Below are 143,574 nucleotides of genomic sequence, written 5' to 3' on the forward strand. Positions count from 1 at the left end.
CCTGCCAGCACCAAATGCTTCACGACCTTTTTCTCCCATAGGGAGGTGCTATCTCTCCTATCAGTGTCTGAATAAAGGATATTTTAAAAATCAAATTGTCAGGGCTGGGGATGTAGCTCGGTGGTAGAGCACTTGCCTAGCATTTATAACTCCCTAGGTTTCATCCCCAGCACCACACACACACACAAAACCCCTTGTTCCTTCCTATTATTGCTTATACTCTCTCTACAACAAAATTAGAGATAAGGGCAAAATAGTTTCTGCTGGGTATTGAGGGGGGGGAGTGGGAGGGGGTGGAGTGTGTGGTAAAGGAGGGGGTGGGGGCAGGGGGGAGAAATAAACCAAGCCTTGTATGCACATATGAATAATAAAAGAAAAATGAAAAAAAAAAATTCTCAGAAATATGTATATTTTTGTCAGTAGTGGGGCTTGAACTCAGGAGTTAGTGCTTGCTAGGCAGGCGTTCTACTGCTTCAGTTACACTTCCAGCCCTTTTTGCTCTGGTTATTTTGAAGATAGGGTTTTGCTTTTTGCCCAATCTGGCTTCACTGTCAAGGAGATGACAGGCACGTGCCACCATGCCCAGCTTCTTTCTGTTGAGATGGGGGTCCTGCCAACTTTTTGCCCAGACTGGCCTTGAACTGAGAGCCTCCCAGTTTTATCCATCCAAGTATCTAAGATTATGGGTGTGAGCCACTGATGCCCAGCTGAATCTCAGGCATTTTAACTCCTCCCTTTAATTCCCTGTGTCAACCAACTTCCCCTAGCACTGTCTTTTAGGTGTCTAAGTGCCAGGGTAAGCCAGCACCCTGACTGCTAGGAGATTCCAAACTAGTGGGGACAGGACAAGTCAAATGATGGCTACTAAGGATGTCCGTATACTTAGGACTGAAACCTATGGATTTATTTTGGTACACACAGAGAAGGGTTTTGCAGACATCATTAGGGCTCTGGACTTAGAATAGAGATGTCCTGCCTCCTCCAGGTCGGGTCAGTCTAGTGACAGGAGGCATTAAAAATAGAGAACTTTCTCTGGCTGGAATCAGAGATAAGGAAGAGGAAGTGGAGACTCAGTGTGTGAGTGAGACTGAACTCATTGTTGCTGGGTGGGTGGTGACATGGAAATTGAAAGGAAGAACAAGGGCAGCCTCCAGGAATAAGGCCTGGATCTTGAGTTGCAGCCAGTGAGGGCACAGAGCCCTTCTCACTCCTCCACCCACTGACCTGCAACTGAAAAGGCTGAATTTCACCAAGTCAAGAGAGCTTGGCAACAGATTCTCCCCAAGAGCCTCAGCTCAGAGACTGGTCCTGCTGACACCTTGGCTTTGGCCTTCTGAGAACATAAGCGGGGAGCCCAACTGAGCTGGCCTGGCCTCTCACCTACACAACTGAGCTCAAAGTGTATGGGCTTCATGAACCTACAATTGTGGCAACTTGCTACTACAGAAACATAAAGCAAATGCAGGGAGATGGAGCCCACGTACTGGGGGGTCCCCAAACCCAGTCCTTGACCTTGAAAACTGCCATAGCTTTCATTCCTGAAAATCTGAGCTTAGCTGGAGAGTGGAGGTGGGGGAGGGGAGAGGACAGAGACAGAATTAAGGGAAAAGAACCATTTTCCACTGAGGTCACGGTGCCTCTCCTACCCTATAAGCCTGGCACAAAGACCCAGCCCTGGGGACAGGGATGGAAGGAGTGCCCTTCACACTCACACATGGAGCATATGCAGAGTATGAAACCCAGGCTGGAATCAACCCCACCCCTTGTGGAACTGCAGGCCTGTGGCCGAGCCCCACAGAGGGACAGTGGGGGAAGAGAAACCTCCTGAGTGAGGGTCAGGTGGAATTCCCGGGAAGCACAAGTGAGACCCCAGCAGTTCAGAGACTCGGGCACCTGTGTTCCGCGGGAGAGGATATGTCAGAGAAATGTTGTTTTGTTCGTGCTATCCTGATATAGTCACACACAACCACCCATGCTGGGGTGGCTGGGGAGCAGCGCCCAAAGTCTGCTAACTCCAGGGAACAGGGAGGAGCATGGTGGCCTGGGAAGGGAGGCTGACAGAGGATGCAAATGGGTATGAGCCCTTCCTCCACTGCTTGAACAAATCATTTTACCTTTCTGAGCTTTAGCTTCCAAACCTAAAAACTAAAAAACATAATATGACTTCTGACACCAAGAACAATGACAACACAGTCAGCAGGTGACAGTCCATGCTGTCTTCTACAGTTCAAAAGCCCTGATTTTTCCCACTTTTTTTCTCTTATTTTGGTGGCACTTGGGATTGAACTCAGGGCCTCACACTTGCTAGGCAGGTGCTCTGCCATTGATGCAAACCCCAGTCCTTTTCGTCACCTTGACACCCCTGATACTAGGATACACCTCATGAACTTATCAGCTAGGCAGCTGTCCTGGGGGACTTCCTGCATCTGCAAAGTGGTGTCTGTGGTTAGAAGAATTTCCAAACCACCAAACCATCCAAAGACAGCAGCAAATGATCCTTTTAAGAAATGCTTTTTAAAAAATAATAAAAGAACTAAGGGCTGGAGATGTAGCTCAGTGATAGTGTATGCACCAGACCTCAGATTTGATTCCCAGCACTGACAGGAGAGAGACAGAGAGAAAAGAGAGAGAGAGAGGGGGCGGGAAAGAGAGTCAGAGAGAAAGAGAGAAGATATTTGCCAGGCATGGTGACACATGTCTGTAATCCCAGCACTTGGGCACTTGGGAGACCAAGGCCAAGAAACGGGCATAATTAAGTCATCGATGCTGGGCCGTGGTGTCATGGTGACACAGAAGAGCCATACATAACCAATTTGTTTTGCTAATATTTTTCTTTGTCGGGGATGTGCAAAAGAGACATATGAGAAAAGCAAATCTAAACCAGCCTAAGAGTCTTTCCATATGCACAAAGTTAAAAGAAAATTCTAAGTGATAAAAAGTTGTCAAAATTCAGAATATATTTGATTATATCCAACCAACTTTAGGGAAGCCAGCCCAAAAGAGCATTTTCCATGTGACCATGGAATAACAGAACAGAGAAGTGAGACAGACTCAGGCCCAGCACGGATGCCAGCAGTGTGGCTGGAGTCTATCGGTCATACTCTAAATCCTTCACAGGGCACTGAGATATGTGGCCTTTGCTCACCAGAGACGTCACACCTCAGTTTTGCCCAATAAGTGTGTGTTTGCGCTCACACAATGCCCAAGTTAGAGCAGTCAGTTGAAAAATGCAAAAACCCTAGGAAGAATAATATTCTGGGAAAAAGGTGAAGCCATTTGTATTGGTTTCCCCAGGGCAGGCAGGTTCGCTTGCAAACTGTCATAAATGATGGGGTTTCCTAAGCCTCAGGTTCATCACTCACTGACTGTTGTGTCAGTTATGCTGTCCTTTGTCTTTGACCATGGACACCCAAGTCCTAGGCCTCCAGTCAGTATTCATGAAATCACAATAGACTAGCTTGTGATTACAAATATACAAATAGGATAGCAGCTCAAAACCTGCGTGGTTCTCATGGATGAAGTTTTGTACTATTATTTGGAGCTAGACTGTGATGATTTAAAAATGTATAGGTGAACTCTAGAGTAGCCATTAGAAACTAAAACTGGATGTAGCCAAAATTGGAGATAAAGAAAAAACATTAAAATATTTAGTGAATGTTGGGGCTAGAGGTGCAGCTCAGGGTTAGAGCATTGGGTCAGCTTGGCTGGCATGCCCGAGGCCCTGGGTCTGATCCCCAATAGTACAAAAATATAAATATATAAAACATATGTTTATATAATAAATATATGAGATGATACTTAAAGAACAGATGAGACAAACTTCAAAAAGGCATCCATAAATACAATCTTAGTCATCATTACACTAAATATAAATGGTCTGGATGCACCAATTAAAAGTCAGAGATGTCAAAGAAAAAGTCAGACAAGTCAACTGTATTAAAAAGTCCACAACAATGAATTTTAATATAAATGCATTGGTAGGTTAAAAGTAAAAAGATCAAGAAAACACTAATCATTAAAGAACAGAAAAGTTGAGATGGATGTATTGCTGTTGCGCAAAGTAGACTTCAAGAAAATGATTAAAAGCAAGGATAAACCACAAACTTCCAGCTGGCGGAGTGACCTGAGATAGAGCAAGCATGAGGCTCTGAGTTCAAACTCCAGTGCTGCCAAAAAAATAAATAAATAAATGATAAGAAAAGGACCATTTCGTAAGGAAGATATAACTAAGCACATATGTGTTGAGTAACAGAGCTTCAGATAACATGAAAAAAAAAAAACCAATAAACTCAAAGACAAATCTGTAATTATAATAATACATTTCCAGGGTCCTCTCATTAACTGATAGAACAATTAGATAGAAAACTAGAAAGTATATGAAAACTTGAACAATGCTAGTTTAATACATAGTTATGAAATGTTATGCCCCAAAAGAAGATACATGTCCTTTTCAGCTGCACATGGGACATTCACAAATGCACACATACATTAAGCTATGAACAATCTCAGTAAATTTAAGAGCATTAAAATTATTCTTTGACTCTGGCAAAGACATTAGAAAGAAGAATATCTGGATAATCTCTAAATATTGAGAAATCCAACTGTGTACTTCCACTTAATTCAAGACTTAAAGAAGCAATTGTAATGAAAATAGAAAACCTTTATTACTGAATGAAAATGAAAGCACAATATAAAAAAGCTTTTGAAACATATCTAAAACAGAGCTTAAAAGGAAATTTATATGCTTTTAAGACTTACCTTAGGTAAGAAGAAGTATCTAAAATCAATGTTCTAAGCCTCTACTCAAGAAAGCCACAAAAAAATGAGCAAAATATATCCAAAGTAAGAAGGAAGGAAATCATAAAGGGTAAAATCCATGAAATAGAATCAGCTAAACTAGTGCAAAAACAGAAGTTTGAAATAATTAATAAAAAGGATATAACTAGCTAAAGTAATCAAGAAAATAAGACTTGAATTAACCATGCATATCAAAGGAGGACATTCCACAGATATCGCAGCTGTAAAACGGATGAGGCATTATGATAAATTTGTGTCCACATGTCCTAAACCTCAGACGAAATGGGCACATTCCTTGAAAGACACAGTGCAATTCTTACTCTAAAAGAAATAGAAAATCTGAACACTCCAGTATCTGTTTAAAACATTGAATCTATTTAGGAGACTGAGATCAGGAGGATCAGAGTTCAACACCAGTTGGGGCAAATGGCTCACAAGACCCCAAATAACCAAAGAAAAATGGACTGGATGTTTGGCTCAAGGAGTAGAGCACCTGCTTTGCAAGCATGAAGCCCTGAGTTCAAACCCCAGTGCCACAATCAATCAATAAATCAATAAACAAACAAACATTGAATCCCTAAAGAATACTCCAGAATCTTTGGCTTCACTGGTAAACTTTAGAAAACAAAAATTTTTAAATTTTAAAAAATTTTATTAAGAAGGAGGCACTTCTCAATGCAACACACTTAATGACACTAGTATCACGGATACCTAAATCAGAAAAAGACATTACAAGAAAAGAGAATTACACACCAATGAACATAGATGCAAAAAATGTTCTTAAGATTTTAGCAATTTGAATCTGGTGATATATGAGAAAGAATACTACATCAGGACCAAGTGGGCTTTGTTCCCAGGGTTCAAGGTTAATGTGACAAAATAAAAGATAAAATCCCTATCACCATCTCAATAGATGTAGGAGACATATGTGGCAAAATTCAACACTCACTCCTAATTAACAACACATGAAATAAAAGGAGTTTTGTCACTCTGACAAAGGGCATTGTCATACTGAATGGTAAAGGTAGCTCTTTCTCCTGAAGATTGGGAACGAGGCAAGATATCCATTCTCACAAGTTCTATCTAGAATTGTGCAGGTGGTCCTGGCCTGGCAATAAATCACAGAAAAGAAATGAAAGACACACAGATTGAAGAAGAGGTGCAGTTGTCTTTATTTGCAGGCATTATACCAGTACACATAAAAAAAAACAAAACAAGTGAATGTATTGAAAAGCTAGCAGAATAACTAACTTTAACAAGATTTGGAATACAAGGCGAATGTACCTGTCAGTTCTATTTTTATAGAATGCCAACAAATGCTTAGAAAGAGAAGTTAGTGTTCAGTCCTATTTATAACAGCATTAAAGATACAATTTTTATTTTTTGGTGATACTGGGGTTTGAGACAAATTTTTTAAAAGGCAGTGCAAGAACTACAAAAAACTGTTAGAGAAGCCAAATGGCCTATGAAATTGATGAAATATGCCATGTTCATGGGTTAGCAAGTCCGTAGTTTCAAGAGGCCAATTTCCCCCCACCTTGATTATTTTTGGAGTGTTTCTCTTATATTTACTTTTTAAATTATTTATTCTTTATCATACATTGAAAATACGAGGGGATTCCATTGTGATAACCCCATGTATGTGCACAGTGTACCTCGGACCTTGTTTTCATTTGTAGATTCAATTAAGCCTGGATCAAAATTCCAGCAGTCTCTTTTGAAGAAATTGACAAGATTTATTTTGCACGTAGACAGACAGAGGACTTGCAATAACCAAAGTAATGCTGGAAAAGGACAAAACGCAAGGAGTTGTATTACTGCATTTCACGACCTATGATACCATTACAGTAAACAGAACAGCTGGACATGTGACAGACACTGGATCAAGGGAACCTGATGGATAATCTAGAAATGCAGTGACGCAGGTGCCAGAGTATCCAGTAAATGGTAAAAAGCAGAGTCGTTTCACAAATGACGTGGCAATGGATGGACATCGTACAGTCACTCTTGTGTCCACAGGGCTCCAGCAAAGTGGGATCACAGCTCTTCCCAGGGGTGGCCAGGGGAGACACTGTGAGGACCCATACCTGCCCACAGCCTCCCTAACAGGAATGGCTTCCTTTGGAATGGAGTTTGGGGAAATTCGTGCCTAAGGGTATTATGGAATACGGTGCAGCTTTGGGTGGTAAGAAATTAAGAGAGGGAGAATACAAAAAAGGAAAGACAGAGGGAGAGAAAAAAAGAGAGAGAAGGAAGGAAGGAAGGGAAAGGGAGGGATAAACTGTAGACCAGGAAATTAGTTAAGTTAGCTAGTTAGTTAGTTAGTTAGTTGTAGGCGTGTTGGGATAGGGTTTCATTATGCAGCCCAGGCTGGCCTCAAACTCACAACCTCCTGCCTCAGCCTCCTCAGTACTGGGATTACAGGCATGTTCCACCATGCCCAGCTTCCAGCTACAGAAACTCGAGGCAAGAGATGGCCAAGAAGAATCAGCCTCAGAGCCAGGAACACCTGCCACTGCAGAGGGGCTCAATTTAATTGGACCAGATGGCAGAGCAATCTTTGCCCTAGGGTACTGTCAAAAACAACAGGGCAGTTAGCGATGTTGAGTCACTGAGTCAACTGAGGAACCTCCCTAACCGAATACCCGGGTCCTCCTGTGACACCGCAGCCTAACTGAGGATACAAACAGAAGAGAACCCAATGTAGGAATCTGCCTCTGTAACAACCAGTCGAGCCTCAGCCAATCGCAGGTGGCCAAGTTCCGCTCAGCCAATCACAGCAGCCAAGCTCAGCCAATCACAGGCGGCCAGCTATTCAATCCAGCTTCAAATGAGGCCAACATTTGCCCAGCTTCAACCAGCTGAGCTGTCTGGGCACCTCACTTCCCTTATGTGGACGTCACTTCCCCTTTTCTGTACATGGATGTCACCCAGCTGTGTGGCTCCTGCGTTCTTTATAAACCTGGCCTGGTCCTGGGGGCTCCCCTATTTCACAGACCATCCTTTGCTTAACTAAACTCAGTTAAATTGAACTGTGTAAAGTTTCTCTTTCAACAGTGGGGCGGACTGTGACCACATGAGGAGGGGAGAGCACATAAGGGAGATATAGAAATAGGTAGAAAACCCAAAACATGAAAGCGTTCGATGTCCCCACTCCAGAGGAATTAATACAGAAACCTTAAAGCAGCAGAGGTTATCATGAGAAGGGGATCAGTAACCAGGGTAAAGATCAGTTAGACATGAATCAACATGGGTCGTAACACGTGTACACGAAAGCAGTGCTAGGAATATTTCTGTATAGCTGTCCTTAACTCAACAAGCAAAAACACTTTGTTTTCCTTATTATGCTTGTCTCTCTTCTTCAAGAGAACTAGTGATAAAGGCAGAACAGGACCTGCCTGGAACTGAGGGGAGAAGGGGGGAGAGGGTGGGAGAGGGGTGCAGGGGAGGAGAAATGGCCCAAACAATATATGCACATGTGAATAAATGCATAGTAAAAAGTGTGATTGAACTAAAATTCCAGGATCTTACTGCTAATGACTTGCAAAAAATCCTTAGTGTTAATTGTTCAATAGTCCAGTACCACACCCACAGTGGCGCAGCCTGTCCCCAGTGGTCTCCCGGTCTAAGTTATTATATGACTGACTTATAGTGTTTGCTGTTTGTCTTCCTCGGTTAGGGTGCAAATTTTGCAAGGGCAACCATCTTTGTTTTATTTACCATAAGCCTGACCCCCCCAAAAAAATACTCTCAATAGCTTCAGCAGTTAGCTGGATTTTAACATTTTGGATTACAAAACATTTTCTATTTGAGGTTTCAATGAGCTTTGTGTTTTTTAATTTTATTAATTAAGCCACAACTTGGAATTGTCATCAGAGTTTCGGGGTGGTCCTTTTCTTTCCAGGTGGATGCAGAGCACTTAGCATTATTTGATATCTGCAGCCACTCTGTCCATCTCACATCCCCCCTTTTTATTTATTTCACTGCCTGATCTTTGGATATTCCCCACACAGAGTGAGTTTCCACAATGCTGATCAATCCTCACGGTGACATTGTGTTTCATTTCTGACATGTACCCAGTGTGGCTTGTTTGTTTCTGAGTTTTAAAATACACCTGTCATAAATTTGATGTGTTTAAAAAAAATACAACAGCTTTGTGAATGTCACAGTGTAGCCCCAGTACAACAATAAAATTAAATTAAAAACAACAGTAAGCAAATGAAAGAATTAATTAATCAGCTAGGTGCTGGTGGCTGGCGCCTGAATCCTAGCTACTCAGGAGGCAGAGATCAGGAGGATCAAGGTTCAAAGCGAGCCTTGGGCAAATAGTTCAAGAGACCCTATCTCAAAAAAACCCATCACAAAAAAGGGCTGGTGGAGTGGCTCAAGTCGTAGAGTGCCTGCCTAGCAAACGTGAGGACCTGAATTCAAACCCCAGTACCACCACCACCAATAATAAAAGAATTAATTAGTCAGTACAAAAAGATAGTACAAACCAATAAAGACACCTCACTAAAACGTGAGATGCATAAGTACCGAACCCAGTACAGAGGAGAAATGGTTGTTAAATGTGTGGAAGGAGGGTGAATGTCATCAGTGACCGGGAAGTATGAATTCAGACTCGGTGAGACGTCACTTTGCATGGCCAGTCAAGCCGTTGAGAAGCAGACAGCTGAGTGGGAACCCTGACCCGCCGCTGGTGAGCGCAGAGTGGTCCAGCTGCTGATAATGACTCACCTTCATGCCAAGGTCAGCATCTCCACACTCCCCATGCAGCCCTTTACTTTGGTGTGAGTCAGAATCACCTGGGAAGCGGTTCAGAGAAACAAAACCTGGCTCGGGTCCTAGGCCACTTCCGTGAGCCTGGCTCTTATACTGCTCACGGTTCTGACACAGAACGGTTCTAGATCCATCTCCCAGGGTCCCACTAACAAAACTCGTGCACACAGGCACCAGAAGCAGGTAAGGCAGTGCTTGTTGAAGCAATATTTCTAATTATTTCTAATACTGAAAAAAAAAAAAAAAGCCATGAAAGCAGCTTAAATGTCCAACACCAGAGCAGGGATAAATAAGTACAGAATAGTATACAGCAGTGAAAAGAAACAAGATGACGTGCAACTTCTTGGAAGAAGGCCAGAATCACAATGGCAGGGGAGGAAAACCAAGACTCCAGGGTATTTACACACCTATGAAATAGAATTCTTATACAGTGCAAAAAATTATTGTTAAACAGTGTACTATGTAGCATATGTATACATGATAAGAACTATTTTGTGTGTGTGTGGTGCTGAGGATCAAACCCAGGGCCTCACACAGGTTAAACAAACAAGCACTTCCTACCACTGAGCTATATCCCAGCCCTAAGAACAACACAGAAGGGCAAAGGAAACCCTCACAAAATTTAGGACCGTGGAAGGGAGGTAGGGGAAAAGTGTGGGGGATAACTTGTCTTTTCCTTCAAAGAAATACAATCATATAATCGATCCAGATAAATGGACCTGAAAGCGGCACCCTTGATGCTTGCTTAAGTCAGGGCTTCCTGGAATGTTAAATGTTAATCTTGCCCTATACCTCCTCTAGTGTCAAAAGAGGAGCGAACCCTGACTCCTACCAAAGGGGATGGGGGCAGTGTTGCGTCAGGGATAAAGCCCGAGTGGCTTTCCCACTCAACGTGCTTGCTTGTTAGACCCTTCTATTAAGCACACCCTTCCGCAGAAGTAAAACTGCCTTGCTGGCTGACTCCCAAGTCTTATTCATTAACCCAGAGTTTTTTTCCAACAAAAGGAGTAGGAAGGGAAGTCCACACGGATCAGTTACTGATGACGTTCCAAGTGTGGTTCTGGGTTCTGGTTCCTGGGTGTTATTTATTCTTTGAAGTAGCTTATGATTGTCTATAGCACACACTTAAAATCAAATAAGAGAAATGCATGAAACTGAAGACTAGTGATGTCCACTGTGATTGGACTGTCAGGGGCTCTGGTTGTATTGTCAGGCTTCGTTTCCTAAGCTGGGTGGTGAATAGTCTAGTTTTTATGATTTTCCTTAATAGAGTATAGAACAGAGAGAGAGAGAGAGAGAGAGGGAGAGAGAGGAGATGACTGAAGAAGAGGACAGAAGGCTGACTGCCCTCAACAGGACTGAGTTGTCACTCTGTGTGACAAATGTTGAGTTTTAATGACGAGTTCTCGCGGCCCCATCCGGAGGCCACCAGAGAGATCGGTGATGCTGGATTAAATTCATGAGACTACGTCCAAATAACCTGCCGGTGACAAGGACAAAAGCGAACAGGGAAATTATTGGCTCCCAGCAGCCAGTGTGATGCTGGACTCCAGGAAGTGACACTTCTTCCCGGAAGGAAGTTGCGCTCACAGGAAGACAGAGCCCGGGAAGTGGCGTCTGTCCCTGTTGAAGGCCGAGGAGGCCCACGTCCTGTTGAAACCACACAGGGAAGGGCGTGAGCTCCGAAGGTGACACATGTCTCTGCAGAGCCGTGGAGCCTGGGGAGGAAGGACAGGAAAGACGGCGATGGACATGAACTCCCACACCCCGAGGAGTCCCTGACAGTTCCATCAGCAAGGATCTCGGGATGACATAGGACCGGGAAGCAGCTCCCTCCCTCTTGATCACAAGATGAACAGCTGGAGAGGGCAGACATTCCAGCCTCTGCGAAGAGAGAGCCCAGGCGCTGACTGACTTAAGGAAGACAAGTCTAGGGGAGAGGGGGCCGAACAGCAAGAGCGTAGGGCAGACGTTCACAGTAGGACCTCAAAGAAGGTGACAAATCCTGACGCTTTTTCCCCTAAAGCCCGGCATGTGGCTTGTAGCTTAGGGATTCCAACCACCCACTGCAGATTCCTTCGGCTTCTGGACAAACAGGGAACTTGCCAGTTCAGGAGTCATATGGGATCCTGAAATCCGGTGACCTGAAAGACACCAGGAAAGAGGAGTGAGTGGGAACGTGATCACAGGGTGGTAGAACAGGGTCTGCAAGACACACAAACACCCAGATTAAGATGAACAGAAAGAGCCAGCACCCAAGGTTCACACCTGTCATCCTAGCTACCCAGGAGACAGAGATCAGGAGGATCTCGGTTCAAAGCCAGCCTGGGTGATAGTTCAGGAGACCCAATCTTGAAAAAAACCCAACACACACAAGATGAACAGGAAAGGAGGAGGCAGAATAAGGAAACTTTCTCCTAAAAACGATTTTCTTTCTTTCTTTTTGTAGGACTGGGGTTTTTTTTTGTTGTTGTTGTTGTTGTTGGTTTTGTTTTGGATAGAGTCTTCTGAACTATTCCCCCAGGCTGGCTTTGAATCTTGAACCTCCTGATCTCTGCCTCCTGAGTAGCTGGGATTACAGGTGTAAGCCACTGATGGCCAGCCTAAAAAGATTTTCAAATGGCCCTTACCCTGGAAAACTCTCGGTGGAAAAACAGGAGGAAAAAGAGTCAAGGTGGAGGAAGGTAGACTGAGTTGCTCAAATAGTATAAAAATGACAATAAAATGCTTGGGAAATGAGGACAGTCACAGGCAAAGTTTACCCAGAGTCTGGAGTAGACGGTACAGTTACTTTTCCTTGGAGGGTCAGGTGTACAGAAACAGGTCTTCCTGCTGACAGCTTTGGAGCCTAGAAGCCCTTTACTGGAAGATGAAATTTTACCCTCTTTCCCCTCAGTTTTCCTGGAAGGAAATGAATTCCTCAAACACTCCCTATGAGGGCTGGGTGTGGTGGCTCATGCCTGTAATCCCAGCTGCTCAGAAGGTAGTGATCTGGAGGATCAATGTTTGAGTTGTGAACAAAAGTTAGCAAGACCTCATCTTGACCAATAAGCTGGGCATAGTGATGCCTGCCTGGCATCCCAGCTACCCAGGAGACATAGATAGAAGGGTCATGGTCTGAGGCCAGCCCTGGACAAAAATGCAAAACCCAACCTGAAAAATAACGAAAGCATAAAAGGACTGGGGGCGTGGCTCAAGTGGTAGAGCACCTGCCTAGCAAGTGCAGGGCCCCGAGTTCAAACCCCAGTACTGCCAAAAAAAAAAAAAAAAAAAACAAAACAAAACCCCTCTGTGATTTCAAACAACACCCTCCAGAGATAGACTGCACTTTTTTTTTAGGTGCGATTTTATTTTTTTAGCTATTTTTAGCATTGCTGTACTGTGGGTACATTGTGACATTTACAAAAGTTCTTATGTCACAGTTGAATTTAGACTGCACCGTTAGTTCTTCCGTGGTCCTCCTTTCTGGAGACCAGGTTTCTGCGAGGCAGCATCCAGCAGTGCAGGTCGCAGGTCACACCTCCCCGATGCCAGGCACCGGGCAGGCCGTGGCTGGGTCCAAGATGGAGGCCACATGAGGCACCTGGGCTCTGTGTTGCTGCCATCGTCATTGCTGTGCCCGCCCGGTCCACACCCAGACCTCCCAAACCAGGTGCTTCCTTTGGGATCATTCACAGACATCCCAGTTGGTAGGTGCTGTGGTTTAACGGCGGTGGCCCTGCAGCACTCATGGTGAAACTCAGCTCCCAGTGCCGTGGTGTCAGGAGACTTTGGGAAGTGACGGATGGGAGGGCTGGGGCTGGAGGGAGCGCCCTCTGCCCACCCGCCTTCCACCACCTGAGGAGCAGCAGCAAGGTGTCATCGTGGGAGCAGAGGGACACCTATGCCCGCATAATAAACGAAAGAATGTTTGTTTTTACCCTCCAACTGGAAGCAACTTCAATGTACTCTAATGTGTGAGCAGTCAACAAACCGTTACATCTCGACCACGAAATGCTACTAAGTCATGAAAAGAAAAAGTACTGACGCGTACAGCAACTTGCATAGAGAAAATTATGCCGGGTGAAAAAGAGCCCATCTCAAAACTGTGTGTGCCATATGTTCCGTGAACAGAACACTCTCGAAATGACAACAGCAAGGGCTGGGGGTAGAGCAAGAGGTGGTCTGGCCGTGAAGGGACAGAAGGAAGGGGCACCTTGACTGTGGTGGTTGTCACACCAGCCTACGCGCACAGCAAGCCCGCCTGAGCGTGCAAACACGCGCACACGTACACGTAGGACTGCTGAGATGTGAAGAAAGTCACCTGCCCCGTACCCATGTTGGTTTCCTGGTTGTGACGTTACCAGTGGGAGAATCTCGGTGACAGGTGTACAAGTCCTCGTGAATTTTATGTCTAAATAAAAAGCTTTTGAACATTAAACAAACAGCCTGAGGTGGGAGGATCGTGAGTTCGAGGCCAACCTAGGCTACAGAGTGAGACCCTGTCTCAAAAAAACAAAAAAGAAAAATGATATTTGCCTTTTGATCAGTGGTTTTTGTGGGGATAAATCTGAATAGTTTTCCAAATAATACAGCAGCGTGAGTAGAACGGGTCACAGTTATTTATCTTTAAATATTAGTTGATTCTGGTTTTCTGCCTTTTTATTTTTCAGTCACAGAATCCATAGTGCCCCCACCCTCTCTTTGTTTCTTTTTGAGACAGGGTCTCTCTCTATATCCCTGTCTGGCATGGATTTCGTGATCTTCTTGCGTCAGCTTCCCAAGAGCTGGGATTACAGGTGTGCTCATAGAGCCCTTTCATTTATTTATTTTAAATTTGTATTTATTTACTAATTGCCATACTGGGGGTTAAGCCCAGAGCCTCACCCAGGCAGGGCGAGCCATGCCCCGGCCCCCCAGCGATGAAGACTTCCCTGCTCGGAAACCTGGCAGCTTAAACTTGCGCTCCACATAGCTGCAAAGTTTCAAAAGCATACGCTCTTTGACCGGCCACGCCGATTCTGGGGACTGATTCTCCAGACAGCCGGGAAGACTTGCAAAACGATGTAGTCCAGGTTACCCAGCGCCATCGTTTCTCACGGTGCAGCCTGGGATCTAACAGGAAGGACCGTCAAGTTCCTCTTGGTGCTCTCTGCACCGGGATAGAACAACGGCCACCATGCGTTTTTCACGCGCAAATAAGAGTGGACTCGCTAACACCTGTCTCCCGCATCCCGTCAGTCCTGAGGTGTGTGCTTCTGTCCTCTTTGTGACGTGTTCGGATGAGGGTGATCTCTAGCCCAAGGCATTTCTTAATTTGATTGCAATGCTTTATCCTAGGATATTAAGCAGTGCTGTGTGCCACACTCCCCACGGCATTTTGGGTTTGAAAGGATGCAATGATATTTAGCCAGTGCAAGACATTGTCCTAAGTGACAGATGGGTATTTATAGATGGATATCATCTACCTATCACCTACCTATCATCTAGTTATCATCCATCTTTCTATCATCTATCTATCTATCTATCTCTATCATCTATCATCCATCTAATCTCACAACCACCCTCCGAGGGCAGGTGTGCCGTTATCTCCGTCCCACAGGTAAGGAAAATAGGTTTGACCTTGGGTCCACGCTCTTGGGCTCCGGAGACCACCCTCCCTCTAAGAATGACGGCACCACTTTCACAGTGTGTGGAAAAGCATGACACAGACCATACGATCTCAGTTACCTAAAATGGATCGTTATGTGTACACAGGATTTAGGACAGTCCAACTGTACTGCTTGTGGCTATGGATGATTTTGTTCTTTGCTTCATGTGTTTGTTTCCTGTAATGCACATGTTAACTTAGTAAAGGTTATTTTAAAAACCTGAAAAAAAAAAAACAAAAAAAAAAGAATGACGGCACCAGATGTAGAGGGCCCACTGGCACACGCTTCTGTCTTCAGTCCTGTTTTTATTTGTTTGGTGGCACTGGGGTTTGAACTTAGGGCCTCGTGCTTGCTAAGCAGGGGCTCTACTGCTTGAGGCTCATTTAATCCTCAACTACCAACGTGAGACAGTGGTGTCGAAACGGAGGCACCAAGAGGTCACGGAACTGGCGGTAAACACACGGCTCGTAGCTGGGGCTTGGATGTTACCACTTCCTCCAGAGTCCATGGTGGCTTTTTTTTGTTTTTTGTTTTTTGGTGGTACTGGGGTTTGAAGTCAGGGTCTACACCTTGAACCACTCTGCCGACCCTTTTATGTGATGTGTTTTTTGAGATAGGGTCTCATGAACTATTTCCCTGGGCTGGCTTTGAACAGAGGTCCTCCTGATCTCTGCCTCCTGAGTAGCTGGGATTACAGGTGTGACCCACGGGTGCCGGACTTCAAGTGAATTTAAAAGAAAGCTCAATCTCGGTTTCCAGGAAAGATTATAAAATGTCTGGCTCTAATTTGCGACAGCCCCCTGCTGTGACTCGCATGAAGGCCGTTGTGAAATGTTCCGGTTTTGGGAAACACTTTACCTTAGTTGGTAGATCAGCTGGGGCCGGGAGACAGCTGGCAACCTTGGAATGACAAGTCCTGGGGGGCCTGCTCCAGCACAGTCTCTCTCTGAAGGCCTTGCACGTCATCTGACACGAGTCCAGTCCTCAGAGATCAGAGTTTACACAACTCACAGGACTGGGGACTCTGCAACCACATCCCATTAATGTGGCGGGAGCGTGACTCAGGTGGAAGAGCACCTGCCTAGATGTGCGAACCCCCGAATTCAAACCCCAGTGTAGCCGAAGAAAAGAAAAGAGAGAGAGACCTCCACCATGCCATGTTTTACAGCTCCTGATAAGTTATAAAGTGAAGAAATATCCCACGGGTCACAGAAATTATGATGTATCTTAAATATCTACACCATTTAACTTGGTCTTTCTAATGCAAAGACAATCACGTGTGCTCCTAGTTACTCAGGACACGAAGATCAGGAAGTCTGAGGTTCAAAGCCAGCCCTGGGCAAAGAGTTTGCAAGACCCTATCTCAAAAATAACCAGTGCCAAAAGGGCTGGTGGAGTGGCTCAAGTGGTAGAGCACCTGCCTAACAAGTGTGAAGCCCTGAGTTCAAACCCCGGTGCCACCAATATCACAACAAAGAGAGCCTTAGGACACAAAGCTGGTTACACACTTGGAAATTAAGAATGTCATCCATATGAACAGGCTAAAGAAGAAGAGTGGGACGATGAGGAATGTCACAGCAAAAGCGTTTGACAGGACTCGGCACCCATCCCTGGTGAAGACTCTTAGAAAAATAGAAACGGAGGCAAACTTCCTCAAAGTTTGTTACCCAAAACCACCTGCAGCTAACAGCATAGGGCTTTCTGGAGAACGGCGAACTGCTTTTCCCCCAAATTTAGGATCACTGCAGGGAAGGTCAAGTTCACCATTCTTATGCTACAGAAAATCACAGCCAGAGTATTTAGGCAGGAAAAGGGAATCCAAGACATCGATTGGAAGGAAGGCATGAACTGTCTCTAGGTGCAGACGATGTGACTGCACACAGGATTCATTGTTTTGTTTGTTTTTTTGCAGTGTTGGGGATCGAACCCAGGACCTTGCACATGCTAGACAAGTGCTCTACCACTGAGCTACACCCCCAGCCCAATTTTTTATCATATTTTATTTATTTTATTGAGACGAGGTCTTGCCAAGTTGCTCAGGCTGACCCTGAGTTCTTGGGCTGAAGGGATCCTCCTACCTCAGCCTCCCAAATACCTGGATTAAAGATGCACACTACCACACTCACCTCTGATCATCAGTATGAAAACTCCAAGGAGTCTGTCTGTCAAAAAGGAAGAAGAAAGAAGGACAAAAGAAGAGAAGAAAGGAAGGGAAGGAGGGAGAAGTTTTAGGACTTAAAAGAGAGTTTAGAGCCGGGCACTGGTGGCTCACGCCTGTAATCCTAGCTACTCAGGAAGCAGAGATCAGGATGATCACGGTTCAAAACTAGCTGTAGGCAAACAGTTCTCGAGACCCTATGTCAAAAACACCGTCGCAAAAAAGGGCTGGAGGCGTGACCCAAGGTGTAGGCTCTGAGTTCAAACCCCAGTGCCGTAAAATAAAAGAATTACGTTCAAGTATTTTAGTTGAATATAAAAAATACAAAGTTAACAGTTTATGTGACATCATGGTTTGGATACAAAGTGTCACTGAAACTCATGTGTTCAAGTCTTGGTCCAGGGCTGGTGGATCCAATCATTGAGAGGTGATCAGACCCTGGTCTGGGGGGGGTCTCTGACCTCACCAGTAGATTAGAGCTAATTGTGAATTACAGAATCATGATTTGATGTCTTTCTTGGGAGGTGGGGCCTGGCTGGAAGAAGGAGATCTCTGGGAAGTACCTTTGAAGAGTATACCTGGCTCCTTTCTCTTCCTTCTCCTCCTCCTCTGCTCTCCTCTCCTCTCCTCTCCTCTGCTCCTGCCTTCCCCTCCCCATCCCTCTTCTCTTCTCTCCTTTCCTCTCCCTCTGTCTACTCCCTCCCCCTCTCTTCCTTCCTCCCTCTCTCCATCTCCGCCCTCGCTCCATCTCTTCCTCCCTGCCTCCCTCTCTCTCTCTACCTCCCTTTCTCTTTCTACTCCCCACCCTCTCTCTCCTTCTCCCTCCCGGCTGCCTTGATGAGCACTTCTGCCCCCCACCCAGAGCTCCCCACCATGATGCTTTGTCCTGCTTAGATCCAAAGCAATGGAGCCAGCCAAACCTCAAACCAAAACGTCTTCAATCGGGAGCCAAGAGAACCTTCCTTCTTCAATCCGTTTCTCTCTGGTACTTGTCACAGCAGTGAAAAGTCTAACACAGGTGCTTCTTAAAAATTGGCCACAGTCTTAATTCTCCGAAATCTTTGTTTTGCATGCGATTTTCAAGCCTTTATTTCATCATGGGATTTCCATGCACACATTTCCTCTCTCCCATACACATTAAGCCGCCTAACTTTTTATGCATTTCTAGAGAAATCCCAGAAATCAGTGCATTCCTCACTAAAGGCTGCAGCACACATATCGTTAGCTCCAATTCAATATTTATTGATGGGTCTGCATCGTTTTTAGTTTAAACAGTGAAATGCACAGATCTGAAGTGTCTGATGAATTCTGACAAATTAAACAAATGTGCAATCCATTCCCCAATCCAGATGTGGAGTAATTCTACTACCTCAGGTCTATCCATCATGCCTGGTTCCAGCCAGTCCCCTTCCACACTGGCTTCTGTCCTGTCACTATGGATCCATCTTGCTTGCTCTTAAGTGCCCTGCGAGGGGCTGGGGTGCAGCTGGCTGGAGGAGCCACACTGAGCATGCCCGAGGCCCTGGGTTACATCCCTTGCACCACAAGGGATATGCCATATGGAGTCGTATGACACCACTCCTTCTGGCTTCTGGCTTGATTTTGCTTGGCACAATGTTCTTTGAGACCCTTTTGTGTTCTTGCGGTGTTTTTTGGGGTAATCCATTTACTTTTTCTGTTGGGTAGTAAGTATCCCATTGTACAGGTGTACCACAATTTGTTTTTTCATTCAGTTGATTTTGGACATTTCAGTTGGTTTGAGGTGAGGGTTACTACAAACAAAACTGCTATAAATATTCTTCTGCAAATCTTTTTGTGAGCAGATTTCATTTTTGTTAGGTGATTATCTCAGCTTGGAATTGCTTGGTCAGAGGGTAAGTACACAATTCTAAAATTAACAGAAATTACCAGAACCTTTATGAGGGTTATGATTCTGTACGCCCACCAGCAGCGTGTGGGGTTCCGGTTGCTCCCATGCTCACTTCTTTTTTGTTGTTGGTCTTTGAAATTGTCACCATTCTGCTGGGAGCCATGGTAACTCATTGTCAGTTTAATTTGCTTTTGTCTGATGACTAATGTTGGCCAGAGCTTTTTCACCTGTTTTTCTGGCCTTTTGTATCTTCTTTTTTGAAGTGGTCTGTTCAAATAAATTATTCACCATTAAACTGTTTTTTGTTGTTGTTCTTATTGAATCACAGAACATGCTATGTTTTCATTTGATCATAAACTTTGTCTACTGTTACCAGTTGTGTACATACTAATTTATGTTCTGCTCTTTCCAATAAATATTGTGACATCTCCCCTAGAAGGCTAGAAACTTGATCTTTTGTTTGTTTATTTGTTTGCAGTGCTGAGGACCACGCACAGGGCATCCGGCTTGCTAGGCAAGTGCTCTACACCAGCCCCGGTTGTTTTGTTTTTTCTTTTCTTTTTGAAAAGCCAGGGTCTTACTATGTCGCCCAGGCTGTCCTCAAGTGATCGTCTTGCCTCAGTCTCCTGAGTAGCTGGGACTACAGGTGGGAACCCCACCATGCTTGGCTCAGTCCATTTAAAGGTGTCATGAGCTTTTTTCTATTCTGATACTTTAAGAATGATCTTTTTTGGTGACTTTTGATCAAATCTGGCAAGATTTAGTTTGTCATTATAAACTCTCAAGGGACACCTTGAGGCTACATTGAGTTTCCATTTTCCAGTTTGAAACAGAGCAGAAGCGAAGCCTCCCTAAGCTTTACCATCCAGCCCAATACAACAGCTGTCATGGAGGCTGTACTGTCTGCTCACTGTGTTCTGTAGTGTGGTCGTTTCCCTTGCCTCTGAGCTGCAGCTCATCATGTCAACAGAATGGTAGATGGAACCTCTCAGTCAAGACCTCTCATCCTTTGCCTTCTAGGGACCCAGATGGCAGCAGTCTGGAGCAGTAAAGACCATGTCAGGAGCCGTTATCTTGGAGTCAGAGAGACTTATGGACACCAGTGGAGGCAGACAAGATCTGCAGAATCTGAATAGGGCTTGAGACAGTCAGCAAAGTCAAGGTCTGTGATGGAGGCCCAGGGGAGACCGGTGTGGGCAACCTGAGACCGCAGAGTGGAGCTCCGTTCTCTGGAGTGGGGCCCGAGCCATTCTTTCTGCACAGTTGAGAGGCCCTGTCAGTTAAGGTTTACGGCCCCTGTCCCCAAGGCTGAAGCAGGGGGTGGTGTCCAAGCCAGAACCTGCCGGATAGGAGGCCCTCTATTGTGGGTGACTAACCAACTCAGGCACTTGTTTTTGGCCTGAGATACAGAGAGCGTCAGTCAGCCAGTGCCAGAGGCCCTGGGGCTGCTGTTGGATTTGAACAACAGAGGAGCCAGTGCGATGGTTCTACCCAAGCACTGTGGTACAATGTGTGCACAGCTGTACAAGGCTCCTGTGGGGTGCTTCCCAATATCCCCCCTCCGTCTGAATCCTAACCATGAGGTGTGGAACACTGGCCAAAGGTATGCCAGCACAGGGGACACCTGCCATATCTGTTTGGTGAGTCGGCTCCAGTGTGGATGCTCAGTCCCTGATTTGAGGTGACAGATAGGGATGATGGCTGCCCTGTACCTGGCTGGAGCAGAGAATTAAGAGGTGTTGGTTCACTGGGAATTGGGCTGCCCTGAAAGAGAGGGCAGCAAGGACCAAAGCCTCAGAGAAAACAAGCAGAATGCAAGACAACCAGCTCTCTGCGGACACACAGAGACCCTGGGATGGGACAGGCATGGCCCTCTCCTGCCCCGCCACCAGCTTGCAAATCCATGGAAGTTGCCATTGGAGGAACAAGGGCTGTTCTCCACCCTTTTAGCTTTGTGGCCTCCGGAAACCAGGTGTAGCTCACGGATGTGCAAGTGATGGGCTCCCTCTCTTCCTCCTACCTGAGGGTCCCACCAAGCCCTTGGTGATGGCCCTGATCTTGCTCCATGGCCCCATTCCCTCTGCAGTCTTGTGAGGAGGCCAGGAGGGAGGCTGTCGTTCGCCTTTGTGTGCCCTAGAGCCTCGAACTGGAGACCTCTCTGGGGCAGGTCAGCAGGCAGGAAAAATCACTTACCAGGGACTTCTCTTAGGCAAACAAAGCTAACCCTGAACCATCCCTAGAGCATAATCCCCTCTAAAATGCAAATATCCTGGTGGTCATGAATAACATTGCAGGTTAGTGTCCAGAAGGGTCTGTCCCGCTTGTTGAAAAAGTGGCCTGTCCCAGTGTGACCTCCCAGGCCAAGTCCTCTTACCTAGGACCTCATGAATGCTGGTCACAGCTCATGCATATAATTAAAGGCCAAAAATTAGCATTAGCACCTGTACAGGACACCCCACATTACATGATAAGGCTGTGGTCATTAAAACTATCAGCCACCCTTGACCCTCCCTAAGGACTACCCTGATTTTTCCCACCTCACAACTTATAAATTGGTCTTTATTTTATTTATTTATTTTTTGTAATACCAGGGTTTGAACTCAAGGCCTTCACCTTCACTCCAGCAGTTCTGTTTTGTGATGGATTTTTTCGAGATAGGGTCTCACAAATTATTTCCCCAGGCTGGCTTTGAACTGCAATCATCCTGATCTTTGCCTCCTGAGTAGCTGGATTATACACGTGAGCCACCAGCACTCATAAATTGGTCTTTAATCAAAGAAATCAGTGTTTCTGTGTCACCTGGCAGGAGCCCACCGCTTCGCTCATGGTGCTTCCTCATACTTTTTTCTTTCAATAAAGTTTTGCGGTTTGTGTCTCTGTCCAGTTTTCTGTCCAGGTGACACAAGAACTTCGGATCTTCCAGACTAGTGTCTCCTTGGACCACTCAGCCCGGTAACAGCTCCATCCTCCCCCGCCACCCTCTTCAGGAGTGGTTCCTTATCTTTGTCCTGTTCAAGGATGACCATCCAATTTTTTGGCCTCTCGGGTCTGGGACCTCCTTGTCTGCAATCGAGATCTGTTGCTCTTCCCCTGTGACACTCACTTTCATGGTCACATCCTTGGACTGCTCACTACTGCTGCTGCATCTTGACACCTCCACCTCTGAGCCCTGCCTCCTCCCTTTCAGCTCCCACCCAGCAAGCCCAGTGGCTCTCCAACGTCCCCACCGGCTCACTCTATCCTGATGACCCTCCTTAGTCGCTCAGAATTAATTCATGGTCCATCCACACAGCCTTCTAAACACCCCCTAGCCCCCAGGGGTTATTTGTACCATCTCCTGGCAAGGAGAATCTCGCTGTCACCAACTCACCACCTGCCCTGCTGGCCGGCTCCCTTCAAAACTAGATTCACTGGCCAACCACGGGCAGCCAGCCTCCCAGTGATTGCCCACCCCAGAATGTCTTCTCAAGCCTGCTGTCCCTTTGCAAATCTCTGCTCCCATACTGCCGTCTCTGTCCCCCACTCCCACTGATGACCCGCCAGCCATTTCCTTCAAAGGCCACCAGGAAATGTCCATCTTCCTCCATCAAGTCTGCCACCTCTGTACACAGCCTTGCTCTTCTGTCTCCTGCTGTAAAGCAGAAAAGTGTGCTGTCTCTAGACCACAGTAACCCTGCCTTATCTACGGATTTATTACATGTGGTTTTGACCAAGCACAGTCAAAAAATACTAATTGATTTTTTTTTTTAATCAAAAGAAGTTTTGAAAACAAAACCTTTAAATTCCACAGTTCAGTGGATATGACACTCTCGGTCAGTCTGGCATTGTTGTCAGCTGGGTTTAAATCTTTGTGCGATCTGCTGAGTGTTTCCCTGCCCTTAATTCTGTGAAACTCTGCCTCCCAAAAGCAACTGGTGCCCAAGAAGCAAGGTCAAGATGCTTAACTGGAGATCTGTCGAAAGGCAGCATGGCTTTTCAGAAGTTGGGAGGCCCTATGGTAAAATAAATCCAGCGTCTGTAGAATTTGAGATAAAGAGCATGAATTATTATACTTACCTGGCAGGGGAGATACCATGACCACGAAGGTGGTTTTCCCAGGGCGAGGCTTATCCATTGCGCTCTGGATGTGCTGAGCCCTGCGATTTCCCCAAATGTGGGAAGCTCGACTGCATAATTTGTGGTAGTGGGGGACTGTGTTTGCGCTCTCCCCTAAAAATGAAGAAAATTTTAAAAGAGCATGAATTAAGACCTAGTTTTTGCTGAGCTGTGTCAATGTGTACCTCACTTTTTTTTTTTTGTGGTGCTGTGGCTTGAACTCAGGGCCTACACCTTGAGCCACTCCACCAGCCCTTTTTGTGCTGGGTATTTTTGAGATAGGGTTTTTCGAACTATTGGCCAGGGCTGGCTTTGAACTGCGATCCTCCTGATCTCTGCCTCCCGGGTTTCAGGCGTGAGCCATGGGCACCTGGCATGTCAGTCACTCTTGTGACAGCGATGTAGCTGACTCAAGTCACGAGTGTCAGACTCCTGTGCGTGTGGGATGCGCACCTTTGAGTGGTTTGGAGTACTGAGTTCTGAGCACCCTTAGCTGAGGTTTTTCCTCCGCCGTCGTCTCCTGGGGACCAGGTCCCTGTGGGCGCCCAGACCTTCTGTATGTAAGCGCTACAGCCCTGACACACTCCAATCCCTCCGTCCCTCCTGGTCCACTCCTCTCACACCTGCTCTAGATCTCCTGACACTTCTGGGAGGTGGACAAGGTCACTTGGGTCTCCGGTACCCAGCCCAGGATGGCACCACCAACCATGCTGTCTTCTCTGCATTTTCGAGCACTGAAGATGAGTGGTGTCCCCTCCCCAGAAGCAGGGACTCATTCTCCTTGTTCCTGAAGTTCAAAGCATTTTTGTCACACGACATCTGTTTCTAGGGACTGTGGAGATCTGGCTTTGTGACAGGCAGGGAAGACGGGATTGCTGCGGAGATGAGTGGGAGGAGTGTGCTGGGTCTGAGAACCAGTTCCAGGGAAAGGTGTGAAGTTAGCCCCACCACTTGGGCCACACGAACACTGCTGCTTTGGCTGTGGGTTGCACAGGCTGGGACATTGAGGAAACACCTCCAACCTTCAGGCCAGGAAGCTGCGGGTTCTAATACCAGCTCACGCCTGCCAGGCTGTATGAACTTGAGCAATGTACACAGTGTCTCTGAACCTCAGCTTCTTCATCTGGAAAGTGGGGGTGATGACGGCCTCAAGGAGAATCCATCCATGAAGATGAAGTCTCGATTTGTGCTTGGCCCAGCTGGAGCGTGTGTGAGTGCTCCAGCCGTAATGGTTCAGCCTCTGTCTTCTGCTTTGTACCTTGCACAACTTTGAGGCAAAATGCTAAACTCCTTGTGCAGAACAGATTGAAATAACACAAACCATCGGCCAAGACTGTTGCGAGTCACTCAGCACGCATGCCTTTCTATAGGACAGAGGGGGACTTGCCAGCAATTACTCTGAGTTCGATGAGAATCTGGGCCTCCTGACTGCTGAGCCCTGGCCCTGGGGTGGGCACCTTTCAGAAGGACATCAGAGCCGGGTGCTGGTGGCTCACTCCTGTAATCCTAGCTACTCGGGAGGGGAGGCAGAGATTAGCCTCGTGGTTTGAAGCCAGCCCAGGCAAATATTCAGGAGACCCTATTCCTTCATAAAAAAGGAACGTGGAGTGGCTCAAGTGGTAGAGTGCCTGCCTTGCAGGTGTGAGTGAGTTTGAGGCTCTGAGTTCAAAGTCCAGTGCTGCCAAAAAAAAAAAAAAAAAAAAAAAAAGGAGGCCATCAGACAGAATATCCCTTGAGGGCAAAACCCCTTCTTTTAATAACTAACAGTGGGTTTCACTGTATGTAAATTTTAAAGGAAAAAGGAAGCAATTCCTATGTCAATTCTTTTTTTCTTTTGCTTTTCTGTGCTGGCCCTTAAGCATGAACTCTACCACTGAGCTACACCTCCACCCCTTCATTGTCCTTATAAGAGATGGGGTCTCTCTGTATGGCCCAGGGTGGCCTTGAACTCACAATCCTCCTGCCTCAGCCTCCCTGGGATTAGAGGCATGCATTATCACGCACAGTTTAGGTTATTTTAATTACCAAGCAGTGTTTAGAACATATTGTTACCACTGAAAATATTTGGGTCGCTTGGGCTTCTGTATCATTTTGTGGGGGGGCGAGGGGTGGGGGCTCAGGGGGACTGGACACAGGACTTTGCACAAGCTCAGGAAGTGCTCTATCACTCAGATAGACTCCTCACCAGCCATTATTAAGTTATTAAATAATTATTAAATAATTTTTTGGTGGAACTAGGATTTGAATGCAGAGCGTCGCACTTGCAAAGCAGGCGCTCTACCACTTGAGCCACTCCTCCAGTCCATTTTGCTCTGGTTATTTTGGAGATGGGGGTCTCTTGAACTATCTGCCCCAAATGGCCTCGAACCTCGATCCTCCAAATCTCAGCCTCCTCTGTAACTAGGACTACAGAACGGAACCACCATGCCCAGCTGCCACTGTTTCTTTAAATAACAGGTTTTGCTCTCACCTCTCTTCCCATATATCCTCTCATCTCATAGTCCGTGAGACTCACAGACACTGTTATCGGCCCATTTCTACAGGAGGCGTGAAAGTCACCCACACCTGGATTGAATCTCAGCTCTGCCGCTTGCCAGCTGTGTGAGTTTTGGCAGGTCACTCAACTTCTCTGAGCCTCTCTTTCCTCGGCATTAAATGAACACGGCTGACATGGGTATTGAGTATTTTTGTTTGTTTGCTTTTTTGAGGTACTGGGGCTTAAACTCAGGGCCTACACCTTGAGCCACTCCACCAGCCCTTTTTTGTGAGATAAGGTTTTTTCCGAGGCAGGGTTTCAAGAACTATTTGCCTGGGCTGGCTTTGAACCGTGATCCTCCTGATCTCTGCCTTTTGCGTAGCTAGGGTTACAGGTGTGAGCCACTGGCACCCGGCGGGTATTGAGTTTAATGTAGCATTTTGTCATGACTTCATCATGGCGAGAACCTCCTGAGTAAGGTTGAAAACACAGAGCTCCAATCCACTCACTGAGCCAGCATTCCTAGGGAGACGAGGCCCAGAGATTCTTAGCAGGGAAATTTGGGAAACACTAGGTTGATTTTCTAAAGCTTCCATCGTCTCTGACACTAAGCAGCTCATACTTATTGGGCACTCACCTGTGTTCAGTCTTTGAAATCGGGGGGTCATAGTTGGTTTGAGTGTTTGCTGGAGTCTGCATTTCCTTGTGTGGGTCAGACTCTGGGGCCGGTGGAGTCATGGAGGCTGGCTGCCTCTGCGTTCCTGGCCCTGGGCTTGGGTCTATGCTCCCCAGGTGCCTCTACACCAGGCTCTGTTGGGAGCCCAGCATGGCACCTGGAGACTGGCATGTCCGCATCCCATGATCCAAACCTTGTGTGACCAGCATGGGTGCCAGACCCATCTCATCGGGGCGTGGATCACCCTGGACTCCAGCGGGGTGGGGCTCAGCCCATCTGAACTTCAGAGACGAACAGCCCATGTCCACGGAGTCCTTCTGGTGGTCTCACACCAAGAGAAGCTGCCACTTGGCAGGTGGCTCCTGGCTGTCCCTGGCATGGGCTCTGTAAGTTCCAGTTAGGAATGGATGGATGCCCTAGGGGTTTGACTTTTTCCATTCTGATCTCTGCTGACCCTCTTGTGGCAGGTCTCAGATTTGTCTCCATGGCCAGCCTCTCCTGGGGCTGCTGGGCCCTAGTCCCAGCCTGCCACAGGGCCCATCGAGGGCTGGTCCAGCTTCTGTGCCCAACAGCTGCTTGTTGGGATCTGCTGAGGAAATCCCTCCATACTGGAGCACTTCTGAACCAGGATAAAACCAGCCACGGCTGAGAGTCAGCAAACTAGAGCCCAACCCTCACCCCCACGTGCCGGGCACCTTTGACTTGGACAGAACAGCATGTAGCAGTGTTGAGGCCTGGCACTCACCTCCCAGAGCCTCAGTTTCTGCCTCTGCAGTCCAGGAGGCTCCGGGAAGCAACAGACCTGAAAGCTTGTTGCCCACAGGAGGTGCTCACACCCACCGAGACTCACCACCATCCTCTCCCGGCCCTGCACGCCACGAAGGTCAGTCCCTTCAGGGTGATCTGTGCTCGGCAGCACCCTGGAGCCGAACTATTCCGAACGTGAGAACGTCTGACACAGCCCCCATCACCTAAGTGTACATGGCTGTCCACTCCTTGCTTGGCTTCCCTCACTGAGGCATCGGCTGCTTGTCACCACGGCAACCAGTGTCACTCCCTAACTCCCTTGCAGTGATGATCTTTGTTGTCCTCCTTTGTCGGACTGTGTGACTTCCGATGGCTTTTTCCTGTTAGGGTTGTGTGGTAGTAGCTGTTATGATCAAGGGCATGGTATGACCCAGCTGCCTCTTGTAGGTGGCCGCCAGTTAGGGCAGCAGCAAGCAGGAAGCAAGGCCCTTCCCTCAAGGGCAAGGCAGCTGGCTCTGGGGTCAGACACACCTGGCGGGTCCTGAAGGCTCTTCTTCCTGGCTGTATGGCTTTGGGTGAGTCACTGGCCATCTGTGCAGTGGCACCTGCACAAGGCACCGTGCTTCAGTACCATCGATGAGACTGCATTGGAAGCATGGACCAGGACCCAGCAAGTGGTCACACAGGTCATAGAGGTCCGCTTCCCCCCAGCTTCCTCTTCTTCCTTGCTATTCATGATTAAGTCTGATGAAATGGAAGTGGGGTGCCAGATCTGAGCACCCCCTCTTAATTCCAAATAACTCAACCTGTCTTTGTCTGTGAAGGGGGTATAAAATGACCTTGCTCACAGCAGATGTGAGCAACACACAGGGGTGCTCCAAGGCCTATCAGCACCCCATTCTTCTTACCTTCACCTCCACCGAGGGACTCAGAGCCAGAAAACCTGAGGACAGACCATCGTGCCCCAATTTCACCCCACTCCTGGGTTCTTTCAGCAGCTGAGGCACAGATGTGCCAGCCTGGCTCCTCACCATTTGGGAAAACATAAAGGAGCCTCACACACAGCCTTGTGAAAAAGGTTAAGAGAACTTTGGCCCAATGACTCTGCTGCATTGGGAGTTGTAAGAACTTCACAAAAAAGTGTATCAGTGTCTGCCATGGTGGTAAATTGGAAATAACCCAAACATCTAACCACCTGGCTGTTAAGGAACCAAGTCAGAGGAGTTCCCAGTCTAGCATGTAGTCACGTCAGATGTTCGGAAACTATTCACATGCATGGAAGAAATGATAGAGTAAAAAATGAACAAAGTGCTTAAAGGTGTAGGTGGGACGGTGTTTTGGTGCTTTATTTTTACCTACATTGTCTACATACCTACTTATCTGGCAGGGAGCCTCGCCTGTTTTGTTTTGTTTTTTTTGGGGTAGGACTGGGGTTTGAACTCAGGGCTTCACATTTGCATAGCAGGTGCTCTACCACTTGAGCCATACCTCCAGTCCATTTTGCTCTGGTTATTTTGGAGATGGGGGTCTAGTGAACTATTTGTCCGGGCTGGCTTCGAACCTTGATCCTTCTGATCTCAGCCTCCCAAGTAGCTAGGATTATAGGCATGAGGCACTGGTGCCTGGCTTGTTTTGATATTTTTAAGGTAAATCTTTTTACATCTTTTTTTGGCTGTACTGGGGTTTGAACTCCAGGCCTCATGCTGGCTAGACAGGCACTCTACCATTTGAGCCATTCTGCCAGCCATCACTCTTTTTATAATACAGTTTTTAATGAAGACACATCCCACCAAGTCTTGTTCTGCAACCTCACCATCAGGTCGTGCCTGCTGTAAGAAGAGTCACCGGGAGACATATATGAAGCTCTGTCCTCAGCAAGAGTCCACCTGCAAGGTGCCCTACAGAGATCAATGATCCATGGGATTCAAAGAAGTCATCCCCCAAAAATTGTATAAAAAGATTTATTGAAATTTACCAATGACAAACAGACATAAAACTCAAAAGTTGGGCTCTTCTGAGGGGTAGGAGAAAAACCTGTGCAGATGCTCTTTACACAGACAAAACATGGCTAAGGAAGTAATGTGTGACGCCTCAAGTCATAGGTCAAAAGAGGGCCTGAGAGCCCCGCTCACTCAGCTGCCCAGTCCCCCCGACCCCACTAGGTAAGAAAATACAATTCTGCATTACCTTTTCCCTGCTCGGGCATATGGGAAAAACAACAACAACGAAAAACCCCAGAACCAACCCAGCTGACATGCAGCGACGTCTCCAGCAGCTAGGTTTGCAAAAATGCTCTAAGCACAGAAGCACACGTGGAAGAAGTCTCCTGTCATTTTCATAAAACAAAACCTTCTCGTGTTTTACAGAACAGAACGGGGCAGGTCTTTTTTTCCCCTTTTAGAGAGGTTGAGGTTTGAGGGTTTCTCTCTTCTCTTCTCATTGTAATTACCAAGCCCTTGTGACTTGTCACTCTGGCTCACAGGTCTCACGGGTGACACCACTGTCCTCTTTGCAGACGGAAGCCCACCCGTATCTGGGTGGGAAGGGATGAGCGATGGCAAGGTTCCCAAACAAGTGCCACGCTATGCCGTAGGGTGCTAAGTACAGACTGGGTGCGCGGCCAGAGAAACGTAGAGATTACGGGAACCAATTAAAGAGCTTAGGATCCAGCTGGTGCTCAGCCCCTGGGCTTTGAGTGACCAGTCTGAGGCCAGCCATGGCCTGTCACCTAACCCCAGGGCCTTGGGACACACTGGGAATCCTGAGTCCTCCACATCACCCTCTTGGCGAGCACGGCACAAATGCTCACATGGTGTGTGTCCTTGCATTCACAGGGACAAGATCAGACACAAAGAAAACGGAGGGGGGAAGAAAAATAAAGAGTGGCAGTAAAAATAGTCTTTTATTCCACCCCTCCCGCCCTCCCTCCCCCAGCGACCCCCAAGTACACTCTTCCCCTCTCGTTCCCACAGCAACGTTACAGTCAGAAAAAAATAAGTTTCGGGGGGCAGGATTTGGAGGGCAGGAGGGACGTGGGTAAAAACAGTCAAATCACGACAGGGATTTCTGAAAACAGTTAGTCACTCAGTCGTCGTCTTCTCCCTCATCTTCAGGCTCTCGTTTCCGCTTCTGGCCCTTTTCTTCTTCTGGAAGAAAGAGGAAAAGGCTCTCAGACGGACATCCACCCGCCTCTATGACTCACCCCGCCGCGCCCGCGGCCCCCCAGCCCAGGCTGCTAAGAGCAAAACAGCTGCGTACCACCAAGGTCTTCCTCGTCTTCCTCGTCGTCAACTTCGCCGTCATTGTAGCCTTCTTCGTCCTCCTAGAAGGCAATGTGGACAGACAGCAGGACATTAGGTTTGTCCCCTGTCGCCCCTCAGCCTCACACCAGCACTCACATTCGGGCTCAGGACGGGAAAGCAGAGGTTCTGAGTCGATTTTGGATCAAGGACCCATCTGAGAAGCCGCAGGAAGCATTTGATCTCCCCAGGAACGCCTCGTGTCACGCACAACACTGACAGACAGCTTCAGGGGGCTGTTGGCCCACCCCAAAGCCGGTCTGCATGCCCCTGGAGCAGGTTCGACAGGAAGCCCCTTGCCCCATGACAGTGGCCTCTCTGGGTGTCAGACTCTGTTCCCATGGCGTGAGCAACCCACTTTCAAATGACAGACTTCTTTCTGCCCAGGGTAAGATCCTTTTTTGTCACCCAAGCCCCCCCTCGGAGGGGGTCTGTGCTAAGGCTGCATGGGTGTGTAAGAGCTGGAGATGTGGGCAGTCAGTGAGATTCTGAAAATGAGAACGGAGGAGCCTGGCCCGTCTCACTGGTGTCTCCACTGCCCTTGACCTGTCTCCCAAGCCTGGGCCAGGCCGCCAGGAGACCCTTCCCGAGCGGGGTGTGTGGCAGTGGACACCTCCCTGGGCCTCCCTTCTGCAGGGCAGGAGTTGACTTAGAATTCTCAACCAGCCGTGGAAACCCAGCATGCAGCGCCAGGGACAGGGAGGACTGTGAGAAGCTATGGCCACTGGCCACATAGCAGCCATAAGCACTTGACTTGCACTTTATTTTGTCCTCTTAATAACCCAGTGAAAAACACGGTCCCCACCTCACACATGAAGAAACAAGCTCAGGAAGGGCAAGTGACTTGTCAGGGCTCACAGACTGCCTGTGGTAGGGGCCTCGTCACCTCTGCATGGGTCACTCGCGGACACTCAAAGACCTTGCTAAAAACCCGGGAACTAGCTGATCCGGTAGGAGACTGGCATCTCCCGTCACACTCCTTCCTCGGTGACCTGGCACTGGCTTTTCCTACTACTTATTGGTTCCAGGTAGTCTGATTTTTCCCTGCTACACTGTTCAAGTGTCTTAATTGACACTGGATGCAAAACAACAGAAAATGGACACAGAAAATTTTGAACTCCCGATAGAGCCATTTCCACATAGAAATGGGGCCAGACTAGTCCAGCAGGGGAGGCCTGCCCCCGGAATCCTCTTCCCCACCCCTAATCCAAGTTCCCCAGAACTTTCTGCAAGCCCTCCCCCCTACCTGCTTACCTCCTCTTCTCCGCTCACGTCCTCCTCTTCCCCTTCCTCCTCCTCCTCCTCATCCTCCTCGTCCTCCACTAACTGAGCGTCCTCGTCGTACTCCTCCTCTGTGTGGTGAGAAAGTGGAACAAGAACAGAATGGGCAATGAGCCAGTAAAGGGCCTGGAGGGGGCAACAGGTCTTCAGTGAGGGGTCCTTGACCCTCCCACACCCACCAAAAGCCTGGAGGCTTTAACTCACAAGAGCAGGCCTGTACAAACACCCCCTGAAGTGACCCATAGAGGGCCGTCCTCGTCTTGTGTGTGAAAGGTCCCCTCATGTAGGTCACAGAGAACGAGCTGAGTCTGAGTAACGAGCTGCAGGGCCTGGGAAAGCTGAGCCAACTCGTTTAGAAAGAGCATCTGAGCTGGGCACGGTGGCTCAACCCTGTAATTCCAGCTATTTGGAAGGCAGAGATCAGGAGGACTGTGGTTCAAGGCAGCGCGGGCAAAAACAGTTAGTGAGACTCCCATCTCAACTAATAAGCCAGACTTCGTTGTGTGTGCCTGCAGTCCCAGCTACTCAGGAGGTGGAGATCAGAAGGATCACATCTGAGGTCAGCCTAGGCAAAAAGTTAGTAAGATCCCGTCTCAGCCAATAGGGTGGGTATGGCGATGGATGGCTGTGATCTGAGGCCAGCCCCAGGCAAGGACACCAAGACCCTACCTGAGAAAATAACGAAAAGCAAAAATGCACTAGGGTGTGTGTGGCTAACGTGGTAAGGCACCTGCCATCAAGTGCGAGGCCCTGAGTTCAAACCCCAGTACCGCCAAGAAAGAGCATCTAGGCCAAACGCTTCACCCTGAAGGTCAGTGAGAGGCAGAGAGAAAGGACGTGTTCAAAGTAACACATATGGAAGACCTGGCCTCAGGACCTGAGTTGTGGCACCTGTGCCGGTACTGAAGCACCACACCGCAGCTGTGATCCGCCAGAAGACGGATGTCCACCCAGGGAAGCAGGACACCCCAGTTGAACAGGAAAAACAAAACCCTGGGCCGGCAACTAGCAGCACGGGGTCCCAAGTCACTTCCCTTTGGCCGTGAAGGCCCGCAAAAAAAGCACACAGTGCCAAAAGCAAGGGATGACGGGAAGGGGTCAGGAGGAGGTGCTCCCAACCAGTCCTTCCTTCCCGAAGGCTCTGACGCTGCCTCCGGCCGCCCGCTTCCCAGCCTGGGGCTCCTGAGCTGGAGTCCACACCCCTGGGGCTGTCCTGAGGGCTGAAACCACCAGGTGGCCCACGGCCTCGCCAGCGGGCGACCTGGTCTCCATCACTGGACACGTGATGGCAAAAGGGGTCCTCAGGCCACACCCCACCTTCCACTAACCCCGTCACCCGCAATTCTGACGTCGCTAAAGCGACCCTAGAATCTCATCCCAAGTGGGGCTGGAAAGGAGACAGGGTTTGAAGCTGTGACTCGGATGGCTTAAAGGAGTCCCTGCAGCCCCCCGTTACCACTAACCATCCTCGTCCTCCTCGTCATCGTCCAGGCCCTCCACGTAGCCCTCCATGTCAGAGTCGGGGGCCTCCTTGTCGTCCCGGTCGTAACCGTCCAGGTACGTGAGCTGTGGAAGGAGCTTGAAGACGTTTTCTCTGTAGTCGTTCAGGTTGGTCACCTCACAGTTGAAAAGGTCTAAGCTCTTGAGGTTCTCCAGCTTCTTCTGCATGTGGAAAGGAAGTCAACAGGGAGAGACATTGGTGGAAGGTGGAGCAGGAAACAGCAGGGGCCGGCCTGGCTCTGCCTGGACCCAATGTCCACTCAGATCTACAGCCCCTGGTCCGTGGATCTCAGTGGCACCTGAAGTGGGTTAGACTTGAGGTCTGTAAAGCCACACCCAACGTTAACACTTTTATTCTGCAAGGATGGCTTTCACCTTAACAGTGACAGGTTTGACATTGACCTGGGGTCATGTTGGTGCATGAGCCAAGAGCTTTGCGGTGTCTTCCTGTGTCTAAGGTGCCCAGGGTACAGAGGAAGCCAAAAGGACAACAGGAACTGACTCTTGCATCTGAACAATGACCACCATGGCAGTTATCAGAGCACTTCATGTATTAAGTCAGTGCCAGGCATGGTGGTGCACACCTGTAATCCCAGCACTCAGGAGGCTAAGGCAGGAGGATCATGAGTGAAGCCGCCATACGGTGAGACCCTGTCTCAAAAAAAAAACAAAAAAACAAAAAAAAAACTCCACAAAGGCTGGGGGTATAGATCAGTGATGTGTCCATTGTGGAAGGCCCTGGCTTCCCAGAAAAATAAACTATTCGTGTGTGTTACAGATGAGGACGTGAGAGGCACAGAGCTATGACTTCACTCTGAAATGCTTGTCAAAGAGGACGGGAGAAAGGAGGACGGAGGACCCACATTCCACCTGCAGGATGTGCCCTGTCACACAGCTTGTTCCAGCCGGGCCTCAGCCTGGCTCAACACTGAGGCTGGGAGGTGGAGGGTGCCCAGCGACAAAAACCAAAGCTGCCTCGTGCCCCTCGGGGACGTTCTCAGCAGAGAGGCCAAAGGCAGGGGGGACACCTGGCTGGTCTGCGTGGGAGGACCCAGCCCCTCTAACCACAACGCAGGGCAGAGGTGTGATCTGGCAGGGGCAGGAGTGTCTGTTCTGATCTCTACGGTGACAGAACTGGAAGGTTCTGTAAGGACTGATCTGCTCGGTCTGAAATCACAGTCACAAAGCACACGTATAGAGACATCGAAGACTTCTTTCACAATGAAATTATGACATCAACACCTCCAGGCAGATGGGGACAGATGCCTTCTCCTAGAGGACCTGAAGAGTTGTTCTTGGGAAATAGATGTTAGCTGATGAGCATGCACAGAGCAAATGCAAACCTAAATCCAAGCCCAGGGCCACCCCAGCCCCTCCCCCATCTGTGTCCAGAACAGGGAAACTCGGCCACCATGCCACAGTGGCTCCAGGGCCATCCCTGGCTTGCAATTCCTGGCTTACAGGAGATCCCTACGTGGTCATTTACAACAGGCCCGCTTACTCAGTGTGGTGATTTCTCTAGTGTTATTTCATCACTGACATGTTAAGCTTCCTAGCAAGCTCAAGGCCCCAAGTTCAAACCCCAGTACAGCAAAACACACAGAAAACTGCTTTTCTGACCATGCTCACCAGTGGGAAACCAGTGAAATTTGACGGACTGTCTGCAGTCCTGGTTACTAGCAGGGGAGGGACATCCTCCATGGATGAGGCTCCCGCACCACCCAGCTCAACCACCTGGGTTCTGTGTCAGCACTGAAGGCCCCACAGCCTCTGGGCTCAGCTGAAGTCTGGGATTGCTCCCCTCTCTCAAAGAAGGGCAATTAGCCAGGCCATGGGCCCGAGGAAATTATGGCTCAGGCTTCCAAAGCTGGGCAGAAACTACAAGGGAAGAGCAGAAGCCAGAAAGCTGGGCCAGGGCCCACCTCCCACCCCCACACCGCCTGCCTGTCCACTGTGGCCGTGTGAGCCAGTCAAGCTATGAACCTGTCTGGGCCCACGTTTCTCCAGCAGCCCCCACCCTAGCTCACAGCACATAACTGGAGCCCAAGAGATGAAGACACACACATTCCCAGGTACCAATCCCGCACCCGCTCCCGCCCGCATGGAACCGGGGACGGGGTGACTCACCAGTGGCTCTATTGTGCTGAGGTCTTTAATTTTGTTGCCACTTAAATTTAGATGTGTGAGGTTCGGACACTTTTCCGCCAACACGTCCAGGCCCCCTGAGATTCTGTTATCGCTTAGTTCAAGCTAAACGAGGCAGGGGGAGAAAAGGAAGAACTGGGGTTTAAAGCCAAGGCTGCGTCCCGACCGCAAGCAAGGGCGAGGCCCGCAGGGAACGGCCGGCCCGTTGGGGCGCGCAGCTGGCCTTGACCTCCCCTCCCCTGCCCCACCTCCCGCACCCAGGCTGCTCACCTTCTTAAGTTTGTTTAACTTTGGTAAGTTCGCGACTGAGGTGAGGCCTACGTTGATTGTACTTAAGAATTCCAGTTCTTTGAACTCATCCGTGAGGCCCTCGATTTTGCCTTCGTTCGACCGACAGTTGTCCAAGACAAGTTCTTTCACCTGGGAAGGGAGGGAGGTGAGAGTGGAAGCGGGGAAGGTGTGGGAGGTCCCCTGGAGGATGGGGAGATGTGTTCCCAAGCGCCACTTCCTCGGGATCACTGCAAGCGTGAGCCACCCATCCTCGTCCGTCTGTCTGTCTGGAGGTCTCACTCCACCACCACCACCACCACCACCACCACCACCACCACCCATGCTCTCAACTCCAGCAAAAAACATGACAGAGACCCTGCTCCCCACCAGCCTTCTACACAGAACAACCTCCCAATTACCCACATTCCGGCTCAGCCTCATCTTCCTCTCCCTCGAGGCGGCCCTCTGCTCACGGTTCCAATGCACACACAGGCCAAAGCCTGTCCACCATGACAAGACACTCGCCACTCAGCCTGCCCCACAGCAGGGCAGCAGACCTCCCTAGGCCAGCACTTCCCAAGAACGGCTACACCCTGCGCTGTCCGAGGGGAGCCACTAGCCATGTGTGGCCCCGGGGCACCCAAGAAGTGGCTGGTGAGCCTCTGAGGTTGCCTAACTTCACCAAGTGCAAAGACACGCAGGGAGCTCTCACCGGACAGCACCGCCCTAGGCTCTGTCCCCAGGTCCCTCAGAAGCTGTGGAGGGACTAGAAACCCACAGTCCTGGGGTGGCCCTTCTGAAATTCAGAGACTGGCCAAGTCCCAAGGACATCTCTGGAGGCACCTGAGGCCATCCGTCCCCACACGTCCCCTACGCAACCTGGGTCCTACATCCTTTAGTTTCAAAGGGGTGGGAGAAAAGAACTGGTGGAAAGCTACTTTCAATGGAGAGTTAGGACGCAGAGCTGGCAGAAGGTGGCCCTGAGGGCAGAATGACAGGCCTGGAAAAGCAAGCACCATCTCAGCACAAAATGGTCCAGAGAGTCAGCAGAGAACCAGGTGCCGACCCGAGTTACCATTCCTGCCCCGGTGCAGACTGAGTCCTGGGGAACCTGGACCCCTGGGGCTGGGAGACCTTGAAGAATCCTCCATGTTGAGCAGTTCCCCTCTGCCCAGGACGCAGCCTGCCAGGAAGGATGTGCTGATGTTCGTTCCCTGGGGCTTCTGTCCACAGGCCCGTCCTCCACAGCAGCCCACCTGGCCTAGCTTCTCCCTCTGTGGTCCGTCCCCCAGAGGCCCTCTTACTCGGGCACTCTGGGTCGGGGGGAACTTGAAGGAAGAGGTGGGCAAAGCAGTGACCTGGAGCACCGGGATCTCAGACGCTGCAGGGCTCTACCTTCACTCTCCCCTGGTGGTAGGAGGCACAGTGACCTCCCTGCACAGTGGCAGTGTGGTTCTACCTGCAGAGCTCACTGGGGCAGGGTGAGGGGACAGCCTGGGAGCAGCCACTCTCCCAGGTGCATCAACTGTTCGACCTGGGAGGAGGAGGTCAGTACTGAGAGGCTTGGTGTCCAGGTCAAGCCACTTCCTCAAGGTCACTGGCAGATGTGCCAGGGAACAAACCCTGTGGGCCTCCCACCGAAGAGCAGAAGTCAAGCCTTTGGGGACGAGCACATGGAGGAGCATCGCCTGGGGCCAGGGAGCCACCTCCTTCCTGTGCGGTAAGCACTGGAGTGCAAGGCCCACCATCGTCTTCCTTAGGAACGGGCTCCCTGGGAATCCCCAAAGCTACATCAAATACCACGGGTTGTGAGAAGATACCAGTCTGCCACCGAAGGCCGCATCTGTGTGGGTTTTCTGGTCAGGGGACTCTCATCCTGCCATGAGCCAAGGAGGGCAGGCCCCGGGGAGGGGAGGTGGCAGTTCAGAGAACTCCTCAGAAAGGCCACCACAACTCACATTTTCTGAAAGTGACTACTGGGTACACTGCAAGAACTCCCCACACTGGCTCCCTTCACCCACACAACCGCTCGTGAGGTGACCACTCCTGGGGTGCACATGGGGTGCGCTTGTCCACTGCCGTGTCAGGACCACCTAGGTGGTCCCAGCAGGTGTCTGCTGACCAAAGTGGACAGTGTTGTCCACACTCAGAGGGGCCCCTGGAAGTCTGACTCTCCTGAGTGTAGGGCGCTCGCCTCTCTGGAGGTCCCCACCCTGGCCATGCTGCCTCGGCCACCCTGGCTCAGCCAGCTGTGCACAAGGGGGGAGAGGCAGCCGGAGGGGCCAGAACCCCATTATTTGGCTCTGCCAAATAGTAGGGATGGCTTCCACTCCAGGGAAACCTGTACTCTGAAGGGACAGGTGAGGTCTCCCAAATCCCCCGCTTCTGGTCTCCTTCTTCCCGGCACGGGATGGGGTGTTCAGCACTGTTTGCAAGTTTAGGGTGAGAGGAAGGGGTCCGTCACGGTGGGAGGTAGGTGAGCTGCCTGAAGCGTCCGAAATGGACAAAACAAAAACGTCAGCCCCACACAGCCTCTGCAGGAGCCACCTGCTGTCCTGTTGCATCCATGCAACTTCACTGTCTTGGTGGTCCGGGGCTGGGGCTGGGGCGCACCCCTTTTTACTCGAAGCCTCTATGCTAACCCTTCGCTTGAAGACAACATCCCTTTCACATTCAGGGTGTACTCTGCTTTAAAAAGAGGGAAAAAAACAAAGAAAGGCCCATTTCCGCTGCCAAGTCCCCAGTGTGAGCAAGCGCAAAGTCAAAATTAAACTGAAAATTTGTACTTTGGGTGCAGACTCTCCCTGCTCCACCAGCCACTTAAAAATATCCAAACGTGACCTCTCTCTGTGGCCTGGCAGCAGGAACTGCTCTGCTCCCACCAGTGCGCCCCAGGACGAGGTGCTCATGTTGTGCCCCCAGGAGACGTCAGTGGGGAGGCATAGAAGGTCCCCAAGTTGTCAGACTGCCCTGGCTCCCCAGTTCTTGAAACACTTGTCCCTGAAGCTTGGATCTGTGTGTCATTTCTCAGCGCTGGGAGCTGAGACTCCATGAAAAACACAAACACATCATTACTCTAAGGAATGTCTGTTTCAAATCATGAAGTCTTGCCTATACAAATTTTTCCAATTTGACCTTTCCTCTACATTTCCAACACTACAGCCCCGGTCACTGTCACCTCAAGTCACTCAAGTCACTGCCTTGAAATGAGGGACATAGCTATGAGGCAGCCTAGACTACAGGTAACAGGCCTTGTCATAGAGGCCAAAGACCCCAGCAACTGATTGGCCCCATCTCTGTCCCCGAGGCCCCAGGCTTCTGGCTCTGGAGCAAGGGGATGGTGACATCTTTTAACCTCTTCAGCACAGATTCCAGCCTAGAGAACATGTCTAGCTTTTCAACACCTGGGATAAACATTAACTAAATTCCAAAACATGACCTGCCAGGCCCTCCCCCTCTCCTCCCAGGCAGATCTACTTCACATCCCCCCTCTCCAGGAGGCCTTCTTATATCCAGCTCTGAGCATCCCGGGGCTGTGGGGAGGGCAGCTGTGTGAATCATTTAATCGTGTATTAAGCATCTGATCCTCTAGAGGTCAGGGACTGTCCTCTGTAATCAGCCTAGCAGGGAGCAGAACGAATGCCCTGTGTACTGTGCCAGGCATGATACTAGGGACAGGAATACCAGAAGAGGCAAACTGCCATCACTCGCAATGTAACGGACAGGTACACAAGCTCCACCTTTGACAAACCGTGTCCGAGACAAGCCTAAGCCCCTGAGGAGGTGCCACCTGGATCCTCCTGGCTCGACCTGACCCAGAGCTCCACAGGCATGCAGGGTTCTAGCCATCTCCACACAGGACCTCCTGAGGGGACACAGAGACATGCTGGGCTGAAGTCAGGATCCTTACCAAGAGGTGTGGGGGCCCGCTGGCAGCAGACAGCCCTAGTCCAGGGTGTCAGGCAGGACAGGCTTGGACAGACAGTTGAGGGCAGACAAGAGGGACCCAGAAAGATGGAGAAAGAGGATGCACTGTCACAGCCAGGACTGGCTCCTCAACTTTACAGGCCCAGTTTGCACTGGGTGCAGGTCCCTGGCTCCAAAATCACGAAGGGGGTCAAAGGCTGTGATAGCAGCCCACACCACATGGGCTATATGGCTACGAAGCTGGGCCTACTTAAAACAGACAACTTGGGCATCAGACAGCCCTCAGAAGAAAAGAACCAGAGAGAAGGAAGGTCAGAGGGAAAATGTTCTTTAAGGTACCAGGGGCAGCTGGAGAGAAACAGGCTCTGGAGTCAGACAGACCAGGTTCCAGCCCATCTCACCTCTCTGGGCTTCCAGGTCCTATAGGTAAAGCCTGTCACCTAGGGTTGAATAAATGAAATGACACACTGGAGCAACCACCCCCACCCGCCGGCTTGGAAAAAGCCACCACCTCCCCTTTACCCACGGCCAGCCCTAGTGCTGCGTCCAGAGTCAAAGCACCAACGTGGAACAAAAGGCAGCCAGCAAGCCCAGTCCCGCCGGGAGATCCGTGGCCCTGTGCTGCAGGTGCACCCTCCACCTTGTTGTGTCTGGTTTCCCATGCTAACCTCTGCCCTTGCTTTTCTTTTCCTTCACTAAGGAAGAATTCCATAGCCACTGGTTTCAACCCTGCCAGTCCTGGACTATCTAGTTTTCAGGTTCCAGTCTTCGCACAGAAGACAGGACTCAAGTCAAACCGACCCCATGTTTTCTGGTGCTTGTGGATTTTAAATAGGCCAGCCTTTAAGTGGGTCATTCCCTGTTACAGGCCCCATTTCTAGCTAGAAAGCTAAACTGTTTGAGACACCAAGGTTTCAGCCAGGGATCATGGTTATACACTTGGGATTCTGTTTTAACTGTAAAATCTACAGTTTTGGTGACCAGGCAGCGTAGCAAAACCTGCAGAACTCAGGCAGGTTCTGGGGGTGGGGCGGGGCGGGGAGAAGCTAGACACTTGGAAAGTTACAAGGGCCTCCAGGATCATCTAGGCCACTGGCTTTCAGACCACGACTTCACAGCAAGAAACACTTTGTACTGGTCACACCAAATACAGAACTCACCCTCCACTTTCTTTCCTCTGTTATTTGGTTTTAAAAAACTAAAAAACCAGTTTGCAAGATGCTGGTCTACTTCAGCCCTCTTTTCTCCCCAGGAAGAAACAAGACCCTGAAGCCTTCTTCTTTGTCGCCACACCCCACACCCTGGATCAGTGGACCAGCCAGGAACTCACAGCTCAGCCCTGCATGGCCACTGCGGCCCAGCTACGGGCTCCACACCCCTCAGGATCCTTCATGACTCAGACCAGGGCCAGCTTCGCACGTCACTTTAGAAAACCAAAAACAAAACAAAAATCTGTCCAAGAAGTGTGCGTCTGAGTTTTGCTGTCACTCCTACAATAGGGCTTGGAAGGCAGCAGGGGCACGTGGTGCAGAAGCGGTGACGCCATCCTTATTATTTTCAGAGCCAGGAAGGCGGGCGAGGGGAGGGCACAGCTCATAGGTTCACAGGCGGGCCGGTGTGGTGGCACAGCCTGTGACCCCTCCTCCGCCCTCCCCAGGCTGCAGGGAGGACTTGGTCTGGCTTTCTGGGCAAAGGAGCTGTTTGCACTGAGGGCAATTCCTCCAGTAAGGAGGCCAGCAGAGCTGCTAGTACCTCCACAGTCGAGCAGGACCCTGGCTGCAGACTGATGCTGCCTTCTTTCCTCCCCTGCAGCCTCATTCCCACTGTCCGGTCGACACAGATCACTCCAAAACTTGCCTGTCAAGTCCACCTCCCGCAAGAAAACTTCCCCGACTGCCAGCCCCTCTCCTGGTCCTGCCTTTGCTGGGGGAAGGACGGTGAGGGTTTGAGAACGGGCTCCACATTCTGATGGCTGCTCCCTACCCTCTTCTGGTGGGTGCTAGAGACCTGGAAACAGGATCTACTGCTCCGCTAGTCAGGAGCAGGTGGAATGAAGGGAAGACTGTGAGATGCTCTCACCTGCACTGCAAAGACTGCTCCTCAGACAGCTTTGTGACCTGGCTTTGTCCAGTGCTGTGTGTCCTGGGTGGAGACCCTACTACTCTCTGGGCCCCTACCAGACCTCTAGCCAATATGCTGAACATAGGTCTCAGTACAGAGATGAGGTCCCTCACAGATCTGAAATTCTGTGAGCCTGAGTGTCCAGTCCACATCCAAACTCAGTCACGACTCAAAGCAGGTGGTGACTTTGCAGGCCAAGGAGGCCGGGACTCCTCACTGAGGGGGGGTGCCGAGAAGGAAATCTGGGGAGACTGGTCATCGATCAAGTCTCTTTGCGAGAGACCCGGGTGCTGGGATGCACACGTGGAAGTCTGTCATCGTGCCATTGACACCTGGCACCTCACAGAGCATCAATTCTCTAAGCTCCTCTCTCAGGAGGGAGCAGCAGAGACCAGGCACCCCAACTCATGGGGTCCCATCCCCCACTCAGAAATCCGATGGTTCACGATGAAACCCACAGCTGTCTAAGTAACCTTATTAAAGAGCCACAGCCCTGTTCTGGGCGGCAGAAAAGCCACGAGGAGACGCAGGGGAGCCACGAGAGCAGAAGGGGCAAATCTCGGTGGCTCTGAGTGCTGGTTTTACCCATCCCACCAGGCTCCAGGATTCACGTCCAAAAGCCTTTAATAGCCACAGAGATCAAGTGCAAACCCAGAGGATTCCCAGGCCCCACCCAACAGTGCTCCCTGATGGACACCACCCCCCAACCCCGGCCGTGGCCTGTCACTGCCTCAGCCCTCTGCCAGCTCCCTGGTGGACAGGGAAGACGGTGACCCTGCCTCTCCCCCCAAGCACTGCATATCACAAAGTGCTTCCCTTCTTGGACCACAGAACTGTCTTCCATCCCTCTCAGGAACCTGCTCCTGCCCCAGTTCCCTGAGAGCTGCTGCATGGCTGGTCTTTCTTCCTTTTGCTCAGGTCTAAGGGCTCTGTCCCGGGAGGCCTGCCCAGGGGGATGGCTCTCAGGAAGTGCTTGCAGCAATGCTCGGTCACACAAAGCCAGCCTCTCCTGTCAGGCTGGAGGATGGGTCAAGTGCAGTGAGCAGAGGCTCTGAGGAGGCCGCCCCTTCCCCACTTTCTGAGACAAAGCATCACTAAAACAACTCTTGTGCAAGTCATCTCTCCAGCTGGTATGTGGTGAAATGAGCATGCACTGGGCTGGGCCACTTATGCACTTGGGGAAGGACACTGTTTGCTGGAATCCCACCAGACTCCTCAGGACACCGCCCTGCCTTGCAGTCCAGTGTGAATCTTAACTGCACAACAGAGTGAATTCACTGCCCTGGCTTCGTGCTCAGAGAGCCAAGAGCTGGCAGTTCAGCCTTCTGTCTCTCCCAACCCCAGCTGCCCTCAGAAGCTTCTCTCTGAGGCTACCTGGCCTTCCTGGATCTCAGCAGGGCCTGTGAGCCAGATCCCTCGTGTGGGCATCTACCCTACTTCCAGTTGGCTTTTTAAAAAATGCTTCAGTCATGCGCAGTGGCTCACACTTTTAATCCCAGCTATGCGGAAGACAGTGATTGGGCAAATAGTGAGGCTCCATCTCAATCAAAAAGTCAGACGTGTTCACAACCTGAGGCCAGTCCCAGGCAAAAGCGCCAAGACCCTACCTAAAAAATAAGTAAAGCAAAAAGGGCTGGGTACATGGCTCCATTGGTAGAATGCCTGCATAGCGAATGTGAGGCCCTGAGGTCAAACCCCAGTACTCCACAAAAAATCAGTAAGAAAAAGCTTCAGAGAACCAGGGGCCCCTAACCCATGCCACCTCTGGGGACCATATCCAGTCCAACCCCTGCAGTTGATGAAGCTGCGTGGAAATAAGCAGTAGTCACCCAAGGTTGGAGGGGGGCCAACTGAGGACTCAAACCCTGGACCCACACCCTAAGTCACAGGGCTCTTCAAGGTGACTTCTTGAAGCAAGAGGAAACACCAGCCGCCAGCAATGCAAAGGTCTGGGAAGGGCCTTCTTCCCTCCCGAAGGCTGGCAGGAAGGCAGATAGCCTCCTAGATGAACCCTGACCTTGGCCTCCTCCCCCACCTCTACTCACAGGGCCTCAGGTACACAGCACAGCTGCACCGCCTCACCTCGCAGAAGCCACCGGGCTGACAAAGGTGAGGCAGGGGAGTTAGCGCTCTTGACAACACCAGCAATGGAGGCGATGGGGGCATTCCACTCACTGGAGGGGTGAGCAAGAGTGGCAGAATGGGCGGGGGGGGGGCTACAGGACTCTGCTTAACTTCCAGATTCTGACCCCTGTCTTGGTGACAGAACTTTCCCTAAACTTAACGATTTTTTATTTATTTATTTTTTTGGTAGGACTGGAGTTTGAGCTCAGGAGTTCACGCTTGCAATGCAGGCGGCTCTACCATTTGAGCCACACCTCCAGTCCATTTTGCTCTGGTTATTTTGGAGATGGGGGTCTCTCAAACTATTTACCTGTGCTGGCCTCAAACCTTGATCCTCCTACCCAACTGCAGTCTCCCAAATAGCTAGGATGACAGGTGCAAATTGGTTTTTAAAAATAGACACAGGTTAAGTTTATTGTTGGTCTAACAGTTGCTTCAATCTCAAAATACTTAGGACAAAACAGAGAAACAAAAACCTGACAACTTTTTAGGACTCTTGAAGACAGTGAGGGGACAGGGGATAGTAAGAAAACCCTCACCACTGGGGTCTGCAGCAGCAGCTCTGCAGGGGCCCGTGCCAGTGACCACACCAGGCTGTGTTGATACAAACAAGCAGGGTGGGCCAAGGATCCCAAAGCACTGTGCACCAACCAGACCAGACTGGGCCCTAAATTCCAAAGCCTGAAGTACGAAGTCAAGGCAGCAGCCAGGGCGGAAGGCATCTGAGAACTGGTCGTTGAACAATTGAAGGAACCAGTGATGTTTAGGCCAGAGGGTGGGAGACTGTGACAGTCATTGCTCTCCAGGGAGTGTCACGTGCAAAACACAAGTGCGTTTATTTTGTGCTGCCCCGGCCGTCCCACTGAGCAGTGTGCAGGAGTTACAAAGGGCAGTTTTCTGCCTAGCGTGCAAGGTCAGGGTCTTCAGATCTTGGCAGCTGACCCTGGAAGAATGGACTGCTCTGAAAACACAGGCTAGTGGTGACCATGTGCAAAGATCTGTGTGCATCAACAGGTGCTGAATGGTAATGCAGTGAATTGATAATATTGGATGATGAGGCTCTGCGAGAAGCTGAGCCCTGGGTCTTTTCACCTTTACCACACCATGATTTGATTTGACCCCAGGCCCAAATCGCTCAGCCAACAGCCTAGCTATTCTGTAGCATGCCGGGCACCGTGGTCAGGACACCAAACTATGAGCCTGCCCACACAGGCTTACCTTCCTGTGGGAGTCAGGCAATGATGTTCTCATGCCACAGCGCGGGCGGTGGGGGAGCAAGAGTGACAAAAGAGTGAATGGTGGCTGGGGAAGGCCTTCCCGAGGTGAGCTGAGATGTCTGCAGAGACTTGAAAACTGAGGCAGAAGGGACAGCAGGGTGGAGACCTTGCGTGACAAAACCACACTTGGCCCTGCTGGGGGCACAGCTAGGAAGCCAGGTAGTGGTGACAGAATGTGCAGAGGGAAGGGAAAGAGATGGCAAGGTGAGACGGGCTGAAGAGCCTGCTGTTTGTCTGTCACCCCCCACACAGACACCTGTGGGACATTCCGAATGCAAGGGTGCAGAGGTGGTGGCTTTTAAGGTTTGGGCCACAGCAGGAGAGAACTTGAGAGCTGGCATTAAGCCTCAGGTTTCCCTTGCTTTGCCTTAAGGGGAAAAGGAGACAGGATTTAATTCAAAACTGTACCCATCCCACGCTTCCAGGGAGCAATGGGCCATGGCACACCCTCTGAGGTCCTGTGGAAGACGGCTTGGACCATAACTGCCTGGCCTTTGCAAAGCACCGAGAAAGTCTGGTTGCTCCAGGACTTGCCACTTAGGGCCTGTGGCTTTGGGAAAGGTCTGCCTGACTCTGTCCCTTCACCTGTCAAACAGGAAGAAGGTGGCAGAGCGAACCTACAGGCCCATGTGAAGTAACTGGGGCCTGCTGTCCTGGGCAAGGCCCTGACAGAACCAAAGACTCCGCATCTAGAGAGCAGGACGAGCTCTTATGCAACTGGCTACCCACACTGCCTTGCACTCAGCTCTCAATGTCAGACAAAGAGCGTTAAAAAATAACCCGGGAGAAGTTCTACCATTTTTCTTTCCTATAAACGCAGGAAAAGGGTGCCAAGGAAGATCTGCCCTGTGAGCCATGTGCAGAGTTTCACAGCCACAACGTCCACTCCCAGCGATAGGGACAGAGACAAGGTCTGACACCTGGGGTGGGGGGCGGCTCCTTGCTGCTGTCACCCAGTCTTTCTCAGACCATGAGCAGAAGGACAACAGACCATCCTAGGACGGGGTCAGAGTCTCCAGGAAACACAGCATTGCACTCCAGCTGAAGAAAAAGAGCCTTGCTCCTGTGTCCAGAGCCTCGGTCACTAGAGACAAGAGCTGCTCCCATGTCAGGCAAGCACTCCACCACTGAGCCGCAGTCCCCGCTTTTGGTTTGTTTTTTTTTTTCTTTTTTGACTAAGTAACATATTCATTCTCATGGCACCAAAATCAAGAAGTGTAAGCAAGTTTTCAGTTAGTTCTTCCTCCTATCCTGTCCTGGGTCAGCACACCTAACCACTCTCCCTACTGCCTAGCTCTCCAGGGTTTGGTCAGATGTAACAAGCAAATTCAGAATCCCACTTTTCTCTCTCTTACCCCAAACTAGCAGATCACATACGTTCTTGCTGTGTTTTGTTCATGGAATTTGTATAAAGGCATATAAACCTCCTCGTTCCTTGTTTACAGCTGCATGGTATTCCGGTATGTGGACATGCCACTGTTTTTCTTAACCGTCCCTTGCTGGTAGGTGTTTACTTGTGTTGCTTCAGTCTTCCATAGTGAGTAATCCTGAAGTGGATGAGCTGCTGCTCGTCATTCTACACACCGACAGGAGTGAAGTGCGATCAGCCTCCGATGACAGGCAGTGGTCTAATCTAATGAGCTCACCGATGCCCACCCATGTGGACAAGGGAGCTTAAGAAACCTAAGTGCTGCTTAGAACCTACTGAACACCACGTGCCGGGGACAAAGGTGTTCTTGCCTTCTGCACCCAGAGTGCAGCCTGGGAGGCACAGGCTGAAAGGGACAGTTACAACACACAGGGGTGGGTCAGTGTACCTAAAAAGCCATGTGACCTCTCTGGGCCTGACTTCCTGTCTCAAAATGGGTGGCCATACGTACAACTTAGGAAATCCAAAAGGTGACAAGTACCTGGCAAGCAGCATACACAAGTCAGCACAGGCGCTCAGAGGCCTCCTCTGTCCCAGAAGGGCCAAGACACTGCCACGTCCAGTCCATGATGGGCACTGCTCTCCCTCCAGAAGACTGCAGTCCGCTGCTACTATAGCTAAGCCCCTGATTGTGTCCTAGCCTGCTTCTATGGGGAAGCAACGGACCCCTCCCCCACCTTCCAGACCCTTTCAGAATGTCCAGGTCACCTGGGTATGTCCCACGTTTGTAGGACCAAGCCCTGGTGTTTCAAGTATTTCGGGGATATAAGGGGAAACCCAAACACATCTTAAGACCCTGGCACAGCCAGGCACGGTGGCCCATGCCTGTAATCCCAGCACTCGAGAGGCTGAGGAGGATCATGAATTTGAGGCCAGCTGGGAGACACAGTGAGACCTTGTCTCAACAGTCAAATGAGAACAAGGATCCTGGCACAAAAAGACCCAGGAGGGCACATGGAAAGTTGATTTTATTGAAATAGCTCTGAAGTTATAAACAAAAAATAAGCGGGCTGGTAGAGTGACTTAAGTGGTAGAGCATCTGCTTATTAGCAAGTATGAGGTCCTGAGTTCAAACCCCAGTACTACAAAAAAAAATAATAATGATAATAAAAAAATAAAAAGAAAAGAGGAAAAATACCCAGGTAGCCTCACACCCATTTCACTTTCATGTGCTCTATTCCACAAAATAGAAATGTTAGCATAACCCATCGCACTTCTCTGGAAATATCGCAAGTGATGATTTACAAGAAATAGAGGTCAGGAGTGTAGACTGTTCCCATATTAATCACCAAAGCAGCCAGGAAGAGGCAGAGATCAAGGCTAAGAAGGATTCCAGGTGAGGTGTGGTTCCTCAGCACCCCACAACCCTGGTCTGCCTGGCCAATCTCTCTGAGGCACCTGCTGACATGGAAATAACCCCATGCATTTTGGAGGCACGTCTCTAAAGTTTACTTTTATTTATGCATTCACTTTTGAGACAGTCTCGCTATGTGGCCCAGGCTGGCCTGGAACTTGTAATCCCTGTCTCAGCCTCCTGAGTGCTGGGTTTGCAGGCATGCATCACTTCACCTGGCTTTCTGTACAGCTTAAATAAGAGTAAGTATGTCATCTCGCATATGGCTAGGGAACAGACAGTTAAAAACAAGCGAAACATAGAAGGTTTACTTTCTCACTCTTTAATACACAGACAGGACTCTAGTGCCCTCCTTCTAGAAGCTCAGAGGGGCACAGGAGGCATCAGAAGAGGCACCACCCGAATCCCAGGAAGCTGTTTTCCACAGTCTATATGATGAGTCTCACTTCAGCCACAGCTCCTCTCAAACTCCTGCAGGCCTGTCTCTACATGAACCCATCCATCAATTATGGCTCAGCCCGGTCCTTGGGACAGGTGGGACAGGTGGACCAGTGGCCATGATCTGACCTCTGACCAACTGTGGGCTTCCCTCCCACTAACATAGCCCGGGCAACCTGTCTCAGCCTTTGTGTTCAGTCTCTCCAGCTCACCCACAGCCCTGGAACCCCCAAAGCAGGCTGGGAGGACCTGATTGGTGCAGGCAGCGTAGCAACGAGCATCCTCCAAGAACAGCTGCCAGTCCAGAAAGACCAACGGAAAGCAGCTCAGATGGTCAGCAAGCCCCAGTGGCGACCAAAATGGGACAGCAAAATCTCTGTTTGAATGGAAAAAGCCCAGCTCCAGGTGGCCTGACCTGGCCTGCAGTGCTGGCTGGCAGATACAGATGTGTTTAAAGTGTCTACCACCTCCAGCGCGCCCAGCCACAAATGAGGAAATCAACCTGTTATTCGTAATAAATGCAATTCAGAATTCAAAGCCCGAGAGCACAGTAAAAGATATGGTGTGACAAGGCAGCGGGTTGGTGCGTGAGGCTGGTATGAGCAGAGCACTGGCCACTGTGTTTAACCACCTCACCTGACTTTCCTACCAGTCATTCCACGGCATGCATCTCAACCTGGACAGGCCTTTGCTCGCTCAGCGGGAAGACAGCCACAAAAGTGCTTCTGTTTGGGCCTTTTAGCTGGAAGTCCAGCAACAGTTATGTGAGCATCTTGGGTGACTGTCACCCCCTCAGAGCAGCCTCCCTGCATCACACGTCTCCCTTGGCACAGCAGCAGCCATGCCTTTGCTCGATGGCTTACTGGTGGCCTCCCCAGTGGAACAGAGGCCCCATGTGGGCTTGTGTACTTCACTGCTGTGGCCAGAAAGCTTAGAACAGAACCCTGTACACAGCAGGGATCCAATGAGTAAGTGTGGCAAGTGACATGGCTTTCCACACTGGGGGAAGCCACAGCTGGGGGTTCACGGGATTTCCCATCCAGATAACTCTGGGTAAGCCATGCATGAAGCCCCTCTGCTGTATTTCCTATTTGCAGAAACCACCCCCATTAAACTGGTTCACAGCAGACAACTGGCCAAGAGCTGCCAGCCATCAGGCATCGGTGACTGTGACCTCGAGCCTCTGGCCTAACAGGGCATTAATCAGCTACAACTCTGCTTCCTGTGGCAGGGGGAGCCTCAGACCAAGGACCACACCTCACTGGAGTCCTGGGGTCCTGGTCAAACTTGGCACATTCTCATGTCCACATGTAAACTTGTCCCTTCTGTGGCTGACCTGGATAATGACAATGGCCATTGGAGCTGACAGATCATTCTTGAGTGCCCTGAGGTCAAACACGTGCCCCAAACCAAGAATATCCCTGTGGCTTGAGGACAGCCAGCACTCCAGTCCAGTTTCTGCCTGCCCCAGCCCCTAAACAGCAGCCTGGAGGGCTTTCCTCCAGGAGGCCATCCCAGACACACCGACACACCCAGATGCACAGACACCCAAGTCACACCCCAAACATGCAGGTTTGTCTGCAACAGAGCCGCAAACTCCACTGGGCTTTGGGGAGCACAGGTTTATGAGGGCTGCAGGCCAGCCTTTGCAGAGACCTCATCAGGCCTCAGGGACAGCCGGAAGCACCAGTGCCTCGGTGCCCACTCTATCCAGGCACCATCGGGGTGCACCTGATCTCCATGGCCAGGGGACACGTGCAAAGCTTCTGAAGGCTGTAATGGCTGGCAGCCGAGCCGGGGTGGGGGGGGAAGAAGGGGGGAAGGGGGGGCTATAAACACCATCTGCTATCACCACAGACCTTCCTGTGTCCCCAACTGCAGGGAGTCATGCTGGGCTACACACACTGTCAACAACATGCACTGACCAGGCCACCCAGGGAGAAGCCAAGGTGCACACCCTGTGAGGTGCTGAACTACCTGAGGATGTTGCTACCTGATGTGGAAGTCACCTGGGTAGAAGTAGCAGGTTCCCTTCTTCCAGGAGGACTTCCTGGAGAAGGGGGGTCTGTCAGGAGCTATTTGAAAGATAAAGGCTTGAGAGGCCGAGCTCAGTTAGCATGGTTACTCAGGGAGGAGGGCTGGTGCCACAAGACAGTGCTGTGGACAGGCAGAGCCCCACCCGATGGGGGCCATGGGCAGGGGATGCCCACAGTTTGTCAGCTGTCATTCCAGCCCCGCCTTGGAAAAACTGGGGCTCTGTCCTTGGCTCGGGGCCTCCCACCTGCTTTCACAGCTCCCTGGGAGGCCCCACCTCTGGACGGGATTGCTGCTCCCACCACCCCACCACTGCCCAGGCGTCCAGCACAGCCTTCTTCAGAGAGGTGGGTCCCCCATCAAACAGTGCTGATTAGAGCCTCCCCACTTACAAAAGGCCCCCTGCCCTATCAACTTCCTGGAGACTGAAGGCTGAGGGTGGCAAGAAACCTTAAGCATCCCCCGCAGCAGCCTGGTGATACAGGTGTATGGACAGCATGTGACATGGGAAAACACATGTGGACTGGGGGAGGAAGGTAGGCAAAGAGCAGGACCCCGCACCCCAGCAAGTTAAACAGAAGCCTTCTTCCCTCTTTCCGTGGTCCTCACTTTCCTCCTCCCTCCTTTTCCTTCATTTAGTATCCTGTTCCTACCTTTGCGCCAGTCTGCACCCCTCCTCCACGTAGGGGCTCCCAACCTCGCTAGTCAAACTGGGACAAACCCTGGGCGGAGCCTGGGAATCCCAAAGGCTCTTCCCGAGGCTCTGATACCCAGCTGGAGTTGAACTAACCACACACCTTTCCTCCAGCCACACCACCCCTGCAATCCACTGTTCCCTTACCCACCTGCCAACCCACCCAGGGGGAACCAAACTCAAAACAATTCAGTTTGCTTCATAAACACCAAGGGAGCACCCGTGTAACTCCCTGCTACTCCTGGATGCAGGTGCCCTGTCCCCATCCATGCCATGCTATGGTTGATGAACAAGCCTTATGATAGTAGGGGTCCCCTCAGATTCCTCTCCACAGGGTGAAGCCAGCAATAAGGTGGAGAGCTGGTTACTTAAGGTGCGGCTGAGTCCCTCCCCAACCCGAGACAGGTGATCACTCAATTCACCATCACAGCCCCCCGCCCCTCCACTCGGGTTCTGCAGGAGGTAGCAGTGCCAGAAGTTCAGCCCTGACCCTGCTGGCTGCACAGTCCTGGCACTACTTTGCTGCAGTCCCACACAGCGACACCCACAGGCTTCTCTCCTTTAAGCCCCATTCTGCCCTGTCCCTGCTCTGCCAGCCTGCTGCAGACAAAAGAGAAGTAGGAGAAAGCCACTCAGGTATCCATCGGCCCCGTGTCTCTGGCTGATGCAATCCACTCACTGTAGCCACTTCCTGCCCTCTCAGGCCATCTGCAGAAGACCCTGGCGGTCTGCCTTTGTGGGACCCTTGGGATGACTTGCAGGACTTCAGAGGATCTGTACACACAGGCTAAGTAGGCAGCACTAGGCTGACAGGCCTCCGTGGGTCCTTGGACTGCTGGGGACTTCAGGTAGCTAGTTTATCAAAGGATGCCTTAGGGGTCTCCCACCCCCACTTATCCACCCAGAGCTGGGAAGAGGTTAGCAAGGACAGTGTTTGCCATGATGTGGGCACTTCTTCTATGGCATGAATTTTCATACCAAATTAAAAAATAAACCAAGCAATTATTTGGATCAGTAGTCTCCTAAGTGGAATGCCCAAGAAAGTCCACTGGGGGTAGGAAGAAGACGTTATTTATTTATTTATTTGAGGGTGCTGGGATTTAAACTCAGGGCCTCTCACTTGTTAGGCAGGCACTCTACAACTGAGTCATGCCCTCAGCCCAGAACACTTTTTGAACGTACCTTTTTGCTTCCATTCTCTAGGGTTATATTTTCTAGCGCACGTGTTTATATGTAGCACATGTGAATAACCCATATAAAAGAGAGGCAAATTGTTGGGTGCAGTTGCACACACCAGTAGTCTAGCTACTGCAGAGGATGAGGTGAGAGGATGGCTTGAGCCCAGGAGTTTGAGGCCAGCTTGGGCAACAGCAAGCCTGAATCTCAAAACAAATCCAAAAAGGAGGGGGTGTCGTGGTGCACACCTGTAATCCCAGCACGTGGGAGGCTGAGGCAGGAGGACAGAAAATTCAAGTCCAGCCGGGACCACATCAGTGAGATGCTGTCTTAAATAAACATGCAGGGGTCCAGGTTCAAGTTTTTTACTGTAAAGGGATACAAAAATCAGCCAGGCACCAGTGACTCGTGCCTGTAATCTTAGCTACCGAGAAAGAAGAAATCAGGAGGACGGAGGTTCAAAGCCAGTCCTGAGTAAATAGTTCGTGAGACCCTATCTCAAAAACACCCAACACAAAAAGGGCTGGTGGAATGGCTCAAATGGTAGAGCACCTGCCTAGCAAGCACCAAGCCTTGAGTTCAAATCCAGCACCATTTAAAAAAAAAAAGAGAGAGAGAAGATGCAGAAATCAGAACCATTTGTTTGAAGACCACAGAGCTGAGAAAACATACATGACCCACCTACCAGAGACAGCTGCATCAGAAACACCCAACCGAGGGCTAAGTGTGCGCTTGGTCTCGGTGTGGTTCATGCTGCTGGCTTTACCAGAGAGCGCGTGATAAAAGTGACAAGACCCTGTACACACTGTGGTTCCTTTGCTCCATCAATACTTCTAGAACGCTTACCATCGCCAAGTGCAATGCTGAGCTGAGGATCCACGTGCAGTGTGAGCAAACCTGGGTCCCTTCTCTGACGCACTGGCAGGAAGACAGAAATGCTAACTGCAGAAGCATTCAGGAACGCACAAGCAGACCGAAGCACTGATGAAAGGTCTACAAGAGTTTTAACAGAAGAACCAGATCTGGAGCTGAGGGGAGAAGGTGAAGGCAAGAGAGAGGCGGCTAGGTGTGAGCCAGAAGCCGTGGCTGGAGCGGACTGGAGGAGTAAAAGCATCCAGTGAGGCCAGAGAAGCGGGGAGGGACAAGAAAGGGGCGGGGGGCGGCCATGGCTGGACCGTGCGGGTTTCACTAGGACTTCAGACTTTATCACAAGAGCAATGGTGAATGGTTTGATGCCACCTGTGCTTTGCTAAGCAGGAAGCAGGGCTTCAAGGGAACTCTGCTAAGCAGGAGTCCATACTGCAGAGAGGCAGGACTTGTCCTCATCAGAAAGGCTAACCTGCAGGGGAGGGGTGGCAGTGCAGGGCTCGTTGGTGAGGCAGGCTAGAAGTCGGGAAAGTTTGGGACTCTTGGAACGTACCTGACTTAATATCGTATCTCACGTTGAACAGTCCTCTCTGTCTCTGAGCCTTCTTTTCAATGGCAAATGTGTGTAGGTGACTCACACCCTAGCTCGGGGACAACTCAATCCACCCTCACCTGGCCTGGGGACCCCCCCCCCCCTCCTCCTTATCGATCATTGGTTGGGAATCACCTGGTTCTTCCCTTCCCATAGTTAGTATAAGTTTTAAATGCACCTGCTTCCTGCTTTTACCTGGCCCCACCATGCTCCCTGTTGTTAATTCCCTTCCTGAACTTTTAATAAACTCCATTCGCACCCCCGTGTCCTGCCATGGATTCTTCCTCGTGGGACAAAGAATTTGGAAGTCTTCTGATCACAGACTGCATCCTTGCTGTTAACACTGGGACACCTGTGTTAATGAGCTGAGCAAACTGGTGAACACAGACCTGACCCCAGCAGCTCTCAGTGAGGAGGTGTCTTAGGGAGGGAAGAGAGGCAGATGACCAGGCCCCATGCTCAGAGGCGCCCACTATTTCACGGAGGCAAAAAGGATATCAGGACCTGAGGAATGACTGGAGCCACAAGGTGTACACCAGGGGGAGGGAGAACCTATTTCGTGAAGGATGAGAATCACTGCAGCTGAGAAGCAGGTAAAGGAAAAATGAAGGCTGCTGGGATTCTCAAAGCAGACAAGGAGAGGTGAAGGACTACAGCTACCCAGAGACAGGCCGGCAAGTTGAAAGTAGATGTGAAGAGGACACGGGGCCGAACAAGGAGTGTTTGTTTGTTTTGAAAGAGGTCTCACTTCGTGGTCCAGAGCTGACTTTGAACTCCTGCCTCAAGTATAATCTCAAGTGCTGAGATTATAGTATGATCACCACTCTTAGCTTGTTTAAGATGGGAAAACATCCCCAGTCTGAAAGGAATCCTAAACTAGGAGTGGCTGCACCCATGGGGAAGAAGTGACTGCACAAAGGAGTGAGGGAGACCCCGAGAACTGCTGAGCTGGGCAGGACTGAGGTTTGGTCGAAGAGCTTCTCTGGAAACACGAGGCTTCAATTTTCCATGACTAGGACATCCCAGGCTGGGATAGAGGGCCAGGCAGTCTGAGGAGTGGCTATCTAAGGTAGCTGCTGTGGAGGTGAGGAAAGGAGCTGCCCAGAGCAGGAAAGGCATGACACTGACATTGCCCTCTGCAGAAACCACTACCAGAAAGGCAGTTGCCATAGCTGTCCCAGATCCAGAAGCAGCACAGGGCTACTGACTTTGCTAGACCTCCAGCTTCTAACCTCTTTTCCCCACGGAGACATGTGTCGTTATTCTTTATGACGTGTCTGGTGAACAGCAGCAGGTCTGTTGCTCGGTCCTACACAGCCTCAAAGGCCCTGTGAGGTGAAGGGACTTGCCCAGTTGCTCACTGGAAGTGGGGTTTGGGGAGTGAGAGACTGTCTTTAGTCTTGTCTTGCAATCTCTGACTCAGAGCTGGAAAGTGTGGTTGCCCAGCAACCTTCATGACGGGTGGGCCCTGAAGGATGGGGAGTGTGGTGAGCTGACACAGGGCTGGCGACACAGTTGGCTGAGGGAATTCTGGAAGGCACTCCTCAGGGTAGGGGCTTAGGATAACAAGTCCTTACAACTTGGGAAGGCTTCGGGTGGCAGAGCTAGGACTAAGGAGGGCAGTGGAAAACAGAACCCAGGAGTGGGCTGGTTTACACGGAGGGCAACCGTTGATTCTCAGAGATTTCACAAGGATGCAAAAGACAGTCTCTCACTCCCCAAACCAAACCACAAAGTACTTGAATATGAAGGAAACTTAATAACCATTTTTTAATGTCTTTCAAACACTAACAAGGGATGAAATCAATTCTGGGTCCAAGCCAGCGTGTTTTCTTTGTAATGTTGTATCCAAGGGTCTTCTACCTAGTCAGGGAACACATTAGATTTTTGAGTTAACACCTATGCACACACATGCTGGGCAAAAGAGTGTGATTTATGTTACTATTAGGATCGAGAAGTTTGAATTCCACTCCTAATTCTATGCCCCCATGTCATTTTTTTTTTTTTGGCAGTACTAGAGTTTGAACTCAGGGCTTCACATTTGCTAGGCAGGCGCTGTACCACTTGAGCCAGCCTGCCAGCCCTTTTTCTGTGTTGGGTACTTCTGAGATAGGGTCTCTTGAATTATTGGCCCAGGCTGACTTCAAACCGCCATCCCCCGGGTCTTCTTGATCTCTGCCTCCGGAGTAGCTGGGATTACAGATGAGAGTGACATGCACAGGGTTCATGTCACCGTTTCAGATATTTAGAAAACAGAGGCTGAACACCTTGTCCAACTTAACAGCAATGCTGAGAAGAGCACCCTAGGCTTTCAGAGTCTGGTAATTCCCCCACCAACCCGAAATTGCCACGCAATTGGCTCTGGGAGGCAGCAGGGGCTTTGAGCCATGTCAGAGTAGTAGCAGAGTAGGTTCATCTTTTAGATCTGCTGCCTGGAGCAAGTTTTGGTAAAGGACATGGTAGAATGCAGAGGCAGGCGGAGTAAAAATCAACTTGAGGGAAAACACAGGGAAATGTGGGGTACAGGGCTGCTCGGAGCGCCTTCATTTAAGACTTCATATCTGTAAATAGGGTCAGAGTATCCGGTTCAGTGCGAGGAGGCTAAGACCAACTCTGTGCCGGGTAAGGAAGGTGGCTCCAGCCCATGGGTGCCTTCCAACCTCATTGGGGGAAGGCATTCTGAACCACAGGCTTGCATCCCTGCCAGACTCCATGTCTTCAATGCAAACATCTATGTATAATTATATCTCAACATAACATAATAGAAGATTCAGTCAGGTCCACAGTTCTCTACCTGTGTGTGGGAGAGACGGGCGGTTGTGCTGGGTAGGTCTTACAAATACTAGAACTAGCCAGAGAGCAGGGAGGGACAGGCTAAGATGGTGGGGGCGGTGCCCAGTGTCTGAGGGAGTGCCCCTTCTGGACACCACTGCAAATCAAGTCAGAATTCAGGCCAGAGAGTAGGTCAAGTTCACTCAACCAGGCCAGTCGCCCTCAGCAACAAGCCCTGGGCTCCTTCCAAAATGACTGTATCAAAGAGGAAAGAGAGCATCGAGGCATCTTATCTCTCCCACCTCCACATGTCAGTGACAGGATTCACGCAGACTGAAGTTCCTGAAAGGAGACCAGGGACCTTCCGGTGGTACCACAAATAATGATGCCTACTGTCAAGTCCCACGGAAGTCACTTGGAGAAGTTGGCAGTGTGGCCTTAGCCAAGAGAGGGAACCAGGCTGTGACTTGCCATCCTAGAAGGACAGTAAGGGGACCAGTTTGCTCCCTTCAGTAGTTTCTCCTTTCCTTGGCCTAACCTTTCTACCTGTTCCTTTCACTCAGTAGCTCAGGCACAAGAGGCTGGAGGGAAAAACGGGCTCGGAAACCCCAAGCTACTTTGCTCCCCAGAAGACACTCATGATGGAAGAGTAGCAACCCCAAGTGAGAGACCCCAGGGGCCCTGAGCCTGACGTCAGCCCCTGGGAACATAGCGCCCCACCTTCAGTGGGCCTCAAGGCCCACTTCGAAGCTTGCACCCCAAAATTCCTTTCCTCTACCACTGAGAATACAGAGAGGGGTTTCTGACACTAACCAGTAACAAGCACAACTTCTCTTTCTATGGATAACTGAGACCCATCTCCACTAGTGGGCTCAATCTAGTTCAAGGGTACACACAAGTGGTCTTGGGGCCAGAGCCCATTTGCTTACACCTGCAATCCTAGCTACTCAGGAGGCAGAGATAGGAAGATTATAATTCGAAGCCAGCCCAGGCAAATAGTTTGTGAGATCCTACCTCAAAAACAGCCATCGCAAAAAAATAGGGGGCTGGTGGAGTGACTCAAGTGGTAGAGTGCCTGCCAGTAAGTGTGAGGCCCAGAGTTCAAACCCCTGTGCCGAGATCCCCCCCACCCCCAAAAACAGAAGTCTTGGGAAGAACTGCAGCACCCCACCAAGTACATGGTCAGACCACAGCCTATTCCACTTACTGAACAAGGGCCAGAGAGTAAACTTTACCAAGAAAACAAATTAAGAATACCACACACAGGCACTTTTATAACCAGAGTGAAAACAAATCCAGTTCTTTTATTGATAAAATCCAAAATACGACAATTTTTTTTCATAATACAGATATGCTAATGAGTGCACTTTTTAAGGGGGATAACATCTTGCTTACTTGGGGTTCAAAGGTAGTGTTTCATATCATAAAACTGATTACAATGTGTGCATGCACAAATTATTCTTGGCTCACAGGTGGCAGAAAAACAGGCAGCTCAGTTACAGTTTGGTGACCCAGTCATAAACCTACGACCTAGGATGGCACCCAGGAATCTACAGTGGCTACTCATATCTGGTGACAGGTCATATCTGGGTCCCAATGGATGAAAGCATACCAAGTCTCTACCATCCACATGAAGGGGCCCCTAGTTTTGCAGTGAGAGAGCCCCCCCTCCCCCAGGCCAGTGGTGCCACTTCTCCCAAGTCTAGATGACCCACCCTTATGGAGATGTTGACACGGTGTTACTGGTATACAGTGTCCCAGATAGTGAGAACGTGCCAATTCTGTCCGTTTCCTACCATAGATGGGACTCAGAAAAGCAGAAAACACTACCTAAGAAAGCCTCCGGCTGTCCTCTTACCCAAAATGTGCCCCCCCCAACACCTAAAAGGGCAGCTTCCATGTCAGCCTAACAAGCTGTGATCCACTCAAGTAGTCCATGTGGGACTCCTTCTTCCAAGATCACTCCACACTGCCTGTGGGTCTGCCCATCCCACCAGCATCCCTGACCAGCCTTTCTTAGGCTGCCCTCACAAACAGGAAGCTCGCTGTCTTCGTGGGATGGCACCATCCCAAAGCAGGAGCTCGTTCCCAGTGCTTCACAAGAACAGGTGCTTATGGGAGGCCGCGCACACAGGCCAAGTTTGAATCCGGTTCTACCACTCACTAGTCACGTGGTAGCCCTCGCTGCCTCAATTTCCTTAAGACAGAAGTGCTGCTGTGTGGGCAAATTAACTGGGACATGTAACGCACTCAGCAATGCACTAGACACTGCACAGGGGCCCTGTTAGACATCAGCCATCACAGTTAGGGTAAACCACGAAGAAGCCAAAGTTAGCACCTTCCCGCATCAAACCAGCTTAGCTACTCCCTGATAAAACAGGAGTACCGTCGGAATTTCAAAAGGAACCTGCCCCAACCACAGCGGGCAGCCTCCTCCCTCTGTGGTGGGGGCACTCAAACCCAGGCCCGTGTGGCTCCAGAGCCCAGCTTCACTCGGGAGCCCCCGGAATGAAAACTACCACCAGCAGCAACTAAGAAACGCCACTCGGTTCTGTCTGTGAACCCCTGGGTGGCTTGCACAAAACTGCAGCGGGTGTCAGGCGACTTGAACCCAATTGGGCAGCAAGTCAGCCTGCAAAAACATCAGGCGATGCCTTCCAAAGGTCAAAGTACGAGCTGGCTTCCAGCGCAGCCTTTGCAGGACGGTGAGAGTCAGTCTCCCTGTAGACAGTGAGGTGCTCAACCAGCCTACAAGGGCTTTGTACAAGTCACAGGAGGCACCAAAAAACCGCCTGCGACTTAAGCCAACAAGCCAGCTTTCTTCAAAAGCAAACCCCACTCCTTCTCTTTGGGTTTTCGCTCGCGTTTACTATCTTAACTAGCCGCCCTCCCCGGCGAAAACGCGAGGAGGACGGGAGCTCGACCTACCTTGGAGGAGCCCAGCATGGAGGGCGTTTCTCCAGTGCATCCCGGCAACTCGTCCCTCCCGAGGAGGTGGCTGCTGTCCTTGGCTGCAGTTAGGGCCACCAGAGTGGCGCGCTCGAGCCCCTCCCGCCGGCCAAAAGAAACCTCCTGTTTAGTCCACCCCCCCCCCCCCGACAATCACTTCCGCGGAAGGAGCAAACGCCAGGGCGCTCGGCTCGTCCTGCAGGCCACATTTAACTGCGCCGACAGCCTGCGGGAACAGCAGGGAGACTAGGAGGGAGGAGGGGCGGGGACAGGGCGCCAGATGGGGTGGGGGGAGCTGCAACGAGAATCGACGCCCGAGAAGCTTCAGGCCATGGGCGCGGAGACCCCCCCCATCCGGGTCCAAGGCACAACTGGTGTCCCTAGAGCCAGCTCCCCCTGCTGCCTGCGCTCCAGAGGCCGTCCGATGCATGGCGCAAGACTCCGCTCCCCCCACCCCCACCTACAGCGACAACAGCCACGGTGACAAAATGGCAGCCCGGCGCCTGGCAGTCGTGCCACCGGCGCTCAGGGCCCTGGCGACCGCCCCCGCCCCGCAATAACGCCTCGGCGCCCTGGGGCTCGGCCCCGGCTAGGTCGAGCACTTAGAATAACAATAATAAACAAAACGCCCGGGACTCGACCCGCTCCGGCAGCGCAAGCCCGCCGCGCGCCAGCCCAGGCCCGCGCCCTCCCCGCGCCCCGCCGCATGGAGCCCGGGCCCGCATCAGCCCCGCGCCGCGCGGCCGCGCCATGGGGGAGGGGCGGGCGGCCGCGGAGCCCCGGGAAACATGGCTGCTCGTCCTAGTTCGGCGTCGCGGCGTGGCCACCAGTCCCCGGATCCGAGTTGGGAGAGGTTCCGAAGGTGGGTGCGTGGGGGCCCCGGGGAAGCGCGGCGGGGAGGGGCGCCCTTCGGAGCGATCGGCCTGTAGGACGTTTATTTAAACACCAGTTCCTCCTCCCCCACCCCTTTTGTCCCTCTTTTGCGAGCTTCCTCCCCTCCCCCCACGTGCAGAAAGTGCCCCCTCCCCCGCCGCCCGCGCCCCACCCCACCCGGAGCAGGGGCAGGCGTGGGGGCCGGGGAGTGTAGGCGAGGGGGCGAAGCGTGAGAAATTGCTCCCGGTTCGGCGCCGCGCGCTCCCCTCCCCCCGCACACACTCGGGAAGTTTAAAGAGCCGGTTCGACCCGCTTTCGAGCTCGCTCCCAGTTGGCCAGCCGTGTGGGTCGGGTGCGTCGGGCACCCGCGCCTCCACACCCACGGGCCGCGACCCCCGTCCCCGGTTGGGCGCCCTTCCCCCTCCGCACGGGGGCTTCCGGAAAGTACGCGGGAAGACCGCGGCCCCCTCCCCCGCCACCACACCCAGCCCCCCAAAGCTCGGCTCCGGGTCCTGGCTGGGATGCAGCCGGCTGGAGAAAGGCAGGGCGCCGACAAACGGTCCGCGGAACTCCGGCTTCTCCCGCGGCAGCCCTCCTCCCCGCCCTGCGCGCCATAAGGCACCCGCACGTCCACAGTCCACAGCTGCGTTAGGATGGGGGTTGGGGAACGACAGAAAGGATCTTGTTTTCAAAAGTCTCGCTCAGGTTTGGGGGAGGAACTAGGGAAAAAGAGGAAGCCAGGCCTGCTTCGCCAGGATTCGGGAGAAACAGGCTGGAGAGGCGACAGGTCAGCGCCCAGGGCCGCCCGAACTCCCAACTCCCTGAACCCGGGCGCTTCCCGCCCGCGCGCCCAGGGTCTCCCCCCGCTCCCCACGGCCGATCGGGCACTCGGCCAGGCTGTTTGCTCCAGACCCCGGGGTCTCTCCAAGGAGCCGCCAACTCGCGGAAAACACTAGTGCTTGAAGGCAACGGGGAGACAAAAATAAACACGGACGTTCGAGTCACCCTCTCCTCCCCTCCCCGCGGGGGCCTTGCGCCCGCCCGGCCTCCCAGTTCCCACCCGTTCAAGTTTCTCCAGCCGAGCTCCCGCCGCTGCCCAATCAATAACGGCGACAGAAGGCGAACTCTCATCCCGGAGCTGCGTGTCTGCCATGCCCGCATGAATGTGGACCCAGCCAGTAACCACCGCGGCACCAGCTCCGGGCAGCTAGCGTCCTGACAAAGTTTCCCGTGCCCATTTATTACCCAGGCGCCGAATGGCTGCCGGGGAGCCCACCCCGGGGAAGCACGGGCCGGGGGCTGGCATCTCGGAGGGATCTGGGCCAGGGGCACCGGGACGCAGCCTTCGGGCAACTTGCACTGGCGATCGCTCGAGGTGGGGAGGCGCGGGGATTATCTGTGCCTTTGCACGTTCTAAATCCCTCCCCCTCCTTCCAATCTATCCTCCCTTCGCAAGGAAAGCAAGAAACATCAGCATCTGGCCCCAAGGTGGGGTGGAAAGAGTGAGGGAGAAAGAGGAGGAGAGGAAGGAAGGCAGAGAAAGGGAGGGAGGGAGAGAAAGGGCGCGTTCACGAACACTACAAAGTTACAAATATGGCTCCCCCGTCTCTCGCCTCATCACTGCAAAGAAATGAAGACGCACTTTAAACTCGAGCCATTCCCAACTCCACTGCAGCCCCCTCCCCACGCGTCCTCCCCTGGGTGGGGGGGGGCTTCGGCCCACAATTATCAGAAACTAAACCGGACTCGCGAAGCCCAAAACTTATTGTGTGTGTGCGAGCGAGGGAGAAAGGGAGGGGGCAGGCGCAGGAGGGGGCGGAGGGGGGCACATTTATAAAAATGCAAGCCCCCCCCTTCTTTTTGTTGTTAAATCCAGGAGGCAGCCCCTCTCCTCCTCCCTCGTTAATCTCTTCCCCTAGCGGAGTCGTGGGAGCAGCGAGCTCCGAAGGCTATCTCGCCCCATTCTCTCCGACCCGGACGCGTGCGCCCGTGGCCCCCGATGGGTGCACACTCGCACACGCGGGAGCACACGCACAGGTAGTCACACACCAAGGGCAGCGGCGGCGGCGGCAGCCGGAACAGGCTGGGGTGGCACTGCGACCCCCCAACCTTGCAATTCATTTGCAGTCTGATCCCCCCCCCCAGCCCACACCTCCCGGGCGCCCCCTGAAAAAAAAAAAAAAGTGTCTCACCACCACCACCACCACCACCACCACCACAACGCACACACACACAAAGTAGAATGGACCGACAGAGATATTTTTGGCAAATGCTCACATCAGAGGGCGTCCTGTTCCGCAGCTCTAAATGAATCCGTTTGTCCATATCCATCTTTCGCGCTCTCTGTCTGCAGAGGCTCCCGCGCCAGCGGAATTCAATCAATAAACCCCGAACCCACGGCCGCGCGTTTTAGGACTTTGAAGGCTCAACCAGCTCCGCTCGGTTCTCGAGCCCCCAGCACCCGCGGCGCACACTAACCTGATCACCGTGGAGGCGGGATCTGCGTCTCCAAGGATGAGCGGCAGCAGCTTGAGCCAATCATCGCTGAGGGTCTCCGGGCGTCAGCCAATGGTAGCGGCGGCGGGGTGGAGAGGAAGGGTCCAATGGGCGGGCTGCGCAGCCGGCCAGGGAGGCTCAGCCATTTGGTTGTGGTGCCGGAGACGGACCCCTTTAGATTTCGGGGCGGCAGAGGAGCGCGGCGGTAGCTCCGTGGCTGAGCGAGGGAGGTTGGGTGGTGGGGGGGGCGGGATGGCGGGGGAAGGGAAGGTGACTGTACCTCGAGGGCCTCGCCAGCCCCCCGTCGCCTGGGCGTTTGGCCGGGGGCGGGGCCGCAGGTGCGTTATGCGAGGGGGAGGGGCGCGGCCGGAGCGGTCGGGTCGGGGTCCCCGCCCGGCCGCCCGGGGGGCTGCGGAAGGAAGGAAGGAAGGCGGCGACTTGCGGGGCCGGGAGCGGCCCGGAGTGGGTGGGGGTGGGGGGCGAGGGTGAGAGAGGGAGGGGGGGTCCGAGTGCTATGGGGGAGGGGGGGCGCGGCTGCCCCTGGGGCCTCGATCCCCCCCTCCCCGGGTGAATAAGTAAACGGGAGCGCGATGCTTCCACCTTTGGATGACTTCCGGCGCGTCCCGACCCTCCCCGCCCGGGCGCTTCATTCTGCTGTCGCAGGGGGCCGGCCGGCCGGGATCCTGTCTAGGCAAGGAATGAATGGAGGCCGCGGACTCTGTCCGTGTCCGAACGTAGAGAATATGTGTTAAAAGGGGGAGGGGGCCTGGTTTAGGGGCTTTTCCTCGACCGCGGCCTGGGGGAGGGCGCAGCGTTTTCTCTCCGTGCACCTGTGCCATTTGGATGCGTCTGAGTTGCCAAGAGGCCTCGATCGGAGCGCTTTCTCCGGGTTTTTCGGTTCGCTTGTTTTGCTTTGTTTTTAAACCACGTTAGGATTTTTAAGACGTCGGAAAGCCCTCTTTCCCTGGGGTTACCGAGGTCTTGTGGCTAGCCCTAAGATCTAGGGATGGACTAAGCTGGCCGCCCGTGTCTGTTAATAAATCCCCGGTGATGCTGTCAACAAGGACAGACACACCTGTATCCTCTTCTTCCCCACCACAGTGTTTTAGGGTCTTATTTCTACACGTCTACACTCTTCTCCAAATGCCCCAAGGTAGTTTTTTGTCTCTTTGGATGCAGTCCTCTCGTCCTCCCCTCCAGGTGGGCTCACAAGAAAGAGAAACTTGTATGTATGTTACAAATTGAAGATATTGTTACATAACACTGATACAGTTTCATTCTTGCACGTCAAAAGTTTAGAAGGAAAAGTGTAGATGAATTTGAAGCACAGCGTGCTTGCACGGGAGGAGAAACGTTGCAGCCTGACGGATTGCACAACCACAGTCCTCCAGCGAAGCATTTTACTCCGTGCATTCGCTCAGCCCAAACACAAACGGGATTTGAAAGCTCATACATGTTTACTCTGAGTAGGTGGACAACGCAAAATAAAAATTAAACTACTTTATCTGGGTATAAATTGTATGACGTATTTAACATCTGTCATCCTCCGCTTCTGTTCATCTTGATGTGATGGCTGTGTAACTGGAATCTATTTTTTCGATTGTATTGGCTGCTTTTTAAAACACTTGGGACCCCATTGAGTCAGTTGTTGTTTCTGGATACCATGTTAAGGTTGATTTAAAACAGCTCTTCACAAATACATTGAATCAGTTTGCGTGCAGAGCCTGTGTCAGAAGGGGTCCCAAAGCCCATGTTCTCTCTGGTGATAAAGCTGATCTTCAGCTTAAAACCGTAACCCCAGCTGAAGCCACGCTGCTAACCCTATGTGAGTGGGTCCGACCTTTCCAGGGACTAATCCCCAGAAGGCAGCCAATGAAACGCGGGGACGTGCCCAGCCCCCCTAAATAAGCAAGCAGCTCCTGAGGGTGGGGAGGACCACTTGGAACCTTCAGCCCCAATAAGAAGTGTACAGAAACAGAGTCATGTGACCTGAAGAGAAAGCAGAGTATTCGAAACAAAATTAGCATTTAAAAATTCTGGCCTGATCACTAAAATAAAACGTAACTGTAACGTTTTTTAATCATTTTAGGTTTACATGCTTTGAGAATAGCTTTTGTATTTAATGTTAGAAAATCGAAAGAGGCTTTCCTAACTCAGTAATTACAGAAGTTGAAATACCAAATGCATTTTTTACGTATTCTAATATTCTTTGAGAAAAAATTTCCTCTTGCCTGTAGTTTATTTGTAAAAAAGTTTCAATATGATTTAATTATTTTGTTATTGGAGATGGGGGGGGTAGCTGAGCCATTTGCCTTTATAAGATGACAAATATCAAAAAGGTGCTATTTACAGTGTTCTTCAATTATATTTTGTTGCTCTGAATGGCTGGCTCTGCATTTCAGAAAATATTTTAAGAAAAGAAGCCTCGTATCAAGGAATTGTGGCAGGATTTTGATGTGAACTGCTGAGCAGTTCCACAGGAGTTAGGTCAGGACACTTGTAGAGTCCCCAAGCTCAGAGTAGGGTGTGGCCCCACTGAGATGCAATTCAAAGCTTTGAACCCCTATGGAGAAAGATAGCATTCCACGCTTCCCCACCAAGAGTCATTCCAGCAAGTGAGCAGCCTGTTTTGTTCTAGAAACATGAGCAATGGCTGTCCTTAGCCTCTTCTGATATTTGTTGAAAAATACTGTTTTAAAAATACCCAGATCACTGCTGCTGCCATTGTAGCTGTTTGCCCTTGCTTGGTCTGTAAAGAGGAAGAGCAACCGTCTGACGAGACAAGCTAAGGTAGTCATAGTGCAACTTTTGTTCTTCAGCTAGAAGCACGCGCACTGGACCCCGGCCACAGCACCGATCCACCTACATCACGAGTCTGCTGAGTGGACCCCAGAGACAATGCTGTGGACAGACTCCAGCTTAATTATGTTCCCTTTTGTCTTCCTGTATAAATAGCTTTTACAAGTGTAGGTTATTCTTTTGAAATCCATGGTAACACATGGGAAGATTTCTGCATTTTGATTTGAATAGCGAAGGAATGTTGGGACCCAGGATCTAAAAAGTTACTCTTCATTTTCTTTTGCTTCATAAAGCAATGGGTGATTTAAAAACTTTTTAAAATGATTGAATAGTTACCTTATCAGTGGGTTGGTCATGGAGAAAAAAGCAATATTAGGTGAATATAGTCATTATGTATGCCTTTAAAAATTTAATGGTAAAAAAATCTTACAAGCAGTTTAAGGACGGTTCATTTTGAAAAGAGAAAAAAAATGTATCTGCACACGTTTGGAGATTTTGTAAACCCATTTCTTAAATATATTCATTAATTTGGGGATGGCAATAACAGGAAAATGTTTACCATGCACCAGGAAGAAAATAACAGATCTATAAGCTGTTACAAAGAAAAAATGTATGCCTAAAAAAACAAATAATGGAAGGAGAACTCATAGGACAAGACTCGGACTACAGGCAATTTAGGTTAAGAAAATAGAAAAACAGTTAATTTAGCGTCTACTAGTTTGTTTGAACCCATCTGGAGTTGAAGTTGACTCGGGAAAAAGGCACTACAATATATTAAGACGAAAGGGTGGGAATCGGGCTTTCTAAGGACTTTTAGTGCATCTGTTTACAATGCTGTCCATCGTCTTTAGCACGGAGGATAACTTTGTACTCAGCCTCTGTTCTGGCAGTTACCACTTGTACCTCCAAGTAACGATCCACTTAAAAATAGGTATTGTACAAGTCTTCTCAAAGCGGGAATCAAATGAGTGCATTCTGATAAATTAGTACATTTTATTGTATTTTATTCTTTTTGTGGGGAGCAGTACTGGGGTTTGAACTCAGGATCTTTTGCTTGCTAAACAGATGTTCCTCCAGGTGAGCCACACCCAGCCCTTACGTACCTCTAGTTGCCATTCCATGAAAGTAGACTTGCACCTTAAACTCCCAGCATGTTGAATATAAGAATTTTGAATTCATTTGCATGGACCAAGTGAGATAGGACTAAGTGTTGGTGTCTGGGGAGTATTGCCAAGAGAGGAACACATGATTCCTCTACTAGGTTGGATTTCCTGACCTGGTAATTCACCTGAACTCATTTTTTAAAATTTATTTTTTATATTGTTTTACTGGGGGTACATTGTGGAAATTTGTAAAAGCTCTTACAATAAACATAGCACAGTTGAATTCACCCTCTCCATCATTGTCCTTTATCCCCCTCCCCCCACTCCTGGCATAGTTTCAACTGGTGTCGTTATTCTTTTTACATTCTGTGTACATAAGATTTCCACCATTCACCCTCCTACACCTTTTACCTGAACTCATTTTAAATGCCTTCCTATCACTTGTACACATACTCACTCAAAGGCACATATAACAAGGGTGACAGATACATTTCACTAGGTTGGATTCCTGTGAGAGGCATTGTCGTGGATGAAGCCGAATAGACAGATTCAGGATCCATGGTGTCACGGCACTGGTTATAACAGCAAAAGAAAGAAGGAGACAGAGGAGGGAGGGAGAGAAAGAAAAAAATATATTCTTGTGACCAGGGAATCAGAAACTATGTATCAAAATATGTTTAAAAGTTTTTTTGCCATGTATGGTGGTCCATGCTGTAATCCCAGTACTCAGGAGGTACACACAGGAGGATCACTAGCTCGAGGCCAGTCTGCACAAAAGCAGTGAGACCTTGTGTCAAAAAATAAATAAAAAAGAATAAACTGTTTTACAATGGTTCTATGGAGGTGCTTTATCTTTCTAGATTTTAAAAGTGTTGCAGTTGACAATTTTTGCACTAAAGAAAACAGTTGGGTTTTTTTAATTTTTTTTTTTTTTGGTGGTGGTACTGAGGTTTGAACTCAGGGCCTTGCACTTGCTAGGCAGGCACTGTACCACTTGACAGTTGTTTTTAATGGAAAATATAGATGTGGTTGATATTTGGAATATCTGTGCTAGTCAGAATTCTTGGATGAAGACAACAGAAATGTACCCTGACCGATGCAAGCAGGAAGCAGTTTTTGTAAGAATGTCACAGAAGCAAGGAAGCACATGACCATAAATAAGTAGAAAGCAGGCTGTGGACACCTGGAGCACAGCCTGCTGAGGCTCCCACACCTGGGAAGTCACCTCTAGGCTGCTAAGCCACCGTCCCCCATTGCTGCAAATGACCTCCTACGTTTTTGTGTCACTGCATCAAGGTTCGAAATCCTCAGCCTGAACATTTGCAGGTGATCCAGCTGTCTGGTGGGGGACTGGACATTCCCCCTTTAGCTCCACAGTTCCGCCCAAAGAGAACTCTGATGCTAGGAGATCAAAGCCAGGGATCAATGGGAACACTTCCTGATGGTCATTTTCCCTATCTCAGCCCCTCTCCTGCTTCCCACCAGGAAGAGACTACACCACTTGCTAGCGCTAGGATCAGTCTTTAAAGTAAAGCGAATATCTGAGATCCCGACATCTATCCAGGCCTCCCTTTCCAAATCCTGTGGCAAAATTAAACTGTATCACGATTGACATCAGTGACATTCTCAGACAGCAGAGCTGGTGATGCCATGAGGCTTTGAGAGAAAATATCCCCAACAGAAAGATTTGATCTTAAATAACAAAGAATTCAGCCCTAAGGGATAATCTTGAGGTGGGAATAATCTACTTGTTATGGTTCGGGAATAAATACAGAGATCCCTGGACATCAGGGCCCATCTCCAGGAGTGATGGATTACTGATAGAAAGTTTCTGACTGCTACTCTAGTCTCAACTGCAGAACGGCATTGATGGGATGAGGTTTTTGGTTTTTGTTTTGTTTTTGGCAATACTGGGGTTTGAACTCAGGGCCACACGCTTGCAAGGCAGGTGCTCTACCCCTGGAGCCACTCCACCAGCCCAGGGATGACATTTGGTTTCTGGCTCCATCAGGGTTCCTAGTAGGATGCAGCTACTTTAAGGACCATTTGGGGGAGGGAGGGTGGAGTAAGTGTTGTTGGTGACAAAAACAGAAAAACCACAAACACATCAAAGAGGACCATGTTCCTGGGAACAGAGGAAGGATGTGTTGTGGAGAGCATCAGTCCTGGAAGGTCGCCCCTCTCCCATCATTTCAGGAGAGTCAGCTTAGATTGCTTTCCAGCTAGAAAAGGCAAATCGAATCCTTGCGAGGACTCTAAAAAATGGTCTTGTAATCCTGTCAAAGCCTGTGGAACTGTCAAATGAATGCAAGTTCTTTAGAAGTGCCAATAACTTTTTTCCAGACAAGCAGAGCTAAAGATTCAGTTCACTGATAAAAACAAAATGTTCTTCACAACCAAGCACCTTTTTTATTAGGATTTCACTGTTTTCTCAGATGATTGGATGCACATTAAAACAGACTGTTAATAGGTCAATGAAACCCATTTCCTCTTCTTCCCGAACACAAAGCTTGGCTGTTCTTCCCAGCTGGCCTTGCAGCGTGATGGGCCACATAGCCAGTGGGGTACAAGTGGAAGTGGCAGTGACACTCCTGGGCCTGAAATCACCTGTGCACACGCACGGAGATGGATGTGACAGTGTGGCCTTAGAAATGATGTGTTCATGCCATGGAACCTCCCCCAGTCCATGTCACTTAGAGCTATTCCATCAACCTGTTCACCCGCCCATCCTGAGATGGTGCGTGTCACTGGGCATGGTGGAGCACACCTGTAGTCCCAGCATTCAGGTGGCTGAGACAGGAGGATCACAGGTTTGAGACCCTGTCTCAGAGAGAGAAAAAATATGTGGCCAAGACAGAAACCTTTACGGTGTTCTGGCACTACATGTTTTCACTTACTTGTCACTGTAGTCCATGTTAACGAATACACTAATTTTTAAATTTTTCAATCATAGTTTTCTGTCCATTTCTGATTGTGAAGACTAATGATACATTTGAATCTTGCTGCACTTGCAGTGTATCTTTGAATTACAGGTTTAAAGCATCACAAAACACAACATCATATTTATGAATAATAAAATAAAAAAAAAACCACGCAACATAATCCCATAAATGAATGATTTTAATAGCACATGCTTAGTGAGGAAAGGTCCTTACAGGGGAGTCTGTAGAAGTCACTTTCCCCACGCCAGCCCTCGGGTCACAGCAGATCTAGGACATCAGTAAGTGGTTCCCGCTCCTGAGCTCCAGGCTGGCAAGTCAGCTGCTCACTGGACGTTTGCAAGCCGCTGCCCCACAAGGACAGGCACTACTGTGTCACTGCCACACTGGAGCGATCCTCCCTGCCCCCTCTGTCCCAGCAACCTGCCAATCTCCCAACTCCCCGTTTCTCCCAATGCCAGAGCATTGTCCCTTGCTCACAGCCCTTGCCCCACAGTTGTGCGTTTTCTAGCTCTCCTTCTGCCCCCTCTTCCCCATGCGGCCACGGCTCCAGCTCCCTCGTGTGTAACTCCACCTTCCTGCCCATACGTCCCAGGCTTCTGGTTTTCTCACCAACATAGGATCGCTAACTTTTAGCATCTGCCAGATAAGAGTCGTATTTTTGCCTATTTTATTTGTTTGTTTATTTATTGTTTATTTTGCGGTTCTGGGGTTTGAACTCAGGGCCTCACACTTGCTAGGCAGACTTGAGCCACACCTCCAGCCCTTTTTGCAGTGGTTATTTTTAAGATAGGGTCTCAATTTGTGTCTGGACCATGATCCTATGTGTGCTTCCCTGCAGAGCCAGGGTAGCAGGCACATGTCACTGTGCCCAGCCTTTTATTGATCGTAAATGGGGTCTCTAACTTTACGCCCTGTCTGGGCTCAAGCTGCCATCCTCCTGATCTCTGCCTCCCAAGTAGCTAGGATTACAGGTGTGAGCTGCCACATGACCTAAAAACCTTCTTTATAAAAAACAAAACCAGAACCTATGACTTACTTTTCTGTAGACTATTTTTTTTCTTTCTTTCCTTTTTTTTTTTTCTGGTGGTGGTACTGGGACTTGAACCCGTGCATGCCAAGCACACACTGTTTCCCTAAGCCACATCCCAACCCCATGATTTTCTGTCGACTACTTTAAAGTGATAAAGTAGGAGGACCCAGCTTCAGAAGGCAGGGTAATGTTTTATATGAAATAAATTTAATTTTATGACAACGCATTACATTGTTGAGATCAGGTGATTGGGACCTGTGTACACCAGTGCAGGCCCTAAGGCCTTGCTGTTGTTTGGGGGCTGTTTCTGAGCTCGGGTAGACGCTGCTCTGGTCAGCACTGGTTCCCTGTGGGCCCCACAAGGAGCCCTCAGGCTCCCTGCTTTGGTGTAGCTGTGTTCTCCAACAGTTCATGTGTTTTCAGGATTTGATGAGGTCATGAGGCTGGGGCCCCATGACGGGATTAGTGACTTTATAAAAGGAGAGAGGTCCCAGCCACCATGCTTGCTATAGCTCACCTGCCATCCCGCCACCATGTCCAGAAGGCCCTCACCAGGCGCTGAGCAATTTGGACACTGTGCTGTGGACTCCCGGCCTCCAGAACTGTGAGCTAAATAAAGTTCTATTTATAAATTATCCCAACTCTGGCATGGTGTCATAGGCACAGAAAACAGACTGACACCACCTTCCCAGCGCTGTGTCTAAGCTCCAGGGAAACTGACCTCTGCCATCCTGTTCTCTTTCATCTGTGGGTGTGGTTCTTTACCTTGTACACTCTGTCCTTTCTTCTCCAGCCAATCAAAACCTACCCAAATCTTAAGACCAAATTTGATGTCACTGCCTCCGTGAAACCTTTGTGACCCTTCTACCCACACAGACAACTAAGTGCTTCCTCCCCTTGGAATTTCTTTTGTGTTTGTTTTTCGACTGGTAGTACTGGGGTTTGAACTCAGGAGCCTGTGCTTCCAGGGCAAGGGCTCTGCCACTCGAGCCACATCCCCAGTGCGCTCCTTGAACTTTCATAACGGGAAAGTGTGGCAAGTGGCCACTTATTTCTACACACTGTGTTTATAGCACCAACACACACAAAAATAAAATAAATTCTTGAATAGAAGAACAATGTTTGACTTACTTTTATTACCCCCGCCTTTTTTTTTTTTTTGGCAATGCTAGAGTTTGAACTCAGGGCTCGAGATCGGTAGGCAGGTGTTCTACCACTTAAACCTCACCCCTACCCCCACCCCCGCCCCTTTTTTTTTGGTTGGCTAATTTTGAGATAGGGTCTTGCTTTTTTTTTTTGGTGCAGTCTGGCTTTGAACCTTGATTGTCCTAATCTCTGCCTCCCCGGTGGCTAGGATTACAGGTGTGAACCACCAATGCCAGGCTCCAATGTCTCTAATCTGAGCTACTCAGGAGGCAGAGATCAGGAGGATCACAGTTTGAAGCCAGCCTGGGCAAACAGTTCGTGAGACCCTGTCTCCAAAATACTCACTGCAAACAAAGGGCTGGCAGAGTGGCCTAAGGAGTAGAGCGCCTGTCTTGTAAGCTTGAAGCCCTGAGTTCAAACCCTAGTACCACCAACCAAAAAAAAAAGGGAGTTATTTAGCAGCCCGTCCTCCCCAGTGCCTTATTCCTATTCCTATTAGCTTGACATTGAAGGTTACAATTATCTAAATATTTCTAGAATATTTTTTTTCTCTCCTCTGGTTTGTGGTACTGGTGATCACATCCAGGGCCTTGCACCTACAAGGCAAATGCTCTACCTCCAGCCCTTGTTTATTTGTCTTTGTTGCTGTTCTTTTTTGGGGAGGGGGGGGCGGTTCAGACTCTCACTATTAGCCCAGGATGGCCTTGAACTCAAGACCCTTCTGTATCTGCTTCCCAAGTGCTGGAGGCAGGCACTCTACTTCTGAGCCACTTGGCCAGGACCAGTAGCTTCTTTCCATTTACTAAATGAGGGAAGCAGTTGTAAGTTCTGGCTCCATCTTTTCTACAATGGACGACGGACGTCCACCTCAGGCTTCTGCCCAGGACCTGCCTTCACTGCAGATGCCCACTCAGGGCTTGAATCGTTTTAACAGCAGTTGTAGGAGAGATGGGGTGAAGGAGCCCTGACTCTAAGCTAATTGTGTGTGTATGCCAGTTTTTTATCCTTTTAGTTGTGTGTTCATCCAAAGGCAAGAAGGAATAGGTGAGAAAGCTCACCTTCTCTGGGGTTCTGTTTTCTTGAGACAGTGCCTCATCGTGTCGCCCAGGCTGGCCATGAGTGCTGGGATTACAGGCGTGCTATTCCACTTTTGGATAACATTGAAGAACACCTGAGCACCTGTACTTCCATGTGCTGTCTTTGACACAAATTTTTTTCCAGTATGTAAAATTATTCATTTTACTCTAATTATTTGAAGAGTAGGAAATTTATCAATGATTAGACTGTTATGAGTTAGTAGGCTGTTCACTGTTTTATGGGGCTGGGGGCATAGCTCAGTGGTAGAGCACTTGTCTACCATGTTCAAGGCACTGAGAAAAAAACTAAAATCAGGACAATTACAGGAACTTTTATGGAAGGCATGAAAGTAAGCGATAACTCTATAAAAATACAGGACTTTCGATTTGGAGTCTGGTTTTTTTTGACAGTTCTGGAGTTTGAACTCAGGGATTACACCTTTGAGCCACTCCACCAGCCCTTTTTTGTGATGAGTTTTTTTTTTTTTAAATAGGGTCTCGAGAACTATTTGTCTATGCTGGCTCTCAACTGAGATCCTCCTGATCTCTGCCTCCTGAGTCGCTGGGATTACAGGCGTGACCTATTGGCTCCTCATTTGGAGTTCAAATTTTAGTGGATGCCTGTGGTAAGAGGCTCTTTATGTCTGGCCTTGCAGTACCACTAGAAATGAGAATAGTACAGTGGTTTCTTAAGTTCATTCCTTTTTAAAAATCACTGTCTTGACTTCCAGTTCTACTTTTTTTTCCTTGTGGTGCTGGAGGTCGAACCCAGGGGCTTGCACGTGGTAGGGAAGCACTCCCAATTCTAGCCCTGATTGAGTGGCTGGCATTGGACCCACCATTCTGAGGCAAGTGACAACAGAAGAGCATGTATCTTGGTGATAGAGCACTTGTCTGGCACATGCAAGCATGTGGGTTCAAACCCCAGCACCTCAAAGAGAGAGAGCAAAAAACATAAATTTTGTAAAACGACAATTTTCAGACACAGGACAGCCACTAAGGCAGGGAAAAGAAGTGCATGTGGTCAGCCCCATATTCATCCCCGCTGGCTGAGAGCAGCAGTGCTCCTAGCAGAGGAAGTGGAGGCCAGAGCTCAGGGCTTCTAACACAGCAGGGGTTGCAGGGAGGGAGCTACAGGGAGGGAGCCCTCAGAACTGTGTGGAAATGCCCCTCAGAACTGGCCCACCCTCCTGTATGTGCAGAGCAAGATGCAGGAGGCCTAGCACAGAACGGTTTCTGGAAGGCTGAGAGCTGAATAGAGGCCTGAAAGGCTGCAGAATCACCAGGAAACATAGGAGGTTAGGCCCCGCCTTATGGGGAGTGTATAAACTTTCATGAACACCTAGGACTAATAGACACTCCAGAAAGACCACACCACAGGATGACCAACTCTACAGTGAAAGCAAGGGATGAATTAAAACACTCTCACTACCGAACAAGGTTCAACACTTAAGAGGATTATACTGCAGAGCCCCACAGCCACTGTATCTGATAGACAAAACAAAACACCACAACCCACTGAATGTGCAAAGAAAAGGAAAAAGAAACCACTCCACCACAAGCACCACCACCACCACCATCACCACCAACAAGCAACAACCAGTCCCCATGAGACAAAACAACAAAAAGAAGACCCAGAGATGTCTCAAAATGATTCAGATGTTGTGCTTGGCCAACAAGGGCTTCAAAATAACTCTGATTAGTTTATTTTTACATTGAACGAAACAATGGACAAAGTGGATGAAAGTGTGAACGTAGAGGTGCGAATTGAATGGACATTTTAGAAGTGCAGGGTGAAACGTGAAATCAAGAGCTATTTGGTTGTATCATCAGTTTAGATTAAAGATAGCCATAGACAATGTCTACACTGAACATGGATGGGGAAAACAATGGAAGATGAAAAGAACAAGGGAGGAGAGAGAAGAGGGTATAGGTGAAATATCTAACAGACATGCACTTGGTGTTGTTGAGGACAAGGGAGAGACACAAGAAAAAAGCAATATTTGAAGATTAATGGCTGAGGATTTTCTTAATCTAATGAATAATAAATCTCACAGGATCAAAAAGCTTTACAAACCTCAAGGAAGGTAATAAAATCCCAGTAAAGTTCAATAGTCAAATTTCTGGTAGAGCACCTGCCTAGCAAGTGCAAAGCCCTGAGTTCAAACTCCAGTAACACCTAAATTAATGAATGAGTAAAGAAAGTAATAAAAACTTCAGAAAACTTAAGAGGAAAATAAACTCACAAAACAGCCAGAAAAAACAAAGGACCCAGTATCTCTTGGGGAACAGGATGATAACTCATCTCTTAAAATTGTACGGACAGCATGCCATTCTAACTCCTTTTAATGATGTCCTAGTGAATGTCTGCTTTCTCCTAAAAGAACTGAATGAACAGCAGATATAGTAAATGATAGCTTTAGACTGATGTCAGTAAGAAACTAAATCAAAAATCCCACCAACCAAGAATTCTGTATCAAACCACACCAAGCAACAAAAAAATCTTCAAATACGAAAATGAAAAAAGAAGGACCTCAGACAACTAGGAATTGTGAAAGTTGCCTCCTAGCACAGCGGCTCAACGAGAAATACTAAAACTGTATTCAGGTTGAAGGAAAATAATCCTCTCATCATACTAAGTATGAAAGATTATCCACACCGAAAACAGCAATCATGACAAATATTTGCTGGGTTTGTGACACAGATAAATAAAATATGTAAAAGTAATAAAAATATGTTTGTAGGGGTAAGTGAGGATAAACTGCTGTAAGACTCTTGTAACTTGTGACAGCCATGGTTACGCTGGAATTAACGTATTTTGTAAATTCTAGGATTAACTGCCGAGGTACTGACAGGAAAAAGGAAACAAAAAAGATTAAATGGAATATTAAAAATCCTTGACTCATAAAAAGAAGGCATGAAGGGAAGAAGAAAAGAACAGATAGGGAAAAGAGCAAAAATAGCAGGGTGGTGGACTTAACTCCAATTTAATTACTCATAGTTAAACAAAGTGTAGGCAAGGCATGAAGGCTCACACCTTGGAGGTTGAGATTGTGAGGACCACCGGTTTTTACGTTTATTCACATGTGCACACATTGTGTGGGCCATCTTTCTGCCCTTCTGGGCAGAGCCTGATCTGCCCTCTTGTTCTCCAATTTTGTTGAATAGAAAACATAAGAGATAATAAGAAAAACATAGTGGTTTTTCTGGTTTGGATAAAGACAGCTATACAGAGAGAGTCCTAGCATTGCTTCCAGGCACTTGCGTATTGCAACCCACATTGGTTCATCTCTGCCAGACCTCTTCACTACTTCCCGGTCACTTTCCCATAGTGACCTCTGCCAGTTTAAGATTACTATATTCGCTCTTCTACAGTGAGCACATCAACCACATTCAAGTTTTAGGTTTCCTTCCCTTTCCCTATTCCTCCCATGCACGATCTCCCCTTAGCGTGTGACCCATGTCCACTAATATTACTGCATTTGTTTTAGGTCTACAGTCTGCATCTCAGGGAGACCATGTGATGTTTGGTTTTCTGAGCCTGGCTAACTTCACTTAAGATGATGTTCTCCAGTTCCATCCATTTACTTTCGAATGACAAGATGTCATTCTTCTTCATGGCTGAGGAAAATTCCATTGTGTATAGATACCACATTTTCTTAATCCATTCGTCAGTGGTGGGGCATCTTGGCTGTTTCCATAACTTGGCTATTGTGAATAGTGCCACAATAAATGTGGGTGTGCAGGTGCCTCTGGAGTAACCTGTGTCACAGTCTTTTGGGTATAGCCCCAAGAGTGGGATTGCTGGATCACATGGTAGATCTATGTTTAGATTTTTAAGAAGCCTCCATATTGTTTTCCAGAGTGGTTGTACTAGTTTACATTCCCACCAACAGTGTAAGAGGGTTCCTTTTTCCCGAATCCTCGCCAACACCTGTTGTTGGTGTTTTTGATGATGGCTATTCTAACAGGGGTGAGGTGGACTCTTAGTGTGGTTTTGATTTGCATTTCTTTTATGGCCAGGGATGTTGAGCAATTTTTCATGTGTTTTTTGGCCATTTGGACTTCCTTTGAAAAAGTTCTGTTCAGTTTATTTGCTCATTTCTTCATTGGTTCATTGATTTTGGGGGAGTTTTATTTTTTGAGCTCCCTGTATATTCTGGTTATCAGTCCTTTGTCTGAGGTGTAGCTGGCAAATATTTTCTCCCACTCTGTGGTGGTCTCTTCACTTTAGAGACCATTTCTTTTGTTGTGCAGAAGCTTTTTAATTTCATGTAGTCCTATTTGTCTATCCTTTCTCTTAGTTGCTGAGCTGCTGGGGTTCCATTGAGAAAGTCCTTGCCTATACCTATTGCTTCCAGAGTATTCCCTGCTCTTTTCTGTACTAACTTCAGAGTTTTGGGTCTGATATTAAGGTCCTTGATCCACTTTGAGTTGATATTTGTATAAGGTGATAGGAATGGATCTAGTTTCAGTTTTCTGCAAGCAGGTATCCAGTTTTCCCAGCAACATTTGTGAAGAGGCTGTCTTTTCTCCATCATGTGTTTTTGACTCCTTTGTCAAAAAATAAGGTGGGCATAGCTCTGTGGATTCATATCTGAGTCCTCTATTCTGTTCCACTGGTCTTCATATCTGTTTTTGTGCCAGTACCATGCTGTTTTTATTGTTGTGACTCTGTAGTGTAGTTTGAAGTCGGGTACTGTGATACCTCCAGCATTGCTCTTTTTGCTGAGTATTGTCTTAGCTATTCGCAGTCTTTTGTGTTTCCAAATGAACTTTAGGGTAGATTTTTCAATCTCTGTGATGAATGTCATTGGGATTTTGATGGGAATTGCATTAAACTTGTAGATTGTTTTTGGTAGTGTAGCCATTTTTACTATGTTGATTCTACCAATCCATGAGCACGGGAGATCTCTCCACCCTCTGTAGTCTTCTTCCATCTCTTTCTTCAGAGGTTTGTAGTCCTCCTTGTAGAGGTCATTTACAGAGGATCATGGTTTGAGGCCAGCCTAGACAAATAGCTCTTAAGGGTCCCATTTCCAAAATAACCAGAGCAAAATGAACAGGAGGTGTGGCTCAAGTGGTAGAGCGCCTGCTGTGCAATGCAAAGTCCTGAATTCAAGAGATCATAGGTTGTTATGTTATTTTTTAAAAAGACACAATTATATGCTTCTTACAAAATAAACACAAAAATATGGAAACAAAAATTAGTATGAAAAGATTGATCAAATATGTCATACAAATGATTAAGCAAAGAAAACATACATGACTACATTAAATAAGAGAAAAAGATAAACTCTAAGGCAGGATGCATTCCTCAAAATAAAGAGGGAAAGTCCATATCGATAAAAAGGTCAATTCACCAGAGAGCAGAAACAGTACTAAACTCCTAAGCAGCTAAGAACATAGCTCCAAAACACATAGAGCAGTTGACAGAATAAAAGGATCCACAACTGCATTTTCAGAATTCAACGCAGCTAACATCGAAAAGCAATGTTATGCACAGTTTCACCTAATTAGCAATTATTGAATATTACACCCCAAAAGTACAGAATGCAATTTTGTTTGAGTGTACCTGTAACATTTATCAAATAAAATGTACTTCAGTCCACAAAGCAAGTCTCAGTGTGTTTTAAAGACTTAAAACTATAATCCTAAATAAAACTTAGCAATTGGGACTACTTCAGGGGAGGTCAATGAAACTTGCCACAGTAATGAAGAAAAAGGAAAAACCCGTATCATCTTCCCTATAGATTCAGGAAAAGCATTTGATAGAGGCAAATACCAGTTCATAATTACAATGTCTCATCCCAGGAGGAAGGGAAAAAAGTTGTACCCCTTGCGCTGTGCCTGGCGATGAAATACTCAATGGTAGCTCCCTGCTCCAGGAGAGGGCAGGAGGATTTACCATCACCACTTCTGTTTGACACTGGAACTCCCAGCCAGCGTGACAGGCAAAGAAATGAAATAGGTAAAGGCGAAGCAAAATTACTTTCCCTGCAGACAACACCACGATTGTTTACAATGCAAATCTTTTGAAAATCTACAGAGAAATTACAAAAGTGACTATAAAATCATGTCATGAGCCAGGCATGGTGGTACATACTGTAATACCAGCACTCGGGAGACTGAGTCTGAGGAGGACCAGGAGTTCAAGACCATCCTGCACTACAAAGTGAGACTGTGTTTCAAAACAACAAAGCAAAAAGGAAAGCAAGGAAGAGAGAGAAGGAGGGAAGAAGGGAGGAAGGGGGAAGGAAAGCAAAGAGGGAGGGAGGGAGGAGCGAGGAAAAAGAACTTGTGTCCTGAACACATGAAGAACTCTTACAAATCAATACAGCAAGGAAAACAATTTTATAAACAAACAAAACCCTCAATAGACATTTGACAAAAGAAGTATAAATGACAAGTAAGAACATGCCATACGCAGGAGACTTTGGGGTGTGGCAGGTAGCACATGAGTTCCATCAAGGAACTCGAGCCTCAGCTGGGTGAAGAAAGCACCCTACCACGGGAGGTCCCAGTGTGGATGTCTGAGCCTAAGCAGGTGATGGCCATTGTGAAAGGCAACAGCCCAGTGTGGAGGTCAGAGCCCAGGCAGGGTGAGGTGTCCATCCATGTGTGAGGAGTCTGCCTGGGGGCAGAGCTCCAGCACAGACAGGAGGACAGACATGACCAGGCTTGGCACACTCATGGCCCTGGAAGCAGTGACAGCCCTTTCCAGTGAGCACGCTTGGTATCTAAGTCTTGCTTTCTGCTAAAAGACACCAGGGCTCCTTGGAGAAATGACTGACTCAAGGACTGAGCAGAAAAAGTACAGGTGATTCTGGACTTTTTGTTCCACAAAGCCAGGGATGGTTTCCAGAGTGAGATGGGAGTCCATGGTGAGGGGAGGGGTGCAGCCCAGTGACAGGTGTCAGACCTGAGCTGGGGGAGCAGAGGCCCCACGGAGGACACTCTGCCTGTGGAGTGAGGGCCTGAGTCAGTGAGAAGGGGGTGCGTGTGAAGGTGCCAGGCCTGGGGCATCAGAGCTGAAGGGCAATGGGGGGCATCACTGCAGGGGCACAAGGAAGAGTTCAGAGCCTGGGTGGGGAGCAGAGGGTTGGAAACAGGTGACCACTTTGGCTGGGGAAGGCCTTGGACGCGGGGAGTGGGTACATTCCGGGTACTGATCAAGTGAGTGGAAGGATTGCCCACCAGGGAATGAGATGCAGATGTGAGGATCAAGGAGCTCCCTGGAGTTGCAGGCATGGGTGTAGATTTACGGCTTCAAACTCTGTAGACGGGCACAGTGTAATTGCACGCGTGTGTGCCCACGTGCAGGTTCTTCCATCCATTCCCAGCTCTGTCCCCAGAGAACCCATGAGCACACCCAGCGCCCAGTTACTGGCTTATGAATTGCGTTCTTTTTTTTTTTTTTTTGTGGCACTGGGTTTTGAACTTAAGACTCCACACTTGCAAAACAGTCACTCTACCACTTGAGCTACACCTGCAGTCCATTTTGCTCTGGTTATTTTTTGGAGATGGGATCTCCTGAACTATTTGTCTGGGCTGGCCTCGAATTGCAATCCTCACGATCTCAGTTCTCTCAAGTAGTTAGGACTGCAGGCAGGAGCCACCAGCACCCAGGTTGAATACCACTTTTGGTGGTTTTTGGTTTTTGGTTTTCGGTTTTTTTGTGTGTGGCAGCGCAGGGCCTCACGCTTGCTAGGCAGATGCTCTGCCACTTGAGCCACTCCACTCCACTAGCCCTTTCTTGCATTGGGTATTTTGAGATAGAGTCTTGTAAATTATCTGCCCCAAGGCTGGCTTCAAACAGATCCTCCTGATCTCAGCCTCTTGAGTAGCTTGGATTACAAGTGTGAGCCACTGGCACCTGGCTTGAATACCACTCTTTACTAAAAGGAATTAGGGCTTCTTGGAAAAATGGCTGATTCCAAAGCTGGGCTAGAAAACCATAGATGATTCTGGATATTCTTGCTCCAGAAAGGAAGGGTTGATCCCTTCAATGACAGGGACACGCCAGGAGGACACAGAGGCCAGCATGCAGGGCCAAATCTGGAGTCATCTGAGGATAAAAATAGATAGTTCACATATTAAAAAACAGTAGCATTTTTATACACCAATGGCAAGATTGCTAAGAAAGAAACCATGAAAGGAATCCCATTCATGACAGCTACACACAAAAAAATAAATAAATAAAATGCCTGGGAATAAAGTTAACTGAGGAAGTGAAATTCCTTTACAGTGAAAATTACAAAACTCTGATGAAAGAAATTAAAGAGGACATATAAAATGAAAAGACTTCTCATGTACGTGGATTAGAATAATTAATACAGTTCAAAAGTCCATATTCTAGCCAGGGGCCGGTGGCTCACACCTGTAATCCTAGCTACTCAGGAAGCAGAGATTAGGAGGATCGCAGTTCAAAGCCAGCCCCAGGCAAATAGTTCATGAGACCCTATCTCAAAAATACCAAACACAAAGCAGGGCTGGTGGAGTGGCTCAAGTGGTACAGCACCTGCCTAGCAAGTGTGAGGCCCTGAGTTCAAACCCCAGTACCACCAAAGGAAAAAAAAGCCATACTATCTAAAGCAATCTACAGATTCACTGCATGCCCCATCAAAATACCAGTGCCATTCTTTATAGAACTGGAAAAATAACCCCAAGATGCATATGGAGGCCCAAAGGACTCCAGACAGCCAAAGCAATCCCGAGCAAAAAGAACAGAACTGCACAGCTACAGCAATCAAAACAGCATGGAGTTGGCGTAAAACAGGCACACAGGCCAGTGGGATGGAAATGACCCTGGGCACTTGCAACGCACGTCAGTAAGGGGCAAGCTAGTCATGGGCCTTCTGTGAGGATCTTGCCAAAAATGCACAACCCGAATGGAATTGTGAAGAAAGATCGGGAAAACCCAAATTTGGGGCTGTTCTACCAAATGATTGGTCTGCACCTTCAAAAGTGTCAAGGTCATAAACGTTACAGCTCCCCGAGAGTGATTCTCGCTGGACGGATACTAAGGGGATTGAGCAGCTAAATGCAGCTGAGAAATTGTAGACTGTGTCCTTTTGCCAGAAAGAGCTCCTGTTTGGGAAGAATTAGCAGTGATGTTATTGGGATGATTTTAAGCTTGCATAAGGTCTGAGGATTAACCGTCATTAAATTCATAATTTTGACGGTCATGTTGTGGTTATGAGTGACAACGTCTATGTTCATACAGAATACACACTAAGCAATTGAGGGGAAATGGGACACCAGGTTGACAACTCATTCTCAAACGGCCCGGGGTGAGGAGGGGAGTTCTTTGTATCATATTTGAAACGTTTAATCGTTTAATTGATTATTTAACCATTTAAAATAATGATTAAAGTTATATTCGTTCACATGAAGGTAATACCCAGTGTTGGCGAGGCCACTCTACACTGGCAGCGAAAGTTAAATTGTGCAACTTTGGAAATCAGAAAGTTCAATTTACACCAACTTCATGAGATCCAATAATTCCACGCCTGGAAATATCCACAGAACGTCTTGTGCGTTCTGAGCAGACTTACTCAGCACGGTGTTAAACCTGAGAACCCAAGGTACACGGCAACGGATAAAGCCAGCCACAGTGGCTCACGCCTGTCCCGCCAGCTACTGGCATTGGCAGGACCGTGGTTCAAGGACATGAGGGAGAGGCTGGTGTAGGGGGAGGGGGGCTGGTTGTGAGACCCCATCTCAACAGAAAAAAGCTGTGCGTGGTGGCACATTTGTCATCCCAGCTATGATGGGAAGTATAAAATAGGAAGCTTGCAGTCCAGGCGGGGCTGGGCAAAACAGCAAGACCTTGTCTCCAAAATAACGAGAGCAAAAAGGGCTGGAGGTGTAGCTCAAGTCAAGTGGTAGATCACCTGCCTAGCAAGTGCAAAGCTCTGAGTTCAAACCCCAGTACCACCCCCCAAAAGTTAATGGACAAATAAATTGTGATTTAAATTCAGCAATAAATAGGAATGGGCAAAAAACACGCAGAGCATCACGGATAAATCCCAGAAATGTTCTACTGAGGAATGAAGTCGGACACAGATGAGTTTGTGCTTAGGGTTCCATTTCTGTGAAGTTAAAGTCATCAGAGCTGAACTGTGGTCACTGGACTGGAATGGAGGTTGATGGAGAAGGGAGGAGGGAACTTTCTGGTCACAGAAGGTTTTTGAATCCTCACTAGGAGGTGGTGTGTATTTGTCAAAACTCATCAAACTGCAGCCACCAGGAAGAATGACAACACGTGGTTTGCAGGTAAATGGATGCAACAGAGAACAGCATGTTAAGTGAAGTTAGCCTGGCTCAGGAAGACAAAGTTCACATTTTCTCTCACGCATGGAAGACAGACCCGATACAAACACAAACAATGTGAAAGACAGGTCCTGCTAAGGGAAAGTCACATATGAGAGAAGGAGGGCAAAAGAAGGAAGTCCAGAGGTGAGTGTGGTTGATGTACTTCCTACACAAGAAAGAACATAGAATTTTTACACCTGCTGAAATCACCATAAGAAGGGGACTAAGGGAAAAAGGAGAAAAATAGAGGGGATGAACCAATTCGGGTTATAATACATATTTACATAAAATGTCACAATGAAACTCCCGGTAGAGCTATCTTAAACAAACAAAAATGTCTTTTTTTCAAAAACGGAGGACAGGAAGGTAAAACAGGTCCTGTCTGGGGTTTGGTACCAGTGGGAGGGGGAGGATATGAGGAGGTGAATAGTATGTGCTCGTGTATAAAAATGGAAAAATGAGACTTGTTGAAACCATTCCAGGAAGGGGGGGGAAAGGGGATAAAGGAGAGTGATGGAGGGGTGAATTCAACGACGATATATTGTAAGAACTTTTGTAAATGTCACAATGTACCCCCAACATAACAATAATAGGATAATAAAAAATAAATAAAAAGCAAACTTTAAAAACTCATCGCACTGTACATTAAAACCTGTGCACGTTATTTTTATAAAACATACCTCAGTTTAAAAACTAAAAATTCTGAACTTCCCCCAGTCATCAGCTTACATCTAGGGGAGGTTCTTCTACTTCCCGCATTATATATTTCTGAGGCTTTGAGATTTTTTCAGCAAGCATATCTTAGTTATTAAAAAGGTCACACTGAAGATCTAAAAAGATAATTACATGAAGACTGGCTTGGTCTGAAGGATCCTCAAGCAACTAGTTATTTTGAGAAGGGGGATTAAGTTAGATCCTCTTTTAATATATACTCAAAAACATTCATGTAAGTCAAAAAGTTAATGTACAAAATAAGGCCATAAATTTAAAATCAAGTCATTTAGTAGCAAATAAAGGTTAGTAGCCATCTGAGTTCTGAATAGCAAGGAAACTTTCAGAGATTGCAGCAGTGTTAGGGACTATAAAGCCATAGATTTTTGCTGCATGGTAAAATATAAAATAAAATATACATAACATTAAATACAATGGGAAGTTAGGAGAATTTACTAAAGCAATAATAGATTTGCAGGGTAAGGACATGAATTTTTGAAAGGATGAAAAGAAAGAAGGGTGAAGGAGAGAAGGGAGGGAGACAGGAAATGAGGGAGCAAAATGAAGAAAAGGAGAAAGAAAGAAAAAGAAAGGAAGAAAGAAGAAAAGAGAAAGAAAAGGAAGGAGAGAGGGAGGGAGGGAAGGAAGGAAGGAAGGAAAGAAGGAAGGAAGGAGGGAAGGAAGGAAGGAAGGAAGGAAGAAGGAAGGAAGGAAGGGAAAAGCAAGAAGTCAGAAAGCCAGGAGAGGAAAGGAAGAGAGAACAGAGACAACTAATCACAGGTAGGTGAAAAGTAAGCCTGAGTCACTAAACATAGATTATACCCATCAAGTTAGCAAACAATATCGTTAAATGATAGTATTTATGGCACACACAGAACAGCAAGATAAATTCTCTTGAGTAAGTGGGAGTGTAAATGGCTGATTTTCTGGAAACAGATCTAGCCAGCCATGTATGCCAGTCACTTTTCATCACGGTGACAAAATACCTCCTGACAACCAGGAAGCAGAAAGGAACAGAGGAGGAGACATAGCCTTCAAAGCCCGGCCTCCTGTTCCCCCAACAGGTCCCGGCTCCTGACAGCCCTCTTCTAACAGCAAGGAATTAATCAATGGATTCCTGTATTGATGAGATTATCATCCTCATGATCCAGTCAACTCTCAATGGTGCCACCAACTGGGGACCGAGCGGTCAGCATATGAGCCTATGTAGCCATTTTCTATCCAGACCATAGCCTTCCATCCCTGGACCCAAAGGCTCACGTCCATCGTCCACCTCATAACACAAGATGCAGTCAGTCCATCTCCAAGGGTCCCAAAGTCTTGAGGGATGGATTCAGAGAATGTAGTCTATGTACATAATGGAGTATTATTCAGCCATAAAGAAGAATGAAATTATGTTGTTTGTAGGTAAATGGATGGAACTGGAGATCTTCATGTTAAGTGAAGTGTGCCAGGTTCAGAAAGACAAAGGTCACAAGTCTTCCCTCATCTGTGGGAGCTAGACCTTCAAATTAAATGTATAAATAAATACATGTATGATCATCTATATACACACATGCACACACACACATAAATACAAATAGTGAGAGAGAACAAAATTGTGTTAGTGAGTCTGTCTGAGGGGCTGCAGGAGATGGGGGAGATAAAATGTCAGAGAATGAAAGAAATTGAAACAACCCGCCTATACATGAAGATGACAACGCACTGTACAGGGAGCTGTGGCGTATTAGGGGAGCTTGGTGATAGAGAACGAGGAAGTAATTTGATCAAAGCATGATATATACAGCTCTGAAGTACCAAGGCAAAAACCTCTTAGGCTGCCAATATACACTTAAAAAATGAAGGGCAGGAGGGAAAACAGGTACCAGTGGGAGTGGGGTGGGCACAAGGACAGGGGGAATGAGGGTGAATGCGGTGGATGTGTTTTGTATCCACATATGAAAACAGAAGGATGAAACCTGCTGAAATTGTTCTAAGAAGCAGGAGGGGGAAGAGAGAGAGAGATGGAGACTGTGAATCCACCAAGAGATTGTAAGCATCTATGTAAATATGTAAAAATGATAGTGCAAAACTATCATGTGCGAATAAAATCATTAAAAAAGCAAAATCCCAAAGTCTCACCAGTCCCAAAAGTTCAACTCCAAAGTCTCCTCTGAGACTTGAGGCCAAGTCTCAGTTATGAGCTCCTGTAAAAATCAGAAACAAGTCACAACGGTACACGGTAAACATTCCCAACCCAAAAGGGAAGAATGGGGCACAACAAGAGGCAGTGGTGCCAAAGCAAGACCCAAACCAGCAGGGAACCAGGAACTCCTGCAGTTCCGGTTCAGCCCCTGGGGTGCACCCTGCATTGTGTGAGTTCCCAAGGACTCGGACAGCCCCGGGCTGTGGCCTGCTGCCTGCCCTCGTATCTCTCTCCTGAGCTGGCTCTGCTCACTGCCCCTGGCTGTCCTGGGCAGATGTTCCACACTCCTGGCCTCTGCAGCTCCCGGGGGTCCCCACGGCAGCTTTGACTTCACCCTCACAGCTTCACGCGTCCTCTTCTCAGCAGCTGCCCACAGGAGCTGTGACTCGGCCACACATGGCCTGGCCTCCCAGGTGGAAGCCACCGTGACCCCACAATGCTTGCATTCTGCATGCCTGCAAAACCAGCATCGTGTGCACAAAGCCAGGGCCTGCTGCCAGCTCCAGCAAGGCTGAGCCCCTTGGACCACAGCTATGGATGAGCCTGGGAACGCTTCACCAGATGGCCCATCACTGCTCCTGACACTCTCTTCTTAAAGCAAAGTCTCACAAATGACTTTACGCTTCTACACCCTTGAGCTTGCCAATCTTGAGAGGCCTCTAAGGCATCTGTCCTGTGGGCCAGATGCAAAGTGCTTTCCTTCTCCTTTTCCTGGGTTTGCCCTCAGAGTCTCATGCTTGCTAGGCAGGTGCTCACATTTTTGCCTGGGGCCAGCCTCAAACTTGAATCCTCCTATCTGTGACCTCCTGTGCAGCTAAGATTATAGGCAGGCACCATCATGCTTGGCTTTTTGCTTGAGCTGGCCCTGAACTCCTGACCTTTGCCTACAGTGTAGCTGGGATTACAGGCATGAGCCACCTCACCTAGCCTACTTGGCTTCTTCCAAATGACATTAATTTTTCAGCAACCACACCTTCCTTGTCCCCAAGCTCCTTTTCTAGCCAAACTGCAAATTTTTCACATCTTTCTGCTGTGCCTTTTGCTCACAATTTTCACAGTAAACTTGGCTAAAAACAGTCAACAATAACCAGGCTACCTCCAAAATACTGGAATGCCTTGAAATTTCCTCCCCCAGAGAAACTCATCCACCACCGTTGAATTCAGCCCTGCAAAGTTTCAAGGCATGGACAACAGGTAGACAGGTTCTTTGCCACATGTGGCACTCATAGCCTGTCATCCATTTCCCAAGAGAGTCCTTGGTCCCATCCCAAACCTCATGAGCCTGGCTTCACTGTCCGATTCCTGCTGGCATTCTGGTCTTCTGAGCTCCCACCAGGAGCCCCATTCAGCTCTCCTTACCGTGTCCTATGGCTTCTCTAGGCACATCCCCAAACTTCTCCAAATGCCTCCCACAAACCACAGCCAACTCTAGTCACAGCAATGACCCCACTTCTCTTCTGTGTTAGTGTCCCGCACTGTGAGAAAATACCTGAGAAAAACAACTTGAAGGAGAAGGGTCTGTTTTGGTTGCAGTCCAGGGTGGGCTGACTCTGGGCCTGAGGTGAGGCATGGCATCATGGTGGAACTGGAGACCGAGCCAAGATGTTCCCCTCATGGCAGCCAGGGGACAGGGAGGGAGGAAGGGGCCAGGGAAGATGTCCCCTTCAAAGTCACACCCACTAGTGACCACGTCCTCCAACCAGCCCTGGCCTCCTACCAGCCCACTCAGTAGGAACTCATGAACGGATTGACCTATTGATAAAGTCAAGCTTCGGGACCCAATCACCTCTCAACAGTGCCACCAGTTGGGGACCCAGCACACAACAAGCAAACCCCTCAAAAGGTGTTCAAGTCCAAATCACTTAACTCTACGTGTTGACACTCTTTAGTATGCTGATATTTTTAATTAGAAATGCTACATTTTGGGATCTGCTTAAAGGAAATAATCAAAGCGCAGTCTTTTCAGGAGGATCAAAGTAATAAAAATAACATCATGGGAGTCATTCTTTAAATTATGGGATATTCATTTAATGGATTATTATTATACTATTAAATGGTGTTTGCAATGAGTTTTTAATGACGTGTTATCATTTTTGATCGTTTAAAATTGCTCATGATAAATTAAGGATTTAACAAGGCTGAACTGCTATCTGGTTCTAATGCAGAAATTTTCTTGTGGTGAAAACACACCGCCTGTAGACAAAACATGTTTCTTTTTTCTTTATTGTGTTTTAAACATGCCACCCCCTCACATGCATGCGTGTTATCAGGATCTATTCAGAAAAAAACCAAAGCACCCTGTGTGTCCTGATGGAGGGTTTGATATAGCATCTGGGTCTCACAGGATTACTGGAAGGGCAGAGGGAGTGGAACTCAGTCCAGAGCTGCCAAGGGGAAGTGGACACTGAAGGGGTCAGCCTGAGCCAGGTGGCTCCAGAGAGCTTAATTGGGAAGCTGTGAATCTCATGTCTGTCCAGCATCTGTCTGTCTTTACCTCTGGAGATTATGGTTCGTCTTCCCTTCTGCCTTTCAAATTCCTCCAGGTTCCAGAGCATTCTGGGAAATGTAGTTCCTGGTGCCCTGTGGCTAGGGGTGAGAGTGATGCCCAGGACCTTGTCACCCTGCCGAGCACAACACAGCTGCTCTGTCTCCACCTGCCAGAGCCAGGCAAGCAGTAAGGAGGCCACAGTCAATAACTTGGGTTGTACACGAGAAAAGTTGTCCCGCACATTTTACTGTCAAAGTCATTCATTTTTCACACGGGACATTCCCAGCTTGCTTTATTACAAATTTGCTAAGCAAGACCCAACAAAAACTAGGACATGTAACTTCTTAGAAGTATGGAAAATTACAGCTTTCGAAAACAGTTTGCTTGAATGGCAGGAATATGAGGCGGTTTAATCACTGGGGAAACAGATGGGCAGTGCCTCAAAAAATGCAAAGTGGAGTGGTCATGAAACCCAGCTACTCCATCCTAAGTGTGTACCCAAGAGCATGGCGGAAAGTGGGTATCATTGGTTCACACCAAAACTTGTACACCCATGTTCATAGCAGTGTGACTTATAACAAGAAATGCATGGATACAACCCAAGTATCCACCAGCTAACAAATAAGCAAAATGTAGTATAATGGAATATTATTTGGCCACGAACAGAAGTGAAGAAGTATGCATACAATACCTGAATACCAAGCGAAAGACCCAAGGGTCATGTATTTCATGATTTCTCTTGTATGAAATCCCATAACAGGTAAATAAATACAGAGAGACAGTGAGGAGACAGTGGTTGCCTGAGGTTGGTGTTAGGCTTAAACTATTTAATAAAGCAAGGATAGATGAGAAAGAAAATGAGCTGACCTCAGCAGACTGGACAAACTTTTACTAAAAGCTAGAGAGGGGCACTGAGTATGTCCAGACGAATCCGAAAGTAAGTGACACAGTCCTTAAGTAGGGAGGGAAGAGGATAAAAGGTCACTGGGTAGCCGGTTCTCTAGGAAAGGAGAACAGATGTCTGGGTGGGTAAAATATGTCATTTTGCAAGTCGTGCAGCAGTTCAGGGGAGGAGAGGAATTTTGAGGTAGCCTCAAGGTGGGGTTATTTGTTCAAGTCTTTTGTAACCCTTTCGTTATTCCAAGCTCTAAAAGGATATAAGAAGGAGTGGGGTGGTGTTGTCGTATTCTGGCTGCTTCCTGCTGACCGAGGAGTGCAGAGGACATGCGGGGATTCCTTAGAGTCTGCAGGAAGAGCATGGTCTTGACTTGTTCACATGTTGTGGTCTGGGATATGGCAGTCACTTGATCGATCAAAAATCTTTGCAGAAGGCTAATAAAGCAAGGAAGAAAAGTTAATAGTAACAAGATCACAATGAGAAGGCTGATAATGGGCTGGAGCCATGTGGAGAGGTTACCAAAGATAGGAGCTGGTGCTTCACTGTCTCAAAAAATGAGTGACGAGTGTGGGGAAGATTGAGGCATCAGTGGTGTAGGATAAAGGGGGAAGTAGGTATGCCAGAGTACAGGTTTCTGTCCAGTTAGAGGGCAGGCATATGCAAGCCTGATATCTGCAAACGAAAAATGCTCCCTGTTTTAACTCCAGGCAACTCCAGGATATGATCTCAATGAGAAGTTCTACCCAGTCTGCATTGATCTCTGAGTGGTAGGAGCCAAAGGTGGTGCTCAGATGTGCCACCGTGAGGGGCTGTACCTGAGATGAGCTGGTGGAGGTCACTGCCTTGCCAGTCTTCCAGTTTTTTGGTGGAGGAAAACATGGGTTTTGGGGGGTGGTGAGAAGTAACCTACAGTCTTGGGGAGAACAGGTCCAGAAAGGAGAGAGCAAAGAGGGAGGTGGTCCAGACATCAGGAGGTACTGGAGTAAAGAGGCGTTGGGTGGATGAGGCCCAGTGCAAATCCAGCACATTGACCAGGAGGGGTTAGTTTGAAACAATAATGATGCAGAGGAATTAAGGATAGGAAGCAATGGTGCTGCTGGTGGCGCACTGCTTGGTGAGAATGAGGCACTTATCTAGGGTCTGTGAGACAGAAAGTTTGAGGGAATGAGAGTAGAGGTTTTGAAGGTCAATACTATGGTTGGTTAGGAATTGTAGAAATGGGGAATAGGGAACATTAGTTAGGGATTTCTTCGCGTTCTGGGATGGACGGAAGCCGAGAGATCTTCAGGGAGGAAGGACCTGTAAGGGTGGAGTGATATGAATGAGGGGGTATAGTTTAAGTCTAGATATGTGAACACAGGCTGGGTATCCTTTCAGTTTGGCTGCTGTGGGTGTGGTTAAGATAATTGTATATAGTCCCGTCCATTTGGGTTTTAGGGAAGTGCTAGAGTGAGGTGTGGAGAGATAGACTGGGTCACCTATTTTGATAGAGGAAGGGGTCTTGGTGGAGGGCAGAGGCTCGGAAAGGTGAGAATCTGAATGGGCACAAAGGGCAACTCTGAGGTGAGATAGGAGCGGTTGAAGCAGTAGTGCGGGCAGAGTGGCTGGGGGAGAGGGGAGAAGCCCTGCTATGAGGAGAGGTTGCCCATAAAGAATGTCAAAGGGGCTGTCTTGAGGGGTTTCTTAGGCATGGTCCTTATTTTGAGGAGGGCTAGGGGTAGTAGCTTAATCCAATCTAGGTGGGTTTCAATGGCCAGTTTGTTTAGGGTGGTTTTTAAGGTCTGATTGATGTGTTCCACCTTACCAGAAGATGGTGGACTGTAGGGAATGTGGACTTTCCAAGGGATGTTTAGATATTGGGGGCTGTTAATGTAGGAAGCTGGACTTTTGAGGGAGATTAGGATGGATTTTTGATGAGAGGCTACCTAGGGTTTGGTTGCCTCCCATAAAATAGGGTCTATGAGTGGGTGGTCTCGTCCAAGAGCCCGTGGGGAATCAGGGAGAGGCTTAGGGAGCAGGTGGTCATCATCAGAGACTTCTTGTAAAAGAAACATGGTGGCAGAGGCAAGAGAGGGGGAAATGTGAAGGAAAGTTCCTAATTTATGGAGGAGGTCTCTCCCTAGGAGAGATATAGGGCACTGAGGCATGACAAGAAAGGAGTGGGTCAGCGTGAGGTCCCCAAATGTGCATACAACGGATGGAGTTGCACAAGGATATTTAATTTTTTCTGAGATTCCCGTAATGGGTTCGGAGCCCTTAGGTGAGGAGCCACACCACTTGGTGAGAAGGGAAAAAGTCACCCTGGGGTTGACCACAAAGGTGAATGATCGGCCGGCCACCATCCCAGTGATTCCAGGCTCACTGGATACAGCACTGTGAGTGGTGGGGGCAAGAGAGCCCAGGCCATTCATTCCAGAAGTTGGGTGTAGGGGGAGGTTACTGGTTCCCTAACCTGAACCAAGGGCCGAGGTGTCTGGCCGTGGGGGCAGTCCATTTTCCAGTGCCCCCACTGTCCGCAAGTTGGACATGGCTTGGAGGGAGGCCTGGGGTTAGGGCACGCCTTAGCTCAATGCCCTGGATTGCCACGGCAGAAGCTATCTGCTCGGGGAGATGGACTTGGGCCGGGAGCCTTATATGGTCTAGAGATTTAAAGCTGAGGCCAACAGTTGATATTTGACTTTTAGATGTTTTTCCTTCTCTCATTTGCCTTTGTCCTCCCTGTTATTAAAGACTGAAGGCAGTGTTTAGGAGGTGTTGCTGGGATGTTTGGGTCCCTGTTCTAGTTTTTGGAGCTTTTCTTGAATATCTGGGGCTGATTGACTAATAAATTGAACATATAAAACGAGGGTCCCCACGGGAGTAGTGAGGTCTAAGTTGGTGTCCTTGGTGATGGCCTCAGTAAGGCGGGCCATAAAAAGGGAGGGGTTTTCATCTGGTCCCTGTGTAATTTCTCTGATTTTTTAGAAAAAGGGACATGGACTCTGACAGTTCCCTCTGCTCCTGCCACCTCTCTGAGGGGGAACCTGCGGTGGGGTTGGGGCTGGACTTTAGGGCCAGTGAGTGGGGTAAGGGGCTAAAGGAGAGGGGGAGGAGCTGGGGGCTGAATCAGGAGAGGGGGATAGGGTGAAGAGGAGGGGGTTGGGGAAGGACTGGAGAAAGGTAAGGAGGGGGTTTTCGCTGGGTTGGGATCTGAGAGGGAGGAGGTGGAAGGGGGTAGGGGCTTTGGAGGGGGAGTTGGATTAACAGTGGGGGGGTTTTCTTGGAAGAAATTTTCTGGGGTCTCGGTGAGGAGAAGCTGAAACACAGAACAAGAAGTACAGAGAGAAGGTGGAGCTCAGAGTAGATAGAAAGCTTGAGTATAGAGAATCTCTGCACTTACCATTTCATTGGAGGAAGTTATTGAGGTCACCTAAGAGATTTGGGGTTGAAGGTTCCATATTCAGGCCAGTGATTTTGGTTGTCTAAAGAATATTGAGGGCAGATTTGTATGCAGAGATGGCGAAGTTTATTGCCTGATCCCATAATGGGAGTGTAATGGAGGGAGGGCTGGGGCAGCAACCTTCATCAAGGTGTCCCTTGATTCTGGTAGTGCCAGGAAGAAAGCATCCTAGGGAGTGATCTAGCATCCCCAAATCAGCCACCCGGACGGGACCCCTGGGGTCCAGAAAAGGAGAGGAGTCTGTCCCAGGGCGCCACTGGGAAAGACTGGAGGTTTTGAACTCAGGATCCTCTTGTCTCCATCTCCTGAGTGCAAGTTCCTTCACACTCAAGAATTTTATTTGTAAGTGTTGTTGGGGTTTTGTGTGTGTGTTTGAGAGGCTGCTGGAGATAGAACCCAGAGCCCTGTGCACGCAAGCCAAGCCGCACCGCAGCCCTGCCTGTAAGCTTTGATCCCTGCAGGACCACCCTTCATCCCCAGCAGCTGAGCACAGGGTTCCAATTTCTCCACCTCTCCAGCAACACTTGTTATGGCTGCTGCTGCTGTTTAAGGTGACCATCCCTCTGCTTCTGAAGTGCTCTCTCTTTGATTTGCATTTTGAATTGCACACTTTATATGTGAAAAATATGTCAATTTTTTATTATAGTTGAGAGATGGTCATAACTCTGAGCACATCTAGTATCCACGCCTTGGTTCTAGAAGTCTTTCTTCACTCCAGGGAGCTTCATTTGGAACAGAAATTATGAGGTGAGCCTGGCCATTCCTCTGTAGTGGACAGCAAGGAAGAGCTCAGAGAGTCACAAGGGACGTCCAAAGGACACTGACCACACCTGGGGCAGTGTAAGCATCAAGGTCAGCAGTGGCTGTAATTATTCATAAAATACCACAGGTTACAAACTGCGGGTTCTCATAATGAAGAGAGGAGAGAAAGGTGGCTCTTTGTAGAAGAGTGGCAGCTAACACGGAAAAGGAGTTAGAACCGAAAAGCTCACCTCCCGGTGACACACTTGCTGGAAGCAGGGATTGGCAACAGGTGTTTAACCCACTACGTGAGCCGAATATCCGTGACGCCCTCCTGCAGATTACATATTAACGGCAGCGGGGAGCGTGCACCATTGCCACGAGGAACCGGCAACCACCACCCTGGACAGGCGATCATGGAGAATCGCAGAGGACTTGACCTCCATGCATTGGAACAAAATGGTCCCAGACCAAGTGCTCCGTCCCCTACAGAGCAGTGTGGCTGGGAGTAACCAGACTGCTTAAGCCTGATCTCCACGTCCTTTCAGGGAGTCATGAGACAGGCGCAAAGTCCCCAGGGAGGGTGTTCTAGGTATTCAACCTGGAATCTTCCAACAGCCAACGTCCTGCGAAGAGGAAGAAGCAGCAGCTGCAAGGTTACTGCCGCCGGCGGGGGCACAGAGACCCCCCAGTGAAACAGCAGAAACCACAGAACTCAACTGTTTTTTTTAATTATTATTTTATTATTCGTATGTGCATACAAGGCTTGGGTCATTTCTCCCCCCTGCCCCCACCCAGAACTCAACTGTTCACCAGGCTCCCGCTAGCACGCTTAGTTTACAAATGAATGCCAAAACGATGAAGGCACATTAATTTGTCATGCCTTAGTGGTGGTTTAAATATTTATTATTAAACCTTTTTAATGAATGGAAATTTTTATTGCCACTCTCTTTCGTATTCCCTCCTCCTGGGAAAAGAAATGATGACCACAAATGACTGTCCTTGAAAGCCGGCATGTAACACGAGCTCCCACACGTGGCTGTGATTTATCCCTGAGTCGCAGCTTCCACGCAGGGAGAAAGTAGAAGCCACCATTTTTCACTTCACTGGGCATGCAAAGCTTTCACCTGTGCCAATGTCATTAATTGCATTAACTGTTCTAGACAAAAATGCAACTTGTAAAATAGCCCTGTCTGGTAGAAATATGTGAGTCACAAACGTGAGCCCATAGATAACTTTGCACATAGCAGCTAAAAATATAAAAAGAGCCAGGCCTGGGATGGTGAGTTCAAGGCCAGCCTGGGCTACATACCTAGAGACTTCATCTCAAAAAAATAAATAAAGAGCCAGGTGCAGCGATGCACTTCTGTAATCCCAACCGTGAGGGAGGCAGAGGTAGGAAGATCACCAACAGAGGCCAGTCCCAGCAAAAACACAAGACCCCACTGGAAAAATAAAGTAAAGAAGAGCTAAGGGTGTGGTTCAAATAGTAGGGTGCTTGATTAGCAATTGTGAGGCCCTGAGTTCAAATTCCAGTACTCCCCCAAAAACAAAACAAAACAAAAACACCAAAACACACACACACACACACACACACACAAAGCAAACAGGTAAAATTAGTTTTGTTAACAGATTTATTTATCCCAATATATTAAAACATTATCATTTGAATAAGTAATCAATATAAAAATTGAATACCACCAGCCCACCAGTGCCTGCCTCTGCCTGCCCCGACAGAACCCGGGCCCCCTCTGCCACACAGACCCTGACGTAGGAGCAGCTCCAGGCACCTCAGCTTCCTATCACCTGGTATTTTTGTCCTGGATCCGGTCGGCCTTCCCATACCCCCAGCTCTGCTCCCTCAGCTGGGCCTCTGCCCATCCTGTGCCTGGCCACCCTGGTCCTATCTGCCTCTCCCTGCCCGTGGGAATTCACTTACTTCAGTGAGTTCCTTTGTTCCCGACTGTTGGCAGGCTGCTGTCACCTATCTCTGCCCACACTGGCCCAGTAGTCCGCCACCACCATTCACTGTCTGGAGGCTGTTCCCAGGTGCGTCCCGCCTTGTCTGTGAGTCTGCAGGGCCACACATTGATTCCCGTCCATTTTTGCCTCTTCTCTCCTCCTGCCACAGTGGTGTTGAGCCCACGAAGGGTGCCAAGCACACAACACGCCTTCGGTAGACACCACAGGCCTTTCCAGAGCTTCCCTGAGACCTAGAGATGTCTAGAAAGCACGGGACGGCTGTAGACTTGCACTTAAGACGTGTGTGAGACAGCCATGGCTGCCTCTGTCCAGAGGAAAGGTCAGGGCGGTGGAACGCGCTGGCCTTTGATGACAGATCGATGTAAAACCATCCTTGGCTCCTCACGGGGCTTTGCCAGCCTTGTCTCTGGCTGGCTTCTGGCTTGTTTGGGCTGTTACAGTGAGGCAGAAGGGACAAGGTGGCAGTTTTAGGCCCAGCCAGGCACACAAGTAAACAGGATCAGTGTGAACACAAGGGATGCTGGTTCGGAATTTAAGGTGTTGGTGTGACCTCATGGCTTCCAATTTATGTTGATGGACATAGAGATAAGTCCAGGTAGGAAAACATATGTGTGTCCTTGTATGCACGTCTAAACGCGCCATATACATGCATGCATACATATTCCCCAGCTCTGTCTACTGAGGGGTCCTGGGAGAAGAAACATCCCAATAGCCACGAGTCATCATCTTGTACCTGAATTCCAGGGAGTGCTCAAAAATCACGCCAGGCACCAGTGGCGCACGCCTGTAATCCCAGCTGCTCAGGAGGCAGAGGCCAGGAGGATTGAGGTTCGAAGCCAGTCCTGGACAGATAGTTTGCAAGACCGTATCTCGAAAACACCCATCACAAAAAAGGGCTGGTGGAGTGGCTCAAATGGTAGAGTGCCCGCCTAGCAAGTGTGAGGCCCTGAGTTCAAGCCCCAGTACCACCAGAAAAAAAGATGAGATTATGTCGAAAGGACTCAGAGCGTAAATTGAGGGGCTCCACTGTCAAAGCAGAGACAGTTTGAACAGGAAAATGAATTACGTTAGTAAGGAATCATGACCGCTGAATTAAAACCTCGAGTCTATATTAACAGGGCAAAAAAGTCTGCTGAGCAAGCATATTTGCATCACTTAAAACTGTTTTCCTGTTCTGAGCCAGCAGCGTGAGCATCCCAGTGTGTGTGGATTCCACGTGTGCACCGTGGCCTCGCACATCACGGTTCCACACATCTGACATTTATACGACTTCACGCTCCGAAGCCCAAGGTTGACGTGGGGAGGAGAACCTAGTTCAGGAGCAAATCAGTGGTGCTGGGTGCTGAGTACCAGGAAGGCTCAGCTGCAGGGAGCAGCGGGAAGGAGGTTTTCTCGGAGTGAAACAGTGCAGCAGTGACATTGTGTATATTTTCCAAAACTTATAGAACCGTGCACGGAAAAGAGACTGAATTTTACTACATGTAAATTAAAAATACGTGTATCGAAATGGAGCAACTTTATAGTGAAAAACCTGCCAGGCAGCAAACACCTCAATCAAACCATCAAAGGGAGTGTCGTCATTGCTGGGACACTCTCAAGTCCTGCCTCCTGAGAGGGTGCCAGGAGAGGGCAGCGCCCACTGTGTGACAAGCCTGACAGTGACCCCAGTGTAACCACAGGTCACCAGGTGGGTTACACCTGCCCTGTACTCTTGAAAATGTCAAAGTCATGAAAACAAAACCCAAGAGGTCTTCTGTGACTTTCAGCAATGGATCCTGTGCATCCTTTGCGAGACTTACCTCTGGGTCTGTTTTTTTTTTTTTTGGCAGTACTGGGGTTTGAACCCAGGGCCTCATGTTTGCCAGGCAGGCGCTCTACCACTTGAGCCACTCTGCCAACCCTGTATTGTGCTTGGTATTTCAAGATACCGGGAACTGTTTTCCTAGGGCTGGCTTTGAACCCTGATCCTCCTGATCGCTGCCTCCTGAGTGGGTGGGATTACAGGTGTGAGCCACCAGCACCCGACTGAATTCACTTAATCTGAGGGCGTGCTCTTATTTTTTAGCTTCATAGCATGTTCGATGTAGGCGAGCACAAAATTTGCTAATGGACACAATTTCCTATCTGTAGACTTTTTCTTTCTCTTGAGACAGTGTCTTGCTATGTAGCTCAGGCTGGCCTTGAACTTGCAATCCTCCTACCTCAGCCTCCAGAGTGCTGTGATTATAAGCATGAGCACCACATCTGGCTGTTCTCCATCTTGATGGCATGGTGGTTTAGAATGCTTAGTTTTTATATTAGACTAGCCTTGCACTCTTGGAATAAAATCCTCAGTTTGTGCTTAAGGCGGAATTGTATTTGCTAATAATTTTTTTTTTTTGAGAAATTTTGCTTGTATGCTCATGAGGGATGTTGATCCATTTTACTTTTTTGTATTCGTTGTCTGGTTTTGGTATCAAGATTACCCCGACCTAATAAAAAAGGGTTGGAAAAGATTGTATACAGTTGGTGTTATCTTTTAGACATTTAGCAAAATCCATTAAGCCTGGAGATTTATTTCTGAGTTTTTTAAAAACTATAAATTCAATTTCTATTTTTCTTTTTATCAGTGTGTATTACTTATATAAAGTGGTGAGTTTCATGACTTTTTATGCAGGTGTAAAAGTACTTTGATCATACTCATCCCTTCCCGCTGCTCTTGTCCCCCTGCCCTCCTGCTGGTCCCCTTCCTCTTCACAAGTAGTTTCGGTGTGTTTCTTTAAAAATGCACATCCTGCCTACCATATCTCTGAAATTCCAGTTATTGTGAGATATTAAATTTCTTTAATATTTAAAAAATGGTCCAGATCCTCCATAAGAGATAAAGCTTCTGACACTCGCCTTTCTGAGTCTGGCTTATTTCTCTTAACATGGTCTCCAGCTTCATCCATTTTCTTGCAAATGACGTGATTCCCTCTTTTTTCTTATTCTTACTATTCTTAAAATGTGCCGTTTTTGATGGGACTGGGGTTTGAATTCAGGGCTTTGCACTTGCAAAGCAGGCACTCTACCACTTGAGCTACACCTCCAGCCTGACGTGATTCCCCTCTTTATGGTTGAATAGCAGTCCACTGTGTATACAAGCCATGTATTTCTTTTTGCATCACTGAGGTTTGAACTCAGGGCCTCACACTTGCTAGGCAGGTGCTCTACCCCTGGAGCCACACCACCAGCCCCCTAGGCTGATTCTGTACCTTGGCGTCATGAATAATGCCATGAACATGGTGTGTGGGTGTCTGTGTTGCCCACCTTCTTTCCTTCCTTGGGGTATATACTCAGGAAGAGTGTAGATGATCCTATACGATTTTGGGTTTTGGCTTTTTGAGTGACATCCTCACTGCTCCCCACAGCACCTACGTGCCAGTTGACGTGCCCACCAACGGTGCGTGGGGTCTGTCCCCAACCCCACGTCTCTTGTTGTTTTCTCGGTGATGCAGTCTCAGTGTAGTTTTGACTTACATTTCCTTGAAGGCTACAATGTCTGACAGTTGTTCAGACTGTCTGGTCATTTATACTTCTTTTGAGAACTGTCTGTTTAATTCACTTGCCTATTTACTGATTGGATTATTTGTTGTATTAGGGTTGGAATTTTTTGAGTTTGGCTTAGGTTTGTAATCTAAGGTCCTCATTATATTGCATGAGCACCCTCCTCCACTGACTTGTGGTTGAACCATCCTTGCTTCCTTGGAATAAAACCGACTTGATCATGGTATGGGACCGTTTAAATGTGTTGTTGAATTAAATTTGCAGTATTTGATGAGGATTTTGCATATACCTCATCAAGGAACTTGGTCTGTACTTTTATTTTTTTTTTTGTATCTTTATTTCTGGTACCAGGGTAATACTGGCTTTGTAGAAGTGTTGCTTTCTGTTACAGTTTGAATGTAAAATGTCCCTCAGAGGAACATTTGTTGGAAATTTGGTCCCTAGCTGGTGGCACTAGTTTTGGAGATTCTGGAAACTTTAGGATGTGGGGCCTGACTGGAGGAAGTAGGATGGGGGGGAGTCCTTTAGGTTAACTTGTCCATAGCCCCTTCTTCTCCCCACTCCCTATCTTTCCCTTCCCTCCCTCCCTCTCGCTTTTCTTCCCCCCCTTTCTCCCATCTCCTCTCTCTTTCTCTCTCTCTCCTTCCTACCCACCATGACATGAGGAGCCTCTGCCACATGTTCCCACCACCTTCCTGCTCTACCATACCATCGGTCCAGAAATAGAACAGCCAGCGGGGATGGCCAAAATAAACGGCACGTGCCACGGCGACGATAAAACCTGGTACACTTCCCTTTCTATTGCGGGATCGTTTCAGGAGAATGGGTGTCAGTTCTTTAAAGGGCGGGTGGAATTCAGGAGTGAATTCGTCTGCACCTGGGATTTCTCCCCCGTTTGGAGACTCTTCATTGCTGCTTCAACCTCATTGATCACGTTAGATTAGTTTAAGATTCAGTTCTTCTCAATTTTGGTAGCTCCTATGTATCTAGAAATTTGTCTATTCCTTCTAGACTTTCCAATTTACTGAAATATAAAATTTCAAAATATTCCCCAAATATCATCTTGATTTCAGAGATATTTATTGTAATATCCTCTTTTCCCACAAACTTTATAAATTTGAGTCTTCTCTCTCTTTTTCTTAATTTGAGAAAGTGTTTGTCAATCTTATTTGTTTTCAAAGAAACAACTCTGTTTCCTTGATATTTTGTATTTTTCTTTTTTTTTTCCTTTTTTTATTCCTATGTGCATACAAGGCTTGGGTCATTTCTCCCCCCTGCCCCCACCCCCTCCCTTTACCACCCACTCCGCCCCCTCCCTCTCCCCCCCACCCCCTCAATACCCAGCAGAAACTATTTTGCCCTTATTTCTAATTTTGTTGTAGAGAGAGTATAAGCAATAATAGGAAGGAACAAGGGGTTTTGCTGGTTGAGATAAGGATAGCTATACAGGGCATTGACTCACATTGATTTCCTGAGCGTGGGTGTTACCTTCTAGGTTAATTCTTTTTGATCTAACCTTTTCTCTAGTTCCTGGTCCCCTTTTCCTATTGGCCTCAGTTGCTTTAAGGTATCTGCTTTAGTTTCTCTGCATTGAGGGCAACAAATGCTAGCTAGTTTTTTAGGTGTCTTACCTATCCTCACCCCTCCCTTGTGTGCTCTCGCTTTTATCATGTGCTCAAAGTCCAATCCCCTTGTTGTGTTTGCCCTTGATCTAATGTCCACATATGAGGGAGAACATACGATTTTTGGTCTTTTGGGCCAGGCTAACCTCACTCAGAATGATGTTCTCCAGTTCCATCCATTTACCTGCAAATGATAACATTTCATTCTTCTTCATGGCTGCATAAAATTCCATTGTGTATAGATACCACATTTTCTTAATCCATTCGTCAGTGCTGGGGCATCTTGGCTGTTTCCATAACTTGGCTATTGTGAATAGTGCCGCAATAAACATGGGTGTGCAGGTGCCTCTGGAGTAACCTGTGTCACAGTCTTTTGGGTATATCCCCAAGAGTGGGATTGCTGGATCAAATGGAAGATCAATGTCTAGCTTTTTAAGTAGCCTCCAAATTTTTTTCCAGAGTGGTTGTACAAGTTTACATTCCCACCAACAGTGTAAGAGGGCTCCTTTTTCCCCAAATCCTCGCCAACACCTGTTGTTGGTGGTGTTGCTGATGATGGCTATTCTAACAGGGGTGAGGTGGAATCTTAGTGTGGTTTTAATTTGCATTTCCTTTATTGCTAGAGATGGTGAGCATTTTTTCATGTGTTTTCTGGCCATTTGAATTTCTTCTTTTGAGAAAGTTCTGTTTAGTTCACTTGCCCATTTCTTTATTGGTTCATTAGTTTTGGGAGAATTTAGTTTTTAAGTTCTCTATATATTCTGGTTATCAGTCCTTTGTCTGATGTGTAGCTGGCAAATATTTTCTCCCACTCTGTGGGTGTTCTCTTCAGTTTAGAGACCATTTCTTTTGATGAGCAGAAGCTTTTTAGTTTTATGAGGTCCCATTTTTCTATGCTATCTCTTAGTTGCTGTGCTGCTGGGGTTTCATTGAGAAAGTTCTTACCTATACCTACTAACTCCAGAGTATTTCCTACTCTTTCCTGTACCAACTTTAGAGTTTGGGGTCTGATATTAAGATCCTTGATCCATTTTGAGTTAATATTGGTATAGGGTGATATACATGGATCTAGTTTCAGTTTTTTGCAGACTGCTAACCAGTTTTCCCAGCAGTTTTGTTGAAGAGGCTGTCTTTTCTCCATCGTATATTTTTAGTGCCCTTGTCAAAGACAAGTTGCTCATAGTTGTGTGGCTTCATATCTGGGTCCTCTATTCTGTTCCACTGGTCTTCATGTCTGTTTTTGTGCCAGCACCATGCTGTTTTTATTGTTATTGCTTTGTAATATAGTTTGAAGTCAGGTATTGTGATACCTCCTGCATTGTTCTTTTGACTGAGTATTGCCTTGGCTATTCGTGGCCTCTTGTGTTTCCATATAAATTTAACAGTAGATTTTTTTCAATCTCTTTAATGAATGTCATTGGAATTTTGATGGGAATTGCATTAAACATGTAGATTACTTTGGGGAGTATCGACATTTTTACTATGTTGATTCTACCAATCCATGAGCATGGGAGATCTCTCCACTTTCTATAGTCTTCCTCAATCTCTTTCTTCAGAAGTGTATAGTTTTCCTTGTAGAGGTCTTTCACATCTTTTGTTAGGTTTACACCTAGGTATTTGAATTTGTTTGAGGCTATTGTAAATGGAATTGTTTTCATACATTCTTTTTCAGTTTGCTCATTGTTAGTGTATAGAAATGCTAACGATTTTTCTATGTTGATTTTATATCCTGCTACCTTGCTGTAGCTATTGATGTCTAGAAGCTTCTGAGTAGAGTTTTTTGGGTCTTTAAGGTATAGGATCATGTCGTCTGCAAATAGGGATATTTTGACAGTTTCTTTACCTATTTGTATTCCTTTTATTCCTTCTTCTTGCCTAATTGCTCTGGCTAGGAATTCCAGTAACTATGTTGAATAGGAATGGAGATAGTGGGCATCCTTGTCTGGTTCCTGATTTTAGAGGGAATGGTTTTAGCTTTTCTCCGTTAAGTATAATGCTGGCTGTAGGTTTGTCATATATAGCTTTTATAATGTTGAGGAACTTTCCTTCTATTCCTAGTTTTCTTAGAGCTTTTATCATGAAATGGTGTTGGATCTTATCAAAAGCTTTTTCTGCATCTATTGAGATGATCAAGTGGTTTTTGTCTTTGCTTCTGTTAATGTGGTTTATTACGTTTATTGATTTTCGTATGTTGAACCACCCCTGCATCCCTGGGATGAAGTCTACTTGGTCATGGTGAATAATCTTTTTGATGTGTTGTTGAATTCGGTTTGCCATTATTGTGTTGAGGATTTTTGTGTCAATGTTCATTAAGGAGATTGGCCTATAGTTCTCCTTTTTGGAGGTGTCTTTGCCTGGTTTTGGGATAAGTGTAATACTGGCTTCATAAAAGGTGTTCGGCAGTTTTCCTTCCCTTTCTATTTCGTGGAACAGTTTAAGGAGGGTTGGTATCAGTTCTTCTTTAAAGGTCTGATAGAATTCAGCAGAGAATCCATCAGGTCCTGCACTTTTCTTTTTGGGAGACTCTTGATTGCTGCTTCAATTTCATTTTGTGTTATAGATCTATTCAGGTGATTAATTTCCTCTTGGTTCAGTTTTGGATGATCATATGTATCTAGAAATCTGTCCATTTCTTTTAGATTTTCAAATTTATTTGAATATAGGTTCTCAAAGTAGTCTCTGATGATTTCCTGGACTTCCATGGTGTTTGTTGTTATCTCCCCTTTTGCATTCCTAATTCTACTAATTTGGGTTTTTTCTCTCCTCATTTTAGTTAGGTTTGCCAGGGGTCTGTCGATCTTGTTTATTTTTTCAAAGAACCAACTTTTTGTTTCATTAATTCTTTGTATGGTTTTTTTGGTTTCTATTTCGTTGATTTCAGCTCTTATTTTTATTATTTCTCTCCTTCTATTTGTTTTGGGATTTGCTTGTTCTTGTTTTTCTAGGAGTTTGAGATGTATCATTAGGTCATTGATTTGGGATCTTTCAGTCTTTTTAATATATGCACTCATGGCTATAAACTTTCCTCTCAGGACTGCCTTTTAGCTGTGTCCCATAGGTTCCGGTAGCTTGTGTTTTCATTTTCATTGACTTCCAGGAACTTTTTAACTTCCTCTTTTATTGCATCAATGATCCACTCTTCATTAAGTAATGAGTTGTTTAGTTTCCAGCTGTTTGCATGTTTTTTGTCTTTACTTTTGTTGTTGAGTTCTACTTTTACTGCATTGTGGTCAGATAGTATGCACGGTATAATTTCTATTTTCTTATATTTGCTGAGACTTGCTTTGTGCCCTAGGATATGATCTATTTTGGAGAAGGTTCCATGGGCTGCTGAGAAGAATGTATATTGTGTAGAAGTTGGATGAAATGTTCTGTAGACATCAAGTAGGTCCATTTGATCTATTGCATATTTTAGATCTTGGATTTCTTTATTGATTTTTTTGTCTGGATGACCTATTGATGATAATGGGGTGTTAAAGTCTCCCACAACCACTGTGTTGGTGTTTATATATGCTTTTAGGTCTTTCAGGGTATGTCTGATGAAATTGGGTGCGTTGACATTGGGTGCATACAGGTTGATAATTATTATTTCCTTTTGGTCTATTTCCCCTTTTATTAGTATGGAATGTCCTTCTTTATCTCGTTTGATCAATGTAGGTTTGAAGTCTACCTTGTCAGAGATAAGTATTGCTACTCCTGCCTGTTTTGGGGGGCCATTGGCTTGGTAAATCTTCTTCCAGCCTTTCATCCTTAGCATATGCTTATTTCTGTCGGTGAGATGGGTCTCCTGTAAGCAACAAATTGTTGGATCTTCCCTTTTAATCCATTTTGTCAAGTGGTGCCTTTTGATGGGTGAATTAAGTCCATTAACATTAAGTGTTAGTACTGATAGGTAGGTGGTGATTCTGCCATTTAGTTGACTTAATTGTTTGAAGGTTTGATTGTGTGTACCTAAGTTGAGGTTACTCTCTACTGTCTTGCTTTTTCTTTTCCTGTGGTTTGGTGTTGCCTGTCTTTTCACGGTTAAGTTGGGTGTCACTTTCTGTGTGCAGAATCCCTTGAAGAATCCTTTGTAGTGGTGGCTTTGTGGTCACATATTGTTTTAGTTTCTGCTTATCATGGAAGACTTTTATTGCTCCATCTATTTTGAATGATAGTTTTGCCGGATAGAGTATCCTGGGTTTGAAGTTATTTTCATTCAGTGCCCGGAAGATCTCACCCCACGCTCTTCATGCTTTTAATGTTTCTGTTGAGAAGTCTGCTGTGATTTTGATGGGTTTACCTTTGTATGTTACTTGTTTTTTCTCTCTTGCAGCCTTCAATATTCTTTCCTTAGTTTCTGAACTTGTTGTTTTAATGATGATATGTCGTGGAGTAGTTCTATTTTGATCTGGTCTGTTTGGTGTCCTGGAGGCCTCTTGCATCTGTATGGGAATATCTTTCTCTAGATTTGGGAAATTTTCCGTTATTATTTTGTTGAATATATTACGCATTCCCTTCGCTTGCACCTCTTCTCCTTCTTCGATGCCCATGATTCTCAAGTTTGGTCTTTTGATGGAGTCAGTGAGTTCTTGCATTTTCTTTTTACAGGTCTTGAGTTGTTTAATTAATAGTTCTTTGGTTTTTCCTTTAATTACCATTTCATCTTCAAGTTCTGAGAGTCTGTCTTCTGTGTGTTCTATTCTGCTAGATTGGCCTTCCGTTTTGTTTTGCAGTTCTGTTTTCTTTTTTCTGAGGTTTTTCCATATCCTGGGTGGTTTCCTCTTTAATGTTGTCTATTTTTGTCCTGAGTTCATTTATCCATTTATTCATTGTGTTCTCTCTTTCACTTTGGTGTTTATACAGTGCTTCTATGGTTTCCTTTATTTCTTCTTTTGCTTTTTCAAATTCTCTATTTTTGTTGTCTTGGAATTTCTTGAGTGTCTCCGGTACATTTTGGTTGACCCTATTCAGTATCATCTCTATAAAATTCTCATTGAGTACCTGTAGTATGTCTTCTTTTAAATTATTCTTGTGGGCTTCATTGGGTCCTTTGGCATAGTTTATCTTCATTTTGTTGGAGTCTGGATCTGAGTTTCTATTCTCTTCATTCCCCTCTGGTTCCTGTTACTAATTTTTTGCTGTGGGGAAACTGGTTTCCCTGTTTTTTCTGTCTTCCCGTCATTGTCCTTGGTGTTGTTACTGTCCCTGTACTGTGTGCAATTAAGTATTTTCTAGCTTGTAATAATAACAATGGTAATATTTAGAATGGAAGGGTGAGCTGAGATGGAAAGCAAGAAGTTAAAGAAAAGGGGAAAACAAATACACAGACAAGAGGGAGAATGCAGAACAAGGTTTCAGATAAGAAAGTTTCAAAGGCATAAACAGGGAATGTTGGTGTACTAATTGACAGTAAGCTGAACAGACATTAGAGAGACAGAGAGAGGATTGAAAATCAAAGATAAAAAAATTAAAAATAAGTAAATGAAAGAAATATCTATATATAAAAATGAATTAAAATAAAATGGAAAATAGAAAATTAAAAAAAAAACCTCCAAGTTTATATGCAATGCAGTTTCAGTCTTAATAATTTGGGTATCTGTCTCAGTCTCCAGTCCTGGAGATGGTGCCTCAGATGTTGTTCTGTAGTTGTCTCATCAAAGGGGACGCATAAAGTAGAATAAAACTACACACTCACGCACAAAAAAAACCCCACCAAGTGTCCCAAGTTCAAATGCAATACAGTTTCAGTAAGTTTTTCAGCATGCAGGTGTAGTTCAGTTGTTCTCTCATCAAAAGTAGGGAGACAAAGAAAAAAAAAAGAGTCTGGAGACAGTTCTGAGAGTGGTATCTGCGGCTGTGTCTTGCCTGCCCGCTGCTGTCAGCCTGCTGTAGCTGGCGGCGTTATTTATGCAGATCTTGGGGGTGAGCTTAGCACTCACCTGGACCCACAGGCTTTGTGCGGGAGCCTCTGCTACAAGCTTTCCCCTTTCCAAGCACACTGGGAAAGGTGACGCTGCATCCGTGTTGTCAGGCCTGCGTGTTTATTTACAGTTCATGTGGGAGGTGGGTCTTCCCCCCTCTCCTGTGGAGTTTTCCTCCCTCCGCCACTCTCACAAGCTTTCCTGCTCCTGGTTGCTGGGCGCGCCCCGCTCCCGCCAGAGGCTCTCCGGCCCGCCCGGCTCGTTTATTTACAGTCCCGGGAAGGATTCCCTTCCCCCACTCTTCAGTGCTCAGGGCGTCCCACCCTCTTTCCAGCGTGTCTTAACTGTTCTTATTGCTTATTACTCAGTTTCTCTTTTTTTCCCTGGGTGGAGGTCAGTCTGTCCAGGGGGCCATGCTGCTCTGGCCCAGGCTTGTCTGTGGGGGAACCGCGGTACCGCAAAGCTCACCTGGTCTGCGTCTTCCCAAGCCGTCTGGGCGCCGGCCACTGGCAGCCCGGGGGCCCTCCTCCTTTCTCCGTTTAACGTGAAGTGGAGATTCTCTGCGCCAGCTGGAGGTGTGGAGGGGTCAAAGTTGTGCCTTTTCTCAGTGATTATGCCTGCAAAGTGTGTCTCCAGCGTCTCTCCAAGATTTCACTATAGGAGGCTCGCTTTCTGCTTCCTCCCTCTAGCCGCCATCTTGGAATATCTCTGTATTGTTCTTTTATTATCTAAAAACTATAAAACCATTTGTTTTTCATGGTTTCATTATTTTCTGTTGTGAATTATTTCTTTCCCTTTAATAAGTTTGGGTTTGGCTTGTTCATGTTTTTCTAAGACCTCAAGGTATATCATTAGGTTATTTATTTGAAGTCTCTCTCTGATTTTTCAATATAGGCACTTATAGCTCTAAACTGCCTTCTTAGAACAGCCTTTGCTGTATCCCTAAGATTCTGGTCATGTGTCTTTGAATTTTCATTTGATTCTAAAATTTGAAAGTTTCTACCCTGATGTCTTCACTGACCTACTGATCATTCAAAAGTATTTTGTTCAACCTAAGTATGTTTGTGTAGTTTCCATAGTTTTGCTGTTGGTTAATTTTATCCCTTTATGATCTGGTGAGATACAAGAAATTATTTCAATTTCTTGTATGTTTCAAGAACTACTTTTGGCTTAAAATGTAATCTATTTTGGAGAAAGCTCCATGGGCTGTTGGGAAGATTGTAATTCCATAGTAGTTGGGTGGATTATTCTTTAGATGTCTGTTAAGTTCATTTGATGGATAGTGCAATTTAACTATGAAGTTTCTTTGTTGACTTCTGTCGTCTGACTTATCTATTGCTGAGAGTGGGATATTGAAGTCATCCATTATTACTATATATGGACTTATCTGTCCCTTTATATACAGAAGTTTTTTATGGAATATATAAATATCCATATGTCTTATGACTTAGCTCCTTAATTAATATGTAGTAACTTCTTTGTCCCTTTTGACTAATTTTGCTTTGAATCCTGTTCTTTTAAAATATCATTTCCCATCCTTTCACTTTCAGTCTGCATGCATCTTTGCCAGTGAGACAAGGTTTTTTTGCAGACAAAAACCAGTTGAATTTTGTTTTATAATCCATTTAGCCAGTCTTTTAATTGGAGAGCTAAGACCATTCACATTTAGTGTGATAATTGAAAGGTAGATGACTCCCTTCTTCATTGTAGAGGTTTGCTGACTTACTGGTTTAATAATGTTTGATTATTTCCTGATTTTCCTTTGTTTATCAGTTCTTCTAGTGAGACTTATTCTTTCCTGAGCTCTCATGGTTGTGTACATCTTTCTTCTTCTTCTGTGCATAATATTCCTTTAATTTCTTCTGCAATGCTCACTTTAATGGTCATGGACTGCTTTAGTCTATGTTGTCATGGAAGGTCTTTATTTCTCCTTTGATTTTAAGGGAAATGTTGGTGAATGTAGCAATTTTCATTGGCAGGTATTTTGTTTCAGGGCTGAAATACATGACTCCATGCTCTTCTGGTCTTTAGGGTTTCTGCTGAGAGGTCTGCTATTACTCTGATGGATTTCCCTTTGTAAGTACCTTGGCACTTCCCTCTTGCAGTTTCCAGGGCTCTTCATTCTGTTTTCCTGGACTCTCACCTATAATATGAAGCAAAGAGGTTATTTTCTGACTATGTCTACTTGGGGCTCCAAATGCCTTCTGTACTTGGATGTACATTTCTTTCTCAGATTTTGGAAATTTTCTGCTAGAATTTCATTGAATTGGGTTTTTGATGCCTTTAGCGTACATCTCAGTTGTGTCTCTTACACAAATACATTTGTAGATTTGGTGCCTTAATTGTGTTCCAGAAGTCCTGGATTGTGTTCATGACTGCTTTTTTGTGTGTTGCTGCTATTATCTGAACACAATAATTCCTCAACTTTATCATCAATCCCTAATGATCTTTATTCTGCCTGTCTTATCCTATTGAGGATGTTTTCCATTGAGCTTTTTATTATTTGCAAGATTTGTATTCTTTCAGAATCTCTTTCTGCCGAATTTCCTGTCCATGTTGAATTGACTTCTTTACCTCATTCATCTCTTTATTTTTGGAACTCATTGATGTCCTTGATCTTTTTTTTTTTTTGGTGCTGGGGTTGAACCCAGGACCTCATGCATGCTAGGCAAGTTCTTTCCACCTGAGCTATGCCCCTAGCATCCTTAATCTTTTATGAATAGATTTTTATATTCTTCATGTGGCATTTCAAACATTTCAATTTCTTTGGATTCAGCTATTGAAGAGTTATGAACTTTTAGGGGAGTTGTCTTGCCTTTCTTTTTCATATTTCTTGTGTTTCTATGCTGTGACTTGCACATCTGTTGGGTTGGAGATCTCTTCTAGTTTTATCTGGGAGAGCAGCCTTCCCTTGAGGGCTTAAGCAGTGGAAAGAAAAAGAAGAAAGAAAGAAGAAGCAAGAAAACAAAACAAAACAAAAGTAAAAAAAGAAAAAGAAAGGAAAAGAATGTGAGAAAGATAAAGAGCAGAAGATAAAAATATCTGAGTATTTCCCAGCACAGTGGCTGGCAACTATAATCCCAGATACTTGGGTGGCAGAGATTGGGAAGATCTCAGTTCAATGCCAGCCTAGGTGAAAAGTTAGAGGCTCCATATCATCAAACAAGCTAGGCATCATGGTTTGTGCCTGTGATTCCAGCTAAGTGAGAGACATAGATAGAAGAATCAGAGCCCTAGCCTAGCCTGAGTCGCCCAAAAAATCTGATTATAAAATAAAGAAAAATATTTAAATATAATTAGTAAAGGTAAGAAGATGAATAAAAATAAAAACATAAAAAAATTAAAAAGCAAAGAATTGGAGAAGCCTCTTCTCTGGTCTTCGAATGTTGGAATTCTCCAGGTCTGGGGTAGGGGACAATGATGTATCTGGAGTCCACTGCAGTTCTGAGGGTTATGCTCTCGTGTGTTGAAAAGAGAGAGTGAACACAGCACTGATTTCTGCACTGAAGCTGAGATCAAGGGAACTGGGAATCTTGCCTGCTAGTCTTGGTGCTCAGACCCCATCCAACAGTAAGTCACCCTGCAGGAAGGAGATGGAGGGAAATGGAGTGACCTCCTGGACCTGGGCTCAGGTCTCTCAGCCCCCCAACCCCTCACCCCCGCAGCAAACACACACAGCAAGGAGGCACCTCTGAGGCTGAGTACTGCTCAGAGCTCTGCCTCCTCAGGGATCCTCAGGAGATGGGGTGCACACTCATGGTCCTCTCCACAGCCCAGGCTCCCTGGTCAGCAGGTCCGGGTGCGTCACCTCCCACTGCCCACCCGTGACTACCACTCATGGCTGCCTCCCATGTGGACCATGTGGCAGGGTGTCCCCAAGCTCCTTGTCTTCAGCTCAGTGCCAAACAATAGACCCCCTCTCAAGATGGCTCTCGGCTACAGCACTCTGAGCTGTAGGAAACCATACATTGGATTTCTTCTCCAATGGTGGCCTGCTATGCAGGACAAGTCACTGTTACAACAACCCCACCCCTACTGAACTTAAGACTTTTGAGATCGGTGGGTTCATCCTGTGGGTGGGACTAGGTTGTCACCAGGGCTGTGGTTGCAATTCCATTTCACCTGCCCACCCCATGAGCCAGGGTTGGAGCTGCAGATTGTTTGCAACTTTTTTTTGCAGTGCCCTTCTGATTCTCTGACCTTTTCGTCTGTCCAGTGACCTCTTTTTTACTTCCCAATGCTCTTCCTCTTTCTCTCCCTTGATACTCTGACTTTTCTTGTTCACAAAGTCCCATGGAGGAAACCACTTGTCCACCACCTGATCCTGGAAGTCCTGCCTTGGATCTACTTAAATTACTTATTTCATCTACATTGAATGAAATTATTGATACATTAGAGTTCAAGGCTGCCATTTTTTTGGTTGTCTTCTTCTGTTTCTTTTTTCTAATTCTCTCCCCACACCCTTTCCCATTTAACTGTTTTCCTATTGGCTATTTGAACATAGTTTAGAATTACACTTGACTTCTCTCTAGGGCTGTTTTATTTTGCTTTTTGCAGTGTTGGGACTCAAACTGGGGATCTTGTGCATGCTTGCCAAGTGCTCCATCACTGAGCTACCGCCACAGCCATCTCTAGTATTTTTAAAGATATCTGTTGCATGTTTTTCAGTGGTTGTTTTAGGTACTAGTGACACATGTATCACTTAACACTGCTCACTGATATAAACATTTGGCTACTGTTTTTTGTTAGGTACTGGGGATTGAACCCAGGACCTTGTGCATGCTAGGCCAGTGTTCTACTCCTTGAGCCATGCCCTAGCCCCTTTTTCTGTATTTTGTCTTTGAGATGGGGGCTCACTAACTTTGCCTAAGCTGACCTCAAGATTTTGATCCTCCTACTTTTGTCTCTCAAGAAGCTGGGGTTACAGGCATGTGCTATCACACCTGGTGGCATTTTACTAATTTTGAGTAAAGTGTAGAGACCTAGAATTTCCTTTATTCCTCCTTACAATTGTCTTTAAAAATTACATACATAATACATTGAGCACTGTATCACACAATGTTGTAATTTTTGCTTTAACTATCAGACACAAATCTACAGAACTCAAGAGAACAAACAGTACATTATACCTATTCATTTGTTTTACTATTTTTATCCTCCATTCTTTAGTCTCTGTGTTTCTGTATTTTATCATTTATTTTTTGTTTGAAGAGCTTCCTTTAGTATAGGTCTGCCAGCAGCAAACTTTGTTAGTTTTCATTTGTCTGAGAATGTCTTGATTTCCTCCTCCTTACTAAAGGATGAATCAATGGAGATATATTTCTGGCTGCCAGTTCTTATCTCTCAGCACTTGAAGGACATTATGCAACTTTCCTCTGGCTTCCATAGTTTCTGATGAAAAATCTACTGTTACTCACATGGCTGTTTCTCAATAATTAATGTGACATTTCTCTCTTGCTGCTTTGGATTTTTCTCTTTGTCTTTAGTTTTTGACTATGATATGCCCTTGTGACTTTCTATGGGTTTAACCTGTTTAGGATTTCTGTTTTATTTATTTATTGAGACAAATTCTCTGTGGCCCAGACTGGAACTCATGGTCTCTGCCACTTCTACTGAAATTATAGCTGCTTGAGATTTTGCTCAGCTTTTTTTTCAAGTTTATATCTTTTGTCAAATTTGGGGACTTTTCAACCATTAAATTTTTATTGTTTTTCAATACTATCCTCTTACTCCTTTCTTTTTGAGTCTGTGATGATGACATTAAACATATGATTTTTGTCCTATGATCCCTAAGCCATGCTCATTTTCTTCATTTTTCCCTCCATTGCTAAGATTGGATCATTTAATTTTGTTCTTTTTTTTTTTAAGGCACTGGGGTTTGAACTCAGAGCCTTGTGCTTGCTAGGCAGGAGCTTTACCACTAGAGCCACAACCCCAGTCCAAGACTGGACCATTTCTGACCACCATCTAGCTTTAGACTCAGCCATTCTTTACTGTGTCCTCTCAGTTCTCCTGTTGAACCCAGTGAGCTTTTAAAGAATTTAGATTATTGCATTTGCTAATTCTAAAATTTCCATTAGATTTTTTTTCCAGTACTAGGGTTTGGACTCAGGGCCTCACATTTGCTAGGCAGGTGCTCTACCACTTGAGCCAGTCCACCAGCCCTTTTTTTGTGATAGCTTTTGTCAAGATAGGGTCTCTTGAACTATTTGCCCTGGCTGGCTTTGAACTGCAATCCTCGTGATCTCCATCTTCTAAGTAGCTAGGATTACAGGCATGAGCCACCAGTGCCTGACTTGATGATTTTTTAAATAGCTCATATATTTTTGAATTTTTGCTAAAAAATCTTAAATATTTCATCACTGGACACTTCACTATACATCTGTATTCATTGGTTTTCATTCATAAGGATTGCTGCTATAAAAAGTAACCACCCAAACTCAGCAGCTTTCAAGAACAAAGGCTTATTTTCTCTCCCATTCTGTGAAGCTGCCAGTCATACATTTCCTATGGATAAGCTGTGGGCCACCCCACCTAGCTCTTCCTCTTGAGACCCGTGCTGAAGTCGCAGCTCCAATGTAGGCTATCCTATTCTCATGGAAGATGGAAAAGAATAAGGAAGCCAACAGAAACATGCAGCTTATCATTGCTGCTAATGTAAGAATTACTCTACTGCAGGTTACATCTCTGCTGCATGCATGACTGGAATTGGATAAATATGGCCCTGCCACAAGAAGCCCTGCAAATCATGGGGGAAGATGAGGGAGGCCAGTGGATGCAACCCTTACCCAGAGATGAGAGTCAACCAATTGAGAGCCATGACACAAAACCACAGCATTTCCAAACAGTAAGTCCACTTTCCAACTTAATTGCCATCCATTATCCTTCTAACAATGGATTAGTAATTAGCAATTAACTAGTAATTCCTTAATATCATTCAACACCCAATCCATATGCAAAATTTCCAACTATCTCCAGGTTTATTTAAAATCTAACTTATTCAAACCAGAATCCAATTAAGAAGCAGGACCTGGCTATGTAGCCCAGGCTGGCCTTGAACTTGCAATACTCCTGCCTCAGCATCCTGAGTGCTGGGATTACAGGTGTGACCACCACACCTGGCAAGGCCAAATGGTATTTCTTAGAGAGCCTAGACCAGTTGTCTTCTAAAATGTCCTGTCTTCTACATTTGTGTAGTTGAGTCCATGGTGTCATTGCATCTGTTCCTCCATCCCCCATAATTCTTGTAACCTGGTAATTAGAGCTACATAACTTTAAATCGGGTTAAACATTTTCAGCAAGAGCATTCATAGGTGGTATCCTGTGTTATTTAAATTCCATCACACTAGGAGGGACGAGATGTCTAGTTGTCCCACCATGAAGGATAACAAGATAATACTCTGGACACAATATAATAAAACAGCTGTGCGAAGGCCCTGGAGGGCCCCTGAAAGTAGGAGCAATGGGAATGGGTATTCTTGTAAAGAAGGGAAGCCCACTGGGCGTGGTCCACATCCACCAGCTCTTCCCCACCTGAGTCACACCCTCAGCCCTTTTTGATTTAATTCTTCTTCCAGTAGGGTGTCATGTTTTTGCCTGGGGCCATCCTGGACTGTGATCTTCCTATTTACACCTCCTACATGACTGGAATGGCAGATACATGTCACCATGCACAGCTTTTTCACTGAAATGGTTCTAACTTTTTGCACAGGCTGGCCTTGAACTGTGATTGTCCTGACCTTCACCCTCCCAAGTAGTTGGGATTACAGACATGAGCCACCATACCTGGCTTTTCTGGTAGATCAATGTTTTAATAGATCTTAAAACTCAAAGTGTATGATCTTAAGAGTTTTATTTTTAATCTAATATCTATCGACCTAAAACACAGGAAGGGCACATTGTTTGTCAGGTAACAAATGTGAAAGTAAAAACAGAAAATAATCACTGTACACAGTGTTTAAAAATCAGTTTGGACAGACTCACACAGATGCAAAAGCCTCTCAATAAGAAGTTGGTGGAGAAATGGCTGTTCCCATATACTATGGACTAGATAAATCACTCCAAAGGCCCATGTGTGAAAGACTTGGTCCCAGAGTGAGCTATGGGGCAGTGCTGTGGACCCCTAAGAGGTGGGGCCCAGAGGGAGGTCCTAGGTCATGGGAGGCACACCATTGGAAGGGCTGTGGGAACTTTCTCCTCCTCTCTTCCTCTCTCTGTTTCCTGGTCCATGATGGGGGCAGTTTGCTCCCCAATATTGCTGTCCAGCACCTCCACCAGATGCCAAAAGCAGTGGGGTCACCTAGTCCTATGCTGGAACTCCAGAGCTGTGTGCTGAATGAACCTTTCCCTTTATAAGTTAATTGTCTCAGTATTTCTTTATTTACCATGAAGCTAATACAACACTGCACACAAGTCTTACATAACAGCTTACTTTTTTTTTCTTTTATTATTCATATGTGCATACAAGGCTTGGGTCATTTCTCCCCCCTGCCCCCACCCCCTCCCTTACCACCCACCCCGCCCCCTCCCTTTCCCACCTACCCCCTCAATACCCAGCAGAAACTATTTTGCCTTATTTCTAATTTTGTTGTAGAGAGAGTATAAGCAATAATAGGAAGGAACAAGGGTTTTTGCTGGTTGAGATAAGGATAGCTATACAGGGCGTTGACTCACATTGATTTCCTGTGCGTGGGTGTTACCTTCTAGGTTAATTCTTTTTGATCTAACCTTTTCTCTAGTTCCTGGTCCCCTTTTCCTATTGGCCTCAGTTGCTTTAAGGTATCTGCTTTAGTTTCTCTGCATTAAGGGCAACAAATGCTAGCTAATTTTTTAGGTGTCTTACCTATCCTCACCCCTCCCTTGTGTGCTCTTGCTTTTATCATGTGCTCAAAGTCCAATCCCTTGTTGTGTTTGCCCTTGATCTAATGTCCACATATGAGGGAGAACATCTGATTTTTGGTCTTTTGAGCCAGGCTAACCTCACTCAGAATGATGTTCTCCAATTCCATCCATTTACCAGCGAATGATAACATTTCGTTCTTCTTCATGGCTGCATAAAATTCCATTGTGTATAGATACCACATTTTCTTAATCCATTCGTCATTGCTGGGGCATCTTGGCTGTTTCCATAACTTGGCTATTGTGAATAGTGCCGCAATAAACATGGGTGTGCAGGTGCCTCTGGAGTAACAGTCTTTTGGGTATATCCCCAAGAGTGGTATTGCTGGATCAAATGGTAGATCAATGTCTAGCTTTTTAAGAAGCCTCCAAATTTTTTTCCAGAGTGGTTGTACTAGTTTACATTCCCACCAGCAGTGTAAGAGGGTTCCTTTTTCCCCGCATCCTCGCCAACACCTGTTGTTGGTGGTGACATAACAGCTTACTTGATGGTTAGAAGAGGAAGAAAAATCACCAATGCCTTTGGAGACTCAAGTTGCCAACACCTTATCTGCCATTCCAGTCATGTAGGAGGTGTAAATAGGAAGATCACAGTCCAGGATGGCCCCAGGCAAAAACATGACACCCTACTGGAAGAAGAATTAAATCAAAAAGGGCTGAGGGTTGGCTCAGGTGGGGAAGAGCTGGTGGATGTGGACCATGCCCAGTGGGCTTCCCTTCTTCACAGGAATACCCATTCCCGTTGCTCCTACTTTCAGGGGCCCTCCAGGGCCTTCACACAGCTGTTTTATTACATTTGTCATTGCCGCTGATGGAAGAATTACTCTACTACAGGTTACATCTCTGCGGTATGATGGGTATTGGATAAATATGTTTTGGTAAAGTACTGGAAATTAAGTATAAAGACGAACAAGTCAATCAAACAAGCAGTATTAACATTTGTCTGTTAATAAATTTTTTTCTGTTCAGTACACTTGGTACCTTCTAATGTTTAATGGACTTTACTGTGTTTGATTTGAAATTCTATTTTATGATACATCAATAAGTAATTGGTTTAAGCTTCTATTTAATGTATAAATATCGATTAATTTATAAACAGTGTGGTAATAATTAAAGACATTAAAAACATACTTGTATTTAACTTATTAAGTTTATTAGCCTCCTACTCTGGAAGGCTCTCTTTGTTAATGAGGCAACTGATATGCTTAAGAAAGATATCGACTGGATTAAATTTCAAATTTCACTTTTAAATAATTAAGACACTTATTTAAATTTCTAAACAGGACCAAAAGCAATCCAAGCTCCTTATAAATGATTCTTAAATTCTTTGGATTTCTAAGACAGAATGATTAGAATTTTAAATTGAGGCACGTTTTGCTTTTGTAACTTTACTAAATCGAACAGTTAATTTTAGAGCAACTTTCCCAGCGAGTATGTGTTGACACAGATTGTGCGCAGTGGTCTGGAGTCTGCGAGACGTGGTTAAATCTCTCCAGATCATAGTTTGCTTAACATCTGTCCTCCTTGACTTCTTTATCTGCAAAAGGGGAATGGTGGAACCTCCCGAAAAGCGTCTTTCAGTAATTAATAACGGTGACAATAGCTCATCGTTAAAGAAAGTTACAGAGCAATGTGCAAGAAATCATTCCATCTGTTTTTGATAAAAGTGAGATGCAAACATAGTTGTAAAAATGTCTGCAGGTGGCTGTCCAGGTAATTTAAAGTTTCCATGTAGTTACATGTCATTTTACGTTACGTGGTGCTCTCTAAGCGTGCATGCCTTCACACATAGAGATTTTTTAGTTGTGGTTCATTATTTTGTGGGGTGGGAATATAAACGCTACTATTTCTTTCTCTTTTTTTCTTTTTGGCAGCACTGAGATTTGAACTCAGGGCTTCTGGCTTGCCAGGCAAGTGCTGCTCTACCACTTGAGCCATGCCTCTGGCCCTTTTTGTTCTGGTTATTTTTGACATAGGGTCTCACTTTTTGCTCAGCCTGGCCTGGACTGGGTCCTCCTATTTTATTCTTCCTGCTGCAGCTGGGATGGCAGCTTGTACCCCCACAACCAGTTTTTTCCATTGAGATGGGGTCTCATGAGCTGTTTTCCATGGTCTGGCCTGGAATTGCAATTCTCCCAATCTCAGCCTCCACGTAGCTAGGATTACAGGTGTGAACCACCATGCCGGCTTGCTACTTGATGTTTAATTTTCTGTATTTGCTTCATCGAACAGACATAGCTTAAATAATCAGAACAAACATACAGCTGAGCACTTTAAACTCATGGAAGATGTTTTTCTTTTGCAAAAATCCTAGATGGATGTCTTGCCCCAAAGGTCCAGGGAGAGAGAAAGGTTGTTATCAGTGTTGCCCCTCAGCCCAGCCATCAAGCTACTAAACATCTTTCTTAGAGGGGCTCAGCCAAGGCATCCCCACTTATTGGACACCCCACACCTGTGCTGAGGAGTGTGCAGACTGACCCCTGCTGTATCTACCCCTGCCTGTGGTGTGGTCTTGCTTCATGCTATAAAGGTGTAAGCTGAGGAGGGCATGTGTCTGGAGGGAGGCTTTCCTTAGGAGGTACTTTGTATCCTTTCTTCTTTTGCCACCATCCTCACTGCCCATACTCTTGCAGAATGACATTAGCCATTGTGGAAACCTCCCCAATGGCCCCAAGATTCCTGAACCTGTCTCTTGAACACTTCTCCTCCATCTCCTAAGCACCTTTGTCTTCCCAGGACCCAGGTCAGAATACCCCAATGTCTGCTGGCTAGCCTCACCTCAAATCCAGCAAATCCAACTCTGGGGACTATCAGCCAGCCTTTTGTTCCCTGGTGATGGTTGACAGGATCTCCAATTGAACAGGTGTGCTCACCTACACCTCAGACGCCCTTCCCTCTGAGGCTCCCTCTTTGCCTCCTCTCTCCAGACAATAGGGCTCCCCATTGGGAACGCCGGTGGGGGGGGTGCATCCCAGAACTGTGGACACACAACTCTGGAGCACTGCTCACTCTGGTTCATGACTTACAAACCTGTGTGTCTGATGAGATTGTTCTTCAGAACCAGGGTTATATCTGGGCACCCCCAGCACTGAGCACCATGCCTATAAGATGGCCTTATTTGTTCGTTGTCTTGAAGATTAAAACTTTCCTTCCCCACCAAACAGAACATGCAGGTGCCCCTCCCCCAGGCGTGGGTTAGAACATGGCAAAACCCTCCCTCAGCCAAGTGAAGACGAATGTCATCAGCAATGCCATATGCCCTGATGAGCAGGGAACTTCACCTCCGTGATGTTCTCGCCCAAACCCATAACCACGAGGAAACACCTGACAAACCCGATGGAGGGGCGTTCTGCACATAGCTGACCAGTACGCCTCAACGCTGTCAAGGTCATTAACGAGAAACCAAAACAAGCAACACCAACAGGAAAAGACCGAGCTGTGATGACTAAGTGTAACGTGGATCTGGACAGGATCCAGGATAGGAGTGGAAATACCGGTGACATCCCAGTGAAGCTGATGTCAGCTGACAGTAACACAGCCGGGTTGGCTTTCTAGTCTGGAAATGCTGAAACTGGGGAGCTCTCTGTCCTTACTTACAATTTTTCCGTAAGTCTAAAATTATTCCCAAATGAAAAGTTTATTTAAAAAAAAAATCAGTCCCCTATAACTATACCTGTAAAGGACCAAAGGCCAAGCATCATTAAATGAATAAAATAGTTAATTAGACACTATGCAATCGGATTGAGCAGTTAAAAGCACTGAAATGTAGTTATTTTTACTTTTAACTAATTTTTCCATTTGTTTTGGCAGTGTTGGGGTTTGAACTTGTGGCTCTGGTTGTATTGTGTTTGAACTCAGGGTTTCTCACTTGGTAGGCAGGCCCTTTACCACTTGAACTATACCCCTAAGTATAAGAAATTTATCTTAACTTTGTACTGATTAGATGGCCTGTGCAAGACAATGCCAGCTGCCTGTCCCTATAACCATTCCTCCTTAACAAAGCCCTCATTGGCACCCACTTAGTGACTGCATGACACTGTCTCTTTGTAGTCTGGGGGACCCTGTGACTAATCTCTGGTCAGGGTCATGGAAACCAGGAAGTGTCCTTCACAGGATGAGCACTCAGACTTCCCTTCTTCCTTTCTGCTGGTTGGGTGAGAACAAAGACCCTAAGGTGGCACCGACTGTGCCTTAACAAGGAAAGGACACGAGACGGGTCTTTGACAAAGTTAGAACTCTCGCATTTAATCTCATTTGATACAAAGTCATACTCATTCATTAAAAAAAGCCTGGAAAATTTAGGCCGGGTGTGGTGGTTCATGCCTGTAATCTAGCTCCTCAGGAGGTGGAGATCAGGAGGATCAAGGTTTCAGGACAGACCAGGCAAAAAGTTTGCAAGACTCCATCTTCACCAATGGACCCAGTGGGGCACACCTGTCATCCCAGCTATGCAGGGAAGCACAAATATGAGAATCCCATTCCAGCTCAGGCATAAGGTGAGACCCTATCTCAAAAATAACCAACACAAAGGAGCTGGAGGCATGGCCCAAGGGTAGAGCACTAGATCCTAAGTTCACTCCTGGTACTACGTCCCCCCACCAAAAAAGAAAGCCGGAGAATTTAGAAAAGCATAGAGGTGCATAGGGAAGAAAATGAGAATGACTTAGAATTGCACCACTTAGAGATAGCTTGTTTTGACATATCTGGTGTCATTGATGAGATGAACAGATACACATGAAATTATGAAAAGAATTAAGTTTTGTATCTTACTTTCAAAACTTACTATTACATCATGGGCTCTTTTCTGCATGTGTTTTTGAAACTATTGTTTTGATGTGCATGTAAAGTGCATTGTGGTGACGATGTGTGTGACCTGTCATGTGTGTGACCTGTGCTCACATCTCACTTGGGCCAGTGACTAGCTGTGTCACTTCAGGTGAATTGTGCCAACTCCCTACCAAAGGGAGAAAAGCAGGCTGGGAGGCCTTGCAAGGCCCTGAGTTCAATCCCCAGTGCCACAAAAAACAAAACAAACAAATGGAGACAGAGAGGAAGGATTTGCTTTTTAGACTTATTGGGAAGGTTCAGTGAGCTGATGCATTAACAACCCTGGCACAGGGTGTGAATCTTAGTGAGTTCCTTCATCACAAACTATTGAGATTATCACCAACCTTAACCATGTCCCCGCTTCTGGGCAGTCAATGTCAGGGTGTCATTAAGAAGCAGACCGCAAGATGGAATTGGAAAGCATCATTCTGAGTGAGGTTAGCCTGGCCCAAAAGACCAAAAATCGTATGTTCTCCCTCATATGTGGACATTAGATCAAGGGCAAACACAACAAGGGGATTGGACTTTGATCACAAGATTAAAGCGAGAGCACACAAGGGAGGGGTGAGGATAGATAAGACACCTAAAAAACTAGCTAGCATTTGTTGCCCTTAACGCAGAGAAACTAAAGCAGAAACCTTAAAGCAACTGAGGCCAATAGGAAAAGGGGACCAGGAACTAGAGAAAAGGTTAGACCAAAAAGAATTAACCTAGAAGGTAACACACACGCACAGGAAATCAATGTGAGTCAATGCCCTGTATAGCTATCCTTATCTCAACCAGCAAAAACTCTTGTTCCTTCCTATTATTGCTTATACTCTCTCTACAACAAAATTAGAAATAAGGGCAAAATAGTTTCTGCTGGGTATTGAGGGGGTGGGGGGAGAGGGAGGGGGCGGAGTGGGTGGTAAGGGAGGGGGTGGGGGCAGGGGGAGAAATGACCCAAGCCTTGTATGCACATAGGAATAATAAAACAATAAAATAAAAAGAAACAGACCATGAGTGCTGTTGAATAGAAGGGTCTCCATTAGAGAGTGGGTTACAAAGGCGATAGAAAACCCAGAAAATAAAACAGAGGACATCAATAGCCCAAAGATAAGCATCAGCAAGAGATAAAGAGAGGGAAAGGGTGTGTTACCTGAGCCTGGGTCAGGGTCACGTGGAGGAAGCCAGCATCATGGCAGACCTTTCCCAATGGAGGTGGAACAAGCAGGGGGCCAGCTTCTTCTGCAAGTGCCTCCCGAGGAGAAGTGCTCTGGGCCATTCTCTCTTCCCACCTTCTGGTCTCCCTCTAGAGCCTTCCACTTGCCAAACATCCAAGAATTAGGAAATGGAGTCTTTAGGGATCGGCCTTTTTGAGACACAAAACCAAGCAGGGAAGTAGACCTAAATGGAATGGACCTGATGGAAACCCACCCAGGCTTGGCACATCTACCATCTGCCTTCTCATACTTCATCTACATCGACCAACTTCATTCATGACATCCTTCTTGCCTACACATGAAGTTCACTCCAAGAGAAAGAATGGATCCCGCCACTCACCGTATCAGGTTCAAGGTCTCCATGTGAGTCTGTCTTTCCCATGCTTCTCATGGTGAGTTGTGAAATTTAGCACCTCTATAAAATACCAGAGAAAGAGGAAGGGGACTGTCCTTGGTTAATATGACCTTAAAAATTCTCCTAGATCCTTCAGTTCTCCTTCTACCACTGGTCACAAGGCCATGGTTGATCTCTTGTTGCTCTACCACCCCTTTCCATCTCTTAGCCAACACCCTGGCTAGTCAGAGTTATTCACTTGGTGGAAAAGACCTTCGTTCATTCACAAACGATCTGAGTCTTTGGTGTTCCTTGGTTTCATTGAGTTTTTTTTTTGATAGTATTGGGGTTTGAACTCAGGGCTCTGCCCTTGCAGGCACTCTCTGCCGTTTGAGTCACACCTCCAGTCCATTTTGCTCTGGCTATTTGTGGAGTGAGGGTCTCACAAACTATTTGCCTGGGCTGTCCTTGAACATAGATACCCCTAATCTCAGCCTCCCAAGTAGCTAGGATTACAAGCATGAGCCACCAGCACCTGGTCTTCAATTGACTTTTAATATTGGACATATTAACCCATTAAACATCTCCCTGTTGTAAGTGGCACCCCGGTGACCACCTAGTCACTGGACGTCCTTTCTGCCCCCAGTGTTAAGCCACAAACACAATTCCCCTTGGTAACTGGAACCAAGCACTCCAAACAGCCTAGTTATCGTTCTCTAGCCTGCTGACTGATTAAGTGACATGAGGAATCCTAACTGGCCAGGCGGAAGACTCAACTCCAAGCTTAAGGGAACCATTGCTGTGCTTTCTGGAGAATGGCCTTTCTTGAGGAACTAGATTTAAAAACTGGCAGACCCCAGGTTAGGGTATGGAAAGCAAGAGTTCCCCAGTGATATTGGTGGCCATAAGGAGAGAGGCCGCCCCCGATCTTACTCTGTGGCTCCCAGGTCCTTCCAGGAGGAACTTCTGCCCCACAGGTGTGCCTCCTGGAAGATATCACAAGTCTTTAGCAGGTTGTTTTCTGGTTGAGGTACTAGAGTTTGGATCTAAAATGTCTTCCAAAGGCCCATGGGTTGAAGGATTGTCCCCAGCTTGGTGCTATTGGAAGGTGGTGGAAACTTTAGGAAGTGGGCCCACTGGGAGATTTTATATCATTGGGAATATGCCCTGGACCCCGTTCTCTTCCTCCCTTTTCTTGTGTCCTACCTGTCACAAGAGCAGCTTTGCTCTACCTTGCCCTCCCCACAGCAATGTGCTACCGTGGTCCAGGCCCAGAAACAGCAGAGTCAAACTACTGTGGATTAAGACCTCCAAAACCAGGCCAGTGTGGTGGCTCTTGCCTATAATCCCAGCTACTTGGGAGGCTGAGATGGGGAAAATTGAGGTTTCTGGTCAGCTTGGGCAAAATGGTTTGTGAGACCCCATCTCAATGGAAAAACTGGGCACTGTGCTCAGATACAATGGGAAGCGTAAAATAGGAGGATGGTGGGCCAGGTGGGCCTGGGCAAAGAGTGAGAACTCCCCCCATCTCCAAAATAACCAGAGCAAAATGAGCTGGAGGCATGGCTCAAGCAGCAGAGAGCCTGTCTAGCAAGTGTGAAGCCCTAAGTTCAAACCCCAGTACTGCAAAAAAAATTTAATGTATGAAACTTCATGATGTCAAATACATTTTTTAAAAATGGCTGGAAATGGTGTGGTGGGCTGGGAAGAGAAAACAGTGTCCCCAGATAGGTGTCTGCTTCCACAGATTGATGCACTCATATAAGCAAGCTGCTAGTGGGGAGCTGGTGGGTTCCCCCGACAGTGCCGCTCAGTTCGGGTCCTGCCCTTCACTTGTCCAGTCCAGATTCATAATGGCACTTGGCTAACAAACAATTCCACCTGATTCTCCAGAGCCCCCTCTGCCACCGACACCCGGTGGATGTTCATGAAGGACACATATGTTTCCACACTCTGTGCCGTCTTCACACCTCTCATCCAGAATTTCTTGTCACCAACCGCACAATATTGTTCTCTCAAAGTCCCTAGCCAGGTGGCCAGCCAAACTGTTGGCCACTGCCCCAAAGTACTGTGGGTGACTCTTGTTCCACCTACAAGGGGCGGCCAGATGAACTCCTCCAAATTCTGTCCACCGGTGTCCTTCAGGGCCATGATGCAGTGGGCTGTCACCAGCATCCGTTCTGGCAAATGCCAGCCTGTGGCACAGACATCTGTAGAGCAGGCCCAGGTTCTTCCTTTCTCTGCCCACTGGGCAGTGGGAGGTCCACATGGGGACACAGGCTGAGTGAGGGAGGACCCGCATGTTGCACAGGTGGTACACGGAGCTTCCCCTGCCTTTCAGACCTACTGGAACTAAGTCTCTTCCATCTGGTAAGAGCTTATTTCTGCACGCTCCAAAGCTCATGGTGCAGTGGATCCCTGGATTCATGGTGGGAAACTCCGCCAGGTTGCCACCCAGAGCCCATGGTGTAGTGAGCCCTGTGACTGTGCTCAGACCCTCCCGTCCATGACCGAGGCTCTCATTCCCTCAGCTGGGCGAGCGCCATCCTGGCTGTGCCTCCCCTGGGAACCTCTCCGTGCCCTGGAGGAACCGCTGTGCCTAAGGTTACACCTTTTCTTTGGGGGAAACTGGCACGGAATACTTGGCTGTTGTGGCAAGTCTTTTCCTTTATGAGGCAGGATGCCCCTCCAGGGAGTTCCACTATCCATGGCTCCCCTTCTCCCTTTGGTCAATCCCCCCCAAGTGCAGACCCCAATACACAATCTGTGCACCAACCCACTGGTCCTGACATGTGTGAGGCCCTGGGTTCTTTAAAAGATAAAAGAAAGTAAAATCCAGTGAAGTACTAGAAGAAAATGTAGATGATTTGATGATTTAGGACTGGAGATGTAGCTCAGAGGTAGAGTTTTTGCCTAGGGAGCACAGGCTGTAGGTTCCACCCCCAACATCAAAAGAAAAAACAAAAGAAAACAACAAAAACAAACACATTACAATACCATTGTCACTCTCTGCCCACTGCCTATCTTTGAACAGGATAAACAACTACACGTTTAATGGATCATGCTAAATTTGGCGTGCTCCGTGTGTTTGTGGACGCATAACACAAGCAGCAGATTTTAGAGTTGAGTACGGCCTCTCTTTTGTCTTTTATTTCTGAATCAGATGCAAAGTGCTAGAACACCCCAGCTGGAACCCCCACTCAGTACAGCTAATGGTTTTTAAAAATAGGTTTATGTTTTTATTTTTGTTTTACCTAAGATGCTTTCTTGGAAATAAAGTAGAGAAATGTTGAGCAACCTGGAAGAACAATCTGTGTACATCTTATATACTGTCAAGCTAAATAATTTATACTTTCATGTCAGCAGCAAAGACCATTTTGGACTTTCTTTGCAAAAAGGAAGTTCTCTGATACCTATTCTGTAAACTCTCTCTCTCTCTCTCTCTCTCTCTCTCTCTCTCTGTGGTGTGTGTGTGTGTGTAAGAGAGAGACAGTAGATGCCTTGCTCTGTGCTCTCACACTTACTGTCTTCAGGCTCCTTCCTTGTGCACTTGGGGTGCTGGTGAGAGGAAATACTAGACATCCAGCCGTCTTCTCGATACTTCCAAGTCGTTGCCTGACTGTCAGATCTGATTACTTGATGGCGCTGTTTCTAATCTCACCCATTTGTAGGACAAGGGTCAGTGGGCCATTTTTCTTGTTAAGGTGTACCAGCTTTATTACTGGCATTTTTGACCCATGGTTCCTTTGACGGTCCATTTGTATACCTTGAAAGGGTTACTTCAGTTAAAAGGAGAAAATGTAATCTGAAAATCATGGAACCTAGCTCCGTCAACTTCAGTGCATCACCTTGAGCTGGAAGATAGGGAAATCTCAAGGGTGCCATGTCAGCCATTCCAGCCATTCCAAGCTGTGGAGCCACCTGTAGCCACTGCTGGTGCCTTCATCTCCTGGGAGAAAGTTGCATGGGTGACATGGTTGTTGTATGCCTGAGTGAGCATGCTAGTGCCAATTACATCTTACAAAATTGTGTATGGGGAAATCCTTTCCTCATGGGGAACACCCAATGGGCTTTTGTTAATGTGGTTTTAGACACCGTCTTGCAACTAACCTTAGAAACTGGGAGACTGTCCTCCCCTTTTGAATTCCATGCTATGTGAGGTTGGATTATCTTTATATAATTCCACCAAACACCACACCACAACAAACTGAATACAGAAGATGATATAAGAACCTGGTGTCTTCTGTTTGAGAAGATTTGTAGGCTGGGCGTGGTGATTCACTGCTGTAATCACAGCTGCTCAGGAGGCAGAGGTAGGAAGATCATGGTCTGAAGCAAGCCTGGGCAAAAGCATGAGACCCTACCTGAAAACAAACTAAGAGAGGAAGGACAGATGGAGTGACTCAAGTGGTAGAACCCTTGCCTAGCAAGCATGAAGCCCTGAGCTTAGACCCCAGTTTCCCCCCAAAAAGAGGAAGAGATTTGTCAAAGTATAAATTAATAGTTGTGTTTTCTAACTTTTTAGTGTTTCAGAAAATAGTTATTTGTAATAAAATATGTTCTTATGTTAACAGACGATGGCTTCTCATTGTTACTTTACAGCAAGTTAACAAACACATACTTTTAAAGTTCCTAGACCTCGTATGTAACACCGTAAGCACCGATCTCGCCCTCATACACCACGGTTGTGAAGTAACCAAAACCCAGAGAAAGCGAGCGTACCACGTGATAGCAGCAACACGAGGGAGTAAAAAGGAGTCTTAGGGGACCACCGTGAGATGCTCTTTAAGATTACTTTTTGCAAAGTTTTAGGCTCACAGCACATTGAGAAGGAGGTATGGTGACTTGCCCACGTCCCCAGCCCTCATCATCAACGTCTACCCCATGGTACCTGTGATGGTTGATGAACCCACACTCACACGTCGCCGTCACCCAAAGTCCATAGTTTATGTGCGAGTTCTCTCGTGGAGCTGTCTAGTCAGTGGACTTGGATGAACCTATGAGCACGTGTTTCCACCATTTCTCTCTCTGACAGAATATTGTTCCCGGCCCTGAAAGTCCTCTGTGCTGTCTGTTCAGCCTTCCCCCAGTCCCTGGCCACCGCTGATGTCTTTGCCTTCTCCAGAAAGTCACCTGGTTGCAAGCCTTTTCAGACTGGCTGCCCTCAGCCAGGATCGTGTACCTAATGCCACCACGTCCCCGTGGCTTGCTAGCCCTGAGTGGTGTCCATCGCCTGGAGGCACCAAACTTGACTCATCCTTTCTCCCAGTCAAGGGTAGCCTGCTTGTGTCCAAGTATTGGCGACTGAGAGCAGGGCTCTATAAACACCCGTGAGCAGGTTTTGTGTGGATGTATTTTCAACTCTTGGATAAATACCAAGGAGCATGGCTGCTGGGTTTAATGGCAAGAGTATGTTTTGCTTTGTAGGAAATGGTCACACTGCCTTCCAAAGAGGCTGCCATTTTGCTTTCCCACGGGCAGGGGGTGAGTGTTCCCGTGGGTCCACACGGGTCCTCGCATTGGTGCTGTCACTGGTCTGGGTTTGGGTCATGTGATAGATGTGGCATGGTCTCTCCTGACTGCTTTAATTTGCATTTCTTGATGATATAGGGTATGAAGCAGATTCTCACTGCGTATTTGCCGTCTGTAGGTCTTCTCTGACAGGATGTCTGTCAAGGTCTTGGGACCATTTTTTAAATTTATTTTTTAAAACAAAATTCATTTAGATTGATAAACAATTTACTTAAAGTGAAATAAACAACATGAAATTGATTTTCTTCACCAAAAACAATAGCATTATTTTCTGTATTTTTCCTAGAAAGAACACAAAACATTTGTGTTCCTCGAGATGAGGAAGAAGAGATAGTCACAGGAAAAGCCAGAAGAAAACAGACAAGCCAGTTGCCTGCCCGGATGGCCTCGGATTCTGTCTTGACCACGAAACAGATTTCAACCTTTGCCTGTTGAAAATTCGGACTCATCCAAGAAACAGAGGCAGCAACAGCCCGGTGTGGAGTGGAGATGCCAGGCTCAGACTTGAACTCTAAGTTGTTTCTTTATGCTCATTTGGTAGAGACAAAATCCACACCGAAACCTTCGTTTGGAGAGCTCACAAACTTCTCTACCACTGAGCTTCACCCCAATTCTTTGCTTTTGGAGACAGGGTCTTGCTAGATAGCCAGGCTGGCCTTGAACTCATGATCCTCCTGCCTCAGCCTCCCCAGTGCTGCCATAGATTTTTAACAGCACACTTAAACTCCTCCTACTCAAATGCCAATGGTGAGTTTCGTTGTAACAGTTTATAAGATGCTTTCCTTTCCTCCACATCTCTTTAAAATTCATTACTTGAAAAAATCAGTAACTCAACCTGGAGTTATAGTGCATGTCTGTAATCCCAGCTCCTTGGAAAGTAGAGATTGGAAGGATCACAGTTCAAGCCCAGCCTGGGCAAAAAGTGAATGAGTCCTATCTCAACAAATAAGCTGGGTGTGGTGAGATGCAGAGGCACAGGTAGAAGGAGCTCGGTCTGAGGCCAGCCCCTGGCAAAAACGTGAGAGCCTATCTTAAAAATAGCTAAAGCAAAAAGAGCTGGGACATGGCACAAGTGGTAGAGCGCCCGCCTAGCAGGGCTGTGAGAATCCTCAGTGCCACCAAAATAATCAAAGCTGACAATCACTGCCTGACATATGGATTCACAGTGATAATAAAATAACTAACTGATTTTTAAGCTGACAAATAAAATTGGGATATATTTACAGCATGCAGGTGACGTTTTAGAGGTGTAGGCAGTGCGCATCAGCTGAGTTGTGGAGTCACCGTCTGTGTCACCTCACACAGCCTTGTCACTGTGACGAGGACATGCACGGTCCCTGGGGTCTTCTCAACTATGAACCATTGCATTTCAGCATTGCGTTCTGCACAGTCACCATGGTGAACTCACTCCTCAAGTCCAACCGAAATTTTGTGTCCTTTGGGTACAACCTGCTCTCGCCTCTCCTTGCCCACCCTGCTTCTGTGCGCTCGCCATCTTAGGTTCCATGCGCAAGTGAGATCATGTGGTATTTGCCTTTTTTGTGTCTTGCTGGCTGCATTCTCGACATAATGACCTCCAGTCACTCATGTTACAGGTGACAGGATTTCCTTCCTTCTTAAGGCGAATATAATTTCATTGTGTATATATAACCCACGTAAAACCCACTCCTCTGTTGATAGACACTGTTAGTCTCCCCTACTGTGACAAAATGCCTGAGATAAACAACTTACAGGGAGGAACAGTTTATTTTGACCATGAGCTAGGGAGCAGGTCTTCAGCACACGGGCTTTTGGAATACGTTGAAGATGGAAGCCATAGCAGGCACTGTGAGTGATGTCACAATAGATGTAGGAGAACGAATATCTCTGTGACAATGGCTCAGTTTCCTTTGGATGCACAACCATACTGGGGTTGCTGGATCACATGGCCGTTCTATTTTTAATTTTTTGAGGTGCCTCCGTACTGGTGAGTCCAGCTGATCGGCTAGCTCAGTGCCATGTGGGAGACAGGATGCCACCTAAGGGGACTTGAGCACCCTCGTCTTGGCCTGTCTGGCATCCAGCTGACTTAGTCCAGACTCTCAGCACTTTTGAGACCATCCCAAAACTGACCAGAAGATAATTAGCACCTTGGTCTACTTCTACGATTGTTATGAGGGTGAATGAGATAGAAGGCGTGAACGGTACTAGTAAAGCCAAAAGATAATAAGAACACAGGAATTATTAGTAAACTGACGCACAGACGCACGAGAGTCCTGTATACCAAAAGCCACCTCCTTCCTGAACTGGTGGCACCAACCAAAGGAGCCCTGCTTGTTGTTGAATAGGCTCAAGACAGCTCACGTCCTTCTCAATAGAAACACGGTGACCTTGTCCTAAAGAGACTTGCCACCCAGTGGGGTGACACAGTGCTTTTTCAAGGGTGCTGGTTCTGAGATGTGCTGTGTCTGAGATGCTCACTTAGTGACTGGTGACGCTTGTACACTCTTCTGTATGGCTCCTATGTGCAACAGAGAGGTTACCGAAGAATAAATTAGGTTCATTTTTCACTTGTGTTTGTAAGACACATTCAGAGATGTGAATGTAGCATGGCACCACGATTTCCTTATGCGTGGTACTTGTCATGGGCAGTTTGTTTGCTACCAGCGTGGAGCGACCGTGAACACAGCTGCTCTGAACATCCTTGTATTTCCATCGGGGTGCACCTGCGTGAGTTTCTTTGAAGAGCGACAGCTGAGCCATCGGTTGTCACAAATTTAGACTGTGAGTCTTTGTCCATCCAGGCTGCTATAACAAAATGCCATGAACTGGAGGGTTTATAAACAACAGAAACTTCCTTCTCACAGTCCTGGAGACCACGACATCCAAGATCAAGGTGCTGGAAGATCCCACAACTGCAGAGAGCCTGCTTTCTTCTCATAAATGATAGCGTCTAGCTTCTCATGGTGGGGTCCTCTCACACCTCTTTTGGAAGGGTACCTACTCCTATTAGTGAAGGCTTCACTCCCAGGACCGAATCAGCTCCTGAGACTTGCTTCTTGATACCAACACCTGGAGGGCACAGAGTTTGACGTATGGATGGTGGGGGGCAAAGACACTCAGACTTGGGCTTGACCTCAACCTGTTCTGAAGGGGTCGCTCCATTCCCTGCCCCCCAGGCAGTGTCATATCAGCACCCCAGCGGGGTGGACACTTTCATGTCTGCCAGTAGGTCAGTTTTGGGGTCTCCTCTGTGGTTTCTCTTTTGCATTGTTTTTATTTCCACTGCCTTTTGTGTGTTTGTGGATCATTTGGTTTTCCTCCTTTGTGAAGTCTTTGCCCATTTCTTTCTCCTATTGATTTGGATTACTTAAGAATTCTGGGATAGCTCTGAGTGGCCAGAAAGTCAGGGACACTCCACCATGATCCGAAAGGAGGAAGTACAGCTGTGGCATCTTCGAAGTCACCAGGACCACTGGTTTCCAATTGTGTTTGCATTACTGAGCTCCACCTCAATTGCACCATAGCCAATCCTTTGAAATTTGTTGAGATTTGATTTGCGACCTTGAGAAGTTTTGTAAAGATGCCAGATGTGACATGAAAGACGTTTTTCAGGTCTATCAGTGTGTGTTGTGGTTTGAATATGAGCTATTCCCCACAGGCTTCTGGGTGAAAGGCCTGGTCACCAGTGGGTGGTGGTGGTATTTTGAAGTGGTATTGGAGAAAGTAGGTCACCAGGGGCTAGATCTTGCCCTGACCCCTGCCTGTCTGGCCCTCTCCCCGTTGTGGAGCCATGAGTCCAGCAGTTCTGCTCCTCTCTGCTATGATACCCTGCCTCACCATGGGCTTATGGCAATGGGGCCATGGACTGAACCCTCACAAACCATCAGTCCAAATGCACCTGTCCTCCTCTAAACTTTCCCTCCACTGTTTGTCACAGCGACAAATAGTCTAACCCAGTGTGCTATGTCAGATGCGTTACTCTTGATCTGCTTGTTCTATTAGTTAGAGGTGAGCATATTAAAATCTCTCACTGTAATTATGGATTTGTCTATTTGATAATGACTGTGTCATTTACCTGGTTTGCTATTATGGGAACAGGAAGCCACCATAATGGGTGCACAGGCAGGTTCCATGAGCTCTTCTGCTGGTTTCTCTGCAGAATCCTGCTTCCTGCTCTTCATAAAAGCAACCCCCCCACCCTCCATTTCACTTTTTACCATGCTTCTGGAGCCACAGAAAGGGTTACTCTAAGATATTCATGACTGGTTGAAGCAAGACACCGTAAACTGGAGGCGTGGCTCTGTGGGTTTTGTTGTCTGGACAAGTGGATATCAAGGATGGTGTTGCATCATTGAGGATCTTTTCACTGTGACTCCAAAGGTGAGTGACAGTGCATGGAATTCCGCATTGCCACCCCCGACGTAAAATAGAAATGAGAACAGGAAGCCCATTTCATTAAGAAACACGCGTGTACTCTCATGCCTCTTCACGTGCAGTCAATGTACTTCAACATGTTATGTTGGAGAAATAGAAAAATGCATAACTAGGATATTTTAGTTAATTGCATACTGATAATAATTGCAATGATAACTCAATCTAGATTCTTTTAATGTTTAGAACTCCCTGGTTATCTGCAAATAACAAAAATAAGTTTTCCTTTAGTTTAGTTACAAACAAGGATGATAGGATAATCAACTTTTAAAACTGTCTGAGAAGAAAGATACACTTTTACATAAAATTTTGAGTTGAAGAAGAAAAAAACTGAAGTTATTGAAGTTTGTGTGTTTTCTAAATGGCCAACAGTGGAAATCCAGTCATGTAGCACTGATTTTCCTGTTATACATCTAAGGAACAACCTGACAGTTTCCTTTAAAAATGCCATTCCTGTGACAGGCAATGATGAACTTACAATGGAAAAACTGAGGGCTGAACTGTTAGGAGTGTAAGATTATTTGGGGGTATACCTGTCCTAGCCCACCTCCTGCCTTTGGGTTTCAAACCCAGCTGGACACTTGGTGAACTATGACCTCCCTGGGAAGAAGTCTGTCCCCTGGGTACAAGTGTCCAGTGTCTGCATCAGGGACCACGTGGGAATTCCAGTGCTCATCTTTACATCAGGAGGGCTTTACTGTGCACCCAGGAAAGTGTGGTCACCAGGTGACAAGGGCCCAGAGCCAGCATGGTGGACCACGCTCCCTCTCAGAGCTGGTATCTGATGCTTACCTGGCTCTAACTGGAAAGAAGAATGGAGGAAGAGAAGGGCTTTCTGTGCTCAGGTATCTCGAGAGCTGCTGTCGTGCACACTGTGTGATTTCCACAACCATCCATCCTGCACATGAACAGGAGTCTTGGGAAGATAACAGGCTGTCCAAGTTTATCTGACCCACCAGGCTTGGGTCCCTGTATCCACAGTCTCAGATTGCTCACCTTGTCTGAGCTCAGGCTTCCTGTCTGTAAGTGGAGTAGTAGCAGTTATTTTATAAGGTGCAAGTGAGCATTCTATCTCCAAGTCTGGTGCTTTATCCTGAGGACTTGGAGCTAAAGGAGGCTGGAGGCTTCAGAAGCAAGGCTCTCTGGCCTTTGCTGTCGCCTGTCTCTCTTTCTCCCTGGAAGACCCTCATTCCGGGGGATGCTGCTCCATACCTGGAAGGGACAGAGGTCACATAGAGAGGCCAGGAGGAACCTGAACACGCTGCTGTGCTGGGTACCCATTCGTTAGCCTCAGATAAGAGCCTGTGTTCATCCATCTTCCACGTAGCTGTTGCTGCTTCACCCAACCCAAGCACAGAGACAGTTTTTCCTGAGTCTTTGGGTCTTCATTTTGTAAAACTTTGCTTAAATAAATATAATATGCTGCCTTTCTCTTGTTAACTTGGACAGGGTCTCCCTGTGAAGTCCAGGCTAGCCTTGAATTCAAAATCATCCTGCCTCAGTCTTCTGGAATTACAGACGTGAATCACCACACTAGGCCTGTCTTTTGTTATGGGAATGTGGGCTGTAACCCTTATGATGGGTGAGGAGAGGGGTCCGTCACCGCCACCCCTCCAGTAGTCACAAGCCAGTGAGTTATCACACAGATGCCCTGGAACCTCAGCTCCGGACCTGTTGCACGAAACATCCTGCAGATATAAGGGCAGGCAATTTAGGCACGGAGTCGTGTCTTCTGGGACCATAGTCTCGCCACCAGAGTGTTCGCTAGCTAGTGTTTGGGAGTAGGGATGTCACTTACAGGTGACAAACTGAGTGGTATTTTGCCTTAAACCTTGAGCCTGAGCAGTTAAAACTGAAGCTGGACATTGTCTTGGGGCAGCCAGAGGGAAAGAAGATCTGGCCTCTGAGAGCCCAGCCTACCCCTGCTCCCTGCAGACTTCCTCTCACCAGGCAGCCCTCACCGTCCACATGCGGGAGCTGAGCAGCGCAGGCCGCAGAGACCACCCAGCCATCTGCAGTCAGGGATGAAAAGCTCATGTGGCCTTGCTCCGTGGGTCAGCACCCACCTGGGGCTCCCCTCCCCGGTCCATTTCCAGGCTTCACGCTGTGAAGACCTCCGGCTCCCACCCGCCCTTCCCCGAGCTGCAGTAAGAGCTGGGCTGAGGGAACTCTCTCTGGGAGGGTGCAGGCTTAAAATAGTTTTTCAATCATCATTCACTTAACTATCATGATCTTCGACGCCGTTGCTACTCAGCGCGCTAAGGTGTGTGTCTGTGTCCTTCAAAAGCAAAACACGAAAACCAGACCCCATCTAAAACTGTCACTGAAGACGCCAGCTTCTTGCTGGCCCCGTCGGTGTCGCTCGTGCGTCCCCTGCTGGTCATGCCCTGCCCTGCTGGAAGTCAGCACCGGCCTTGGTGCTTTCACCCTGGATGCGCTCGGAATCGCCTGAGACTCCAGGTTTACAGTAGGAATGGCTACTGACACGGGCTCTTTAAAGATGAAGAAAGGGGAAAGAAAGGAACTCCATAGGCAGCTCTAGTGGGCAGCCAGGGCTGTGCAGCAGTGGTAGGAGGATTTTTCACCTAGATTTACCAAGTTACAGTTTTCTTGGATTGATTTATTTCGCAGGCATTTATTGAGCTCCTTCTAGAAGTTATGCTAGGACATGGTAAGCAACTAGAAGTCCTGGCCCCTGTCCTTGTGTAGATCACGGAAATTAGTAAAATGTTTTTAATTGTCGTGGAAGCTCAGAACAGGGCAACCTGAGCCAACAAGGTTTCCATGCGGACCCCCCTTTTAAATGATGTCTCAAAAGTGACTTGCAGATACACAGGCTGGGTGGAGGTACTAAAATGCCCGGATAATTGCCCCAGGTGTACCTGGGAAAGGGGCCTAGGAAGTTGGAGGCAGACGGGCCTGGACAGGACTCTGGTCTCCTGCCCCAGTGGACAAGCATGTCCCTGGGCACTGAAGACTCCACTGGGTAACATAAGGAAACACCAAAGCGGGACACTGTCCACTCTGCAGACAGTGAAAGGTGTGTGGACAAGGGAGACTGAGGAGCGAGGCACAACAGAGGAGTGAAAATGGATGAAATCCCAGGTGAAACAAAAAGGTGTCATGTCTCCTGAGGTTGACTGGGAGAGGGGCTGGCGACATGGAAATTCCTCCCTCTCGCCCAGCAAGTCCACTGCTGGGAGCTGGGCTGGAAAATGACCGGCAGAGGAGGCAGTGTGGCTGGGCTGAAGCAATGGTGGCAGCAGCAGCACAGCCCCTCGGGGGCCGAGCCCCCTCGCATGCTGGCGGGGAGACCGTCTCCGCGACAGGATCGCCACCGAGCGCTCCATGCACAGTTGTACAAAAGTAGGCTCGTGTGCAGAATAATCTCTGTGTCACAGCCTCCCATCCCTTTGATTTCAGGTGAGTTCCACATGCCTATTGAGCACCCGGGGGACATGGCACGGTGATGAGGGTGGTGGCCTGCCTGGCTTCTGCCCTTCTGGAATGGTGTCTAGGGGGTCAAAGAAATAAATGTCGTGGGCACACGGATGTGGGTTTAGAAGGTCAGGGCAGGAAGGAAACGCACAACGAATGAGGAGGAATTGCAGGAAAGTCTGAAGAAAATTCTGAAGAATTAATGGGATTTTGATGGCTATCGGGGGTGGGGGTGCAGTAGTGGGGAAGGCCCTTGAAGGAAAGCTTTGTAGGAGGCTTTATTTATTTATTTATGTAGCAAACCTCCCCTGAGCACATTTCGAGATGTTCCACGATATACAGACATATGAGAAATTCCCACCATGCGACCAAACGTGCTACAAGAGGGGTGAATGTCGTGATATTTAATGACACTGTGTAATTAGTTAGGTGTCCATGTTGTCAGCAAGATCCCAAATAGTTCAGCATAGTGAGAAGAAGCCAGCTGAGGGCAGAGAGAGGGAGAGAGAGAGAGAGAGAGAGAGAGAGACAGAGAGAGAGAGAGAGAGAGAGAGAGAGAGAGAGAGAACAGGTGCATTCTTCCCATCCCCTTCCCACAGACTTCTGGATTATAATGTATTGTTTCCTAATGTGACATGAGTCATACCCGAAAACACTTGGACAAAAAATTCAGACATGAAGGGTAAAAAACAAAACCAAGTCTTCCTTTTGCCACCCCCAGCTCCCCTCCCGAGATCCACCTACCAGTGGTAGCTCAGGGTGGAGCCTCCCAGAATGCTTTGCGTTTGCACGTCAACATGATCCACAATCTGGTCATTGTGTAGTTTATATAAAAGGTAAAATTCTAGACATTTTCTTCTTTTTTGTTTTACCCCAATATATTCAGGGAACTTTGCACGTCAGTTCACGTAAATGTGCCTCATTATTTTTAGCTGGTTTTCCAGGGCATAGCACATCTTAGTGACTTAATTATTCCAGTGGGTGTGTCCTGAAGGTTCTCTTTGATTTGCACATTAATGACAATAAAATTCAGTCTGGCTTTGGTACATGGAGCCCTTCTTGAGCCACTCTGGAGTGTTGTTGTCTCTCTGAATGCTCCCAAGCTCTGGTCGAGTCACACATTCAGAATGAAGGGGAGCCAGAGTCCCCGGAGGAGAAGTCAGGAATGGCACCACAGAGAGACAGGATTTCCACACTGGTGTCCTGGAGGGCGGACTGGCGCCATGATTAAGTAACTTCATGCTGACCAAAGAGAAATTCTAAGAGCTGGAGACCCACCCTGGCCCACCAGCGAGGTGGGGCCACCAGCTGGTAGTGTAAATACATCAGTGATGTTTTGACTTGGATCTGTGTCACCATAGGCTCCTTGTGACAAGAATGTCACATTCAAAGGAAGTCCAAAGATGTTTGGGGTGGGGGATGGAGGTGAAGAGAGAGCACTATCCATTACTAAAAATTAAAGAAAAGAAGATTAAAACAAGGCTCTGCCAGCTGACTGCTTGTTTCTCAGGTGGAAATTCATGCTTCCCTTTCACCAGCATGAAGTCCCTTTCAGGGGTCACCCCACAGATTTACTGTCACGGATACGGATACGGGGAGAGAGCAGGGAAGGAGCTGATGTTCCCTCGGGGAAAGATTTCTATCTATGTCTATCTCTGTCTGTATTGGTGGCACTGGGGTTTGATCTCAGGGCCTCACACTTGCTAGGCAGGCGCTCCACCACCCCTTTTTTGTGAAGCATTTTTGGAGATAAGGTCTTGCAAACTATTTGCCCAAGCTGGCTTCAAACTGTAATCCTCCTGATCTCCGAGTAGCTGAGATTATAGGTGTGAGTCACTGAAGCCTGGCTGGAAAGATATTTTGAAGTCCTCTGGTGGTCGTCCCCCAGGTTCTGAGCGCAGAGTTGAAATCCATGTTCTTCTGGAACATGGCTGGCGGACTCTTCACACTGGGGCCCCGTGCAGAGTGACAGCTGCTGTGGCTGCAAGATTCTGACACCCCTTCTTGGACCAAATCAAACAGCACCTCCCCAGAAAGAAGCCAGCTTTAACGCAACATCAGAAACTTGAACGATGCACGAGTGAGGACCTCTCCACCTGCCACAGGGCTCATGTGCAGTTTAGAACCTGGAGGAAGTGACATGACTTTGATTGGCTCTGTGTCACAGCCATGTGACATCAATTCGACAGCTGCCTTCCCTCCAGCCCAATGTGGCAATTCACAAAGGCATTTTGCTCTCCCACAGTGGGGACCATGGACAAGTCCTCCATCCTGTCTCCATGACTGCGCCCTGGTCGTCCACACTGGAGTGCCTGAGGAGCGGGAGGGAGCAGGGAGGACACCTGCGTGCTGAGGGAGGCCCAGCTATCTCAAGGACACTCAGTGTGGGGCTCCTGTCACCTGTGGTCCTGGATACTTCCTCCGAAACAAAAGACAAGTCTCTTGATCCTTTGTACCTCTGTGATCTTGGCAGACATCAATATTCTTTTGTTTGTTGCAGGGTCTTGCTATGTAGCTCAGGCTGGCCTGCAATTCACGGTCTTCCCGCCTCAGCCGCCACAAGTGCTGGGATTACAGGCGTGTGTTACTACACCCAGTGAGACCCAACACTTTATAGGACATCCTTGGAAAAGCAAAAGCCTATTACCTAGTTGTGAGCAAAGCCCAGAGAAACGGAATTTGTCTCAGGCTGTACCAGGTTGCAGTGAAAATGACAGCTGTGTCACCTTTCTACCTGGTGTGTCCTGTGGTGTTTGAAGAGGCAGATGTGGCTCTGTGAACTGTGGCAAGCCACCACAAAGGCTACTGATCCATAGCCTGGTTCCATCGCTGTGACTTCCCGGAACAACACCATATGATTCTGTTGCTGGTGTTGCTGATATGTTTTAGAATGTTAAAAACAAGACATTTTAGAATGTGCATAGAGACTTGCTGCTTTAACATTTGGAAGCACACAGTTACTGTGCTGTGCACCCCCGCCCCCACCACCCATTCCCAGAACCCCTTTCACCTTACAAAACTGAAACTCATCACCCATTCAACACCAAGTCCCTCCCCCAGCCCCTGGCAGCCATCATTTTCCTCCATGTGTTTATGAACTTGAGTGCCCTAAAGCACCTCGTGATTTTAATTCTGCTATCTTGACAGTGTCTCTTGCCTTCTAGAAAGCTGTCTCCCGTTAATCTTTAAACACTTTACCTGAGCACTCTTGTGCGTTTGATTTTACAGTAGAGTTTGTTTGAGATGGGGTCTTTCTATGTGATGCAGCCTGGCCTCTAACTTGAGGTCCTCCTGCCTCAGCCTCCTGGGTGCTGGGATCACAGAGTGACCATAATGCTGGCTCCAGTTGAGTTATTTATTTATTTATTTGGCAGTACTGGGGTTTGAACGCAGGACTTCACTTGTACTAGGGCAGGTGCTCTACTGTTTGAGCCACTCTGTCAGCCCTCAGTTGGGTTTTGAGTCAGCTTATCATGTTTTATAAAAAAGAAGAAATTCAGTTGGGATTGTTGATATTACATTGAACAGCCACTGGTAAGGCAAGACAATGAAGCTTCAAAAATGTATAATTTATGATAAAAAGTTGTCTCTTTATAAAGTTCACAAGGCTACTGACTTTGGAGAATTTTTATTTCTAAGTAAAAATTAGTCCTCTACTCAAGACAGGACTATATCCTTCGTAGTAAACCCACTACGACTTGAAAATATCGTAAGTCTAAAATGCATTAACACATCTTAGACCTAAGCATCATCATTTAATGTAAGTTCATCTGTCATAAAGCCTACCTCATGCTAGATCCATGCACATCTATCTTTGTATCTATCTATCTATCTATCTATCATCTCTCTCTCTCTCTCTCTCTCTCTCTCTCTCATCTGTCTAATAAGCCAAGGGTTCATACCAGCATCACCGATTCCAGGTGAAAGAACTCAACTTCTTTTTGATCATTCCCTTTTCCTTAGTTGTGAACACCAGAATTCCTGAGCAGTGAATAATTGTTGCCTCCAAATTATAACCAACTATTGACTTGTTTGGTCAATTTGCTTAATTTTTCAGAGATTACAATCTCCCAACCACTGCACGGACTGTTGGCTCTGCCTCCCCCTCCTTCTCTCACCTTGGGCCTCTGCCTGGCTGCCCCACCCTCCATGCTAAGCAGGGGATGAAGGGAAGGGCCTATGCACTTGTTTTGAGCAAATTCTCCACATTTTAGACAGAACTACATTAAGGGATCGCAAATAGGTAGGCCTCTGAACTCTCCTTGATTTGCACATTACAAACAAGAGCCTTTCTAACGCTTTTCTAATTTTCTAATGCCTTTCAGGGCATTATAAAATGGAGTCTTAGTTTGGGCCACCAATGTGGAGCGCCAGACCTTCCATCTAAGTCCAGACCTGAGCCAGTTCTGTGCTCAAGAGGCCTGTGGGTAAGGGGCAGCCAGCTTTGACCCTATGAGTGTGTCCTGAGACCCCAACTCCAGTTCATTCCCAACTGAGCTGACAGTGACCCAGCTGGCCACACAGGATGAAGACAGAAATGCCCAGGTTCTTGGGCTCAATGGATAGTTAATTCCAAGGGACCCAGAAAGCCACTGTGGACCACCAGGATGTGGGTCTCAGTGGGCAGATCTTGGTCCGAAAACACACATTGAACCTGAAAGACACCGGACTCAGGCTTCCCAGGTGCGGCAACAGCAGACTTGAAAAGAGACGGTAGACAACGGGTCCCGTCTGCCACTCTGAGTCACAGATGGGAAAGAAAGGCCCACGCCTGTGGCAGAGTCGCCCCCTGCCCTCAGAGGACTCTACTCACCAGGTCCTTAGCAGTAGGCACAAAAGCCCACAAACTACCCACTGGGAGGCTCCGTGCCCACCAGACGCACGCACATGCACACACATGCTCACGCACACACCGAAGTCTTAGGAAAATGTTCTCACGGTGTTCCCTCATTCTAAGTGCAGCTTTCCATACATTCACAGTTCCCAAACTTCACATTGGTGTGCTTTAATCTGGGTGTTCTTTAAAGTGGTGCCACACCAATGTCATTTTATCCAGGCTCTCGAGGAAGCGTCACTAGTCGGAGGCCCTGTGTTGGCAGAGGCTAGACTCCACATGTTCCCAAAGTCATCAGCCCCAGGTCACCGGCCCCAGGCCAGGGTGCCAAGGAGAAGCCAGAGCCCTGTTCCCCCTGCCCCAACCCGCATTCTGGGCTAGCATGGCACCTGTCGGGGTGACACATCTCTTCTTACGCCTTTCAATGCACCCTAGGTGCCACTTACACCTCCACGTGCAAGAGGACCACAGGGCAATGTGTGGTAGTTTAAGGTTAGTTAGTTAGGTAACCTCAATGCCAAAATTCAGAAAAATCTGAAAAAAGGAAAGCATTTTATAACCTACCTGCACACTAGGTTTCTATTTCAATAAAGTCTATTAGCTAATCATTGAATTAAGGAAGTAAAGTCTGTGTTATTTATAACCGTATTTTACTAAAAGAAGCCTAATTGAACTTAAAAAAACTTTAGAAGACATACGTCTTCTGAACGAAGCACTGCTAGTAAACCAGAAAATGACAATGAAAGTAAATTTGAAGAAATGACAACCACAGACTTCCTCCTAGATTAACTCTGAAATAGGACCTCTCATGACTGAGTTCACGGTGAAACTCTACTGATGACGGATTAGAACCTCTGTGTGCTATTTGCAGATGTATACTGGCTAGTGAAGCCATTCAGCACAAAATGTAGGTGACATTTGCATGCCCATAAAGGAATAAATTCACCACTGAGCATGGTTGTGCACGCCTGTAATCCCAGCACCCAGGAGGCTGAAATATGAGGATTGGGTGTTTGAGATAACCCCGTCTCCAAAACCAAAACAAAACCTCAAAGCAAACAAAAGAAATAAATTCACAACCCAAAGAATTAAGTGAAAGAAAGAACAGAAGCAGATGTCAAACCGTGCACATACCGACACCAAGAAGTTCCTGCGGGCTTCCTGTAAAGTAGCACTTTGTGTGACTAAGACCAGAAATGAAAAACTAATGGACGTACTGGTAAAAAAATTTCATCCCAAATGTTTGCTTGGAAAGGCTGGGCGAACTTGAGCAAGGATGGCAGCTAAAGGCCACTTTCTAATAAGCGAAGATCAATTCGTGGTAAATGAAGCCAGCAGAGGGTTTGTCAACGCGGCCAGGCGCGCAGGTGACTCAGTGAGGCGGCTCTTTTAGCACTGAGTCGCTGAGCACGCTGGTGAGGGGGAAGCAGAATCTGTTCTTTCAACTTCATCAACGCAGACACAAGTGACTAGAACTGAAGAAAAGGAAGATGGCTTGTCTGTGTGGTTTGGGGCAGAATAGGTTGTGATGCGCGATGGTAGTGACTGATCCAATTGATCCAATGTTAGTCAACAGGTGACTCCTCAGTGACGTCTTGCTGACGAAATAATAAAAGATAACAACTATAAAAGGGAAAAAGAAAAAGATCAGAAGTGCCCAGAGTGTTTTAGGGCCATAGTGACAACCGTGAGTTGCGTAAGGATGGTGTGTCACACTTTAAAAGGTGAAATAGTAGCCAGAATTGCTTTTTTTTTTTTTTTTTTTTTTTTTGGTGAGACATGAGCCAATTTAATGCTCCAAATATTTTCAGCATTTTAAATGATCTTGCTACTACTTTTGTGTTGTAGAATGACAGAGAAGGTGGAATGGCCAAAGCAAGTCTTACAAGTCTGGAAGAGAAAAGTTTCCATACATGGCTGTGCATGTTTCAGAGTTCACTGTCACCGGGAGCAGCTAAAGACCCAGACACCGCACTTCTGAACAGGGTGGCTTTGTGCACATGGAGGGCTGTGAGCTGTGCAGCCGGCAAGGGCGTTGCCTGGAGGACTGTGTGGCCACTGGAGCCACTGTGCAGACGGATGCAAGGTACCCAAGGGCCAATTTGAAAATATATATGAAGACTTAAAAAATATTTTTTATCAAAGAATAGCACACCTATAGGAAAGTGTGTAAGTCAGAAATGGAAAACTCAGTGGGGTGCTGGTGGCTCACACCTGCAATCCTAGCTACTCAGGAGGAAGAGATCAGGAGGATGGAGTTTTGAAGCAAGCCCGAGTAAATAGCTTGTGAGACGTTATCTCAAAAATATCCAACACAAAAAAGGGCTGGTGGAGTGGCTCAAGTGGTAGAGTGACTGCCTAGCAAGTGTGAGGCTCTGAGTTCAAAACCCAGTACCACCAAAAAAAATTGAAAGAGATGGAAAATTGAATGATTGATCAAAAAGTGATTTCTGCACCAGTCACAATGCTGGGCAGTGTGGGGCCCCACCAGCCTCTGACTGGGTCTGTCCATGGCCCCCACTGTGTTCTCACCACACACCTGGGACAGTCATCTGCTGACTGTGGAGTCCTGCAGCTCTCTGGAGCTGTGTCTGTGCAGCTCACACCTTCCCCAACATGGCCATTTGCCAGCAAATGTCAGCCCCCTTTGTCCCCCAGCTCCATCTCAACTCAGGAGCCCCCTGCTTCCACCAGGCCTCCTTTCTGCCATCTGCCACCAGGCTATTACAGGGTTACTTATGTGCCCCCATCCCTCAGCTCTTTCTTTGCCTCTTGCCCATTGTCCTGAAAACTATTGATTCTTTGGGGGCTGAGTTTTTTGAGTTCCCTGTAGATTCTGGATATTAGTCCCTTTTCAGATGAGTAGCTGGCAAAGATTTTCTCCCATTCTGTGGGCTGTCCCTTGACACTAGTGACTGTTTCCTTTGCTGTGCAGAAGCTCTTTAGTTTGATGCAGTTCCATTTGTTCATTGGTTCTCTTAGCTGTTGAGCCTTTTGAGTTCTACTTAGGAAGTTGTTCCTTATACCTATCTGTTCCAGTGTGTTTCCTACTGTTTCCTGGAGTTGTTTCAAGGATTCAAGCCTTATATTAAGGTCTTTGATCCACTTTGAGTTGAGTCATGCAGGATGAAAGACAGGGATCTAGTTTCAGTCTTCTACATGTGGATATCCAGTTTTCCCAGCAGCATTTGTTGAAGAGGCTGTCTTCTTCGTCGCGTGTTTTGGGTGCCTTTGTTGAAGATCAGGTGGCTGTAGCTGTGTGGGCTTATGGCTGTGTCTTCTACTGTACCTCATTGGTCTTCATGGCTGTTTTCTGCCGATACCAGGCTGTTTTTATTACGG

General features: G+C 47.5%; 1 protein-coding gene and 2 non-coding genes across 4 annotated transcripts; 1 reads left to right on the top strand and 2 right to left on the bottom strand.

The window, feature by feature from the left end:
- The first annotated feature begins 23,282 nt into the window (after positions 1 to 23,282).
- On the top strand, positions 23,283 to 23,446 carry LOC141419357 (U1 spliceosomal RNA). Its single transcript, XR_012444135.1, has one exon. It is a non-coding gene; the product is annotated as a U1 spliceosomal RNA (small nuclear RNA).
- A 5,729-nt stretch (positions 23,447 to 29,175) lies between these two features.
- Positions 29,176 to 62,822, bottom strand: Anp32a (acidic nuclear phosphoprotein 32 family member A). Of its 2 annotated transcripts, none has more exons than XM_074061870.1 (7): positions 62,628 to 62,822; positions 35,724 to 35,873; positions 35,436 to 35,558; positions 33,272 to 33,470; positions 31,782 to 31,879; positions 30,487 to 30,550; positions 29,176 to 30,374 (listed from the first exon to the last, which is right to left on the bottom strand). In XM_074061870.1, the coding sequence occupies exons 1-7, from the start codon at positions 62,679 to 62,681 to the stop codon at positions 30,313 to 30,315; spliced, it is 750 nt and encodes a 249-aa protein (XP_073917971.1). In that variant the 5' UTR covers positions 62,682 to 62,822; the 3' UTR covers positions 29,176 to 30,312. The 2 variants fall into 2 exon arrangements, with proteins under 2 accessions (XP_073917971.1, XP_073917972.1); XM_074061871.1 differs by lacking the exon at positions 62,628 to 62,822 and adding an exon at positions 59,457 to 59,879.
- A 34,705-nt stretch (positions 62,823 to 97,527) lies between these two features.
- Positions 97,528 to 97,600, bottom strand: Trnaa-ggc (transfer RNA alanine (anticodon GGC)). Its single transcript has one exon. It is a non-coding gene; the product is annotated as a tRNA-Ala (tRNA).
- Positions 97,601 to 143,574: the final 45,974 nt, after the last annotated feature.

This window comes from Castor canadensis, chromosome 19 (genome assembly GCF_047511655.1).
Source record: "Castor canadensis chromosome 19, mCasCan1.hap1v2, whole genome shotgun sequence".
In the NCBI taxonomy this organism is placed as follows: domain Eukaryota; kingdom Metazoa; phylum Chordata; class Mammalia; order Rodentia; family Castoridae; genus Castor; species Castor canadensis.

What these genes read in the sequence shown, in the direction of transcription:
- Anp32a (XM_074061870.1), bottom strand. Translation starts at nt 62,681, where the DNA reads ATGGATATGGACAAACGGATTCATTTAGAGCTGCGGAACAGGACGCCC. An exon ending in GGAACAGGACGCCCTCTGAT is followed by an intron (nt 35,874 to 62,627) that starts GTGAGCATTTGC and finishes CTCCCTTCCCAG; the next exon opens with GTGAAAGAACTTGTCTTGGA. An exon ending in TGACGAGGAGGACGAGGATG is followed by an intron (nt 31,880 to 33,271) that starts GTTAGTGGTAAC and finishes CTCACCACACAG; the next exon opens with AGGAGGAGTACGACGAGGAC.